We start from the raw sequence: 144,179 nt of genomic DNA, 5'->3' as shown, positions 1-144,179 counted from the left end.
TATATATAGGTTTATTTGTAGATGTGGATTATATTTCCTAAGGTTATCATCATCCAGAATTGCCGCGAATTAAGTTTGTGATTTTACTTGTTTATACAGTACGAAATCTCCTGTGAGCCGTTACGATGTCTGTTGTGTATTGTTGTGCTGTTGTATCATGACGCGTGTTGGTGCCGTCACCGCGATACGCGTACAATATTCAAGAAATATTGTATTGCATCCGGGTATTTTGAAAATATTGTACAATATACAGTTTTATTGTATCGCTCAAAAGCCTGATATAAATAATAATAGTATTTATTTATTTATTTATGTATGTATTTATTTATTTATTTATTTATTTTTATATTATTTATTTATTTATTTATTTATTTATTTATTTATTTATTTATCTATTTATTTATTTATTTATTTATTTATTTATTTATTTATTTATTTATTTATTTATTTATTTATTTATTTATTTATTAAATTCAAGGGATGCCAATCGAATAAGATGAACATGGTATGGAAATATGTCCGATTTGTAGAAGCAGGAGGAAAACCGGATCACCCTGAGAAAAACCTGCAATGACGAGCATTGATCGGCAACGCGAGGAATTGAACCCGGTCCGCAGTGGTGAGAAGCGAGTGAGAAGGCCACTGATGGTCGCCTTTCCCTCCCAGCTACATACACTTTAAGTACAACTTATTATTTTACTTCAAGCACTGCTAAATGTCAAAATGTTAATTTTTAATTAAATTTTGTCATAAAATTTGCACTATATTGCGAAATAAAAAAAAAAAAGCAAATTATTTGATATCAGAATGACTTTCCTCGTATTCAGAATACAATTTGGTGTGTCTGTTGTTCTCTTAGATCCCACAAAAATACTGTGCAACGGTGAGTGAACTAGCCCGTAATTATTCACGCACGCCGTACAAAAGTATATATAAGGAATATCAATATTAACACAAGTTTGGTGTTAAAACAACCATGTACCATTTTAGTAAATGTTGCAAAGTTATGCGCCCATTCATTCACGTCTAATGATCGTTAGTACTTGAACAATGTGTGCCTGAAATCTTCAGGAGAACGATTAAAAATACATAAAGGTTAAAGACATCTTACCCCCAGGCCGGTCTCATGTAATGTGCTTCTGATCTACTAACGTCATATAACGTAATATTTTACAGGTTTCTTTCCTATGCCTAACAATCACATGGATGTGACCACAATCCAGCTATGAAGGAAGCAAGAACTAGAACAGGGCCATGGTGAGAGACTATGCATTCAAGAGTTTACCGAGGAACCAGTATGAATATACAGTACCAAGAAGAAATAAAGAAGGAGGGGCATAGACGAAGAGTGAACTTGGTTTCAGACACAATGAAAACCAGATGAAATGAAAAAGGGCAAATCAGGCCAAACGGAAGGCATGCCCTGGTGGAATGGTACAGTTAAAGCAGTCATCCAGGAGATGAAAAATATGAAAATTCTGTTGAAAACTACCTATTCAAGCACAGTTTTTGACCAAGATGTAGGTTTTAAAAGTCAAAACCTCAAGTGTTCCTTACAATTTTTTTCAAATTATTTTTATATCATTAAATGAAAGAGCACACTTAATTGTCCATACACTAGGTTCATTTCAATGAGCAATGGCCAATTCTCTTTGAATTGCAAATCTTGAGCAAGAAGTTTTTTCGCACGTTTTGTCATACGGTTGTAAATTCAATGAACTATGACTTTGCTCAAATTAATATAGTGGAATGCGTATCTTGGAAAAACGAATCAGACCTATAGTAACTAGAAACCCATTTGGCCTTAGAAAATACAGAGTTTGCACTGATGCTTTATATTTGCATTGAGACAGCTATGTGAAAGGAGCATTGGCTTTAACCAGGACTTGTACACCGTATTCATAGTCCGAGAAAGGGCCTTTGATCGGGTCAACAGAGATAAACTATATGGATTGTGCTAGAGGAGAACGGAGTGAAAGGAATAAGACTATAAATGTATATGTACACGGCACCATCAGGACAAGGGCAGGAATCTCCAAATAATTCCCCGTGAAATCTTGTGTCCGACAGGGATGTGTCCTATCACCCCTACTGTTTCTCGTATATGGACGAAATTACTGAAGAAGCCAGAAGTGCTTGATTAACAATGCCTCATCCATCATGACAGTCAAAACCTTCAAGAAAACACAAATAGACTGCATTATAATACCTGCCGGAAATGTGGCATGAGTATTATCATTGAAAAAACTGAGATCATGCTGATAGGTCGATCTGCAAAGAGCCTCAATAGTGCCTCTGCCCGGACGTCAAACGCATCAACTCAATCTTCACACCTACATTGAATATGAAAATAGAAAAGAAATAACAACATGCAAAATGCCTAACAAAAGCAATCAATAAAAAACTGATGTTGTTACCAAACTCGAGGTTATACAAAGTGCATACATTCATTTTATTTTTGTAAAGACACTCATTAATCTGTGTATATTCCACATAGTGTTAATAAGTGATAGAGAGTGGCATGCATACACACACCCAACACACCAATATAAGGTGGGATATAAAGGTAGTATATTTGGGCGCTGAGCATCTTACGTATAGACGCGGAGAACCCATAGCAAAAAGAAAAGGTATCGGTATAGTTCCGGCTACTATACGGGATAGTATCCGGTAGGTATTCTGGAGCTATCCGAAAGTATCTGCTAGCAGATACTAGTTGGATACTAGTATCGGTATAGTGGTACTATTCCGATACTAGTATCTGATACTATAGTATCGGAATAGTACCCGCTTTCAGCTGGCGCCAATCCATGTCACATGACTAATTAGAATAACTGCCATATCGGCTTGGAGCCAAATTGCTATACAGTCAAGGAATGAGTTCCTCTGATTCAAAGGATAATATATACTGTTGGACAAGGAATTGTACAGTGTGTTCTATTTATGGGCTTCACAATACAGGTATGATTGTATTGGGTGACAGTTTTTGAACAGAACTTTATATATTTTAGTATAAGCTTAAGAACATCGTACAATGTAGGCTATATTAAACCACGGAGTATGTTGAATTCTGCACCCAAGACAAAATGGTGCTCAATGCATGCAATAAATGTGAATGTGTTTTTAGCATGCAATTGAGCATTCATAGTGTAAATTTTCAATTGCTTTTTGCCACAAATTTCAATGCTGCATGTATGTACAATAATCAATTGCTACACATTTCACATTTAATGTATGTACAACTATAATCATTTGAAATTTGCCAGTGACCTTGTCCATATACCATGTAAATCTCTGGACATATCTCTATGACCATATTTGGGCAAAACAATTAACATGCGAAACAAATAGTATCAGGAACTATTCCGATACTATTTGTCAGTGTCTCCCAGTAACAGTATCGGATACTATCCCGATACTATATGTCCATATATGGACAAAATATTTGCATGTGAAACATATCCGGATACTATACCGATACTAATATCCCACTAGGTAGCGGGTACTATTCCGGTATTAGTATCAGATACTATCCCGATACCTATTATATTTTGATATGGGAAAGAACATTTATCCGAGTGAAGCTTGACACCTCGTAAGAACAATAATGTGACGTGTCATGTCAAAATCAGACACTTTTGGGCAGTTTATAAATTTTGAGGTTTTTACATATCTTAAATATAGAGATATTTTGCTCCATAACGCCATTTTCCCCAATGAAATCGGACATTTCTAAGCGAAGATAATGAGTTCGTAAGTTATGGTAATATAAAATTGGAAATTGAGATATCGGCCTTTAAAAATATTATTGACAATGTTGAGAGCAAGAATTACCTTGAAAAATGTCTCAAAAAATACAAGATGCCAGTTATATTCCGGTCTGAAACTATCAGACAATATTTTTAACATTCAAACCCAAATTGTGAAAAAATCACCCCGGGCAGATTTTTGGCTATTTCATCATGTACGATCCTGCCCAAAAGTGTCTGCTTTTGACATGACACGTCACAATTTTATTGCCTTCTTTTTTCCTGACTTATCGGGCTATAAAATTTTTTTATTATTATTTTACAACAGAGTTTAAATAACACACAGGGGAAGTCAATGGTTGAAATGAAATTGTCTGTGATACTATATCTACCATGTCTACAGGTGAAAATGTAAAAAACGCAAAATTATTGATGCAAGTAAATGCTAAGACAATGACATGGCTGTTTACAGTTCTGCTACTGATGGTGGTTATAACAACTCTACATCACAGATAACAGCAAGCAAAAATGTAGCTATCTATCTACCTTATGAAACATTGGATATTTTTATGACGATCGATACTATGAATCGGTTGACAAGAATTTGTATATCCGTCATAAAAAACACGCACGCGTTTACGCCCAAACGACTTAAGCTAATCGTTAATCCATCCTCTGCGGAGTCTGCGCTCATTTTAGTGATATCATTTTCACCCCAGCACTTTACTCGTTGGTAGGACCGGCCATCAAAGATGACCATTGGTATGGTTTCTACAGTAAAATCAATGATTTTCATTACGCTCTTGCAAAATTATTCCAGGAGCTACTGACTTTTTACTTGTTGGTTATGTGAAAATATATAAAAACAGGGAAATCTGTTCCAACTGACCAGCAGGGAACCAAAGGATGGATCCAAAAGGATACAACAGTGTCACACTAGCAATGGATAAAATTAAAAACAGGAAAATATGACACAACATCAATGGGGAGTAACACAAAATATATAAACAGAGTTAAAAACAGAGTTTAACTCTGTTTATATATTTTGTGTTACTCCCCCATTGGATGTTGTGTCATATTTTCCCTGTTTTTAATTATGTGAAAATAGTCATTTCCTTTTATATTTAGGAGAACATTGGTGAAAATCGCACTTTTGTAGAATTTTAAGCCGAAAATCAATTTTGCCTATACTTTTGTACATAGCCAGAATTTCCCAAATTTGCATGGGTGACGTCATAGCAACATTATGTTGGAAATATTTGTACATGTACTTATTTTGGAATCACTGGATAGAGGAGACCCCTTGGTAGCTGTACATTGATACCAAATTTAACGGTATATTATGACATTTATAATAATAAATTCGTAGTTCGTGTTACAAAATATGGCTCAGTAGAAAAACCAATTGGCATTATACATACATTCAGGGGAAAAGGTTAGAATATTTTTTCTTCTTACTATGACCTTGCATAAAACGTGTACTACCGTTATATTAACTCCCATGAAATCAACCTGTACTCGTGTACTATGGATTGTGATGCGTTCTACAAGAAGTGACTCCGAGCCGCCACATTTTTTTTAACAAATGTCCTTTAGTGACTTTTCACGTATTTTTGGTGGGACCCATATAATACAAATTTTATGGCAAATAATTACACATTTTTGAAATTTAACAGTCCGCGAAGTAAATTGTATAAATCTAATGATATGTACTAAAATGTATGTAAATATATGCTAGGATGAAAAGCGGTCCATCAAATGAAAATTCTTTTCGTATTGAAGGATTTTTTTTCTCAAAAACACCAAAAATAGGTCTTTTGGGGGGAAAATGCACATCTTTCATCAAGGAATACTCCTAGCCGTACATCAATTTATCACATGTAAGGAGAATACAGGAGAGGCAAGTCAACAATATGTATATTCCATTACACTGGATTTCATCTACGATTTCAAATACAAACTTTAGTTGCAATAATTAACGCTGACAATTCTTCCCCTTGTTCGACAGTTTCTATGTTTAAATGCTGTATTTTTAACGTCATCTTGCATATTCTGCAATAATAAGAAGAAGCAAAGTTTAGGATCAGCTTATGTTTGATACTTTTGATATGTTTTTAGGAGGGTGCTTAGAGACACTAGCAAGAAAAAACATTGGTGTTCCAATTTTGTATAGGTGTATCCATTATTTTACTTAAATTGACTAGTCTATCATCTTAGGCTATACGATACACGGGATGATGCATCCAACCTGCCTGTAGAAAGTATTCCAAGACGTACATCACCATATCACATGTAACATCATTGCGTGTTATGTAAAGTAAAGATCCAAAGATAATACACATAGGCAAGCCATCAATATTTATGTTCCATGACACGGGATTTCAAATACACATGTTTTGTACTGTAAATATAATAAGAGAACTTGGGAGACATACCTGTCCATTGGGAGAACAGCATTCAAGGCATATGAACGGAACTATTCAAATTAAAGCCATAATGTGTGATTTGTTCCATAGCAACGCCCTCATTTTTTTCCGAATTTCTACTTTGTGCACCATTGTAATTACCATTGGTGTACTTAAATGCTCTGTCAAAGACTAAGTGCTTTAATCACAATAAAATTTAACATTAATAATAAAACCGGAGATCTTAGGTTTTATTCTGAGCTCACTGATCGAGTGCTGGATAAATATATCGCGTGCGTGTTTATCATTGAATCATTAAATCAGTGACGTACCGTATAAACTGTATACATATCGCTATTCGTCTTACATCAGCTGCGTGTAGCTCTGCCAATAATCATGATACGATCGGGGAGATTATACACATATTGTAAGCGCTGTCCGTCTTGAAGTATAATCTGTGTGCATATCGCTATTCGTCTTCCATCTTGTTTATTCGTCCTAGCTGTGTAAAACTACGCCAATATCCATGATCATAATACGAACGGCGAACTGCTACATGCATTGTAGGCGCTGGAATGAAATAGCAATTTTCTTCGTTTTATCTCATTTGTTTGGCTCGAAATTTAAAGGGGACAATGTGATCAGTAGCTATCAGTGAAAACTAACATTTAAATAGGAATCTAATCTTTATGCAAATCACACATTATTTCTTTAAGCCTGTGCAGAATTGACTGAATCTGGTTTATCATGGATATAGTAGCCCTACCTTTTTAATAAGCACTGTAAAAAAGAAAAAATTATGAACTGAAGTAGTTGAGATGATTGTGTAGGGTGAAGCAGTTGGTGAAGGTCCGCGTATGTCTATGCATTTTATTTCAAGGTTGAGTGAAAATTTTCAATTATATATATGATCCTGATTACCTTGAATCTCTCATTATCTGAGGTTCATGGGTTGTTTGGTGAGGTTAGGGGTGTGTCATATTAACCCACTAGTAGGAAGTGGCGTATAACCCAGCAAACACAAAACGTTTTCGACATCATTCGCAAAAGGTTATAAAAGGTTGTCAGAAAACGTTTAAATGTCGGGTTATATAAAGGGTATATTCAGAGTATAAAATGTTTTCATAACCTTAAAAAACATTTTTTGATAATCTACTGCTCAGCGAACAAAAATGTTTTACAGAAAACGTTTAAATGTCGAGTTATATAAAGGGTATAAAAAGGTTTTAATAACATTCCAAAAACATTCATGAAAACTTTAAACAAAGCATTCTAAACAGAATGTTATTTTGGGGTTGAAAAAATTTTGCGAAAAATGTTTGTCCTAAATATTTTACGTTTTAAAAACGTTTTATGACCTTTTTATAACCCGACATTTAAATGTTATTAAAAGGTTTTGAAAAAAACATTTTTAGAACATTTCTGTGTTTGCTGGATTCAAACATTTTAACATAATGTTATTTAAGTATTGACACAATATTTGGCAAAAATGTTTGTAAAAATAGTTTACAATAACATTTTTTGAAAACATTTAAAAATAGTGTCGTAGTGTGTTTTCATACAAAACGTTTTAAAACGTTATCATGACCTTTATATAACCCGACATTTTAATGTTATTAAAACGTTTTTACCTAAACCAAAAGCCAAAATATAACTTATTTAAAACGTTTTTAAAACGTTTCTGTGTTTGCTGGGAATGTATTTATGCTGCTGGCCCACCACTCAGAGGGAGTACTACTAAAGTTTGAGGACGGGTGGAAGACTTGACCAAAGATATGTTAGTGGATTAACCCCTCTAGTTTTATCCAACCGTAACTTCTTTGTAATAAAAAAAAATAGATTATATTACTCAGTTTGATGTTATAGAGCTCTATCACCTGACAAATATATCCAAGTGCAGTGACATTATTGCTTGGACGCTGCGTATTTCCCTCAGGAAATACGTTATATAAATTGCCTAGCAATGTACATGTATGAAAAGTTCAGATGTAAAAAGCGATATATCTATTTTGCTTGATTTTAGATATAGGCATTCATATAGCCTATCATAATAAGAAGATATGTGCTGGGTTTTTTATCTTAGTATTAGAGGGCAGGTGTTGTATCGGTGGTCTTAATGCAAAAAGTTAGAAAATGGCATATCAACATTTCGAGGGTTCAGAACCAGAAACCCCAACCCCAGCTATAACCAGCTGTCACAAAATGAGTATAAAGTTGGCTCCTTGCTTTGGTCTTCAAAAATCAATATTTTCTCCACAATGGCTTTTGTTTTCTAATGAATTTTGTCATGATTAATGAACTGTATCTTCTATAGTGCCTTGGCGACTTTATGCTCATTTTGTGGGAGCAGATGCTTGCGGGTTGAGGCTTTCTGGCTCTCAACCCTCGATTTGCATCTGAACACTTCAAATGCTCTCGTTTAAAAATGAAAACAAAATCAAAGCAAAGATAAGCATTATGCTGAGCCCGATTTATCTAGAATATAAATCTGGCAGGTTTGATCAAATACGACACGTAATTTATAACCTTAAAACGTAGAATGTTGGTTTTATAAACATCTACCAAAAAGTAATTACCCCCTTTAAAATAGGCCATTATTCCTAAACGGTTTATCGTATGCCAAATTTGGAATATGCAGTCAAAACAGAATTTCATTTGTATCTCATTTGTTGCAATGGTCCCAATATTGATGTCGCAGCGTACATTTGAATGAGAGTAATCCAAGATTTCAAAGTTGTAGCAAAGTCCTATTGCTTGTATTAATTCAGTATTCATGGAAGAAAATGCTTTCGGTACTCATTATGTTATTTGTTTCGTGAATATTTTGGAGGAGGTCAAAACATGTAATAATCAATAAAAAAAATGTCATTACTCACATCAGTGGTCATTGTTACTTAAAGCCATAATGTGTGATTTGCTTCACAGCGACGCCCTCAATTTTACTCGGATTTCTACTTTTTGCATAATTAGAATGCCCAGTGGTATACTAAAATACCAGACTAAGCCTGAAGTGCTTTAATAACAGTAAAATTTAACCTTTTGTATTAAAACCGGGTCGACCCGGTTTTATTCAACGATCGAGTACTTGCTTATGTACCGTGGATGTCAGCTTATGTACACACGTCGAGCGCGATGCTCCGTGCAGTTACATGTAAATACGAATGAATGAATCGCAATTTTCTTCGTTATACTTCGGGATAATGTGATCAGTGAAAGCAAACATTTAAATAAGAATCTTTTCTTTATGCAAATCACACATTATTGATTTAATCCCGTATTAGAACATTACATGTTCAATGTTTTCTGTGACCAAGAAGGTCACAAAAAGTGGAAGACCAATGGTTACCACCCAATAGTACATTTTGAATGTAACTTTACCACTAACATGTCATTAGGACCTAATAAGTCAGAAAACAATATTGAAATCTTCACGTTTCAATTTGACATTACGTGAATAATGATCACTGGTGTGAATAATGACATTGTTATTGATTATCACATGTTTTGACCCCTCCAAATGCATGAAACAAACATAATTATTCGATGAGATCCTTCAATGGATACTGAATACAAAATATGATATTATGGTGCAGAAACCTGGTCAATTTAAGTTTAGAAAAGAAGGCCCTTGACGTTTGCAATACACAAGACTACTGAGAAGAGCACTTGATGTTACCTGGCAGTCACACACCACCATTTAGGGGCTGTAAGGCAATCTCTCTCATTTGCACAAAAGTGCATATTTTCACAATTATTTTGTTTTTATGTCAATTCATAAATGAGCTCAATAAACTCACATATATTTTTAATTTCTTTATGTTGTGTGATGTCCCTGGTATATCATAAGACTGTTGAGTTAAAATAAATTTCTTTGTGAAAATGTTCTTTTAATCGTCTATTATGGTTTTAAATATTAAAGACCAAATGATCAGGTGATACATTTTTTGTTTGGTTGTGGCATTCAGCATCAGACACCCCCAGCCAGCTAATTAGGAGACAGGCTTGATTGGTGACGGCCTGGATATAGGAGAGATAAAAAAAATGGCAGCATACATGAGTAATATGACTGGAACACATGTGCTGAGATAGTTTCAAGTTTTGTATCAAACATTTGCTGTGTAAATGTAAGAATATACAACTGAATGACTTAATCAGATATTGAGGAACCTATTGGAGGTGAAGTTGGTATGCAACCAACCAAAACAAATGTTAAGCTTAAGCAGTGAGAAGTAACTCTGTAGACTTCAAGCAAGTCAAATCTAGCTCAGTAACTGTGTAATTTCTAGTTAACAAAGTTCTTTGTATCTGATCCAGAATGTTCACTCACTTGTGTACGTTTCAACAACACCTGTTGTCTTTATCAACACTTGATGGGTAGTGACTGCTACTGACAACCGACGCTAGAAGTAGTTCCAGCGTTGATCTTGGAGTTGCCAGTTGATTTTCGCTGATCAACGCTGGAACTACTTCTAGCGTTGGTTGTCAGTAGCAGTCACTACCCATTAAGTGTTGATAAAGATAACATGTGTTGTTGAAACGTACACAAGTATGTGAACATTCTGGATCAGATACAAAGAACTTTGTTTTAAGTCCTATTGTTTTGGAGATATCAGATCCCAAGGTATTCAATGTAAATACAAAACCTGAGAAAGCTGAGAAACATGAGAAAGCTGAGAAACATGGCAAGCTGAGAAACATGGGGACTGTGAACAGTACCCTAGTTACCATGAAAAACTGGTTAATGAACAAGAGAAGTCCCAGAGTTGTTGCAGTTCAGAGACTACTAATGGCAGACCTGGGCTCTAATGTTTATTCCTATAAAACACTAGACATATTAACCATGTTCTATCTCTGTTCTCTGACATTGTAAACACATGCTTTCACTAAAATAAAGGCCTGCCTTTTTGCCTGATTTGGCAGTGTCCGACGTCTATTGATTTTATGCTAATGCTGTTACGTAATCAAGTAGGTGGTATCATTTATACATAATGCTTTGAAGGTCAAAGTTACAGTCTTTTTAGTCTGATCATAAAGAAATTCCATCAAAATATCCAATACATGGGGTCAGATGTCAACTTTTATTACATACTGACCTTCCCTGGTACAGTACAGCACAGCTTTTATCAACATAATCCAATCTTTTATTCCGGATCTCGATGATATGATTGTTAGATCGTTCCCAGGTGTGGACGTATTTAGAAAACGTTTTACATATTTTTGGGAGATAAAAGATTCAGAAAACGTACAAAAGGCACAAACACATTAAATATTACAAAATATCAAGTTTTTTTTATTTCCTTCAGTAGCAATTACGCTTTAGCACAATCGCAATTAGCAAGATATAATACAAGGTACATATCCAGTTATCGTATTAGGTTAAGCAACAAAATACAATTTGTTGTAAATACCTTCTGTTGGCATTACTTGTCGATCACGATAAGATTTCGGTTCTAAGAACTTGTCTAGCTTTTTCTGATAAGCGCTCTGAACATGTTTGAGCCCTCACTAGCTAGCTTTTAATTCATCAAGCTGTGGGGGTTCCACCCTTCACGCAATTATTTTGTGTAAGCTAATCCTAACCCTAACCATATTCATAACCCTAATCCTAAACCTAACTCTAACCCTAATCCTAACCCTAAACTAACCCTAACCAAGCAATGACAGTGCCTGTTTCAAGCCTATAAGCCTGCATGCATGATCGCCTGCCGAATTCCACTACCTATTTGGACCGGAGACCAAGTTCAGACCCCAGTCCTATTGGGTAGTTGTGCCTAACGTGTCTATGACTGAAATCCTATCGTATTCAACAAGCAATGGGATTCAGTCGCAATACATGATAAATACGTTACACTAGAATACATAAGTGATAGCATTTGCGTGTCATACATAAATTGAACCGCGGCGTTAAGATGTAATATAGGTATCATAGCCGTAAGAATATAACTTACATAAAGGTAATGTCCATTGAACTTGTTTATACTTTAAAAATGAACCGAACCAGTAATAAATCTTGTTTGCCCAATATAATTGTAGGTCGGCTATTTGTAAAATGTTTGGAAATAAAATTGTTTACATAGGGAGTAGAAGTTTTAAACCTTCATTTTTAATTTATTTTGGGTGTGCTCAATTTTGCCGGTTCCTAATCTGGAAATTGATCCTGGGACTTGCCCACCAAATAACCCTACAGTGGTACGTCAGGGGTTCATAGTTAAACAAACTTGAAAGTATTACAATATTTATGACTGGTGCTAGGGATCACGAAAAGTGTCAACATTCGAAAGGCATTTAACGAGTGGTCCAAGGTCTGTGATCCGAAGTTACGAAGGTAAGTCCATTTTGGTCCTATAGGATTTTGCCTCTGACTCGAAACAAATTTACTATATTCCACAGTTAATGCATACTATTCTTTTTACTGAATCCACATTTTTCGTCTAGATTTACGAAAAGTAACTAAAACTCTAAAAAAAATTAAATTTGTGAATCCAGAACAATTTGCCAAAAAACCTTGGATCTTATTACAGATGAAACGCCAACCGTTGTGCAGATGCAGACACACTAACTCTTAGGAGGAGACAATATTGAATCGCTTCAAACAGAATGTAATTACAGCACACTCAAATCAGGTTAAATGTGGTGATTCCTAGCATGCAACTCACAATTGCCTCAACTGCTTTCAAGGATTGCATCATGAGCTTCATCTTCATGTTTTAAATTTGAACCTTGTAATACAGAAATACGTATTGGACAGAACGCAAATGATCATATACTTGGTAAAATATAACAAACACAATTAACTACCCAGGTAATACTGGTGGTCATGAATCCTGGCGTACACAGCTGTAATTGTCATGATTGTTAACGTTTAATTTATACTTATTTTATACTTAGTTTACAGTAAGCAAAAGAATTAAGGTACCAGTTATGCTCACCCCTGTATATCCTAAACAATGACAGATATGTCATAATTGTCACCAGCAGCCAATTATAGCTGCATCATTAAGCTCGCATTTAAGACCTCGTTCGTTGAAATCGTTCAAGAAATAAAGACACGACGAGCCAAAAACCCAAGGAAGATGGAAATTAAAAAGTTGCAGTTTGCTCTATTGCATGTCCTATTGATTTGTACACAAAGCGTTCTCGAACAAGAAAACTAGTGCCGGGCTTCCATTGATTAGCACATTAAAACTAGCGTGGTGCTTTCATTGATTAGAGCACAAAATGTGCAACTTTGACTTCGTTTCTTCCTTGGGTTTTAGATCACCGTTTCTCAACCAATTTCAACAAATAAGGTCTTAAATAAGAGTACAGGTATTGGTTGCTTGATTTAATTTTGACATATTTGTCTTTGTTTAAGATATACAAGGGTAAACATAAATGTAAATTTAACCCCTAATACCTATTTTCAATCTTCCGTTCTTCTCCATCGCTGAATTTGTTATTCATATTACCCAAACTTAGTATATATCGATACAAGATTGTCCATGGAGGTCAAAGGCTGCAAATTTTGAAATTGAGATGAAGGCAAAACTAAAAAAACATAAAATACATAAGAAAGTACACAGCACAAAACTTCAGAAATTTAAAACCAAGTATACTAGACATTCAGTGTTTTGAGTATATAATGTTAATATAATAGATGGGTTCAATTTTTGAAATATTTGCTTATTTTAAGCATCAAGCGGCAAGTTCGTGTAAAAGATGACAACCAAATTATTTTGGTTAATTCAGGTATGCTAAATTTAAATATTTGGTCTGCCAAGCTGTATTTGAACCCCGTTACCCGAAAAAGACCTTAATAACCGAATTATTTGTTCACAGGATTCAGGAAAATAATAGTTTTAACTATCTGCAGTGCGAGATTCAGAAGATAGATGATAAATAAATAAATACAAATACCATTGATTCCTATGGAATCCTACATATATTTTAACTCTTTGCTATGTAACATGCTAACTAGATATCGAAGATAGTGCAAACTATTCTTTTTCTGAATCCTCTAAGCTAGGTGAGCCATTTGCTTTTACTTTTACGAAAATTGGAGCAATTTTGACTTTTAACAACAAGTTAGCAGCTGGGATCCGTGGGGCTAGACGCATAATTTGACATGTTTGAAAGTGTTATTGGAAAACATTATTTTCTCCTGGCGATATCATACTCTGGGGTCATTTGGGGGTCTCTTTTAGAGGATGCGGTCTCGAAATCCTGCTTGGCAGACAACAGATTCGAGTAGGCCTATAGCATACCCTAATTAGCAAAAATAAGCTGGTTGCCAAGTTTTACGAAAATTTGCAGGTTGCAAAGCGATTTTTCCAAAATAGAACCAGTCTATAATGTGATAATTCAATTACTAGTATATAATAACTCAGATCGCGTCATATGTAATGATTTCATTTCATTTGATTTTGTTTCAAACTCTGATTTCTCCATGTTTTCTGATTATTTCCGTTTCACTTGCTTAAATAGCTCGGCATCATAGTGTATCCACACTTAGTTACAATAATATCTTCAAAAAGTAGAAAAATAGCAACAATATAATACATCACTTGCAATATTTAAGAATTCGTCGTAAATGAAGTTCTCTTATTCGAATATTATATTCATAGTGACATACAAGATATTAATATTTTCATATTTACATATTTTCTAATCGAATTTTTCCCATCTGGACGTGATCACATCTCGCACTGAAAGGCAGTACGTCATGTCTTTCAGTATTTACATGTTTAATGCTCGTACTTATCACAAAGATTATCGCTTACAGATTATACAAATACCTAAAAAACAGCTTAATGTAACACTGTGTGTTAATGCGTGACTATACATAATAGGACAGGTTTCCAAGTTCCTGCTTGCCCCCAGCCTATATCAAACATACAATTTGACACGTTCCTGTGATAAAAGGATATCGAGTGTATCGCGATTAATGTTTGAAGTTATTAAACTGCATCACAAGTGGTCTCCTGTGGATTACTTGTGTTACCTTCCTATTTGTAAGATAAAGATTGATTGATGTACAAGTATAAATACCTGTGTGAAAATAATACCGAGAAGGGAATTGTTGCTACATGTAGCAGTTATTTCATGGAAGGGCTGACTTCCATGGTTATTAGTTTTACAATATTCTTCCGAGACATTCTCTTTTGGTGCTTTATTTCTTCCATGTTTATAGCTGATCAATATTTTTCTCGGTACGATGTACATTACTTAAGTATAAAATTACTATGACTTTAATTAATCGATTTCAATTAAGTAATTATTTATTTGTCAATCATTTATTTAATCAAAACATTGTTTAATAAAATCATTAAGTTAATGAATGTATTCATCTGCATATTTGATGAGTTTAATGTAGACATTCCCTATCAAATTTGTCAATGAAGTGCAAACCATTCTGCGTTTCATGATTATGCCTGCTGCCTAATTACACAAGCACATGGTCTTCAAATACTTTTTTTATCATTTATAATAACGATCATTTGCTAATTTGTGTACCGACTGAGCTGTCATGTGTTCACGTTTTGTCACGTTTAGACTGGGAAGAGATTGCATGGCGATATCATAATTCTACCTATTAAACGTTACTGTGTTAAAAATGCGGTGCAATGCGTGTGTCAATAATTATATTCATTTTGATAATAATCTATGTGAGAATTATTAACATTAGTACAATGTATGGGTTACGCTAATATTGAAAAGAGTAATTTGGGCATGCAAGGTTAGCTTTGACAGCTGTTTACATTTTTCTGGTCACTTTTTTTTAACTCTAGATAAATCTATCAGAAATTGATTTTCTTCGGGCAGATTTATATAGTGCTAAACTGGTGAAAAGCTAATCCTGCATAGTACAGTAGCATTTTACAGTAGGGCCTAGAATAGGAGGAACGCACTCTATGGGTGTTCGAGATACCTGGATTTCTGAATGTATGCCCAATGAATACCGCCATGTCTCTTTTCAAGCACCTACAAATCACAAATTATATTACAATTATTACTTTATTTCAGCATACCGTATCAAAATCACTAAACGCATACAAACAAACATAAGTACACCTCATCACACACCCCAACTCGTGCTCGCACACTATCACAAACACAGACCCCCACCCACAAACGGACACCGCAACCCTAAACACAACACTCAAATGCACATCCATCGAACACACCCACCCCCACCCACACGCACAATCTCAGCTAACAGAACATACAATAAAATCATACATCAATTCCGATTTAGTGTGGTTTGAATTGTGCCAAATTGTCTTCACTTTTTTCATTCACGTTCTACGGACAGCACATACAAAAACGCGAATTCCCAATAATCGTCTTCGGCATGCATGTTTGGAAACAATTATATAATTTTAGCTGTTTTTTCACATACCGTACACACATCATCATATTGATATCACCCCACACAAACAAAGCCGCCCCTCTGTATATCTGTGCTGCCTAAATGGTGAATTTTAACGTTTTGGGTCGCACTCTCTTAAACAGATCTGCATCTCGACACTACTCAAGAACATCGTCTTATCATCTAAGGGGGCTGTCATGATCGTTGGAAGATCGAGTAGCCCCCAAATGTGTCAGGGAAATATGTTGGGATCCTTTATTTCCCTAACTCTAATTCTTCAAATAAATATTCATACTTCATAGATTAAGGAAGCCTATTGAGTTTCGATATTGGTTACTTAACCGTAACCCCGAGGGGCTTTTTGGCCAATAGAAGTGAATGAAGGGAGAAATAAAGAGAGAAAAGGAACAAAGAAGTTGTTGGCTCTGGGTGGGATTCGAACCCGAGACCCCTCGCATGCCAAGCAGATGCCGCCGACACCTAGCCACGGGTCTTAGGCTGCCCGGGCCAGCGAATTCGTGCCCATATATCACTTAGGGTGATTGTGTCATTACATCCCGTGGGATGCACGCATGCGCTGTGAAGTTGTTTGTAGTACTCAGGCTTGTTAGGGTTAACCTAGTTCTAAAATTGCCGATACCTCCACACATCCCACTACCCCATCAGCGCCGACGTCTGGATATTTGTTTTCTCGTCCACGTACATTCCATGTAATGGTTTCATTTCCTTGTAAATTAATATGAGATGCAGTCTTCTGGATACTCTGGCGTTCTCTATTCATTTGTATGCGTTTTACAAATATGGCGTCAAGACATACACGCTCACAACAGCATACCGCTAACACGCAAAAAAAAAAAGTAGTGAACACACAAATGTTGGCACCCATATTGCCACATTCATATTATAAATTTACTTTCATTTTAAGTGTGTCCACAACTCGTCAGTGATGAAGTAATAATATTGTAATTACCACAATACTTTCCAAAAACTGTTTTTCACAATTATCATATATCATAGAATTGACCTTGTATAGCATTATATAAAATGGCAGATGTTTCAATTCTTTTTGTGTCAGCAGGTAAATAGATTGCCATATTCTATAGCATGTTGACCTGATATAGTTTTACTATTAATATCATTATTGTTATTATCATAAGTGCCATTGTTATTATTATTATTATTATTATTATTATTATTATTATTATTATTATTATTATTATTATTATTATTATTATTATTATTATTATTATTATTATTATTATTATTATTATTATTATTATTATTATTATTATTATTATTATTATTATTATTACTCAATGCTAAATTAACATTTAATACCGCTGATGCGTTAGGTCAAGCTCTATGCGAAAAACCAATAATGTAGATCAAGAAAACCAGACACTTGCCTCTTATCCTGTGTTTATATAATCACTCTTTTTCGAGCTTCGTGCTGATTTATTAAGTCGTACAACAAATTTCACAAAAATACATAAACTTACATAAAGGACAATAAAATGCCTGTAGGACAGATGAAAATCAGGTAGTGAGTGAGACAGATCTCTTGTCAGTCTGATTATGATATTACATTATACATCAATGATAAATACACATTTAATACTGTTGAATCTATATAAGGTCACGCTCTATTTGAAAAAACAATACTGTAGACCAAGAAACCAGACACTTGCCTCTCATCCTATGTTTATATAATCACTCTCTTTGTCACTCTTCGTGCTTAGGGCTCATCCGTTATTAGGCTATTTAAACCGTACAACAAATTTATATTTCGCAATAATAATGACATAAACAAAAAATACCTGTAGGGCATATGAAAGGCAGGCAGTGAGTGGGACAAGACTCCTGTCAGTCTGATTATGCTATTACATAGCCTAAAAGTTAGAATGATTAATGAACATGATGAAGAAATAAAGAAATAAAGGCACATTACAGAAGCAAAACTGCAGCAACATACAAACACATATTAAAAGCAAGAAATAAAGATATGCTATAGTTTATCTATGTTTTCGATCAATATCATAATTTATATTTGGGAAAATAATTAAAATTACACTCAGAATAAATTTTAGTTTCACACTTTAAAATAAAGAGGAATAACAATGTATATGATGTTCTTAAAGTTTCTTTGCACTTTCTCTCTACTTCATCTTTCTGCGAAATATCTTAAATGTGAATGCATCCTCTTGGAAAAAGCAAAATTATGCCAATACCTACATTGTTCCTAAAAAGACAAAAAAAAACATTTTTCTGTTTTCTTCATTAATACAACCCCTTGTGTTATTCAATCAGACCGCTAAATTTCACGGACAGTTTCCAATTTTCTTTCATAATAACCCCTCGGGTTTTTCAATCAAAGCGCTATGGGACGCACCATTTGATATTATGCCTGACTGATGAAAAAAACTTCGGAGGTAAACAAATTCTGCCTGACCCTAACTCCGTAACCACGCCCCCCCACCACATAATATATAATGGTGTGTAAAATCGCACAGATAAACCACCAAATGACTTTGCATAAATCATAGGAAAATCCTCTCTCAGTGCAAAATAACCCACTAGCCCAGTGTTAAGACTGACCATCACCGACCATCAAACCTCCAGGGTGGTGGTTGAGAGGCCCCATGATTGTTATTTTTACATTTATGAAATAAATAATAATATTAATAGAGACTTTAAACCTTACAGGTAATTTTTTTTCTTCTTCTTCTTTTTATTAAGCAAACACGCAGTGGATGGAAATCCCACGTTTGTGAGATTTCTTTAGCAATTATGTTTACAAAATAACTGTATTATATGCTTGTATTATAGCCATAACGTCATAACAATATTTATATGGAGGATTATAAGCCTAGTGAAATTTTATTCTGACTTCAGTAATCAGAACGTAAGAGTGATCATTTATATTTTTTTTTTGAATGATTTGAAAATTTATAAAATGGCTTAGATTCCCGCATATTGAATTACGGTGCTCAAAATCCTAATTTTGGATTTACTTTTACAAATCAATAGAGCAAACAAAGTTATTAATTATTTTAAACTGTTGTGATTTGGTAGTTCACAGCATCTTACGAATGGTAGTGCGCTTTGGCAAAAACTGCATTGCTCAATTCATAGTGAGCGTGTAGAAGAATTAAAATATCACAGATATACTTTTATAGGTGCTGCGGTTCTTGTAAAGAGGGCTGAAACAACAACACTTTTGTAAAACGTACATAACTCATTAAAAACAATAAATTAAGCAAGTTTGCAAAATATACGATTTGTAGAATGAACTTTTGCAAAACATCAAGGTGTTAATTTTCAATAATATATTGATCTAGATAATGAAAATCGATTTTTTTTGGTTGCTTTGACCAATAATACCTCGTCTACCCTTAAAAAATCAAACCCCACATACCATTGACAAATGCCTATAATAAATTAATGAGCAAGAATATTATGAAATGGGACAGGCTTCATATATCCAGCACATCTCGGGGAGACAGGCTTCATATATCCAGCACATCTCGGGGAAACAAATATGCTTGGCCAGGTACATATGTAGCACTCAACTTGGAGTCATCAGGGTCATCTCTATTATCAACTACCATCTTTACATGACGATGGAAGCTCCGGATGGGTTTGAGGAAAAGGTCGGCATATTGTCACCAATTTGAGATCTGGAGAAGATTAAGTACCTTTAAAATAACCATGATAACTGCAAAACAATAATTTAGTCACATGTGTTATATTATCTTTCACAACAAGAAAAATACTTTATAAGGGGGATCTCTTTTGAATAGTGTCGGATATTTATCATCATGTTACCTGAATCTTCCAGGTAGTTAAACATAATAAAATGAGTATTGAATCTGTTCATCTGTTCATTTTATCGCTATCAAAAATAGCGTCCAGATGAACAGATTCAATACTCATTTTATAATGTGACATGAAGTTTCGTTACTTACTGAAAACCAGTGCAGATTTTTTAAATATATATTTAGAGACTCCAAATATTAATAATGAAAACTAAGAATGTTAAAATACTTGATTAACAAAGACAGGTAAATTACTCAAATTTAAAAACCACGAAATATATCTCACGATGATACCATCATTTTTATACGATTGGTTAACTAAATAAATCATTAAATCATTTTGACTGCATAAATACCATGGGTTTCAAAAGGCAGAAGGGAGGTGGGTCGATTACGAGCTGAGACGTATATTCGCATCACATCCCGAATGTAGATAATGGTGCTTAGATTGTGGAGAAAGTGAAACAGGGAACTGAATAACGGCAGGGAACAGGAGGCTTAAATTGCAGCGTTTACACGGACAACTGAGCTCCAAAGAGGACTTATAAGGCTTATCAATCCTCTTTGGGGCTTATCATAATGTCCATTGAGACGCATGGTATTTCAACGTATTAATTAGGCCTGCGGCAGAAAAAGAAAAAAAGAAAAGAAAAAGAAAACCTTTCTTGCTGATATCTTTTATAGTGTTTAGATTCAATGTTTTCGTAACAAATTAAGAAGAGGTCAATTTCCTATATCTTCCTAGTATTTGCTAGCCTACGGGTGATCAATTTCCTTGATAAACAATGAATAGCATGGATCTTGGCACATGATTTAATGCGACATATACAGGTTCAATGGCAGCAAACAACCTGCCCTTCTTACATTGAAATACTGAGAAAGACAAGCAATTGAGTAAGAACGCTAATAAAATCAATTAAGTAAACATGATAAAATTGACATGATTGAATATTCTTTAGCGAGGGACACGATAATTGTATGATATTACATAGCTCTAGCTGATACCACCTGAGCATGTAGGCAAAATATCGCGAGGACGTTTTGTGTAGAATAGCTAATTAGCAGTTGTGAATCTTTATCGTACGGTGAAAGTTTGTCATTGTTAAATAATACTAGTTGTATTGTTAAAATTATACTTATCATTATTATTACATGTATTATTATTATTATTATTATTATTATTATTATTATTATTATTATTATTATTATTATTATTATTATTATTATTATTATTATTATTATTATAGTGTTATGATAATATAATAATAAAGGCTCATCTACTTGAAGACAATTCTGTCTCATTATTAAATACAAAAATATCGGTACAGCAGGCTGTGGCTATAATGGAAATACATATACTTTAAAATTGTGCTGTTACTTATACAGTAAGCCAAAGAATTAAAGTACCAGTTGTGTTCACCCCTGTTTATCCTAAACATACAACCAATACCTGTACTCTTTAGCTCTGATTTAAGACCTTTTTGTTGAAATTGGTTGAGAATTAAAGAAACGGTGATCCAAAACCTAATGAAGGATCGAAATCAAAAGTTTCACTTTTGTGTTCTAATCAATGAAAGCACGACGCTTGTTTTAACGTGCTAATCAATGGACGCACGGGGCTAGTATCTTGATCGCGAACGCTTTCAGTACAAATCAATAGGACATGCAATGGAACAAAATCTTCTTGGGTTTTTCGATCGTCGTGTCTTTATTTCTTGAACAATTACAACGAATGAGGTCTTAAATTCGAGCTAAAAGATGCGACTATTGGCTGCTGGTTATGACATATCTGTCTGTGGTTAGGATATAGGCCTACATTGGTGAACGTAACTGGTACCTTAATGTTTTGGCTTACTCTATGTAGACATGTTCAAGGACCAACGATTTTCGTGGAAAAATTATACAATAAGCGGAAAAATGGCAAATTGCGTGGAATTGCGCGGTGACAAAATACGCGGGAAATTGCGCAGAAAATACCCAAATGCGCGAACTTTGCTAACTTGAGTTAGAATAATGTCCGCGATATCAGTGACCAAAACAAAAACGGCAAAAAACCCAAAGAAAACTAGTAATGTCAATATATGTGGACGCGAATGAATTAGAAATATCTGGGGTTTTTTTTCTTGGTGACACAACGATGTCAGTCATTCACTAAAATGTTATAAAGTTTTTCAGGAATCAAAAGTCAATTTCAGGAATCAAAGGTCAATTCACAGCAATAAGAACTTCGCCGTGCGTTCATTTAAGTTCAGGAAAAACATATGAAGAGTACCTTTCTTTCAAAGTAGTTCTTGATTACTCTACGCCTTAATAATTCATTAAGGGCAAGTTCGTGGCTCAGATAAGAAATAGGGTAGTTCATGATTTTCTATATGGCGAAGCCATGTTACCAGACATGGCTTACTGGCCTGTAATAAAATATCGATCGAAAAGCAGTTGTAATAATCAAACTGAGTAATCAATTCAATAATAATTATTGTGTGTATAACATTAGATACTTTTGCATCAATAGCAAATTCTTGAAAATGAAAAAGCAACAGTGGAAATCTAACAAGAATGCAGTCGTGAATTACAAATCGTTTGATTTCGTTCATGATAAAAACCAAGTGCATGTAATTACATTAACATGATTAAGTTTATACTGTTACGTCATGAATAAGAATTTCTATATCCTGCAGGGACAAATGAGATGTAAAAACCCAGCAAACACCAACATATTCTTAAAACGTTTTTGTTAATTGTTAAGGGCTCGGATTTTTTCACGTATGTTTGTGGGACCTGGGACCAGACATATCGAATTGCATTCTGAATACGAGGAATGTCCTTCTGATATCAAATAACTTTGATTTTTATTTAAATAATCAAAATTATGTGATATCAAAAAGACATTTCTCGTATTCAGAATGCAATTCGATATGTATGATGTGCTCTCAGGTCCCACAAAAATACTATGCAAACGTTGCTATCCGATTCCTTAATAAAATAACATTCTGTTAGAATGTTTTGCATCACGTTTTCAAAAACGTTTTATGAATGTTGTTAAAACCGTTTTATACCCTTTATATATATAAACCGACATTTAAACCTTTTCTGTAAAACGTTGTGTGTTTGCTGTGGATAGATCATAGATCAACAGACCAATTGAAACACTATGTCTCAGTTTTGTGTTTCCCTTACTCGGAAGATGACAGTACTGTTCAAAGTTAACTTCCACACACTTTTTCAACCTTCACGAATCATCAAAAGCGTTCGCTGCTAGCATCAAGGAACTGACAGAAAATGCCATGTGGTCTTCTTGTTTGGACTCATCATACACGTCACCTTCATAGTTCTTGTGCGATCCCTTCCCCCTTCTTGTTCTGTGCTTCTTGGACGAAGAAGTTCGATCATTTTCGTTGCAGTTTTTGGAAAAGGCGGTTTCTGCAACTAATGTTTGCTTTGCAAGATCGGTACTCTTGATAATATCACCACCATTACTTATCCTATCCGTTTCTGTAATGGTACACAAAGGAGCGGAAGATCTCGTGTCTTTTACTGTCCACACACTGCCATCAGCACATATTTTTTTGGTAGAAGAGTTACTATTAGGACGGTTGCTTGAATTTCTCATTTTAATCCTATATGCTTTTCGACGATTTCCTGTTCTGCGAAATTCATTTTCAGCAATTTTTCCCAGGGCCATCATAAAACTTAGACCCATTGTTATGTAGATTACTGCACCAATCTTCAAAATCCATCTAGTATGTTCGGAGTGATCAGGGTAATTGCCCACTACATAGTCGCCGAATCCTATGGTGCTTATTGTAATGAAGCAATAATAGGTTGCTTCCCAGAAGTTCCATCCTTCAAAAAATTTGAACAAAACAGCAGGAACTAATACAAGAACAGTGAAGGCAGCCAATAAAAGAACAAACAGAATAATTAGTCTATGTTTGACAGACGTTGTTTCTTTGTGTGATCTTCGGCAAAAAGCAAAGTTGCGGATGGCATACTTGAAGAAGTTCAGCACGCCTTTATACACGGTGCTAAGTACAAACCCCATCAAGGGTATTCCAAATATGGCGTAGATGACACAGAAAACTTGCCCTTCAATGGTTCGAGGTGTCATGTTCCCGTAACCTGCAAAATATAAATAAACAAAAAAAATTAATTACTCTAATTTATTTGGGCTGATAAATTGTCGTTTTTAAAAGAATTCAGTTCAAATACAATCAGATTGCATTCGTGTAAACCATGCTACAGTTGCCGTATTTGGCATAGAAATTAGTACTTACAGCGCTGATTAATCTAGGCTATGGGGCCGTTTCAATATCACCCCGAGTTAGTAGGAACAGCTCTTTGAACTGTGCGCAAATGATTAAGTTACTAAATTACTAAAACCAGTTTAAACCCACATCATCGTGATTCTCTGGAAATTATGATTCAGAAAAAGTATACTTTGACCTATCTGAGAAGTACGGTTACAGAGTTCTGGGCGAAATAGTAGCATTGTGACGTCATACTATGTTTAGTGCACATCTGTTTTAACCAAGACTATATACATGTATTTTGTCATGTTGTAACAAAGTATAATTATATTGAATTAAAGTAAAGTTTTAACTTCGTATAATATCCATCAAGTATAAATTATTTGATACCAAAGTATGTAATTTATGATGTTATATTTCATTTGTCATATCTTTTTGTACTACTTATGTTGCTACTCTGGACATCGCATTGATCTATTGGGAAATACGCTTTACAGGTTCTATGTAATAACGTTACTATAATTTGCCTAATGCTGTATGTGTGTATGTATGTGTGTAAGATGCTCCGTCAGTTTTGATTCAAATCTCGCCAAATGCATATAGTCTTGAGATCGAGGAATATACCAAGAGTGTATAAAACTACATTTGGTCTATATTATTGTTATTCTTCAATTGCCAAAAAACACCAGCATGATTTGTTGTAACATCCAATTGCATTTTAATTTTTCTATTGCAAAACAAAGAGGGCAGGATAATTATGAAAAACTATCAAAAACATTAAGAAATGTGCAACGTTTCTTGAATCAATAATGGCAAAGGAATTGATTCATTATGACATTGTAACACATACATTGTGATACACATAACATGTACATGTACATCTACATGTACGTCTACATCTACAACAATACTTAGTAAAGCTGCAATATAGGTAATATCTGACTAAGAACATGATTGCCGACATCGGTCGTCAAAGGGCATGGCTCAGAAAAGACAATGAAACAAAAGGTTGAAATGCAATATTACACACGTTTTCATAAGAGATACAGGGTGATTCAAAATTAAGTAAACTCATGTTTTTGGCGCTTTTGTATGAAATCTACAGGAAATCCGCTGTAAATGAAAATATCATTAAAAAGAGCTGATTCGGATCGTCTAAATTAAAAAAACAATTGTTGTATTTGCTTACACCAAACTGAGTTGAATAAAACCACCCATTTTGGTAGCTGCACACGATTTCTCTTCCCAAACATGTAGTCATGATCATGCATGGTAGGGTGTTGACTGGTATCATGGGTATAGCGCGATTATTCAAATGCAAAATAAAGTTGTGTGGCAGGAGAGGTTTCGATCAATAAAGTCTACCGGGCTACATTATAGCCTAATGACGAGCCTCAAGAGTTTGTTAAATTTCAATTTCATCTTATTGCACTGCACAAAAAGAAACGAGCCAAGTACAATATGGCACTTCAATAATGGCGACAAAGTCAAAAGCTGCGATCGGGACGCAATATACTAAGGGGTGTGAAGTAGTCATAATATTCAATATAAAGCACCCATCACTTAACCGCTACGGGGACCAATACAAGTTACCAAGTGTACGTCCGAGGTTTTTGGGTAAGTGTCCAAAACGTCACTGATTACGAACTTTGGTTGCACATCTTAATTTTGTATTGAGATCATTGGTTAAAATTATTAAAGTATTAATATAAAGTCTACCAACACAGATCAACAACTTTCGTGTCAAAAGAAATGACTGATGACATTTACCAATAAACTTGTTCCTGACATGTTGATAACTTGCTGTGTTAACCATGTAACAAGCCAATACATTTTTTGGGAAATAAATTGCAGAGAAGTGTTTCACGCTCGACATGTGGAATAACGTAATTCATTAGGACTTTGCACTTATAATTGAATTAAAAAATATTAAATATATAGCATACCTACTACAACAGGTACAAGAACAATACACGAACGACCGTGATTATATTAACTTTGGCCCACTTATCGACCAGAACACAGAACGTTATAGACCTAGATAAGTATCGAGTAATAAATTGAATTTGGTTCGGAATCACGACTAACAGAATTTCATGTATTGTGGAGTTGTATACCCTGCAAACAATTGTACGAGTTCTTGATTAGTGCGAGACAAATTAATTATGGTGACCAAAGTGAGCTATTCCAGTTGAATCCATATACCCTTATGGAAGACATTACCTTAATCTTCCACACAGGAAGTGTGAAATCTACACCCCCTGTGTGGGAGATTAAGGTTATGTATTGATTTCAACTGGAATAACCACAAATTGTGTTTAATTTATTCCGGTTGTCGTATTGGGCTTCACACAACCATGACACAAACATTTTGATTGCTGAAGGAAGCACGATACGTTCTGCCTGTATGTTCTTTTCCCACAATAGCTTTTATACGTGTACCATTTCATTAGTGAAACATTTCTCTACGTTAAATTAATTATGAAGCAACAAGAATTTTGGTTAATAGAGTTTTAACTGTAACATTAGACAATTGTGCGCTCACCTGGAACGTTACTTAATTTTGTATGTACGAGTAGATGAAATATTATATTTACCATGAGAATTTTAGTGTTTGCCAATTTTCTATTTACACATCTTCATCAATTAACATAGACCAAGCGTTAAAGCAGCAACGGTAACGGTATTTTGCAGCTTTTTGCTGTAAACCTTTTACGAGCGCATACTACCGTGATGTCGCAAAGTCGGAGCTAACCATGCTAACAATGCACATTTTACTCATAAATTTCCACTCTGCAACAGCAGATCGCCTCAAGCAGCCAATCAGCGACAAGTGTGTTACAACAAAAGTAAATAAGCGATGTACGCTTACAATATGCTCTCGTCAAAAGTTTACAGGAAAAGATTATAGAAAGAACGAAGTTCATACGATAAGAAATCTAAACATATTTATACCTCTGAGACTTTTTCCTTCTCGTAAAAGTGTTACTTTGAAACAAGCAGTAGTTGAGGACGTAGGATTAATAGCAATATGCATATGGATTGAGGTGACAAAAGTACATTCTTTATAATGTTTATGACACTCACTATCTACCTTAGTGTAATTTTACATACAATGTCATGTTTCGGCTTGTAAGCTTTTTATTAAATACATTTTATAACAAAATACATTCACCACGCAAATTCCTCTAGGGTCTGTGGAATTACCTAACTTTGTTTTTGCAGTGTTTATGTACATAATAAAAAAAATTGCGAAAGAGAGGTAATACATGTATATCGACTTGAATGAATAAATGAATCTTTGTTTCAACAATTAAAGAAGCAAAATACATTGCAATCACGCATGAAAATATAACATAATAATAAAGACAATTATGGATGAGATGGTCGATTGGCCAACAAAACCAGCATTGGCAACAAGTTCAACAACACAATTGTATTAAAAGAAACAAAAACGGGGTTCCAAGCATTCTTCAATTAGGATAGATTCCATTTACTCGTATATTCGTATTTCGAAAGTAGCCGACTGAATTTGCTACTTTAAGGTTAGCAACTATTTCAAACTGTTGCGATCTGGTAGTTCACATCATCTTGCGAATGGTAGTGAGCATGTAGAAACATTTAAATATCACAGTTATACTTTTGTAGGTCCTGTGGTTCTTGTTATTATGTTGTAAAGAGGACTGAAACAACAACATATTTGTAAAACGACATAATTCATTAACAACAATAAATCAAGCACGTTTTCAAAGTATATGATTTGTAGAATGAACTTTTGCAAAACTTCAAAAAGTTATCTTTCAATAATAATTATATTGATTTAAATAATGAAAATCGAATAAATAAAATAAGGTTATCGTTATGGGAGTTCCATAACAGTGTACCTGTGGTCTTGATAAATGAGTAGTAAATACTTCCTTATTTCGTGTTTGATTATTCTTATTACCGTTCTTGTGTGATTTTATTAAATGAACATGGTAGCTTTTTAACAGATACATCCAGTTATAATATTATTTATATGTAAATTACAAACAAAACATGACATTCTGTTCTAGTTTGTTTACAAAGACAAGTCTACCAGTGGCGTCGGAAGCATACAAATTTGATGGGGGAGGGGTGGTCGGTGACGAGCATTTGGTTCCGGTTTGACTTCTTTTTTGGCGCCCTCGAAGCGTGCGAAAAATGTCAGACTAGTATAGCCCCAAATGAAGGTGTGTTCTTGTTATTTGATGAGCCAGTACGACCCCCTATTGCGCTATCTGGGTCCAACACCCTGTTTTTCGTGCTAAAAAGGAAGATGCAGAGGACATTTATTGCTTTATTTTTTCTTCTATTATGAATTCCAAAAGGACTTCACCCTAGCTACTCAGCCACACCTACACACAAAATCCCAACTCCCACACCCCCACTCGTACACCCCAATACACACCCCCCCCCCTGCACAGGCCCGTGACCAAGGGGCTGGGCGGACGCCCTCAATCCCAACATGCCCAAAACAGTCTCCTTTTTACCCCCCAAATGTCACATCTGCGAGCGTAGTGAACGAAAAAATTGGGTTTTGTTATGCCTTTTTGTCCAAAAAAAAAGGCCAAAATTTTGGAAAAAAGAGTCCACTTTTTCAAAATCCGCCACCTAGTCCAAAAATGTCCAAATTTGGATTTAAAAAAGTCCACTTTTTCAAAATCAGCCCCCTCCCTAAAAATAAATCCTGGTTACGGGCCTGCACATGCACTAGTATACGCAGATAGGATGGTAACATCTATTGATTTGAATATTGACATGAAATCGTCCGCCATGCCTACCAAGATAAGCTTGGGACGTTCTAATCGCCTTCCTATATTACTTCATTCATGTATTGGCTTGGACACAAGAGGTATCTCGAGGCTCAATAGGAGACAGATTGGACAGCTTATTGTTTTTTCTCCTTCTCTCTATAATATTTACCTGAAAGCTAAATTCAATTGATTTGCAAACATTAGAAATCTCATGAGACTGTCACGTAAATGCTTGGGATATAAATCAAAGCATTCATTTATGTAGGGTCCTACAGCAACGACCTTTTAATCTTCAGAATTACATGTCGTATAACTGATACTATTTATAGTGCTCAGGACGTTTTTAAACCAATCATTAGCCGATTTATTCACGCACGTTTGTTTGCGCATAATGGCTTTTCTCAATTTGCCACCTTCGGTTAGGGCCCATTTTCTGTTCCAATTAATTTCTAGCATACAGGGTGTCCCAGAAAAAATTACCTGGCAAATGGATTTGGACGTAAGTCGAAAAATAGACATCAGAATCCAAAAATCTAAACATCAGCGTGTAGCCCATCTTATTCTGCATCTTATACACCAATTTTACTGGAATCGGTTGTCTGATCGCGAAGACATGAGCGATTACATAACGCATGTGTCAATTCACTTCATTCCAAGTTTGAAAGAAAGATCATTCAACACAATGCGCACGAGTAGTTAAACTGTCAATGGGCTTCATATTTGAAATCCTTTTCGTTCTTTTTAAACAACCTGTTTCTTGCAAAACATTTAATTAGGTTTTGTTCAAATTTGAAAACCTGCGCGATATTGAAAATGAAAGCTTGCATGTTAGATGATGCTCGGTATTTTGTAAATATCTTTTTCGTTAATGTTGATATAAATGTTGCATGAAGAATACTACATAAAGAATTCCAGCTGGCTTAAACATTTCTCACACACATTAATGTTTTCGGAATATTTCCAAGAAATTGTATTGCAAAGTTTAAATCTTTTAAAACTTCAACATTAACATGATTAATGTTGCGTGGTATCAAAAATCACGCGTAAAGCTGTAAGCACTTGATCATTGTCATTCTTGGCTCAAATGTTCTTTGTAAAGTATATTTGCACAGCATAAAGAATTAAAGTTGGAGAGCTTCCAATTGCAGAAATCATAGTTTTCTCGGACAAACTGTTATTCATCTTCAGTGAAAGCATGAATGACATAACACCGTCGGATTTTAATAGATAATGTGGACTAAATTTAATGAGATACACAAACTTTAGGAAGCGGTAAGCGAGTATGAAAAAAGCGCCTGTTGATCAAACTTGGAATGAACTGCATTGATGCACGGATTATGCAATCGTTCATTTCTTCGAAACCAGTCAACCGAATCAAATAAAATTTTCGTATGTGATGCACAACAAAATAAGCTATGCGCTGCAATTTGAATTGTTTGATTCTGATGTCTATTTCTTGACTTACGTTCAATTTCATTCACTCGGTTATTTTTTCTGGGACACCCTGTAGAGCTTAGATGCAAAAAGTTCATGAAGTATAATTCTGAGATTAACACGTCTTTTCTTTTGCATAAAATTCTCAATTATTGGACAATTTCCGGAAATTCATAGAATTTCGGTTTTTGCTAAATGTTGACAAAATCATTTGTTTAAATATTATTTTTTAGGTTTTAAATTAAAAAGAACAGTGTTCTGTAGCATTAAATTGTGCGTTTATTTGTCTTTTATAGCTGTTTTTAATCAAATGTTGGCCCATTTCCGGAAAATAAGAAAGACTTTCGGAAATAAATAATTTCAATATCTCTTTAACGTGTTTAATACTTTCCTACAAAAAAACAAAAAAACTCGATCTCGGGTGCACGTTTTGTATATATGAGCTTTTCATTATACGTCGTGTCACCCATCATTGGGTCTACAGGCTGTCTCAAAAAAATTGTGCAAGTGAAAAGCACCCTCTTTGGTAATTAGAAAATACCATTGTGACATGATGCTTACATCGACGTCAAGGGCGTAATCTTAGCTCTCAAATGCCGCTTGTTCTGTTCAATTTGCTTGTTTTAATCTCGAAATATGTTTAGTTAACAACGAAAGGGAAAAATCACTATTGTGTCACTTTCACTATGGAAGAGGGCTGTTAAATATAAATCAATGATATTATCAAGTTTATCAAGAGTTCCTTCTTGAAAACAAAAAAATGCATCAATTACACAACAATACAAAATTGTTTTTCCTGTTTTTACTGTTTTATCCTAATACAGGTATAATGATTCTCTTTTTCACTTAACACAGATTAAAAGATAAATAAATATTTCACATTCTGCTGTAAAATCAAATACATGTGCATGTCAATGATTTTATCATGATAAAATATACTGTTCTCTTTGTCACACAAGACATGTTAAAAGACAAATATTGCACACCTATAGGTTAATGAACGCGTATTACTTGTTGGAGAGAAATTAGACAAAATAATGCACGAGCGCTGATGTTGATGTGTCTAATGTACGAGCCCCGAAGGGGGGAGTGCATTAGACGCATCAACTTCAGCTATCATTGATTTACATGTACAGACCTCTTCCCAATTGAAAGTGGCACAGTTGGGATTTTACTCTTTCGTTGTTAACTTAACATATCTCGAGATTAAAACAAGCAGATTGAACAGAACAAACGGCATTTGAGAGCTAAGACTGCGCTCTTGACGTTACTGTAAGTGTCATGTCACAACCGTATTTTCTAATGGGCCAAAGAGAGCGCTTTTCACTTGCAAAATTTGTTTTTTAGACAGATAATGTACAAGTAAAAGTAATGTATTCTTTTCTCTGTAGTCTTTAATAATTTGAAATTGAAAATATTATGTGACTAACCGATATCCACTTCGGGTATCATTAGTTGGGAATACGTGCATATTAGTTTGCATTATCTAACTAGTTGGTGCTTGTATATTTATCTTATTATTATTACTTTAAAGTTACCCTTTTCATAGTCTTGGTTTGCAATGACGTAGCTTGCGACACCATCAACGTCCATGTTGAGCTTAGGTTTTTGCGTCTTGATCAACACAACGTTATCGCAGAATGAAGACACCCTGATGGTGTCGCATGCTACTTCATTTCAAATAAAGACTGTCCATACTTTGAGGAATTGCTTTGTTTCCCCTACATATGATTCTGTGCAGTCCAGTTTAAACGCGGTTGCAATGCCGAAGAGTTTATAAATGTTCTTTAATCTTTCATAGACACCAGCACAATAGGGGATGGTTATCAGGGTTTTGCGAGTGGCTTGTTCAGAATCTTAGTTGGGGGTTACTGAGGCCTTTTTAGACTTGGACAGCATAGACTACATAGTTCCACTGACTGGCAACCGGATTCCGCTATATACACTCACGCAACATCTGGACACCAAATTGATACGGAGGATGTTAACATTCTAGATCGTGAAGAGGGGTGGTTTAAGCGGGGAGTTTCGAGAAGCAATTTGGGAACGAGTGTGTTGGATTGTCAATATTCCTTGCCGATTGACACGTGACCAGTCTCCGACTACGATCAATACCGGAGCATCTTTGCAGTTGCCAGATGAAGTCCAATGAGATTGGATGAAAATTTGCAAAATTCAAAAGGTCAGCCCAGTGTTTTATTGAACATTTACTTTCTGACACCTGGAAGCTATTGCAGAAGGCCCTAAACCCTCGGTTTGTACCTGGAAATGAAACAAAGTTAACTTGGTATAAAGGTGGTATCTGATGTGTTATTGATTTGCAGATACCTCGTTGAGAGATCAGATCCACACCGGCAAACATCATATCGAGGGTTTAGAACCAGAAAGCCGTAACTCACTATGACCAGCTCTCACGAAATGAGCATAAAGTTAACTCCTTGCTTTGGTCTTAAAAAATCAATATTTCATCCACAATGTCTTTTGACCCATTCCTGAGAGATATTGGCTGGGATTCCATTTCTGAGAGATATTGGCTTGGGGTCTCGATGGCTTCAACACATTAGTTAGGTTTGCATTCTCCATAGACTTGTACATAAAGTCATTATACATGTGAAATCAAAAATGTGTACAACTCTATGGAGTAGGCTAACCTAAGTGATGTGTTGAAGCCATCGAGACCCCAAGCCAATATCTCTCAGAAATGTTGTCCAAGGACATATCTTCAACATACCTGAAGTTGATGGTGGGTCAAATTGTCTGACATTGGTTTTCAGGGGGGTCAAAATGTACAAAAAATGTACAATTGGGGTTTTGCATGGGTAATATCTCAGCTAAAATATTCTAATAGGCTCAATATTGGATAAGAGTAATGTCCTACCAAAGGGCTCTGACTGGCAAAAAAATGGACAGTAAAATTATTTTTACTTTTGGAGTTCTGACCCCCCAAAGTTGGTCCTGGATGGACGAAGTTGCATTTTGAGGGCCCTATATCTTTTAAAGTAAAGGAGTTACAAGTTTTCTGATGCCAGATTTGAATTCTACACAAATAAGTATCCCAGGATACATACTTTTCAAAGTTGTAAAGGGTTCCCTTTATACATTTATGGACCTCCAAACGTCGTCTTTCGCGTTACGACACATTTTTTATGCTGACCCCCCCTAAATTTCAAATTGATGCCACGGGAAAACGAAATGGAGTATGAAGCTCAAATTTTCGGATTTTACTTTCTCATTAATATATACCACCACACAGAAAAAGAAAAAAAATTGAAGAGGTGCTGCGGTGCACATCCCTGGAGTTGACATGGAATGGGTCTTTTGTTTTCTATTGAATGTTGTCATGATTAATGAACTGTATCTTCTATAGTGAAATGGCAACTTTATACTCATTTTGTGGTAGAGAAGTGATTCACACGCGACGTGTGAATCAACGTAAATCATTAGGACTTTGCACTAAGAATTGAATTCAAAAATATTAAATATATACCTGCTACAACAGGTACAAGAACAATGCACGAGAAGTATGACTAGTTCCACAAACGATCGTGATTATATTAACTTTGGTCCACTTATCGACCAGGACACCGAACGTTATAGACCTAGATAAGTATCGAATAATAAATTGAATTCAGTTCTTAATCAAGACTAGCAGAATGTCATGTACACCCTGCAAATAATTTTACAAGTTGATTAGAGCGAGCCAAATTAATTATGTTGACCAAAGTGGGCTACGGTATTACAGTTGAAATCCACACACCCTTATGAAAGACACAGACCTTTATCTTTCACACAGGGAATGTAAAATCTACAAATCCTGTGTGGGAGGTTAAGGTCATTGTCTTCCATAGGGGTGTATGGTGTTCAACTGGAATTACCTAAAGTTGTGTTTTATTTATTTCGTCTGTCGCATTGAGAATCACACAAACACGTGTTCTGTCCTAATTCTCCCACAATAGCTTTTATACGCGTACCATTCTATTGGTGAAACATTTTTTTACGTTAAATTAATTAACAAACAACAACATTTTTAGTTAATAAAGTTTTAACTGTAACATTACACAATAATTTAATGTGTTCACCTGGAACTTTACTTAATTTTGTATGTAGATGAAATAATAAATCTACCATGAGAATTTGATTTTCCCAATTTTCTATTACACATCCTCGTCAAATAACATAGACCAACGTTTTAGCGTAAAAGCAGCAAAGCTATCGCTTGCTATTATGTTTTTTACCTTATGTACGGTCAAACCACTTCCCTGGTCAAACCCACTATAATATTTTGCTGTAAACCTTTCGCGAGCGCATAATACAGTGATGTTGCAAAGTCGGAGCTAACAATACATACGGCGTACAGTTCATTTATAAATTTCGACTCGGCAACAGCAGATCGCCTCAAGCAGCCAATAAGCGACAAGTGCGTAGCAACGCGGTAAATACGTGACATACGAAAAGATTAAAAAAATAACGAAGTTCATACAATACGAAATCTAAACACATCTTCTGAGAGTAGTAGTTGAGGACGTAGGATTAATATTAATAGAGAGATTGCGGAGAGGCGTTCACGGGAAACGCCATACGGGTTACGGATTTCTGCATTTTGCGGTAGAACGTCATATTCCCGTTCACATCCAAACTAGCCTCCTACACAGCCAGTTTGTGTCGGTCCTAACGCTCGTCGTTCCTAGTATGTTCGTGATAGCCGCATAGGGTCTGAACCAAGACTACGTGTAAACGCAATTGCAATCATGATGGCGCTATACTGAGACAAATAATCTAAAGGTAATAGGAAGCACCCATTGATTCACCTTGGGTGCATCGAACCAGAGAAGATTATCTTCTTTCATCGAACTACTTTCCTCGGTATTGATATGTAAATACGACTGGCTGTATCTATAATGCTCTAAGCATTCAGTCCAGATTAGCGATATTTGAGTTTTGCGGGCTATTGGAAAATGAGTATAGGCCTATATGTTCAAACGTGTATGCTATTTGTCTAAATAATCTAAACAGAGTTTGGTGTTGGATGCCTGGGAAGTCTTGGTGTATATTATTCGAATAGCAAGAAACAAACTCCATTATCATATAAATAATAACCTGTTTACTTTCTATTAGCAAGTTGAAAATAGATAATCTAATATGCCTAGTTCGATTACTACCCAGCAAACACAAATATATTACAGAAAACGTTAAATGTCGGGTTAAAGGTTATGTGAGGGTCAAGGGCATTAAAAAAGTTTTAATAACATTAAAAAAAACCTTTGTTTTAAACTTGTTGATAAACGTTCTAACACAATAGACACTTAAATATGTTTACTTTAGCATTTCGAATTTTGGCTTAGAATGTTGTTGTATTATTTTTTCAGTATAACACGAGTTTTCATGATTTTTATATAAACATGCATCGATATGTTATCAAAACGTTTTAACTAAAACCAAAAACACATGCATTATCATGTTTTAAAAACATTTTAGTATCCATAAGCAAAACACTTTGACAGCTGTTTTAATGCACAACGAAAAAGCAAGGCGAAAAATAGCGTTGCACGAACTTCTGTTCCCCGTCCCAAACAGACAATTATACCGCATTTATGCCGTAACACGACACAATCTTGCCTAAAACGCCTCTTCGCAAGCTGATTTTTGGACGGCATTTTCCACACACAAATGAATAGGCAATCTGCCCGTTCGAATTCGCGTCGAAAAAAATCGAAATTTGTTCACTTCTTCTTGTCTATACGAGATCAAATTTTAACCCCCAAAATGGATTTTATTACATGTCGGACTCTACTTGTTCTATTAGGATACTTTGATTCGTTTCATAACATGATAAACATAACATTTTCCTGCATTTTATAATGCGTTTTTTTGTCATTTTGGAACGTCATTTTTTGCTACCAACCGCAACGTAATCGCCTTACGGTTATTCCACGATTGACCAATTCACAATAGATTTCACCCTCTAGAGGGCATAATAACCGATTTTCGACTAATGTAGCTTGCTGTTCGCGTTCCCGTGTCACGTTTCACGTAAATTTCGCAATCTCTCTAATATGCGTGTTGATTGAGGTGACAAAAGCATATTCTTTATCATGTTTATGACGCTCACTGTCTGAATTCATGTAGTTTCACATACAATGTCATGTTTCGGCTTGTAAGCTTTAGATTATTAAATACATTTTATAACATACCTCCGCGCAAATTCTTCCTTGAATTATCTAACTTTGTTTTTGCAGCTGTTCAGGTACATACACAATTTTGTGAAATAGCGGTAATACGTATAATCGTACAACTAGTGTACTTGAGACTGGCATTGCAAGGGGTTGTGCAATCATTATGAGCCCAAAGGAATTTGTATATTTAAGAGTTTCCACCTCGATACACCTGAGCACACAATTTCGTCCAAGAGTTTCTAAGCAATCAGTGAATTGTCTCTACACAGTCTTTGATTACACTACACGGTTGAGTGCATAGCATCATAAGAGCTGTGTGAGCATCTAGCTGGAAATAGGCTCTGTGATTGTTTTTTGTCAAAACCTCAAGTGTTTTCTTCATCCAATCAGACATTTGTTTCATTCGGTCAACAGATAACACAATTCAATGGTTATAGCAAGGCAAATGTGGTAAATCTGTTGAAAACGACATATCCAAGCACGATATTTGACCAAAATGTAGGTTTTAAAAGTCAAAACGTCCAGTGATCCTTACAATTTTTTCAGATTTTATGTCATTAAATGAAAGAGCACACTTATATTGCAATGTCCCCTTGTAAATATTTAGGGGAGGTGACGCCCCCCCCGCTTCCGCCGCCTATGGAGTCTACGAACACTAACACTAATTTTTACACATCATGTTGGAACTATTTACACACACGCGCCACACTCACACACAAAATACCCAACTCAACCCCCACTCACACACACCCCCCCCCAGACACAGACGACCAAAGCACTATTATACGCAGACAGAGTGATAACATCAATTGATTCGAATAATGACGTGATATCTTCCGCCATGCCTACCAAGATAAGCTTGAGACTCGAAGTTGAGACGTTCAACTTTTACTGGCCTTCCTATATTACTTCATTCATGTATTGGCTTGGACACAAGAGGTATCTCGAGGCTCAATAGGAGACAGATTGGACAGCTTATTGTTTTTCTGCTTCTCTCTACTATATTTTACCTGAAAGCTAAAATGTACAAACATTAGAAATCTCCTGAGACTAAAACGTAAATGTTTGAATTATAAATCAAAGCATTCCTTTGTATATATCGACGACCTTTTAATCGTCAGAATTAGGTATTACGTCGTCCTCATTAGCCGTTTTATTCACGTTCGTTTGGCGCGTAATGGCTTTTCTCGATTTGGGACTTTCGGCACCAGAGGGCTCATTTTCTGTTCGAATTAATTTATTGCATTTACGTCGTGTCACCCATCGTTGGGTCTAGATAGTATACAAGTAAAAATGTATTCTTCTCTCTGTAGTATTTAATAAGAATTGGCTTACATTTTATAATTGACGATATTATGTAACTATCCGATCCACTCCCGGTATCATTACATGGTAATAGTTAGTAATAATTAAAGTCGTAAAGATTAGTTTCCATTACCTAAGTAGTTGCCGCTCGAATATTTATCAACATATTATATATATCCCAGGCAAAAATTTAGGCACGAGTCATGCCCATGAACATGCCAAAATCTTGCCATGAACATGTCAAGAACATGTCCTATTGTTCGCTAGCAACGGGCATGAATTTTCGTGAATTTGGGAATTTTGGATGGGTTGTTCATGCTCACACATGAATATTCATGCCCTTGCATGCTTTTGTTGTCATGTGTTTAGTCAGAGCCTTGACATGTTGGGGGCATGTTCATGGGCAACTCATGGGCATAAATCGCGGTCAATGTCAATTTCTCTCTATATAATTCTCTCTACTTAATTCTTTATTCAAGGGCGTCAATTACAATTTTAATGAGTTCAAATTTAACCACCCATGACAGTTAGCAACCTGGAAAACAGATTCTTTTGTTCTGCAAGGCTCACTCAGTCATTTAATGAGGCAATACAAACGATCGAATTTGGTGTTGAAATGAGCTAAATTTTGAGTTACACCTTTTCATTGTAAAATTAATTTTCTCGGCCAAATGAAAAGCAATCCTTTTCATTGTTTCAGTAAATGTCAGGAAAAACTGTAGTGCTTGATACTGTATTTTTTTTTCAAATCCTAGTGTTAAACTTAGGCGTGAAATTTAGTCATTTAGAGTAAGATTTTCGATTTTGATAGGCTTAAACTCTGCCCGCGAGCCTTTTTTGGATCAACCTTTTAGCTTTTCAAAGTAAGATAGTTCGCTAATGAAGGATTTTTCCCAACTTTCTAACGCACATCACCGTGAGCGATATATCATAGTTTTGTCAGAATTTCCGTTTTGATTTCACCATCTTTCACTGTCGGCTGAAAAATTTTCAAAATCAACACGTGAAATCTAAGGCTAGTACTAGCATTGTGGATCGATATCCCTGGGTTTAATAGGAATTGAGCGCTACGTTCTAAATGTAGCAGCGCTATATAAATATTTATAATGTATGTATGTATGTATGGCTATAGTGTTGCCAGAACTTCAATATAGCAAAGAAATTCCCAGACCTATAGCGCTCCTACTGATCATGTTTAACCAGAACACCCAATTGGGGATTTAATCGCTGGTCGGGCAATTTGCTTTCAATGAAAAATTGACCTGGATAACAACAAAGGAAATATCGGCTATTTCTGCTGGTTGCTCTCGAGATAAAAGTACTCACCATTACCTACTTTTACTTAGTTTGACATTTTCGGAGCATGAATGGAAAAAGGGTAAAACAAAAACGGAAATTCTGACAAAACTATAACATATAGACCCACACGATGTGCTTTACAGAGGTGGGAAATATCTTTCTTTAGCAAACTATATTAGTTTGAGACGCTAAAACATGAATTCCGTAAAAAGCTCGCAGGCGAATTCAAGGCCTATAAAAATCAAAAATATCACACTAAAAGACACAATTTGATGCTTAATTTTAACACCAAGATAAAAAAAAAAATGTATATCCAAGCACCAAGTTTTTAACTGACATTACTGAAGAAAAAAAGAATATTGCTTTATATTTGACCGAGAAAATTAATTTCATAGCAAAAAGGTGTATCTCTGAATTGTGCTGATTTTTACATGTATCGATCGACTTTTAGCGCGACTAAGCATTTCTAAAGAATTGGTTGTCCAGGCGGCTGACTGTGAATCCTTGATAGAAGATTTTCATGCCATATACAAAACAAAAGAATCAGAATATCTTGGCATGAACATGTGACCGATGCTTGCAAGCCTTCATTATATAAATAAATAATAAAATGAGAGTGGCTTATGGATCAATCGGAAGACATAAGGTTTAAAGAAAAATTGAGACAGGTGCAATGAGGTAAACGTATTGACTGCCTCTCGTATCTTCCTTTGCACTCTCTTTGTATGATTAAGACTACCATTCAATTACGAATTAACAAGGACATGTAATACAATATTAATTTTTGACAACTTTATATCCAATACGTGTCTTGTGATTGAGTTGTAGGTTAAATGAGTGTTTTTGTCATCCATCTGTATATGTACATTAATCGCATCACTTCCGAGACTCATAAATACTAAATTGGGTTTCGAATATCACAGGTAATCTATTTTTGGTCTTTCAATACTATTGATGTATTGCTCATTTACCTTTCCGAGTGTCTTTACATCTTTATAATTCATAAATGATTGAACATTAAAATGTTACTTTCCAGAGATTCTTCCTGTTATGTCATTAACTATGCAAAGCTATATCGCCGAGCCATAAGAGACTAAATCCAAGCATGGCCACTTATTAAGTCAACAGTAGTTGAGTTTATCATGTTTGCCATCGTTGCCAATTCATTAGAAATCGTCATGTAATATTGATTAGCAATTTGAAGTATGACATTGAATCCATTTACTGCCGCCATATCTATGGGATATAACATCAAATTATAGCTCTTGAAAAAGGAGGCGACTTTATCTATAGTCTTGACATCAGAAATAAGCCAAATAAAAACATAAACATGTTTCACGTCGCCTCCCATTTCCTTTTTGAGGTTTCGTCAATTGATTTATGAAATTCAGTTATAACTTTTCAAAAAATGTGTCTAGGAACAAGAGGAGGTTGAGATGCTTTCTACAGCCTTGATAAGATACAAGAAACACTTTGGGAAGGTTTTGTGATCATTAGAGGGGGCCTAGCTACCTCTCAGAACAACAAAATAAAAAAGGGCCCCCTCCTTTTTGTTGGCATTATTGTATACGCTAAAACACCTCTAAGTATGGGTATTTACCCTGATTTTGCGATACAAATAGAGAATAAAAAAGCATCCTTTTTTCAAAAACCCGGACGTGAAGCATGATTTTTATTTTACTTGACCCAATGTTCAATTTTTCACGTCACATCGGCGCAAACAGATAGAATACAATGTCATATATGTAAGCCACGTGTTTTTCGTAATACCAGTTTTTCTCTGAACAAGGTGAATTACGTGGAAGCGTAGGTATTATGATATAATATGAGCCACCTAGAACGGAACATGGAGCCATTAGGTTATTAACTTTATATGGTGCAAAGTGTTATATATTGGAATATAGGACACGTGGTGCACACAGTAGAAGACGGGTGTTTACATCAGATATTGTGCATTAATGACATTTTGTTCAAAGGACCACTTCAGCCACTTTAAAATGACCACGTGGCGAACATAATTATACATAGGATAACACACGTGTTTACATCAAATATTGTAATGGTTGGCAAGTAAGGCTAGAGTAGTGCCCTTATCTTATTGATATCCCTGTACCTTAACGAGAGTTTACAGCAATGTGAATATCACAAAGCAAGTGGTTGGCAATTGGCGACCGCACAATGATCATTCAGAGGCCAATACATTTTTATTGGTAACAAGATGGTTAAAATAAATCAAGTTGCAGCAGCTTTAAATATGCTAAAGTTTGCGTAGGATTTGTATCAAGCTTTTTTTTTAATCTTTAACAATTTTTCGAACCTAATACCTTTAGATTTATATCTTCCGCTCTTCTCCAAAGTGTGTATGAGGCTCAGTTGGTTAGAGCGTCGTGCCAGTATTACGAAGGTCGCCGGTTCGAATCCGAACAGATGGACTGGGTTTTTTTCAACATATTTGTGCGCTGGTTGCTCTGGGGAACGATTTAAGTTTGTTCACATTAAAAATAAATTATAATAAGAGCGTAGAGTCTACCACTGTTGAGTCTACCCAAGGTAAAAATTGAGTTTTTTGTAGGAACGTATTAAACACGTGAAAATGCATCTTTTGGTTTATTTGACATTCATATCTTTTTTCGTTGATGACATAGTCAACTCAACTTATTGATTTTCGAAAATATTCATGTGGTTTGTTTGTTTGTTTTTTGGGTGTTTTTTTTTTTTGGGGGGTAAAGAGTGGGGTCTTTGAATAAAACATTTTAATATATTTGTGTTAAATTAGGCTACAGAATACTGTTATTTTACATTTAAAACAACAAAATATATAAGTTAAACAAGTTTTTAAATTGGTCAAAATGTCAAAAAACATTTTGGCCAGATGCTTGAAAATTCATAATTACGGAAATTATATTTCTGATTAAATCTTTTTGATATAAAATCAGGTGACATGCCTTAAGCTGAATTTATACTTGATCGCTTTTACAGAAAAGCGATTCTCACGCATGCTCAGTGTGCTTACTTCCGTTTTCAGAGCGTCAAGCCGATCATTCGATAAAAATCGCTTTTGGGAGTTGAAGACATCTCAACTTTCGAGCGATATCGCTTGACACGTGATGTGAATGCATCATTTGCTATCATTTCCTATATCGCTAATTAATGTACCTTTCTCGATTATCAAATTTCGGCGATGAATTAATTCAAAGCAATAATTATTCACAGTAATGGATGTTCTAAAAATGCATTTTGTGGCATTTAGAATATTTCAATTTTTGTCTGTAATCGCTATCGCCGTGATAAGTATATAAACGCAAAATTCGACGATGGCCCGTCGCTTTCCAAAAGCGGTGCATCGAGTATTAATTTAGCTTTAAGACTAACACACTAAGCTAATATTGCAAACGGTCAAAACGGGGCTTAGTAGCAAAACGTGAAAAGACGTAATAAAAATATGTTTAAGAATTTCAACCAAAACCCATTATTTTGATTCCTTATGGCAATATCTGGCCCCAAACGCAATATTTATAAAATCTACCGAAATAAATTTACCAATATCAGACAAATAAATAATAAAGGTTTAAAGAATGGCAATCACTACTACTACTACTACTACTACTTCTACTACTGCTGCTGCTGTTGCTGCTGCTGCTGTTGCTACTACTACTACTACTACTACTACTACTACTACTACTACTACTACTACTACTACTACTACTACTACTACTACTACTACTACTACTACTACTACTACTACTACTACTACTACTACTACTACTACTACTACTACTACTACTACTACTACTACTACTACTACTACTACTACTACTACTACTACTACTACTACTACTACTTGTAGTAGCACTGGCATTAACATATATCACTTGAGATTCCACTAAAAACACAGGTGTAGCCGGCATCATGTTTTTATTTGCTTTTTCTATATTACAGGTCATTCCTATGAGAATCTACTGCGTGCGATGTTCATATGGTTTTACAATTGTTACGAGTCGTACCAAGGTCAAAATCACCTTTTTCACCTTTTAACACGAATGCACAACACTTAATACACTGTTTGATTAAGCTAACACAATCTAAGTCTTTATTTGAAAGCACGTTATGATTGGTACAATATATGACAACAAATGCACATACACAGTAATCAAATATAATCACTCTTTAACTATTTAGTACTTAGCCAACATTCTTCTTCTTGGTGATCATAAAGTTCTTGCAATGTTCTGGACAACTGATGTAATATATCCTTATTCACTTGTCCTGCGAAAATCAGCGAAGTCCAGTGAACACTTGCCTTTATAAATATCCTTGCGTATGAAATCCTCACACAAAAATGGCGTTGCTTTCTCCAAACCGTTATATCCTTGCGCTGCTTTCTCCAAACTTAACTCCTTGCGCTGCTTTCTCCAAACTTAACTCCTTGCGCTGCTATGGTGCTATTTCCACCTTTCACACAATATCTTCAGGAAGCAGGACTGCGATGCAGTTGTCCCCACTTATTTTGACAGCTGTGTTGTATCAAAAACCATAGATCATCATATTTGGATAATCTATGCATGAACCAGTCTTCAGCGAGTCGACAGAAGAATTTATATTCCTTTCTTGGATGAAGTACGTTCTTTCACGTATTCTAGATCTTCTCCGACAACACTCGCAGGTAGTAGTGCATTGACTACTTAAATTAATCTGGTTCGCAAGTTCCTTTCTTTGAAGGAATTGGACTGTAAGCATATTAGCTAGCTAGCCCAGATCAACACTACAAACTGTCAATAATTGTGTTTACATTTTCTTATATCTCAAGCAGTGGGAAATCCCAAATATTAATTGCCAAATGTGATCTTGGAAATTCCCAAGCCTTAATTATAACATTAACCTTTCACATGACATCATTTCCTGAGGGATATCCCGTGATGTCATCTTCACTTTACAACCTCAGGGGGGTTTCCAAATATTCCAAATTAGATATGATTCAACTTGTTTTGCTCAATTTGAGAGGGGAATTCCCCCAAAATGTCAACACTCATGTAACTTTGTAAACAAAGATAAATCATCAAATTAAATTACTCAGGGCACATCACACAATCTATGGTCAAACAAACCGTCGCTGATACAGCAGTCTGATACAATGTTACCATTAAACTTGTAATGGTCCTGTGGGAGCCATTTGGATATCATAACGTCAAGACTACCCTCCTTCACTTAAATGCTTCTCATGGCCTCACTGATATTGTATTTCGTCCTATGTTCAACATCACAAAAGGTATATTACCTACAGTTCGAAATTGAAGAACATCTTTTGAAATTATATTCATATTCTTACATGTAGCATAAACAGAATAACAAAGCACTTTACAATTGGTAAAGAGAACGGATGGTAAACACAAGAATAGACATAGATACTAATTGACTGTCACATTTGTTCAAAGGAAACACGGCAAAGATGGACAATTATCTAGATAGTTTGTATCGAATGGAAACAATATCGTTTGTTGTTTGTTTTATATGTCATGTTCGCTGCATTCTCTTTTTAGTTAGAACGATAAAATAGCTATAATAAGTCTTCTTATATGCACAACAAATACGAAAGATTATTAGATTATATCGTTATGAACTCGGCAGAGGGACGAATCAAGAATTTTGAGTAAATTGAGTTATTGTATGCGTATGATTCAGGTCATGATTTATGTTTCAGGTGATCTTTTATTTCCACCAAAAAATAATGGTAAATCTTACTCTCTGACGTAGATACCGAAATTTTAATTTGGACGAATCGCGCCTGAGTGCGATTAATGAATTTGACCAAAAGACGAATCGTATACTTAGGTGTACAAATCAGGTTGATTAAAAATTTTATATAGTGGAAACCCCGGATTTTTTATATAAAATGTCCTATACTATTATATTTGATACCGATGGATAGCTATAGATATCTTCTATCTAGTGATACCGATATAAGTACAAACCTTCCCCACATGATATCGGTATGGCTTTAATAGTGTGAGTGCACCCTCGTGAAATCCGAAAAATTGTACGCAGAATATAGGCCAATATTGTTATTTCTGCTTTAAAATCCTCGATATTTTGCTAAATATTACAGGGATGACTACTTATAACTTATAACAAAAGCCTCAAATCAAGAATGCGTGATATGGTTTACACGTAGCTGAATGCGTATTCGACCTCGTATACAACTCTGCGCGCAGCGAGAGACATTTTGGATATACATGTAGCATAAAGCCGAATACCTGTAAATACCCGTTTTGAAGGAAGATATCGATTGTTTCAGAACATACAAGTATTACAAATAATTCGTGCACATTCAGTTCTATAATATACATTTCAAAACGTTTTTCGAAGACAATACTATGTGCCGTAATGCAACACCAATTGCGAGAAGAATAGACACATACACACCACACACCCCCACACCCATACAAAACACTACCCGCATCCCCCTAACAGAAACGCACGTACGTACATTATGCAGATATGGCGGGTACAAGTAGTTTTCGACATTAAATCATTCGCAAAAGGTTAGAAAAGGTTGCCAGAAAACGTTTACATATATACGATAGGATATATAAAGGGTATAAAACGTTTTCATAACATTCAAAAACATTTGTTGATAGCCTAATGCAAATATTCTAACATATTATTATTTTAGTGTCAACAAAATATTTGGGAAAAATGTTTGCAAACAAATATTTTACAATAACACTTTGAAAACATTTTAAGAATATAGATGTAGTGTATTTTCATACAAAACGTTTTAAAACGTTTTCATGACCTTTACATAACCCGACAGTTTAATGTTATTAACACGTTTTTGTCTAAATCGAAACCCAAAATATAGCATGTTGAAAACGTTTTAAAAACATTTGTGTGTTTGCTGGGTATTAATGCGAAATGTCTGCATCTTCCAAATGCATCATTTAGGGTCCACTTGAAACGACAACACGTTAACGTTAGAAGAGGTAAGCTTTTCACAACATTTATGGAAACAATCATTTTGATACAGCCTGTACTCGCCTTCCTACATTGGCTTTATTTACGTAATGTTTGGCTGGCTGCAATGATTGGACACCACTAAGTTGAAGAGTATCTCGAGGCACACAAAGAGATATATTGGACAGCCTTATCGCTCTCTCTGCGTTTCTTTACCTAAGGCTAAATCAATTGATTTGGTAACATTAGACATCTCGTGAGACTGCAACATAAATGATTTGAACGTAAATCAAAGCGTTCATTTATGTACCACGACGACCTTTAAAATCTTCAGAATTGTATCAACTTGGCGATAAATGCGTTTCTCAATTTGGAATATTCGGTTTTTTATCCTATACCACGACTGTAAACATGCTATCCATCATTGGGTCAAGGCTTACCCATTCTTTTTCTTAGTTTGTTTTACATTACGAAGTTTGTAATCAATTAATGTGATTAGTTGCTGCTTGTGTATTTCGACATACTGTATAAAAATGGTTGACTTTGACTCAAACATGCACATTATAGGCGTTTTGAACTTAGAAATTTTTGAGCAAGTATGTCAACTATTTTATTTATTTATTAAAAATCGACTATGGCATAGTCTAAATGGATCAGTAATGTGAAATTGTGAAATCGTCCTCTGTGCCTAAAAGAAAATAGAGGTTCAATTTCTACTCGCCTTCCTAGATGACTTGATTTAGGTAATATTTGGCTTGGATACAAGAGATGACTTGAAGTATATCTGGATGGCACACCAAGAGCCAGATTGCATAACCCTCATTGTTTTTGTGTTTCTATTTATCTAAAAAGGAGTCGAACCTACATTTGTTACAGGACGGAGCGCCCATCCCACTTTGGTTAGATATTAGGCCTGACTCCACCGTGAAATGTTGCTGTGGGGGATTGCCACACCTGCTTCACAGCTAGCCTTCTCATCATTACCAGGAGAAGTAATCGAGATAAAGTGCCTTACTCAAGGGCACGATGGCGTCGTACAGGGGCTTGAATCCTCAACCGTCCGATTCTAGCCCGTTCAAATCGTCCACCGTGCAGTTTTTATCTAAAAGCTATATCCAATTAATTTGGAAACATTAGACATCTCATGAGACTAATGTAAATGATTTGAATGTTAATCAAAGCGTTTGTATCGTATAGCGACGGCCTGTAAATCTTCAGACCTGGGGAGGATGTTTGTACATGTACATGTAAGTCCCTCATCACGTCGATTTTGTTTGGCTCGTAATAGTTTTTCACAATTTGGAATGGTTTAAGTGTATACGATGTTTTGTTGGTCGAAGCAGCCAAAAAAAATCGATTTTCATTATCAAAATCAATATATTATTGAAAAATAACACTTCGATGTTTTGCAAAAGTTCATTCAGGCAGAACTCTAGTCAACCGATTTCTATTGTTGTACAAGGCTCACTCAGTCATTTAATGAGGCAATACAAACGATCGAATTTGGTGTTGAAATGAGCACAATTTTGAGTTGCACCTTCTCGGCCAAATAAAAAGCAATAATTTTCAGGAGAGAAACCGAGCAGGGTACACCAACTTGATGTGGGGAAACAAGCAAAATACAGACAAGACAATGTGCAGGGGTGGGCAAAAACAGCAAATGTAGGTATTAGAGGTAGGTAAAGTTTGAAAGCTAAAAAGTACCCGTTCCAAGGCTCACGAAAGTGCTAAACATGCAAAAACAACACGGATCAATGGGGATCCAATGGTACACTAGAACAAGTGATGCAAATCACTGTGCACATAAACAGACTCGGTAAACCAAACAACCAATGAAGGCAAAAAAACAGGCAAAGTTCGATTTTCATTATCAAAATCAATATATTATTGAAAAATAACACTTTGATGTTTTGCAAAAGTTCATTCAGGCAGAACTCAGAGATACAACTTTTTGCTATGAAATTAATTTTCTGGGTCAAATATAAAGCAATATACATTTGTTTTTAAAATCCTGGCACATTTTGTTCAGCAAATATCATGAAAAACTACAATGCTTGATACTATTACTATATTTTTTCCAATCCTAGTGTTAAACTTAGGCATGAGAGTCAGTCACTTAGTGTAAGAGTTTCGATTTTGATAGGCTTCAACGTGAGCTTTTGTTTTTGATCAATCTTTTAGCTTACCAAAGTAATATAGCAATTTGGCTATTTTGAATAAATATGAAATTATATGAAATGAAATGAAAACATAACTCAAGAACCACAGGGCCTCAAAAGTATGTATGTGATATTTGAATTCTTCTACACACTCGCTATGAAATGATCAATGCAAATTTGCCTAAGCTCACTACCAAATCGCAACAGTTTAAAATAGTTGCTAATCTTAAATTTTATCATTCAAAACCCGAAATAACTTATCCTCTATAGCCTTTAATATCTAGTGGATTAAATTTTATTATTCAAAATAAAATGTGACAAAACCCGCGTAACTTTTATTTATCTTACTTTGTATAGGAAATCACGAAGCATGAAAGGTTAATATTTGTACTATATGATTAGTATCCTCTCGTATATTTATTAACATGCTGTATCATAATATATTCTGTAGCGTTTTGAATATGACTATAGGGACAGACATGTTTTTGACTTAGATAATGTAAGATATCGACTTTGACATAACATAGCCAAAACATTCATAATCTTATAGTTAAAGGGGGGTAACGCTATCGGTTTAGTATATGGATTTTCTTCAAACTTATATACAATGTCAAATATCACCCCCTTTATACATCTATATGAGAAAACGAAAAAATTTTTCAACGTAGCTCGCCAAATTAGCTCGCCAATAATGTTTGTACGAGTTTGAGTTGCATTCTGGTCAGGCATCCCGAAACAAAACTGTGTGCCGTATATACGGCATGTCCCGATAGAAACATGAAATTAATTGCCTTGTACTGACAACCAATTAGCAACTTTTATACCGGGCAATCATACTAATTAATCTTAATTAACATTACATATCATTACGCCCATTATCATTTTTGACAAGATAGAAATATGTATTTCTTGATATTTTATTTTATGGTTTATACCATTATAGCGCCATCAATAGTTTGATATATTTTGATATATTTTTGCGGGCGAAGTGGTATTGGGGCGAATCGTCTAATTCATCCATCCCGATGTCTTTCTTTGATTTCAATGAAGTGGTAACCACCAGGGAGCTGTTTTTTCAAGATTTCTCCGGAAATACATCGATTTGAAACGTCAAATTACAGGATGGTAATAAGAAAAAAAAGATCCATTATATGATATCAAAAACTCATCAACAATGAGAAGAATCGGGGGGAATGCTGTCCATCGGGTTACGGATCTCTAATACGATTAAAGCCCGATTAAAGTCAATATACTTTGTGTGAGAGAATAAAGAGACAATGTCTCTTTATTCTTTAAACATATACGTGCCATTCGATTTCAAATTAAACAGGGAATATATATTTTGACAAACTCATCTCTTATGTTTGGTAAATATCATGTGTGTTGTGATTGAGTTGTAAGTAAAAGAGTGTGTTTTCATTTTATACATTTAGCTCCCTGGACTCGTAAATAATAAATTGGCTTTCGTATATCACAGGGAGTCTATTTATGTCTTTCAGTAATGTGTCAATATCCCAGGTCTAACTACCGAGTGTCTTTAGAACTTTATGATTCATGAATGATTGAATATTAAAACGGTACCTCCGTCTTGCAGTGTCATTAACTTTGCATAGCTATATCGCCGAGCCATTTAAGACAATAAAGTTAAGCATGGCCACTTAATATGTCAACAACGGATGAGATGATCATGCTTATCCACCATTGTCGAGTCATTAGATTCGTCATTTAATATTGATTAGCAATTTGAAGTATGTCATTGAGTCCATACTACCGCCACATCTATAAGATATAACATCGGATTATAGCTCTCGGAAAAGGAACCGGCATGGTTTTATTATTGAGATATGAAACTACATTCGACTGTAATACATCGCCGCAAACAATGCATTATATTGAATGCAATGTCATGTGTAAGCCGATATTTTTTACAGAACAAAGTGCATTACGCGGAAACGTTAGTTAATGCTAATACTTCATATCAGTTGTTTAGTCACGGAAGATTCATTTGTAGGATCATAATGTGAAGCCACCCAGAACACATGATGTAGGTGATTACTTTTTATATGGCAAAAGGCGTCGTTCTTTGCTGGACCTTTTTTCTACAATATTGCTTACGTGTAGTGCGCAGGAGCAGACATCAAAGATATTGTCCATTATTTTCATTTGTCTGAGATGGTCAGAGGACCATTCTCTTTATAAAAAAACCATTTTGGTCCTATAGGGCGAAAAGGATGCACATCCCTGCTGTAATTACAGCAGGGATGTGCATCCTTTTCGCCCTATAGGTGTTTAGTCTATATCCACGTTTGGATATATTATTTAAAAGTTGGTAAGTAAGGGATAATGTCTTATTGTTATCTTTGTACCTGCTTAGACTTTACGCATCGTTAGGAATTTGGCGAACACGAGAGTGACTAATTCGCAAAATCGCTGTTCTGAGTAAACGGCGCTCTCAAATGTTGGTACCATTCTATTGGTACACCCATAGAAATTGTTCGTTGGCATTACTCAGTAAGTTGATGTAAGTCGTTGCGTCAACTTTCCGAGTAATGCCAACGCGTACAATTTTGAGTAATGCTGACTCGATATCATTATGTTGGTCGCACTCATTTGCACTTACTTTATTGAGCTGTTACAACTCAGAAAATGAAACTAGCCTAGGTTAGCATAATTTTCTAGAGGTGTGCTATAGTATACAAAATTTTGCACTGATTACAAAAATAAAATTTGAATACTGCTAATTGTGCAGAAAATGATCCAATTACGTGAATTAAGTAATAATGTACCAAATTGGAATAACTCAAAACAATAAGTACCAGTAACTTAATATGAACGAGTTACATCAACTTACATGTTGAGTTACAATAACTCAACTAATTGGTTCTTTGAACCTTGTTTATTTTTATAAGTTCCATGAACTTGAATTCAGAAGTTCGGATAACTAAAATGAATTTTGTTTTGGCAACTTTTACACTATTTATGAGTTGTCAAAACTTACACCTTTTGAATTGCGCCAACAAGGCGAACAAGTCATTTCTATGAGTGTACTTATAACATTTGAAAACATGTATGCTCAATCATTTTGAATGGATATTATGGAAGTGAATATGCAGTATTTACGTATTAACAATACTTTAATATTCTAAAAGATTTGATATAGCCATGAAAACAGCTTTTCAGCTCTATGACAAATCCAAAAATTCCAACCGCTCCGTTGTATGTGGGGTCGAATACGCATCCAAATACTTATCATAGCAATCTTCATTGATTTGGTAATTGAATACATGAATACAAAAGCCACCTAAGTCCATGGGAAGTGATTTTGAGAGAAAAACCTGTGTATCATTTTAATTCCTTCAGTTAGATTTACCTGGTCAATATGGTAAGTTTTACGTGCAAATGAGTGGATTAACCTGTATTAGGTATGACGATTAGCATTTCAGGGACTTCGTGGGGTTCATTTTAAATTTTGGACTTAGGTGGTTTTTGAATCATATACAAAGACAACAATGTTAGAATGAGATTACCACTAGTAAGATAATACAAAATAAAGCGCACAGGTATGTATAATGTTGATAAGCATTCTGCCATGTAATATAAACCACACACTTTCCTTTATTAAACCCATTTTTTTCAAAAGTCACTCTCTAGCAATGAATGTGTTACAAGTGGACTTTTATACATACTGGATTTTAATCAATGTGTTACAAGACTCAAATCATGGAATTGGGTGATTCTTTCATACATGCTATTTTCACATGCTCAATAGACACAGAGGATGAATTTGAGTTGTTCTTTCATACATATGACAGGCCTATGTAAAGGAACACTTTCCCATGCTTAACTCAATTTGGTTTAAGTATGGACTTTTGTATTCATATATTCGATTGTTTGCAGATATTGGTGATTTTCTTACATATATGGACTGTAAACTTGGCATATAAGTTATAGATAGTCATTTCCTTTCATATTAAAGGAAAACAAATCAAGTGGAAGTCGTATGTTAAAGCAGAAACACCATTTTTGCCTATTATATTATATTATATTATATTATATTATATTATATTATATTATATTATATTATATTATATTATATTATATTATATTATATTATATTATATATAATAATCTAGGATTTTCCAGTTTTGCGAAGGCGCACTCATATTTTTATGTAGCGATGTGGGGGAATGTTCGTACTTGTTTTGGTATCACTGAATAGATGAGTCCTATAGCTATACATTTGGTGTCAAATATATCACCAAGTAAGATTTACCATTAATTTTGGTTGAAATAAAAGATAACCTGAAACATATTCATAAGCATACAAAAACTCAATTTGCTCAAAATTCTCGATTCGTCACTCTGCCGAACTATGATCATTTTAATAGGGCGACTAGGTTCGATTATCTAACTGTATTATTGAAAACTTACAATCCATGCAGCACCGCATTTATGGATTGCACATAAAATCCGCCAAAACTGTTGATGGTTTTTAAAAAGGCACTTAAAATACACTTTATTTGTACAGCTAACTCTTGCTATAAACATTAGGCACCTATATATTGTGTTTTTGATTTTAATGTATTGGTTTTCATCATTGTATATCTTCATGTTTTCTTTAAGTTAGTATTTTTGTTTTTCTGAAATTACTTTTGTATTGCGCCTTGAACATCTTGTTATGATGATATGCGCATTATGAATCCATTGAGTTAAGTAAAATATAAAGGAAGTTGGGCATTTAGTGAATATAAAACAAAATTGCTTACGTTCTCCACAAGAAATGGTTTAATCAGAATTTATACTCGATCGCTTTTGCAGAAAAACGATTCTCACACACGTGTTTAATTCCATTTTCAAATCGCTGAGGCAAAAACGACGGGGCTTTTGCGAGTTGAAGAAATCTCAACTCCCGAGCAATGTCGCTTGACACGTGAATCAACCAATCATTTCCCTTTTTCCTTTTTTTGTTTTGGTTTTTCTTTCTTTTTTTTTTCTTCTTTTTTTGCTACATTAATTTTGTAGTAATATATTGTGTGTTTTTATTTTATTATACATCAAATTTTGTAGGTATGGTAACAGTATTTGTAATATTGTATGTTTTATGCTTGCTGAACAGTTTAATTCAATGTGTTTAATGTGCAATCTAAATATTTCTTATATTCTTGTACCGATATGTCTTAGGCTCATCAAGGACCACACAGTGGAAATACGTGTGCTCTTATGTATTCTTCTCTGTGTATTTTTATCCTTGGATTGAATCCTAAATAAAATGAAATGAAATGAAATGAAATTACCTTTCTCGATCATTAATTCAAAGCTAATATAATTGACAGCAATAGATGTTCTAAAAAATGCATTTTGATTATTGTCTTTTAATATATTTTAATTGTCGCGTACAATTTGCGATCGCCGTGATTATTATAAATGCAAAAGCGGATAAGCGATACATCGCAAAATTCGGCGATTGCCCATCACTTTGCAAAAGCGGTCCATCATAATCGCTCAGCGATCGAGTATGAAATAAGCGAATAAAAAAGATTAATACAAATTAGACCCGTTTTTTTTTGTTTTTGGGTTTATGGGATTGGGGTGTAGGGTATTTGTGGGATGTGTTTGCAGGATGAGACGGAGGCGAGTGGGGTGTTCGCGTTTTTAAAAGGGAGTGCTTGAAAAGAGCATTAATTTAGCAAATCCATGTCATACCTCGAAGTCCGTAGGGATAGTCCTACTTCCCTGAGATCCACCTATCATAAATTACCTTTTTAATTATTAAAATCAACTCATCCGCATGGCATCTACTACTTATGACACAGGTAATTATAGGGATAGTTCAGACTAGAAGGGTATGAAAAATTATAGCGCATTGGTGGCAAGTAAGATATGTATATTATAGGGGCAAGGACTACAACTACTGCACTGGAAATTTTATTTCAACACAGACAACAGTTGTGGAGTTACAGTCAAAAATGAGGGAAACCAATATTTGATCAATAAATCAATAACTACTTGCCTTGAGTTGCTGAATTTTCAGTGCAGTAGTTGTAGTCCTTGCCCTATAATATACGTATCTTACTTGTCACCAATGCGCTATAATTGTTGAGAAAAATGCAAAAATAGGCACAAAATTGGCCAGGGGTGTAATACCCCCTTAATATGGTAGAATACGAATACCATCATGCATCTCTTGTCAACCTGACAAAACAATAACTTGTTCCTACAATACGACTCGGTACATTTTAAGTCAGTACATTTACCATTTAATTATAAAAAAGAAATATTTTTGCAATTCTCATGTTTTGTTAATTTTAAACATGCATGGTTTGTACTTACTTTTATTAAGTTCTTCAGAGGTTTTAAAAACGAGTACACTTTATGCAATGGCGTGCCTGGGTATTTTGTTGGGGGGGGCAAACATGTGCCCAGTGATTATTGGGCCCAATATTGCCCGATTTGTCATAGAGCCGAATAGCTGTCTGGAAGGAGTCTGCACGGGTTAAATATTAATTGGGGTGTGTCGGGAGGTGGTGTAAAATAATTGTTTGATAGAAAAAGTGTTTCCACGAGTTTACATTATGGTGCTCATAATGTAGTGAATTAATCTAAAGTCGCGGATTTAATGAGGCTGAATTTGAGCAAAGTATTGAGCTTTCCGTGTGTGCTTTTATCAAATTTATTGGGCTTTGGGTGATATTTTCTAAACTTCGTCAGTAATTGCCATTCGATCGTCAGAACTGAAATGCAAATTGTTGTAAATTTACAGTACAGAAACAACTGCGCGGATTCCTGGTTGTCCAAAGAACTCATATTGAGTACTAACCACTTTTAAGAGCCATATTTTTTTTAAAGCTCCTTCTGCATGTTCTACTTGCAAAACTGGTACAATTAAGTCCATTTCAGGTCTTGGTATTTAGGTTCAGTACATATCACCTCAAACCTCAATAATTTTGATAATATTAGAACAATGTTGCCCAAATTCAGAAATTTTACCCCCACAAACTCAAATTCAGTCTCCTTTAATCTGCCATTTTATGCGAATTCACCTCATTATGAGCACCATAATGTAAACTAATGGAAAGCATATTTTCTATCAAAACTTATTTGCCAACTCCCAACACACCACAATAAATATTTAGCCCATGCGGATTATGTATTTTTTTTATATTTATGGCCATTCCTGAATCCCACTGGAATTGATTTAACCCTATTCGCTGTTGAAGTGACGTAATAATCGGATTAAGTACCATAGCAATGGATGCATAGATCGCCCTGCACAACAAGCAGATTGCACTAATTACCTGTGTATGTCACCAAACATACCGTCGTTTTATCTTTTCAGTTTCTGTTTCCGTATCCGTATCCGTTTTCGTAAGTCATTGTTATTCTGAATTGGTAGCTTCCCAGGTGTGACTAATATTTTATTCTAGCCTTTTATTAGTTACTAATAATTTGAAGCAAGTGAATTTCAGTTTTCGTTTTGGTAAGTTATGTTAATTTCTGACATAAAACCCTGAGATGAGAGGGTTGGTGCTAATCTAGACAAAAGAAGAGTCTAACTTTACGGTCCTAAATTCGCGGTAAGTTGTACGGCTTCAAATGACTTGCGTTTGGTGTATATACACTTACGCCTAGGCGTGAGTGGCTCGTAAAAATAGTCTAGCATTGAAATATTATACTAACCATGTTGCCAAGTTAAAAGCAAACATTTCATATTGGCGATGAAACGAGCGTCTGATATAGCCAAATATCTCCCAATGAGGCGCGTACAAGTGGCGATTTGGTAATCATGTTTTATATTGAAATGCAATACAAAAGAATTGCATTGGAGCAAAGATAATTTATTCTATTCATTCGTAACAATGGCAAGCTAATCTGATAATTGGTTAGGCCTATATGCAAGACTCGGGTTTATTTAGATGTTTATTTTTGCAGAGCTTGTTTTCAGTCATGGATCATACTGATAAATAGAGGAAGGTGGATATTTGAGACTGAACAAGTGAGAGTGGGAGGGGGCGAGGAAGAAAGAGGTGAGAGGGAGAGACGGAAAAACTAGAAAGAGAAGAACTCGAGAGGAGAGAGAATGGACCGGGGAGGGAGTGGGGAGACTGATCATTCGGAGGGGGTAGGAGGAATCAAAATAGGGAGATAGACATTGATACGAGGGAAGGGCGACATTGCGGCCCTGCACAGGCCCGTAGCCAGGGTTTATTGGGGCGCGACAGTCTCATAAGCGGACCTTTTGTGATTTAAGGGCTTATTTTCAACGTTTTTTACAGACAAAAGTGGACCTTTTCATTGGAGTAGGCATTTTGTCATATTAATGTGAATCAATTTATTAACAATGTCAAAGACGAGAGGGCGCTAGACCATTAAAAACACCGGTGTTCCATAATCTCATCTCTCCAGCCTTTATTGACACAGGCATCCACGTCTATTGAAATAAGCTGATTGGTAACTTCAAAGTTAACAATGAAGTCAGATTACAGTAAACTTACTTAATCCCTTGCGTTTTCGTATCTGTACAGTAGACTTACGAAAACTGAAAAGATAAAACGACCTATAGGGTCCAAGTCCAAACTGGTACAAATCCATTTCAGTTCTTACGAACATTTATTGATATTTAGGTTCAGTACATATCACCTCATACCTCAATAATTTTGATATTAATAATCTCTACATTGTCATATGACCGATTTTTGCGCAATTGCACGAACAAATATACCTACATGCCTAAAACTACCCAATACTTCCTGGCAACACTGATTAGTATATATTTCGATGCTAGACTATTTTGCGAGCAAGTCACTTCTAGGCACTTCTAAGTAAATGAAGCCGTGCAATTTCTCGTGAATTTTGGACCATAAAATTTCTTTTCTCGAAATGAACACGTACCGACTTACCTGGATTTTTGAAGTCAGAAATATACATAACGAATACGAGAATTCACTTGCTTCAAGTTATTAGTAAGTAACACAAGGCTAGAATAAAAGATTGGTCACACCTAGGAGGCTAACACTTCGGAATAACAATGACATTCGAAAATGGAAACAAATACGGAAACAAAAGACACTAAGTATAATACAAAAAAGGTATAACCCGATCTTACAGGGTGTATTAAAATGATTGGTACCCATCAGCTTTTTTGTCTAATGAAATGCCTGCTTCTTCCACATTCAACATTAGGTCCTCTTGAAATGACTACAATGTATTGTTTAACATGTTTAATGACCTTTTATGACATAAATCTACAAACAAGGGAGCTGTTATGATGCATTTTGATGTGGCAGACTTGTTCACTGGGTATTGATGGGTACCAATTATTTTGATACACCCTGTATTACCCTAGGAAAATTTAATGCCCGTGATATGCTTCGTCTAGATGGTGTGAACAAAAACATAATGAATTGTGATAGCCCCAACCGGAAGGATGTATACCTACTATCCTATGGGGAGTTGTTATACGTTTTTACTTCTCATATCAGACCAAGAAACAAGCCAAAAAACAAAATTGAAACATTGTTTTAATGGTATACCTCAATGCTCAATGTTAAGGTTTGTGGTAGAGGATACCTTTTTAATGTCGAATCAATGCGCAATGCGGAGTAGGTTAGATCTGAAAATTTCAGGACAATTATAGTTTTATAGTATTTATTGAATTTCATATTGCTTGTAAAACAATTAAACGTGAAAAAGTCGCTTTAAAATAAAGCTTATACTGGATTTCTGAAATAAAAATAAAATAAAAATTGCTCCAAAAACGAGATGCGGCTGTAATTTTCCCTACATAATTTGTGATTGAGGCGTCTTATTGCTCAAGGATCATGTGGATATTTATTTGAAACAACAATCTCAAATTATTTTCTAATTTCCAACATCGTCTTATTTAGCGTTGGGTAATGTTATATGTGGAAACTTGAAGCTACAAGCTTCATTTCCTGAGATGAGTTTAATTTTCATTCATATCTCGTATTTTTTTGTAATCAACGTCAGTCTCAAAATAACGACAATATAAAAGCGGGCCATTGTGCATTAAATTTGTATTGTAAATTTTACATTATGTGTGTTGAGCACTAGCAATCACAATACGGTTACCGCACCACAACTGAACCATGATGCTTTGAAAGTTGTGGTATACCTTAGTAAGTAAGTAAGCAAGCAAGCAAGCAAGCAAGCAAGCTGATACCATTTAATGGTTCAGCAAAAAGGTCAGTCTCTGGACAGTGTCTCCTATTTAGTTTCCTCATGTTCTGTGATACCTCGTTACGTCTTATATCTTGTACCTCTCGTAATTACGGTATGATTACGGAGGAAACAAATAATCAACATCGAAATCATTTTTACTGAATATCAAAAATAATAGGGGATATTTATTGAGCTTAAGGGTGGTCTTAACCCCGGAATTATGGAAATGTTTAGAATATAATTAGTTTGCATATTTAGAATGGCAAAGAGGTTTTGTAAAGAGTAACTTTGGTTAACGTTCCCCAACTGCAAAAACATATTAAAGATTTTTACATTTGACAGTCACTGATTTCTTCTGAGATCTGATACAAAGTGGTTAAATCTGACAGGTTTCCTTTGCGGATATTACACGGATATTGTCGACTCATTCTAGGGACTACTCAATTGATGTATGTGAAGAGTATCCTTTTATATTTCTCTCTGCGGGATAACCCACTTTGTGGCGTTTCTTTCATTACATCAAAATCACGGATCACACCTGATGACACAAGTCCCCGAGGCAATCATAATTCATTTACCGCATAACGAAACTCGTAAATCGTTATTATTATCGATGTTATGGATCTTCTAAACAAGTGTTATCACTTTGATCTTATATGAACAAGAAAATTCCTGTGCCTGGGTCAGCAAGACACCTAAAAGTGTCACAAATGTGAACCATCACATCGTGTACCGCGCTGATGTGAACCCTACCAGTACCATAGACAAAGAAACGCATGTTAGATTGGCGCACAGGGCGGCAATAGATGAAAAGAAAAGACAGAAAAGTAAATGGTGTGTTTAGGATAGGCAGATGACTCTCTGGGATTTCTAAATCCCATCTATTATCAGACAAATACCTATTCATCAGTTTCGTCATCTTTATAATCTATCACCAGAATATCGTTTGCTGTATGTCATACAATGATTTATTAGCCTTTCTTGCACTATGCATGAACACAAATGCAGGTTGGGTAACTACCTTTTCCTTTAGCTAACATCAATACTGCCTTGAATAACTTTGAATTTCTATGAATCGATTTCAGCAAATCCTAGTGACCCATATTATTTGGTCTCAAAAATCTGACCGATCTGAATTGAAAGGATATAAAAACATTTCCTCAAAGGACATAGTAGAAAAATGAGTCGAGACAAAATAAGTTAACATGTTTAATCAAAACGATTAAACGATAATATTGGCAACTTCATTATAAAAAGGATAGAAAACGAAATTGTCCCAATCTAAATATTTCACAATATTGAGCAGCGACAATTTTCAAGGTTATTTCAAGGTCATCTGATAAATAAATTGTTATAATTTCCAACTTTGAGCTTATTTACCATACAGATTTCAACATAAAATTTATTTAGTAGAGTCACGGTATTTCATATTGGTAGTATTTACCAATAAATACTGATCTTTCCCAAAAGGTTAGACTAAATATTCCAGATATAAACAATTTATCAATATTGTCCATACAAAATTACGAAACATGATCTTCATCCATGGCACTGTCTTATTTAAATACAATATTCTTGTTTTGTACTTACATCTAAACGGATTTTCAGACTGACGCATCCCTAAGTATTTTATACCGGGAATTATGTGTTGTGGGACTAACGGACCCGCGCCATGTACCTGTAATCCTGTATAAACAAAAATCGATGGTACCATTGTATTGATGCATGAAAACCCCGTATATTAGGTTAGATCGCTTAATTTGGTGATTATGTGAAAAATCCATAATTATGTTGCAGTCGTAAGCTGCAATTCACAAAGTAAATTATGTAATTACTGGTAAATAACGTTAGCTTGTTTCCCAATACCGATTACAAGATAATTAAACAAACAGCAGGATATAGATAGCATATCGTTTGCTTGATTTAACTATATTGCGTTTTCCAAAGTGTGTTTTTATTTTTCTATCTGGTCACTGTGGGTACAGACATATTTGTTTGTTTGTAGATGAGCCAGAAAGGTTGTCATTTACCATTTCGGAGACAAAACTGCATCCTTTAATAAAGCCTTGACCTCTGTGGGACATAATTTAGTTTTATAACCATACATCACAAATTTGTCACATTTGTTTAAGATTTGAGCATTTTGATACAGTATGTATTTTTGCAGCTTTGACGCTGAGCCCGCTGTGGTAACAAAAGACACAAATTTGAGGGCTAGCTCATCGATTATTTTATTTCATGTTATTCATTTACATGACTCAATTGTTGTCATGTTCAATATGTGGATCCTAAAATCACATCCAATAATGTAATGGGCGTATTTACAACTCTGGAACGCTGTCTGCACAGATCTACCTGTCAGTGAGATCAATCAAAGTTGCCCTGTCTGGTCAGTCAAGACAGTCATAATGCATGTAAGTAGGCCTATACTCAATTCATGCTTCAGTACCACAGGCATCAATACTGGGTCCCCTTCTACTTGTCTTCGATGATCCTGCTGATGAGTGGGAGCATTTGTATTTGTATGCTGATGATGTAAGTCTCAATGGGAACTTTGAAAGGACTTGAACGGCCGAGAATAAAATTTGGCGCGGCCACGAGGTATTGGTCAAGACCAAATATGTTTTTCAACGAACCCCCTGCGTTTATAGAAAAACACATTTCTTGCTTTCTCTTCTGCTTTGTACACCAACTTAAATAATCCGGCCTATGCAGTATATATAATAGGGAATAATGGTCTACGAATGGCTTCAATTGAGCTATCATTTTTCACACATTTGCTCACTTTTTCAAACTAAAATTAACACAATTAAAGTGTCAAATCGTCCACCAAATGCCTTCAATTCGGCCTTCATTTTGCAAAGGTTTATTTCCAACTTTTTATGGGGGACATCCCCTTCAGCTCTCCAGCGTATGCAAGATGCCCTTTTCGCTTTTACTTTGGACACCCTGCACTTTGTTTTTAAAAGCAATACTAGTAATTCATACAATAATGGATTCAAAAATTTCATTTCACAAATTTTCGACTTTTCAAATTAAAATCTTACACAATAATAGTGCGAAAATGGTGCCCCGAATGGCTTTAATTGGGGCTTCATTTTGAAAATATTTCTCACTTCTGAAACATTCCCCCTAGAGGCCTAAGACACGCTGTCTCGAAAAAGTATCATTGACTAATAATGGTCATTGTGCCCCCCCCCCCCCTCCAAAAAAAACCCGATTTACGCCCTTGGTTGCCAAACACCTAGTTTTAACCAATCGTGATATTTATTATTGCACACAATTTTATTATGCTGTTAGGAGGGACTATAGTCATATGAATATGTAGCAGCAATGTATTCAGAATAATCATATTTGTTTTTAAATCTAATATTTACATTGTTACCGTATAAAGGCAATTTGTAGGAATGTCGAATTTCGTTGACAGACTGGTAAACAAGCCAACGGAAATTAAACAAAACAAAAAATTCCTTTTGTTGTTTCCACAATTGAGGAGCAATATAGCAATTATTTATGTTTCAAAGCAAAAAGCAAAGATGAAAAAGAGAAATAACTGATGAAATCATGAAATACATGCCAACGGCTAGGTAAAGCAAACCGTAAGGCTAGCAACTATTTTTAACTGTTGCGATTTGGTAGTTCACAGCATCTTGATTTTTTCATAGCGAGTGTGCAGTCACCTACCTGGACAACCGATTCTTTAGAAATGCTTAGTCGCGCTAAAAGTCGATCGATACATGTTAAAATCAGCACAATTCAGAGATATACCTTTTTGCTATGAAATTAATTTTCCCGGTCAAATATAAAGCAATATTTTTTTTTTCTTCAGTAATGTCAGTTAAAAACTTGGTGCTTTGATATACATTTTTTTTAAATCCTGGTGTTAAAATTAAGCATCAAATTGTATCTTTTAGTGTGATATTTTTGATTTTTATAGGCCTTGAGTTCGCCTGCGAGCTTTTTACGGAATTGATTTTTAGCGTCTCAAACTAATATAGTTTGCTAAAGAAAGATATTTCCCACCTCTGTAAAGCACATCGTGTGGGTCTATATATTATAGTTTTGTCAGAATTTCCGTTTTTATTTTACCCTTTTTCCCTTCATGCTCTGAAAATGTCAAACTCGGTGCTTTTATCTCGTGCGCAACCAGCAGAAATAGTCGATATTTTCATTGTTGTCATCCAGGGCAATTTTCCATTGAAAAGCAAAGATCATGAAGATTGCCCGACTAGCGATTTGGTAGCCCAAATCCCCAATTGGTAAATGAGGTGAATTTTAAAAATTGCTCCCGTGATAGCCTGCAATTTCAATTTATATGGATTCCATGATTATGAAAACCATTTTGTCTGTCTGTGTGTTTGTTTACCTAGGTTAGTCCGTATTAAGAGACGCACGCTTGAGGTTCATGAAAATCCACGGTCCAAACCTAGAAAAATTAGCGTGTTATTATAGGGGATTTTAATCTTCTGTCCCTCCTATCTCCATGTGAATTTTGTATGACCACCCCCCCCCCCCCATCGCGGGTTGCCATTTTCATTACACCCTTCAGACTTGTGTTCGGGTTTCTGTAGAGATTCATCAGTGTTCGGGTTTGTTTTTAATTTGACATGTAGCCCTATATAGGCCTAACCATATTTGTCATAATTAAGCGCTATACCTAAATGTATAGCTATGCTATATATTATTCTGTAATATCATGTACATGTAGGCCTATAGGGTGGGGTGGGTGCAGAGGTGTGTGAGGTGGGTAGTGGGGGTGTATGTAGGGAAACTTTGGTGTGGTAATCAACACACTTTAACCATGACTTTCAATGCAAGGCTTATTGTTGCCACAAATGGGTTTTTTTTTCCTTAAGGTTATTTAATAAGTTTTTATAAACTTCCATGTTTAACCTGGTATTGTTTTGGCTGCTTCATTAGGGCCTATGACTTTCGGTGGGTTTCCAAAAGCAGTTTCAAACAAACACAAACAAAAGGCACCATACCCAGTCACCTTCATGACAATTGAAACACTACGTCAAGTATTAACATCCAAGTTATTCTGTTTTTAGGCAAGCAATTTTAAATAATTGCTTGAACAGGTTTTTGTTTAAAAACAAAAACCTGTTTAAGTTAACAATGAAAATGAATGGTTCTTATAAGGCACAATCTCTGATGAGGAACTCAAAGCGCGTAAAGCACGAAATAAAAAAAAAAAAAAAAAAACAATCAATTTATAAAGATGTTTAAAACAAAAACCTGTTTATTAACAATGATAATGAACGGTTCTTATAAGCCACAATCTCTGATGGTTCTTATAAGGACAATCTATTTCTGGCGTTTAAATAACGAAAGTCTGGGGCGTTACGCCGGGGCGTTACGAAGGTTATTTCTTTGGAAGTGTGTTCCAAACAGTTTGCTTGATCATAAAACATACAGCGTAATATAATGTTTTGTAAAAGAAAGTTTTGTTTAAAATATTGCCCAATTGCATGTAAGCCTTCGGGCAAAGTTGTTTTGAGGAGAAGCAAATTTCAACACATTGGTCCGAATCACTCACGTGATGATGAAATATCCTCATCGTGCTATAAACATGATCAGTATAGGAGCGCTATTAGGCCTTGGAATTTCGTTGCTATATTGAAGTTCTGGCAACACTGTATCATGCCGGTATTCCTATTAAACCCAGGGATATCGATCCAAAATGCTAGTATTATTAGCCTTATATTTCACGCGTTGATTTTGAAAAAATTTCAGCCGGGTTAAAACTATGACAAAACTATGATATATCGCTCACGGTGATGTGCGTTAGAAAGTTGGGAAAAATCCTTCATTAGCGAACTATATTACTTTGAAAAGCTAAAAGGTTGATCCAAGAAAAGGCTCGCGGGCAGAGTTTAAGCCTATCAAAATCGAAAATCTTACACGAAATGACTGAATTTCACGCCTAAGTTTAACACTAGGATTTGAAAAAAAAATAAGTATCAAGCACTACAATTGACCTGACATTTACTGAAAAAATGAAAATGATTGCATTTCATTTGGCCGAGAAAATTAATTTTACATTGAAAAGGTGTAACTCAAAATTTAGCTCGTTTCAACACCAAATTCGATCGTTTGTATTGCCACATTAAATGACTGAGTGAGCCTTGCTAAACAAAAGAATCGGTTGTCCAGGTTGCTAACTGTGTGTAGAAGAATTCAAATATCACAGATATAGACCACTTGACATCAGTGTTTATCAACAAAGGCGAGGGATTGGTCTTTCGATATGCTCGAACGAATCGCTTCACTGTTCAATGGCTTTCTTGTACTATATGAAATGTGGTGGGATATTTAAAATACACATGCCCTGAGCAAACTACGATGCGCACGCACACTGCAGGGCAAAGAACAATGGAAAGTGCCATAATGCGTGCGCATACTGCCGTCACGTGGTCTATACTTTTGCAGGTCCCGTGGTTCATGAGTTATGTTGAATAGAGGGCTGAAACAACAACAATTTTGTAAAACGTACATAACTCATTAACAACAATAAATCAAGCAAATTTCCAAAGTATATAATTTGTAGAATGAACTTTTGCAAAACATCGAAGTGTTATTTTTCAATAATATATTGATTAAGATAATGAAAATCGATATTTTGGCTGCTTCGACCAACAATACCGCGTCTACCCTTAACTGTAAAATAAATTGCCGTAAGGTATAAATATTGCGATTCATTTTGACAACATGCTATAGTATAAGTTATTACTTATGTGAGTGACGTTTCTGTCAACTTGATCATAGGTTACTATTTACAATTACACACTTTGTTGGCATTCCATTATTACAATAACAGGGTGAATAGTAAAGCATATTACAAGCACGTCAGCAATAAACTCCCAGAAAGAGATCATAGAAATTAATACTTGATTAAAGATTAAAAACAAAATCCTGACAGACAGCTTCATCCATCAATGCGGTGAGAAAAGAGAAATTAATAACAACTAAAAACAAGTTAATAATTATAGGCGTTAGTGATCGGTCAAAGCGTTACTTGGAAGTCTTTGAGCATAAAGTCAAGAAAAACAAAATAACTGAAACAAACAAGCTAAACAAACAAAATATTTTATACTCAACCTGTCACGAGATAAGTCCTTTCAGATCTGTACTTGGTCTTCGATTCAACCAACATGCATGAAATAATATGAACGACACTTGGGATTACACACTGAACTGTCAAAATATATGTATGATTTGACAATAATACAATTCGTCTGTCACATCTTAATCAAATGGCCCCGGTGGCGTCAAGCCGTTCTGAAATTTTGGGGTACACATTTAGGTTTAGAAGTGGAGTTTCCTGGATATGTATGGCAAGTATATAGCACAATAGGACAGAAAAACCTGGTTTTCGTCGAAAAACCAGGTGTTTCAATTCGATTGTCATAGTTTTTTGATAAACTTAGTTTTTCGGCTGATAAACCAGGTTTATTAAAAACTATGACAATTGAATCGATACACTTGGATTTTCGATTTGATAAACCTTGTTTTTCAATCAAAAAACAGATTTTTCGAATTTGATTGTCATAGTTTTTGATAAACCAAGTTTATCGACCGAGAAACCTGCTTTTTGCCGTCAAACTTGGTTTTCAATGCGATTGTCATAGGTTTTTTTAAACCTGGTTTTTCAATCGAAAAACAGGTTTCTTTTTTTAAAATTCGATTGTCATAGTTTTTGAAAAACCAAGTTTATCGACCGAGAAACCTGTTTTTTTGGCGATAAACTTGGGTTTTTTTCACTGATAAACTTGCTTTTTCAGTCGAAAAAAAATCGATTGTCATGGTTTTTGATCGAAAAAACAGGTTTATCGAATAAACATTTTTTATGTTCTATTGTGCAATATACATAGATATGCCTCTCAAGCAGTTGGAATTCTTTTCAAATTGAAGCAATTTGGGGTACATTTATATTTACCCCATTATTTGTTCTATGGAACAAACTTAAAAATGTGGGTATCATAGACTTACGCGAGGCATAGGGTGCTGAGGAAATTTTGTTCAGAATGAAACCCCAGTTAAAACCATTTGGTGCACATGTTTAAAGCATTATTGTTTATAGTTGAGACCTCAAAATGTGGTCTAATACAGACAATTTAGGGGGCATGATATTGGGTCCCCCATCAAAAACAACGTAAAAGAGTATGTCCTCCTATCCAAACCCCTCACCTCACCCCACTACTACATTGTATGGAAAAAGCAAGACAATAATGTATCAACGTTTTGAACAGAAACTTGAATGACACAGATCTATAATAATAGTTGAAGACAGTAATGTACAATATTTCTATATATTTTTGTTGATTCATGTCACTCTATGATTTATCGGCAGCAATCTTTCTTCCCCTCAATGTAATTTGAAATAACTTTTTCTGTATCTATAAAATCTCTCAATCCCCTATACGCTAGTCTTAATCAGCTTTTATCTCCAATCCCTAATGCCTTTATCAGCTTTAATCTCCAACCCGTAATTACGCACTTACGGGACTTATGTGTAAATAAAGCATGTGTGTTACTACTAAGTCGCCCGAAGACGGTAGACTTTTACTTGCTCATCTTATCTTCTAGTCATTTGTTATCTCGAGTTTGGCCATGCCAACGACCTCAGTTTTTGTTTTAATGAAACATTTGACAAGAACGAAAAATGCATTATTGAAAACACCTTGAGGAGTCGACAGACCGGTTAAGTGGCAGTGAGCAGAATCTTGGACACAAATTAATACTACCACATGATGTGCTATCATCTTTCTTGTCTATCGTTGAACCATGTGAACTCAGGTATCCAAATTGTTTAATCTCCTCGATCTTTTGACCATCTATAAAATATTCCTTTCAAGATCCATTTCTATCAATAGCCATTAATTTACTCTTCTTGGCATTTAACCTTTTTCATCAATGGCTTCCTTGATGCACTTCCAAAGGGCCAACAGTTGCTCTCTGCAGCTGTATATGAAGGAGGTATCATCACCATAGTGTACATAATACTGCTGCCGCCAAATTTGACTCCACCAGTAAACCCGTCCGAGGCTTCTCTCATGATGTCTTCTGAGTACATGTTAAACAGGGTTGATGGTGACAATATACAGCCCTGTCGCAGCCCTCTTCCAATCTTGAATAATTCGGTATATTCATTACTTATACCTGACTGCACATTCCTGGTCCCCATATAATAATAATAATAATAGACTAATGAGATTAATGTGTGACTAGGGAATCCCATCCTTGTTGTTGTTTTCCACAATTGGGGATGGCTGACAAAGTCAAAGGCCGTGTTGTAGTCAATGAAGCACATATAAATTGGTAGTCTGTGATCTTTGCACTTCTCAATTATTATAATTCCTGATGTTTACAATCTACTCCTCAGAAATCTCCTGGACTACTTTTAGCTTCAGCCTTCTGATGATGGTCTTTAATAGAACCTACTTTAATGACATATCAAGCTGATGGTGCGATGGTTGGAATACTCTTTTATGTAATTAGGCCTAATCCCCTTCTTGGGGATTGGACCAAATACAGCTCTACACCATTCTTTGGACCATTCCTGCTCCTTCCATATGCGACAGCATAAACGCCACCTCTGCTTGTATTTCATCAATGCCAGATGATGTATCACTCTTCTTATGACACATCGCCTGTTCCACTTCTAATCGAAGTGGGCGTCTCCTCTTGCATACTTTCACCGCGAGTATACACTTGTTGGTCTTGTGCCTCAAACAGTGTGATGCTATATACTCCATTTTCATATACACCTTTTCACCATGTCTTCACTTTCATTTTGCATCATTTATTACTTCCCTTCTTGGAACCCACTTGTTTGTTAACTCCTTTGTTATACCAAATGCTACTTTTGAATCACCTTTACACCTCTCCATTCCCTGTCATTTTCTTTCGATGAAGTTTCCCTGATCTTCCTCTACACTCTTAGCAACCTCCTTGTTCAGGCGTGACCATTTATTCTGATGCGACATTTAAATTGATCAAATTGCTAAGACGATTGGAATCCGTGGATACGTCGTCGCTATCATAGATTGACAATAATTGCTAGCGTGCATTTCGTAGTGAGTCATACCTAGGATTTGTCATAAATTTAATGTATTTTATAATTGTATTCTTGAAATTTATATGTGAAACATTTTTAGTAATATTTCTGCACCTATATTTTATACCTGATTTAACTGTATGCTTGCAAGTTACATAGTTTTATAAGTTATAATTTTTTTTTTCTGTTTATGCACAATGTAATTGTATTATTTTATTTTCTTATATTTTAAAGCGTTCTTCCCTGATCAGGACTACCCGATATAACGACGTCTGAAACAACAATAATAAACAATAATAACGCAATGACAGTTTTGTATAACACATCCCTAAGGGATCAATACGCGAGCGAAAATTTCACGTATAGAAACTGTGCCTTCTACTGAGATTCAACGACACCATTATAACTATATGGAATCCTGCAGATACATGTGAATATCTGCAATCAGATCAAGTTCATTAATGCAATTATAAGAACAAAATGCAAGGAAAAAAACAAGGCGTTTGCAATTCAAGTTTGTGTAACTGTCCAACCAATCAGCCAAATGAAAGTTTACTTTGAATGATCCAAATACCATGTGTAATTTGGTACAATAAAATAATTGAGAATCGAGGTACAATATGAATGACAGAGAATGCTTTGATAGAAGTATAGTATATAATAGTTCTTTGGCCATTCAATCCCGTGACTAGAATATGTTAAAGATTAATATGAGTACTCAATGTTCACCATCAGGCAAGTTGAAAAGGTCAAAACTAACACGTGGGTCCAAATTGTTAACACGAATGTGTCCAAATTGCTAACACGGATCAAAAACAAACTTTCTCTGTTTTATACTGCAGTTGGTCTTAAACGTATTTGCATTGACTTTCTATTTTGAGTCTAACATTTAATCCACGACCTTTAATCTATGGCTCCTTACTACAGAATGATAATTCATTACATGCCAAACTTAAATCGTCATCCTGACTTTTAAAGATTCCCATATCAAAAAATGAGACCTTTTCGGATAACTTCCCGATAGTCACCGGGTAGACACCGGCAAATTTCACATGCAAATTAGATAGGTAGCGGGTGACTACCCGATAAATTTTTGGGAAACAATAGTGGATACCTTTCAGGTAATAGGTACCGGATGACTACCCGATGACTGTTTTGGGAAACTAGCGGGTAACCACCCGATGACTTTTTGGGGAACCAGCGGATAACTACCCGATAACTTTTCGGGGACCTAGCGGATAACTTTTGGTGACGATATACCTGGTGACCTCTTTGGAGACTTCCTGTTGACCTTTTGGGGAATGCAGAAATACAAATTCATGAGTATATGCACAAATTTATTAGGCAATTTAGCTTATTATTTGAATTGTATAGTTTTTGGAGAAATACAACTTTGCAGTCATGGCAGTTGAGCTTGGTGCTATCTTGCTATAAGAAACTTGAAAGTGTACAGTGTAATTGTAGTTATTGTACAAAAATATTCTTCTGATTTAAATTTCAATTAATGTACATTAACCAAATTGATATCATAAACATGTATACAGTACCTAAGTGTGATCACATCACTGACACAGCCTAATATAATTTCTATATCAAATATTATAATTTATTTACAACAAATAGCTTAACATAAAGCTTATCAGTTAATTGACACATTAGCTGATGATTAGTAATTTAATTGACATTAATTTACTGTCAAAATCATGCATGATTTACTAGAAAAGATAAACTAAACATTCAAATGTGTCATATATTAGGTACATTGTGTATAAAAACTGCATCAATATACAAATCATTTCATACAAATTTTCCTACCTGCATTGTCATATGAAATCAAGCATTCAATGCTTTATAATTCCTACAGCATGTTCCAGATTAATTAGTAAACATCTTGTAATGTCCTATATGTAAATCCATACATTTTGGACCACAAATAACTTGAATATTCTGCACAAATATATTCCAACTGCCAACAGCTAGCTACTCCATTTTGAATTCAAACAGTGACCTTTATTTGACCATATACCCACCCACACATTCTTAAGATGCCTATTTTCAAGGTCAAATTAAAAGCGGATAACCACCGGGTAACTCCTGCAAAGAATATAAGTTTCTGGGAACCTTCTGGGTAACTCATTTGAAATATTCGAGTTTTTGGGAGACTTCCGGATGTCTACCCGAAAACTTTTGGATAACTTAATTAGGTATCCGCAAGGTATCCGCTAGCGGGCACTTTCGGATAACTCTGGGTAAGGTACCCGAAAGGTTTCTGATAACCACCGAATGGTCATCGGGTGGTCACCGGGAAACTTTTCTTTTTGCTATGGGTTATTCAGCTTTTTTGTAATTCTGTGCCAGTGATAAAGTGTAATACATAATTAAATATATAAATAAAATTGGCTGAACATCAGTCTGTTTCCCTATAAAACATGTCATATATATGTCACTTGTCACATTACAGAATGATACTGTTTCTAAATATGATCTAAAACAACTAAGGCAACACCTTTACTCTCTAATATAGCATTGGAAAGCCCCTTATTCTACATATTAGAATGATTTTATTTTTATAGTATCACGTAATATAATCAATGTGTCACCTGTGTGATACAGGGTGTATCAAAATGATTGGTACCCATCAATTTTGATCTTCATTGAAAAGCCTGTCTTTTCCAAATACAACGGCAGTGGATATGGATACTCTTGAAATGTCCAGAATGTATAGTTTATGACTTGTTTTACAATTAATCTGCAAATTATGTTGATCTTATGTTGAATTATGATGTGTCAGACTCATCCATTATCAATCAAACTTGATGAGTACCAATCATTTTGATACAGCTTGTTTGACATGACATGATCGGAGGCTACACCCATGTAGCTGGCAGCCAGCTTCGAGAAGACTGAATACTTTTAAATGGTATTATCTATTTCTTACCCATCATATCCATCTTACCCATCATCTGCATCCAAAGTTACATATTGTTTACAAATTGAACCATTGGGTTAAAGCCTTAATGTACGATTTTTTTAAATTGTTAGATTTTTATTTGTTTCTTCCAAAATGATAAAATAATTCACATGTAATCATTATGAAAGTACCCAATACATTTGGATACGAAAAACATTAGAAATTTGCAAAGAAACAACATCATAAACTTCACCTCTATCACTCGAAATATCTCGCACTTTTTGGATTAGGACGGCGAGTACGGCCTCAGAGTTAGTCTCCTACGCAGCCAGTTTGGTTACGCTCCCTCCACGTGTGGAGTTGTCCCCACTTATGTTGACAGTTGTGTTGCTCCTTTAACCAGACTTCAGCAAATCGGCAGAAGAATATATATTCCTTTCTTGGAAGAAGTACGTTCTTTGACGTATTCTAGATCTTCTCCGACAACACCGGCAAATAGTAGTACTTTGACTACATAAAATATATCTGGTTTGCAATTTCCTTTCTTTGAAGGAATTGGACTGTAAGCATAGTAGCTAGCTAGCCCAGATCAACACTATAAACTGTGACAATAATAGTGTTTACATTTTCTTATAATATCAAGCAATGGGAAAAAACCCATTCTATCAATAGGCTATTACTACCTTCACACTATTCTGCAGTCTGGGAAATTCCCAAGTCTTAATTATAAGACTTCAGCAAATCGGCAGAAGAATATATATTCCTTTCTTGGAAGAAGTACGTTCTTTGACGTATTCTAGATCTTCTCCGACAACACCGGCAAATAGTAGTACTTTGACTACATAAAATATTTCTGGTTTGCAATTTCCTTTCTTTGAAGGAATTGGACTGTAAGCATAGTAGCTTGCTAGCCCAGATCAACACTATAAACTGTGACAATAATTGTGTTTACATTTTCTTATATATCAAGCAATGGGAAAAAACCCATTCTATCAATTATAGGCTATTACTAACTTCACACTATTCTGCAGTCTGGGAAATTCCCAAGTCTTAATTATAACATCAACCTTTCACATGACATCATTTCCTGAGGGGAAATCCCATTACATCACTTCCTGAGGGGAATCCCATATATGATGTCATCTTCACTTTACAACCTCAGGGGGTTTCCAAATATTCCAAATTAGATATGATTCAACTTGTTTTGCTCAATTTGAGAGGGGAATTCCCCCAAAATGTCATCACTCATGTAACTTTGTAAACAAAGATAAATCATCAAATTAAATTACTCAGGGCACATCACAGTACATTAAGGCTTTAAATCAGATATCTAATAATGTTAAACTGTTTGTGTGATAATTTACCAAGTTATCCGTTGGGAAATCTCAGGTTATATTAATTCAAGTGGTATTAGAACCAAACGTTTGAAGTATTAAAATGTGCAGAAATAGCCCACTGAATTACTAAGGTACAAATTTACATTTAGTCATTAAATTATACAAGCACTTGTGCAGAAAAAGTTGCGAATGTGCGGTTTTTATGTTATGTTTTTCATTACATAAAGAGTATGGAAAATACAACAAAAAAGCAACAAAATATGTGTCACCTTATCTGAATAGAAACTTAAATGACACATCTATATTGTTGAACTTAGACATTCTATCGTACGGGAAATTGAGACTTTCAAATCCGTTTATAATCAAAACCGTTTTCTATAACAATGAACGAATGAATGTATTTTTATGAAGTCACTGTGATTTATCGGCATTATCTTTCTTCCCCTCCCTGCTCTTTGAAATCGCTTCCTCCTTATCTCTAACATCTCCTAATCACCTCTATGCTAGTCTCTATCTCCAACCGGTAATTACGCACCCAAGTGATTTATAAATAAATCATTCCTGTTACTAGCCGTCCAAAGACGATACTTTACCATTGACTGCCTGCATCTATTATGATATACTTTTATTTGCCCATCTTAGGCCCTATCTTCTAGTTATTTGTTAACTCCAATTTGGCCATGCCAACGACCTCAGTTTTTGTTTAAAGAAACATTTGACAAACACGAAATTTGAATTTATTGAAAACACCTTGACAAGTTGACTGGCCAGTAACATGAATATTTTATAATCCTACAGGAGTATCATTTATAGGGAAGTACTTGTGTGGTTTAAGGAGTACAGATCAAGAAGTGCTTTATATAAACATGATGAAATTATTGTACTTTTTTATCTGGTGGAATACGTACTTCTTACTAGGTCCTTTAAACATGTTAAAGAGTTGCCTGCTCTTGAAGATAGAAAAATTGCAGCAGAAAAATTACAAAGTTAACCCCAGAAATTGTCAGATTTGCTGAGATTTTAAGTGAGTTTCCATAATGCGATATTTCTATTGATCATATTGCTAAGACGATTTGAATCAGTAGATATAAACATGCCTCAAGCATAAACATACTCTTTCCGATTATTTCGGCTGGCATTTCTGAAAAGTGACGTGAGCTGATATATTTGGGTTGAAAAATGCAGTTTTTGTGATTTTTTCTTTTCTTTTTTAACCAAAAATGCCAAATATTAAAATAGATATAACTTTGAAAGTAAATATGGCATGAACTTCATATTTGCTGTAGAGAATACATGTCACATTTGTATTCAATATTTGTTAAAAATAAATGTATATCTTGATGCAATATTTTGGGTAAAATGCATTATTTTGATGATTTTGTTAAATGTTGACCAAAAAAGTTAATTTACATGGTAAAAAATGGAATATTTAAAAAAATTAAAATATTTGAATAAAAAGTATTCCAATGCATTGATATGAATGTGCACATCAAAAAAGTCAATGCATGACCGCTTCCTGAAACCAAAGGTTTTTGACCTATGACCTCTTTAAAATCGAAGGTCAACATAAAATGATCGTTTTTGACAGTTTTGCCATCACTGAAAAATGGCGTGAAATGTGGTTGCTATGGTAACTGACCAACCTGTGACTCCTGCAACTATCTTAAAATTGTGGTACAAGTTTATATAAATTAAAAAAAGTTGCAATAAAAACTTGTGTATAGCAAGTAAACATTTTTAGCTAAAAATTATCACTTTTTAGCCCAAAACAAGCATTTGATGCTGTCATTTGATTTTCAAAATGGTTTTAGGAAGTTGATATAATTCACGCTTTACCATGTAAAATTCACCCTTTTTTGATCAAAATTAAACAAAATCACCGAAATAACGCATTTTCCCTCAAACTTTGGGTCAAAATAATAAAGATGCAATTTTTGGTTAACGAATTTTGAATACACGTGTGACTTGTATTCTCCACAACAAATATAAAGTTCATACCTCATTTACTTTCAAAGTTAATAAAGCTGTTTTAATAATTGATATTTTTGGTTTAAAAAAGGAAAAAAAAATCACAAAAATGCATTTTTCAACCCAAATATCTCAGCCCACGTAACTTTTCCCAGCCGGGTAAAATGAAAAGATCCAAAAATATTGGACGAAAACTTCAAAATCACTCTGTGGCCTCTCTAACTCTTAAATCATTTTTTGTTTAAAGTTATGGTTACTTTTAGATTTGACCTTTTTGATCTTTTTGATCTTTAACCAAAATATCTCAGTTCACGTCACTTTTCAGAAATGGCAGGCGGGTTAAACAGATAAAGGAGACTCTAGCAATTAATTCTAACCCAGCTGGCACCTTTGTCCAAAAATGATGCACGGGACCTTGTGTAGCCAGAAAGTGGCCTCTGTACTATAGACACAAATTATTAGCGTGCTATTCACGCAATGACATTTTGGTATAACCCATTCCTAAGGGATCAATTCGAGACCAGAATTTCACTTTAGGAGCGTTCATTTGTACTGAATGTTAACGACATCATTACATTCTGGGGCTGCAGATCCATTCAAGTTTGGGTAATTTTCCAACCAAAAAGGTACGTATTGTAAATTATTTATTATATACAAATTGCAACAATTAAAAATCGTACATTTAAGGTCAAAATTAACGAGTGGGTGAAAATAATGAGTTGATCCAAATTGCTAACACGGGTCACAAACAAACTTTCACAGTTTCAAAATCAAATTAAATTATATTAATATTCATATTCTGTACATCTATGACATGTCATATACGTAAACATGTAATAATATTCACATGAGCAAGTTCCATCTGACTAAAATTGTTTAACTACAGCAATTATAGTCAATTTGCAGCAATTATAGTCTCATCAAGATGTTTCGTTAATTGGATTGCTAAATCTTTCTGTAAAAGAATCAAGATTTTTCACAAAAAGAGGATTAATTATATCGCATTCCTTTATAGACATACAGCAGTAAATTCGTCGAAGCCAGTAAATTCACAAGGGTCTCAGAAAATGTTAGACTCCTTGTTCAAAGACGCCTGCAAGTGCAACCTAACAACATACAAAATTAGCTATCTATAATCATGCTAATTTGAATACAACGAGTCTCATGAGATCGTTTTAAAGGCAGTTTAGTATTAATAGAGTAATTGAACGGGATTAATTGTATTAAAGGATATTCCTCCTGTAGGTTATGCGTATTTTTATGGTGCTACTGCTGAACAATAAAAGTATTTAATTGATTGGGAATCATTCACTATTACTAGGCACACCCTCGGGAGGATGATGAAACTAATAGTAGAGCTTATAGGAAAGAAAATAACTCGAAAAGGTAAGATGTATGTAATTTTGACACCAAGGAGCTGCTGTGCCATGGTAGGGAGATAGATCTCACATGCCTGAGGATGCAAATTAGAAAGATGAGGGGCGCAAAAATGGTGAAAGAGAGATTCGAACTGATGACCTCTGGTTTGCGTGAAGTGCTCTACAATCTAAGTATGACGGCTTTCTGTTTATGTGTGGTTTAAATTGGAAGGAAATTATAAATTCAAGTTGTGTGCTATCTAGAACAAAGCAAAGTTTACATGTAAATTAAAGGCACTATAGTTGATCCTTGCGCAAAGGCAGGGGCGGCGCCAGGGTATGTTGATAGGGGCAATAAAATTTTTAGTGAATGTTATGCGGCGCGACAGCGCTCTGCGTCGCGCTTGCGACAAAAAAGAGAAACGAATGAGAATATTGTGAAGGCAAAGGAAAAGAAAGGGGACAAGGAGATTGTTTCCCACCAAATATCACCCCGATCATGTTCCAAGATAGTGTGACCACATGCTTTACTCGCTACGCGCACATTACATCAATAAAGTCCGTTTTGGCAAGGCCGAAGACTTCTACATGTGCAGTCTCTCTAAAAACCACTATAAGAATGTATCCCACCAATAATAGCCGGTCAAAATGGTGCAACTGAAAACTGTTTTTTTTTAAATTATTATTATTATTAATTTCTAATCCCCCCCCCCCAGCTAGGAAACTGGCTAAGCCCCTGCTCTCACACATATCCCGGGACAAATACAAATATGTCCCTTTAAAATAGCATTTAAAATGCAGGCAAGGAATGCGACATCGTTAAGAAAATTCAAACAAGAACAACGACGAAACAGACACGTGTGGAACATTAAATGTATTAATATGCAACGTGGAGTCAGATTGACCTATTTCATTTTCTGGCATTAACAGAATATCAGAGTGAGTTATTCGACATCATTGTAGACAAGATTGTTACATGTAATTTTAATAATCAGATATCAGAAAAAATGAAAACAAAAGCTAGGATTTTACTGCAAATGAATTAAATTATGCTTCTCGCCTGTTTCATATCGTTATGAATTCGGCAGCGTGACGAATCGAGAATTTGAGTAAATTGAGTTATTGTATACATACAGGGTGTCCAAAAAAAGGCCCCTCATTGCGCCCTCTTGTTAGCCTATTTCTGAAAAGTTGATCAAATATATTTTGGTATGTAAAGAAACCTTCAATTGTTAGCTTTAATAAACCAAAACAATTATTTCATTCGGCTCACAACTTTTGAAGTTATGCCCTTTTAAAGACAAGTACCCGTTTTTCACTCTGTCCACGGATAGCAAACAGAGTGGTTGGGATGGTTCATGCTGTGGAGTGGCCTGCAAGATCACCAGACCTCACAACACTTGATTTCTTCATTTGTGGCAAAATCCAAGATCTTTGCAAACGTATTACTGCTATATTCGCAAGTATCCGGTGCACATGGTTGGTACGCAACGCAATTATTGATGCAATGAGGACTAGGGCTGAAACCTGTATTCGTCAAGGAGGCAATCAGGTAGAGGGCAGAGCAGCACAGTGAACTCACTTCAAAAGAACCAAAGACAAACTAAACAGCCCTTTTCAGGGCCACCTTTTATTCCAAAAAGAGAAATGACTTATGTTGTCAATAAGAAAGCAAGAAACAATAAAGTAAGAAAGTAAGAAACATAATAAAACAAAAAGGCATAAAATAACCGAGAAAAACATAAGTAATTGCAAGTATAGCAAAAGAAGTCCCATCCCACATCAATTTCGCCCAAATTAATGACACTTAACAAAATCCATAACCCATAAGCCCACCGGTAAAGCCCATTCCCTAAAATAAAGTTGTTATTTTAAGTTATCATCGAGGAATGTTTTATATTCATGCATGCACTTTTCAATCTTTGAAGTAGCCAAACCTCCTCCGTGGATAGAGTGAAAACGGATACATTTCTTTAAAAGGGCATATCTTCAGAAGTTATGAGCCGATTGAAATAATTGTTTCGGTTTATTAAAGCTAACGGGTAAAGGCTTCTTTACATACCAACATATACTTGATCAACTTTTCTAAAATAGGAGAAAAGGGGGCGCAATGAGGGGCCTCTTTTTTTTTTGGGGGGGGGGGGGACACCCTGTATGATTATGTTCCAGGTGATCTTTTATCTTTATCTTACTCCCTGACGTAGACACTGAAATTTTGATTTCGACGAATCGCGCCTGAGTACGATTAATCAATTTGACCAAAAGACGAATCGTATACTTAGCTGTACAAAGTTGATTTATAGTATTGTATAGCTGGAAACCCCGAATTTTCTATATAAAATGTCCTATACTATTATATTAATATTAATGGATAGCTATAGATATCTTCTATCTAGTGATACCAATATAAGTACAAACATTCTCCACATGATATCGCTATGGCTTAATAGTGAGCCCTCGTGAAATCCCAAAATTTATACGCAAAATATAGGCCAATATTGTTATTTCTGCTTTAAAATCCTAGATGTTTTGCTAAATATTACAGGGATGACTATTTATAACTTAAATATCAAATTTGAAGTCTACAACCTTAGGTTAACCAGTAGTTTCTAGTCTACACAAAGGCCTCAAATCAAGAATGCGTGATATGGCTTACACGTAGTTGAATGCGTATTCGACCTTGTACAACTCTGCGCGCAGCGATAGAGACATTTTGGATTTAGCATAAAGCCGAATAGCTGTAAATACCCGTTTTAAAGGATGATATCAATTGTTTCAGAACATACAAATATTACAAATAATTCGTGCACATTCACTTTTATAATATACATATCAAATAAGTGATCAAGAATGTTCTCAATTTTTAGAAGGCCCAATGGAATGGAAGATTTTCAAACACCGTTTACTCGGAACAGCAATTTTGCGTATTCGGCACTCTGCCGTGTTTATAACGATATTAAGCGTTGGGAAGTATTTGAACAGAACAGAACGTTCTCATTTTATTACAGAATTTCTTTGATCTTCCTTTTAGATCATTTCTTAATGACATTATTGTCTATTTCCATTCCCTGTTGGAAGGTTGTTAGAAATTCCAGTAAAAAGTTACTTGTTACAGGTTATTATGCCGGCAACCTTTCCATCAGCATATTGGACATGGGCATTGGATCTTTGTTTCAATTATTATTAGCCATCAGCATTATCAACACTTTTGTACATACAGACTGTAATAATAAAAAATTATACAATTGCAGTTTCGGTTCTCAGAAATAAATAAAAGCGATCACGGCAAATATGTTATATGCTGTGAAATCAGTAACATCTTACTTAGCTAACAGAAAACTTTACTTGGTTTCTTTCCTAGTTGGGTTCGAACGCTATGTTCAATTAACTAAATCGTCCAGAAAACGAATTGGGCTACTTTTGACATTTTCGCGCATATCAAGCTTGCATTGCGAAAACATGGTAAAGTCGACTTTCTTGATTAGTAATTGCACTTTTGCTTTTCAGAAAATAATAAAAGTGGTCATGGCGTAAATTATGATATTCAATAGAATTGCAGGGTGGCCCAGAAAAAATTACCGAGTAAATAAAATTGAACGTAAGTCGAGAAATAGATTGTGTATCTAATTAAATTTAGTCCACATTATCTATATTATAATCCGATGGCGTTATGTTATTCATGCTTTCACTGAAGATGAATAACCAAGAAAACTTTGATTTCTATAATTGGAAGCTTTCCAACTTGAATTCTTTAGGTTTTTCAAATATTGTTATATTTTAACTTTTCAAAGAACATTTGAACCAAGAATGACAATGATCAAGTGCTTAGAGCTTTACTTGTGATTTGTGGCACCATGCAACATTAATGTTGAAGTTTTAAAGATTTAAACTTTGCATTACAATTTCTTGGAAATATTCCGAAACATTAAAGCCATAATGTACGATCTTATAATATGAAATTGGTTAATTTTTTTCAAACCTGATTTTTTTGCATATTTGTAATGATTACACATGTCCCAACTTGCACCTAAATAGAATCGGCCAAATTTGTTCTCTTTGTAGGTCAACAGAGCAAAGTTCGACATATTATCATAATTTAAAAGTTATGATAATATGTCCTCCCATAGAACTGCATGTTAAATGACCAAAATAACCAGTGGGGTTTCTTTCACTTTACCATGTTATTTCAACTTAAAATGGACAGCAACCCTTCCCGGTAGTTATTACTAATATTATTTCAACATTTTGAATAAAGAATAACAAAATTAAAATTTAACGGAAATCGTACATTAAGGCTTTAATGTGTGTGAGAATTTTTTTAAGCCAGCTGGAATTATTTATGCAATAATTCTTTATGCAACATTTAAATCGACATTAATGGAAAAAGATATTAACAAGTACCGAGCATCATCTTACATGCAAGCTTTCATTTATAACATCGTGCAGTTTTCAAATTTGAACAATACCTAATTACATGTTTTGCGAGAAACACATTGTATAAAAAAATATAAAAAAAAGGATTTCACAGAACAAAATATGAAGCACATTTGAAACTAGTGCCGATTGTGTTGAATGATCTTTCTTTCAAACTTGGAATGAAGTGAATTGACGCATGCGTTATGTAATCGCTCATTTCTTTGCAATCAGTCAACCGATTCCAGTAAAATTAGTGTTTAAGATGCATAATAAAATGGGATTCTGATGTCTATTTCTCGACTTACAGCCAAATGTATTCGCCCGGTAATTTTTTCTGGGACACCCTGTATCTTGGCTAACAGACAAACTTTGCTTGGTGTCTTTCCTAGTTCAGGTTCAAACGTTATCCCGATTTACTCAATCGCCCGAGGTGGCCCTAGTCTCCTATTCTTATACTATCTGACAAACAAAACTGAAAAGGTATCAATATTAATCAGCTTATTCTTGTAGATTTCGAAGAGGTACCAGTTACAAATTTCTGTAAAAATTCTTGAATAATCTTCATTAGGAAATCTTTGGAGGTAAATCTATATTGAATACAAAACGTTTTCTACAAAAGTCGATATTGTAAACGCCTTGTAAAATTACTGTTAACGCGTCAGTGATTGGGCCACTCGCCATAAACTCTACAGCCTGTCTAAAAACAAATTGTGCAAGTGAAAAGCGTTTGACAATTAGACTATACCGTTATGACATGATGCTTACACCAACGTCAAGGGCGTAGTCTTAGCTCTCAAATGCCGTTTGTTCTGTTCAATTTGCTTGTTTTAATCTCGAGATATACTTAGTTAACAACGAAAGGGGAAAATCATAGTGCCACTTTTACTAGGGAAGAGGGCTCTTCGAAATCTACAATTTTGATCACCCTGTAGGTATGTATGAGTGGATGTTGAAAGTCTGTTTTCTCTTCAGGCTGTGTCAGTAAGATGCACCAGAGAATACAGATATAACATTGGCTCAAAATACATCTGAAAGGCTTTTAGGTGTAAAGAGCATTTCTCAACATATTTTTTTTTCATCTTTTATTTTTCAATTTTTTTTCTTTTTTTCTTTTTTTGCAATTCGACGCAAAATTAATTTAACAATGTTTTTCTTACCTAGATAAACACCATGACACAAGCTTCATTAGGAAACACTACAACAAAGGACTACGGAAAACAGCTTTATTTAAGATTCGCAATTGAAGTGAGGTAATAAATCATTTCATGACAGTATTTATACCAACCTTAAATATTCCTATATAATACGCACTTAGAGTGTCAAGAGTTTGATATATTATTATAATAGTTGGTTAAAATTATTCTTTTTCTTTTCAAATTGAGTTATACTTTCAGAGTATATTTAAAGCATTCAGCGTTGCTTTATGTTCACTGGTACAGATTAATGGCTAGGGAGCATGCCAAGCGCATTAGGGAAGTGTGGAGATGGCGCCGGCTGCTTTGTTCTGCTGGCGAGGGATATCCCCCTTTCGACCCATGATCCGACATCAAATTGCTGATGATTAGGAATGTTCTACCTGCATATTTTAAGTATTTATTGAAATCTTACAGTTGTCACCCATCACATCAAAACAGGATAGTTGTCTTCGTAAATTTAGATTTCTTAAGGAAGTTAAAGAGCTGATTTTGTTACTTTAAAATTACATCTGATGTACTTTGTATTATATGATTTTAATTTGTAGGTAAATATAGTACAAATTCCCTATTTCATACTACTGTATATCAAACATTATGGTTTACCAATTTTAGTAGCTATTTTCAACCTCATCTTTATAAAACGTAATAAACTTCTCAAAAGGTTTTAATACCATGGCTCTTCCGTATTGAAATAGTAACCTACAAACCAAGATATTTAAGACTTAAAACAATGCCTTAAATCATAAAAATGAGTTTGTAGTGTCTATATTAAGCTGTTAATGACATAATACACCACTGGCGTGTGCTATGATTTTTATCTACTCACAACATTACATTAGAACGTCACTTGGGAAGGGCTTTGTAAGTATAAAACGTTCAAATTTGGCGCTTTCATTTAAAGAAAATAATAGAGTAATTATACGATACTAGATTTCGCGGTTCTCGGGTTGGGCGGTTCTCGTGATAGACCTATCTCTAATTACCCAAAAAGGTTATTATAGGCCTTACCATAACTGATGATTTTTATGTTAATCATGTCTTTAAAATAGGCCTATTGGTCCAATGAGATGCACCTGTCAGTCACACTGTAATGCTTTCCGATGCGCGATGCGGTACTCTGCGCACACCCCGTTGATACCCCAGACAAACGAGATACTCCACGATAGCATACCGCGAGCACGCGATATCGCACCGCGCGTACGCGATACGCACCGCGCGGACGGACGGACGGACACTCTGTGATTAGTATTATGATGATGGTGCCGTAAATATGTTGAAATAAGGTCTATACTTTCTGTATGCTTGGTTGCGACTCAACCAGACGCATTACTCATCAGAATATGGATGTGGTCTGTTACAATCTGCCGCAGAGAGAAATGTGAAGTCAAATGAACAAAATTATTTGTTATCTAATGTTCGATTGTAAATCGGAATATCAGTTCAAACTCCTTTTAAAGGTCCGTTTTTTCTCATTGTTGATGAGTTTTTGATAAATATTATTTTTCTCATTATCATCCTGAAATTTGACGGTCCAAAAGAATGTATTTCCGAAGAACTCTGAACAAAACCGGTGAATTGTTGTTGCCAAATTTTATATGCCAAGGAATTCTGGACAGGTAGAACGAAAACGGTGAATTCGGGAAGTTTTACTCCTATATATACCAGTTCGCCCTGATCAAAATATATAGAGGGCGCTATAATGATATACACTTAAAACAAAAATAAAGAAATACATAAGGGGCGAAATAAATGTAAAAAAACCAAACATGACCTTATCGGCATGATACGATACGAGGAGTATGGAAAAAATATAATAGAGCCTACCCCCACTAAAGAATTAATTAATAATAAAATACCACTGGAAAGAGCAAATTAATTGTATTAATTAACATCGCTAGAGTCAGACATGCGTTACAGCAAGATCAAATATCAGCTCAATCCTTTACCCAACATTCCCAATCAAGCTTCTGCCGGATCCTTCGTAAAGACTTGAATTGGTATCCCTACAAACTATAGTACCGTCATGGACTTTGTTGAATATTAATTAAAAGCAAAAGTTGACTTTTCAACAATAAATCCTGTTAGCACTTTGCTGATTCGTCGAAATTGAAATGGATGAAAATCAATCAGCCGTGTGCAGCTACAAAAATGGGCGGTTGTATTCAAATGGTTATAACTTTAGTTTGCTGTGACGTGTAGAATTTGCTCTTTCCAGTGGTATTTTTATTTTTAGCAGATTCCTTGCAGATCTCGAGTTACATCCCCTCAAACATGAGTTTACTTCTTTTTGACTCAGCCTGTACATTATCTGGCCATTTTAGGGCATGTAGGGCAACCTTCTTGGAAGAGAACATGGACAAATTGACGTGCTAATGTTTGTGATCATTTAGATGCCATTTTATAATACATGGATATTACTAAGATACCAGAAGCTCAATTTTTGCTATTGGCTTCACTTATTGGCGCCAGCTCACATGAAGAACCTATTGAATCCATCTTCAAACGTAAGATTTTGTAGGCATGTTCAATGCCATCGGTCGCCTCGTCTTCCTAATTTGCTACTTGTATTGCCATAATGCTTAGCCGTCTGTTAATAATGTATAGTATCAATTTCAAGTGCATCTTTTCCATGCATTCGTACTCGTTTAGTTCACATGTAAAACATACGTTGTCCCTTATCAAGTATAATATAGAGAGAGTTATGGTCATTACAGAGAAAATGTCTTTGTGCTTTTGGCAGCTCAAATTTCAGGAGAAAAATTACAGTGTCCAAGAAACATGATATTCAATTGTAGAGAGCTTGATATGATATAAGGCTGTTGTACCAATAAGGCGCTAATTATAAGCTGGGGGAAAATAATTTGCAATCCAAAAGGGATGCACATTTTTGGCAGGTCCAGAATGGTGGGGCCAGCAATTTTAGCAAACGTTTATGGGGCACCTATTAAAACGTTAGAAGGCTTAAGAAAATAATCCTTACATTCGCATTCTATATGTAGACATTTTAAAGATTTCAAATTGGTTTCCCAAATTTATTACGTACAAAGGGTGTGGATGGCAGGCCAGGAGGGAGGCAGGCCAGGAGGGAGGGGCAAGCAATATTTGCCACGCCGTTTGGATATTTTATCCTCCCCGGGGATCTTAATTATTGCACAGCCCCTAAAAACGATGTCGATGATAAAATCTTCCAAGCATAAAAGGTTATTACACAGTCCATCCGTCCAATACTCAGCCATGGACAACGAAACGCAACTGTTGGAACGGTGTACAGCTCGAGTTAGCTTGTACCACAAAGATGTACAACCTGATAAAAATGAATGCTTACGTAGATAAATTACTTCGTCTTATTTCAATTGACTTTTGTCATTCAAACAAATCATATTCATAGTCCAAGGTCACTGAAAAATAAAATTATACCAAATATCTACATTGCCTACATTATTATACGTCTGATATAGTTTTGGGTGGGTAATGTTTGGAATCGAGCGATATTAAGGGATGGAAGCATTTAAGTAGCGATCTCCAAAAAATCATTAATATCTCAAAAAGTAAAGATCTCGGTTTAACAAATAACGGTTAAAATGAAAGCCATTATTTGTGGGCGAACTATTGTATCATTATAATAGGTCTGACACCAATGAAAACATTTTGTATCGGTATCCCAAGGTCATAGTCTTTTACTCTCACGCTGTGTTTTACAGATCGCTGAAAAAGGGGCGTGATATGTTTCTGAAAAGAATTTCTGCTCGAAATGTAGTTACCTATTATGGATCTTACTGTCCCTGATTTTAATTTATAAGCTCTTTCATCAGACAATTTGCAACATCTTTTACGTACCTTAAGGGAAAGGGTCGCCTGCGTTAATCCAGATATTTGTAAAAGTGCCAGTTAACCAAACAACTTAATAATAACAACATAATAGTTATCAAATGATGGCGATTGTAACACAAGCTCTAAGTCACGAAGTTAGGATTTCGAGATCCTAACTTCGAGATAACAAAAAGTGGATGGTCTTACAATTAAAACACCAACGCCGTAAAAATTAGACAGATTCCATCAGTTCTTGAGATCCTGAGTTGTCTTAACTATTATTTTTATATCTTTACGATTTCGTTATTTCTAACTGGCTAAGTCAGGAACACAAAAAGTTAGGACTCGTGATCACAAGATTTTGAGTTCCTAAGTTACAAAAATAACCTAATGGCCCTTAGTTACTTCCGTACGATAAACATTGGAAGCTTCTGGACCATTTCAATATGCATGGAAATGACGTTTTGGAGAATATACATGTAGTTTTATCGTTAAACTGTAGAACCAGCTGAGGGGTGGTATCGATTGAATATTTCTTGAATACCTTGAATTCCGTGCACATCAATTAAAAGATACCTCTTTTTTAGAATACTGAATAGCGGTGATTTCGACCACATCGACCTTGCAAGCACGCGAATGTTTTCCGATGTAAATTTTGTTCGTATATCCCGCGGTATTGCCTGCTCAAAGCAGTTATATCGACCGAGTAACATATATCTTTCTCTTCAAACGCTTCTCATCGAATTCGGTAAAGAATGATTTTAAAATGATTACGTATAGTTGAAAGGTTTGACTTTCAGATCCGTCCAACGGTAAATTAAATTAGTTGTAGTGTACACTAACAGCTACCAACTCCTGCCAACTCTGCATAAAAATTACGTACTGCAAGTTTTTGTCAGGGCTAGCTTGGACCTCTGCCGAATCCACGCCATTAAATATTGATGTTTCAACAACTATTTGTATACCTTTGTGCAGGAGCCAAACGTTATTAATCGGTAATGAATACAACTTTTCAGTACCGTATACGCGAACGCAAGTTAACGGAAGCACGCATACGCGTTACCTGTGAAAAATTTACTCGCTCACAGGCGATGAATTCAGTCGAAGGTAGCGGCTAAACCGTTACCGTTTCATGTTCTTGGAAGTTAAGTGGCAATGACTGATATTTCTCATGTGAATTAGACGATATTTATGTTGATTTCGTTGATGAAATGGATTCAATCATTTTTTTTTTCGTGTCAATTTGGACATTTGGTTTAGACTTTGTTTGCCCAATAATGATATAGTAATGCGGATTCTAGGTTTGGGTGATTTCAAAACGTCAATCCCGTCCGAGGGCTCAGCTATGGTTTGTATTTTAGCTTTGGCCGTTATACTTTATTTACTTTACTCTTTTTTACTATTAGTACACGTACATCTCTTCATATTCACTTGAGCGGTGTGGGAAAACGGTAAAGAGTTATGCATGCGATTTGCCAGTATCATAGCGTTACCTTGCCCAATGAAAAACCAGATTGTCCCTTATCTACCGAAATGATGGCTCTGAAAAGAGTCGTTCTAAGTAGGTACCCCCATTCGCTGGTCCTTGTCTTACCTTGTTCTTTTAAAACGTCAATCGTAGGAAATCATCTAAACACAGCCAAATTAAAAAGTCGCCACTAGTTCCAGCCCCAGAGTCTGATGAGTTTATGGCAAAATAAATTATATAATAATTTTCTATACACTTTCCTTCGAAGGTTGATACCAAATTTGATATCAAAAGTTTAATCATCGTGAGCATAGGAACCGTTGTTTGGAAAAACTTTATCTTTCACTTCCATGTGTTTTAAACAAAAACACATGAAAGAACCTTGAACAACAGATCCGGATATCTATATCAGGACTGAAGCAAACAAACGCCTTTGATGCGATGGATTTTTTCTGCCTTAAGATTGACGTAAATCAAATTTGTAGCTAATGTCAGAATGAATTCTTTCTTTCAGATCAGGCAACTCTGTAGACTATATATGACATGTCTATGGTGTGTATCATCCGATACGTGGTACATTCTTTTTATGCTATAGGCATTGCAAGGAAATAACTCGACTTGGCAATTTTGCCATAGTGCTCAGAAAAGGTTTTGATGTGTAACAATTATTATATTGTCAAAGTGAGGCGGTTGGTTTTATCACTTTAAATGTGTTCATGGTAAAGTGATTTTTCAAGTAGCCGTCTTTTGAACTTATTTGTTACATTAATTTAAGTCTATAAAATGGCAATAATTTGTAAACATTGTAATTCACTCAGCATGATATTTAGCCTAACATCGTGTCTCTATGCTTTAAGCTAAGCAGTCGACGCTTAAAGCAATGCGTATTGATGTAACCTGATTTTATTACTTCTTGATTGTAACATTAAATGAGGTTCAATCCTCACAGTACATTTGACATTCTGCTTGTGAAGTTCAGTTTTAAGCCGAAAGGCGGTGTAATAAAGAAGGTTTTGGTGAATATTACTTGTACTAGTACTAGGTATAATGGCAAAGTGATTTATACGACAGTTACAGGTCAGGTTGTCTTCGATAACATGAACAATGAAAAAGAATGAAATGTAAATGACATGCCATTCGCTCGAATTTATTACATTTATCGACCTAATATTAAACTGGCAATATACTGACGGGAAATGAATGAAATCACGACAAAACCTATATACATTGTAGAGGTAAAACAGTGTGTGGTATGAAAAGATGACATTATTTGCAAAGTGACGTTTATCATTATGCTTAATGAGTGTGCAATAAGCAATTATTACGAATACTAGTATATTATTATTGGAAACTTGAAAAATATACGAGGTTGATTTTTAATCGATTTTAGTTAACCATCAAATAAAGTCAATTTAAAATATGCATTACCCTTAAACGCAATACTTGATCTCATGTAATTTAATTTATAAATGATACAATTTTTCTTATTGAATTATAACTATGCTTTGTTCTTAAAACTATTTCTCGACCATTGTCGACAGACTATACTATCACTTTTTACCAAGTGAAACCCCTGGTCTACCAGAGTCACTATCCTAGCTGCTATGCTAGGTGTAACATGGTCTGTATAGGCGTATTTATAACAGCTGCGTTACTTTTTTTTACAGTCTGTAGAACTAGTATGTTATGTATTGTCTTTGTGTAATCGCATATTCATAAAAAAAATAAGTACCGTTTCCCATTTTAGGCATGTTATTGAAATATGTGGGTGTTTGTTGGTACGTTGGTTTTTGCATTCAATCGGGGATATATTCCAATTTGTTTACATGTAATTGGGGATATACCGCCAACCGGGGATATCCCCGATTTTTAAAAGGACTCTATACAGGGTAACAGGGGATATAGAGCGTGTTAAGACACTCTACAGGGCAATAGGGGGTGATGTCTCCATTTGCCCTGTAAAAAGTCAGGAATGTTTGACAATTTCCTAGTCAACTGGGGAAGATCGGGCTCTATTATGTGCCAACTGGGTGTCCCCATTTTCATGGTTACGCAACCTGTGTAAAATGTGTGTATCCCCGATTGAAGGGAAAAACCAGTGGGGGGGTGTTGGGGTGTGTGTGTGAGGGGTGTGTGGTTGGCGGTGGTGTGTTGGTGTGTTGGTGGCGTTTTGAAGTGGAGTAATTGACAATACTCCACTCCAAAACGCAGGGGCGTAGCCAGCTTTCTTGGTCGGGGGGGAGCAAAATAAAATTTTATTTTTAAAATTGCAGTTGCATCAATACATAGAGACTGTATGTCTTCGAGCTTCCCGAAAAGGGCCTTATTGGGATGATGTGTGCGCGTAGCGCGAAAAAAATGGTATTTTACACTATTTTCGCCCATTATCCGGCTAAAAAGGGCTTTATTGTTACAATGTGCGCGTAGCGAGGAAAATTTTGTATTTTACACTATTTTGGCCCTGAATTTTGCTAAAAGGGGCTCCTTGCCCTTTTCTTTTCCTTTGCCCTCCTGATTTTCTCTTTCATTTTTTGTCAGAGGGCACTTTTTCTTTAATTTTTTTTGGTCAGGGGCGCTCTGCCAATACCCCCCCCACTCCTCCCCGCTGGCTACGCTACTGCCAAATCGCCACCAACGTCAAGTTCCAACAGGAAACAGACGGGGAGTGTGAGAGTTGACCAGTTAATTTGAAAAAGTACTACGGTGTAGTACGAAACGTCATTGAGGTATGTTTAAGATCTTATAGTTATACCGAAATACTTTTGGATTTGTACACAAGAACATTTGCAAATTACTATGACAAGCCGTTTGTAAACTACATCAAAGGACTACCTTACCAAATAAAAGCTTTACGTAAAATTTGTGAGGGGACAAAACATATTTAGCTTCATGACAATTTAACCATAGACCATTGTTTTAAATGGTCTATGATTAAATATACGGACTATTAAAAGTGTCGTGAAAAAAGCCCTTAGGGTTTGATTTATTTTGACTTGAATAATAATCTGTGAGATGTGTGCGACAGTTGGTAATTGACGGCCCCTTCGTTTGGACTATGGTTTGGATCAAACGATTGGGCTATTCTAGTTGAAATCATACACCCCTATTGAAGACATGATCTTAACCTTCTACACTGGGAGTGTGAATTTCATATTGGGTTACATGAATGGTGATCCATTGGAAATCTTCACCCCCTGTATGGGAGAGTAAGGTATTGACTTCAATAAGGGGTGTATGGATTTTGAATGGAATATTCCATTTAGTCACTTAGATTGAAATCATTCTTTTTTCTTTCAAAGCGAGTATTATTCAAAGCATTCAGCTTTGCTTTTAAATGTATGTACACTTGTACAGATGAATAGCTAGAGAACAGCCCATGCGTAGCCAAGCACATTAGGGAAGTGTGGAGAGATGACACCGGCTGCTTTGTTCTGCTAGCAAGGGATATCCTCCTTTCAACGCATCATCTCTTTTGTGTTGTATAATGTTTAATTACAAAAATATTGCTGATGATCTGGAAATAATCTAGCTGTATGTTTAGAGTAAACTTTATTTATTTCACAGTTATCACCCTATCATATTTTAAAAAACATGACATGATAATTTTTTAAGCAAGTTAAGGGATCTGGAATGAGCGTTTTGAGCGCTTCAACAGTATTTTTGTGGGACATGAGAGCACATCAGACATATCGAATTGCATTCTGAATACGCAGAATGTCTTTCTGATACAAAAATAATTTTCATTTTTTGAAATTCACGATATAATACAAATTTTATGACAAATTATTAAAATTTGATATTTTTCACATTTTTGATATATAACAGTCCTCAAAGTAAAGTTTATAAATCTAATGATATATTCTTAAAGTGTATGTAGCTGGGAGAAAAAGCCGACGATCAATTGAAAATTTTGACCTTTCATATTGAAGATATGGATTTTTTACAAAAAGACCTAATTTTTTTTGGTGTTTGGGGAAAAAATCCATATCTTCAATACGAAAGGTCAAAATTTACAATTGATCGTCGGCTTTTCATCACACTTACATACACTTTAAGTATAAATCATCAGATTTATAAGTTTACTTCGAGTACTGTTAAAAAACGTAGTTACCCTTAACAATAATACATGTAATTAAAAACATATACCAGTCAAACTATAACCTGAACAGAAATCAATTTGTTTCATCAAAGCCATTCCATTAAAACATAAAATTAGCCACTGTTGCTTCCAGGTCGGATAACTTATAATGAAATACTATACAGTGCAATGTCCTGTGATGTTGCAGTTAATATCCTCGGTGTTTCTTATGCCACATAGTCTCGCAAAAATGAACAATTAGTCCGTACAGAATTACTGGCAGAACTTACACAAGCCGCAGCAAGCCCAAATAATAGCTTACAGATTAAATAAAAAATACTACCTACAAATCACTTCCATCGCCATTCCTGTCTGTCCGATTCTTTAACATTGAATGTAAATGTGTACCAATGTTTCTGGATTACTGTTTGTACTATGCCTTAAGGGATCTAGAATGAGCGTTTATGGCGTTTCGACAGTATTTTTTGTGGGACATGAGAGCACATCAGACGATCAATTGAAAATTTTGACCTTTTATATTGAAGATATTTTTTTTCGGTGTTTTGGGAAAAAAATCCATATCTTTAAGGGCTGGGGTATGAACGTTTGGACAGTATTTATTGTGGGACATTAGAGCACATCAGACATATCAAATTGCATTCTGAATACGAAGAATGTCATTCTGATATCAACCAACTTTTCATCCCACCTACATACACTTTAAGTATAAATCATCAGATTTATCAAGTTTACTTCAAGTACTGTTAAATATCAAAAATATCAATTTTTAATGATTTGCCATAAAATGTGTATTACATTACGAATTTCAAAAAATCAAAATTATTTGATATCAGAAGGACATTCTTCGTATTCAGAATGCAATATTCGCAATAACATTGCGAATATTCGCAATAACATTGATATTCGCAATAACTTTGCGAATATTCGCAGTCACTTCTTGCACGGTTCGCCATTATGCACTATGTGCGGGGAGAGCCTCGAACTGGCAGCATACATGAAAGGAAGAATTATGTAACCTTACACAGAACGTTATGACTAGTTCAATTCCCATTCATGTATGCTGCCAGTTCGAGGCTCTCCCCGCACATAGTGCATAATGGCGGAACTGTGCAAGAAGGAATAATATTGCGAATATTCGCAATAATATTTATATATATGTTTTTTTAATAATTTTTTTTTTTACTTTTTGGCACTAATATGCTTCCGTAGATTTATACCAAGTTTTCAAAAATGTTTTTGGAATGTTATTAAAACGATTTTATACCTTTTGTATAACCCGACATTTCAATGTTTTCTGTAAAACATTTGTGTTTGCTGTGCAGTAAATTACCAACAAATGGTATTTAATGTTATGAAAACGTTTTATACCATTAATGTACCCTTTATATACTCGACATTTAAACGTTTTCTGACAACCTTTTATAACCTTTTGCGAATGATGTCGAAAACGTGTTGTGTTTGCTGGGTACCCGCTTTGAGCGATATATTGATTGATTGTTTCAGAAAATACAAGTATTGCAAATAATTGGTACATATTCGCTTCTATAATATACTTTTCAAATAAATGCTTATAAAGATTTTTAATTGGTAGAAGGTAGAATGAAATGGTACCCACTTTTTTTTCTCTGCTATAAGACAATGAATCAACAGCGTAGATACATTAACTTTACGTTGGGGTGTGGCGAAAAACACTTTTTTTCCTCTGATCAACTTGGAACCCTCGGAGAATTTTACTAGGGTACGTACTACTCAGTGGGCTGAAATATCAGTAAGATGGGAACATGTTTTGCCAGGCAGTAGATTTGCACTTAACCCCTACTTATTTGCTATCTCTTACTGTATATACACTATTATATACATGATAGAGATATCAGTAGGAACTACCTTTGAAAAGTACTCATTCAGATGACATAACAGCCAACATTAAACACTTTGGGTAGTATGACCCTCTAAAACATCACCAAATAGCAAGCAATATGCAATTCAAATTTCACAATGTTGGTTTTGTTGCATAGAATATAAGTGAATAAATTAATTGTTTTGTTTTATAGACACAACGTCGGATCATCGGTTATTTAGTTGTGTTTAATTATGTTAAAGAAGACTGAATATCCATAACTCTTATCGAAAAACAATCGTTTGCAAACCAGTTATATTTGATATAACTAACGTTTCATAACATTTTTATGTAAAGACTTCCGCAGGCTTACCACTAAAATTAATTCTATGGTCTTAGAAGGAATAATAATGGAACTTTTGTCAAGTAAAACAGTAAAATGTATTTAATTCACCTGAAAAGTTCACTTTCTTCTTGCGAGATGTTGAAAGTATTTACATATGGGGGTTACGCCTATGTATAATCTCACATCAGTAACTACCCCTAGATTAATACCCCCGAGCGTATTCCATTAAGGATCGAAACGATGTTCTCCTAGGCTACTTTCCTTTCTTAAACTATAACCCTAATAACGAGCTTACCATGTTCAAGATATGTTTTAGTTTCATCAGCCCAAGGGTTTCTATTTCATATTGTCAATTTAATTCGGATCATACTTTGCTGACAAAGAACCCGGAGGTACGTGATACTAATGCAACTTTACACTCAATCCGACTCTTGACAATTCAAAGCTCTACTTATTATACTGTAAAACAATAACTCCTGCAACATCATGTACTGTACTTTTATACTTGTAATATCTATAGCTGTGTGATTCAATGATATTCATACTGCATGATGTACCTTGTTTGCATTGCTGTCTAATGAACCGATTAATTTAATGATTCTGCAAGTTTTCTGCAGAAAGAACCAATTATTATAGTTCAAATTCTTAATAACCGTACGAAATGTATAGTATTGGAAGCTTTATTTATAGTACAGTAAGCAAACACGTACAAGGAAGCTTACAATAATTATGTTGTTGGGCTAATAGCAACCAAATCCGGGAATTGATAGATTTCACACTATTTAGATCGACTTCGTATTTTTAACACGATGTAGCTTTACCTTTGAGGACTTAGCTTTCAATACTACAGATTTTATGCGTTAACTTGACCTTGAATTTTATCTGCTTGTTTGATATAAACGCGCTTATCGATTTCCCTGGTTAAAAACAAGTATTAAAAAAGTACTGTACTTTTTATGTATTTTTAAAAATGTACTTATTTGGAACGCGAAATAAGTACATTTAAAGTATAAAAAAAGTACAATTGAAAAGAAAAGTACAGTAAAAGTACCAGCAGGTCAAAAGTACATAAAAAGTATACTTTTTAGCCATAGGAAAAGTATACTTTATTTGGCTGTGTGAAAAGTATACTTTTGAATACTTTAAATGTACTTATTTCGCGTTCCAAAAAAGTACATTGTTTAAAAGTACAAAGTACAGTATACTTTATTTAGCAATATGAAAAGTATACTTTATTTGGCCATATGAAAAGTATACTTTTTGGTCTTGTGAAAAGTATACTTATCACATGGCCAAATAAAGTATACTTTTCACATGGCCCAATAAAGTATACTTTTCAAATGGCCAAATAAAGTATACCATGCTCTACATTTGGCTTAATAAATTATACTTAACATACGATTAAATTTGAAAATTTGTCTTGTAAGAAATTAGAAAAAGAATATATTTTTTAACTATCCTGGTTGCTTTCTTGTCCAGGTAACACAACATATGTCAAGGTTAAATGCCTTGTCCCTCCCTCCGGGCACATTATTGAAACACCTCCTTAATTAATAATAATAATGTACACTTAATACTACAGCACTTGTGTCCGTCAAAAGATGCTCAGGGAGCTTTGCAGAAACAACAAATTGTACAATACTGCAAACAATACTATAATACATGTAACTCATATAAACTCAGATCAATGTTGAGATGTTAATTCATGCATCAAGCCGGGCATAGGCATTTTGGAAAAATGTGTTTACAAGTTAATTTTGCTTTAAAATAACACAATTATGTTCTTGGTAAAGCGAACTGAAAATGGCAGGTTATTGTTCCAAATGTTTGCAGCTGAAACATGAAATGATCTGCTGACCCACTGGTTTCTGGCAACTGTTTCTTGAAGAAGTCCTTGTGTAGCAGAACGGATATTATGAGCTGGTGAATATACAGTTCTACACAATTAATTATTCTGGAGCTGATATATAGACGAATATCCAACGAGCCAAGTCATGGTCAGGATTTGGTCGGCCATTACTGGGTCCCTGGCGCACCAAGCTGGTGTTGTGACTGCCCAATTGGGTGCATGGATTAAAGCTGCTTAAAAAATCGATGTTATATTGTATTGTGTTGTAAACTTTCATCATTCTTTATACGTGTAACACGGGTGATGGAATGCAGTTTATAATTCCCGCCAAGGACGCATCATTTCACATTTCAGGTGAAATATACTCAGCGGGGTCCCAGCCATGGCTGCCACTAAGGTGTAGGAATGCATGAAATTGGATTAGTCTATACAAAGTCTTGTAGACAACAAAATTCTTTGTTCAAAAGTAGCCAATGCAGGTCATGTAAAAACAGGTGTAATGTGGTTTTATGTAGGTATGTTCATGCATGCAAGTCTGGCAGCACTTATGTTTTGAATTAGTCTGTGCAGTTGAGTCTTGTGATGCCATGCAACAGAGAGTTGTCAATGTCTATCGTTGAGGTTATTGAATTACCTAAACATAGCACATTATACCATTGTCACGGTCCATATTGGGTATACACCAACAATGTATACATCTGCAGAATTCAGCAGTGTTGTATGTTGCCTGCATGGGCACTCATGAATGTGCTGAATGAGTGTGTAAGCTTACTCAATTATCAGCATTATATGGCATTTCTTGGTGTACAAAATATCTTAAACAATAACAAATACATAGTACCTTCTTTTGTGTCCATTGAATGCAATCAGAAATCCAAGTCATAGCATAATTATATCCATGTAAAATCCACAAAATGAGAGCTCCCATCTTAAGAAGACAAGAAAAAAACAGCTCCAAACAGAATGACAGTTATTTTTCAAATCCACAACAATATTGTCATGTGACCAATTTGCATATGAGGTCAAATGACTAATCCAAGAAAAGTACAAATTAAGTACACTAAAAAGTATATTAAAAGTACAGTTGGTGACCTCCTAAATGTTTAAGTCCCAGAAAAGTACAAATTAAGTACAATGGTGCTGTTGAAAAAATGTCTGAGTCTGAAAAAGTACATTAAAAGTACATTTCATGAGGTCCAAAAAAGTTTAAGTCCAAGAAAAGTACAAATTAAGTACAGAAAAGTACAAATAAAGTACTTGATGATGGGCAAAAACTTTAGAGTCAAAGAAAAGTACAAATAAAGTATAGAAAAAGTATATTAAAAGTACAAAAAATTTTAACAAAGGGAGAAAAGTACATTCTAAGTATACTTTAATTGTACTTTTCACTGAAAAAGTATAATAAAAGTACAAAAAAGTACACATAAAGTATACTTTATTTGTACTTATTTTTAACCAGGGTTACCACATCGGCCTTGCAAGCACGTAAATGTTCAAATTCGTGGTGTATCGTTTGTTTGTGTTTCCATTCTTTTTGTCTCAGTCTCTTTGACATTTCTATATTTCATTTGACGACTTTCAGATCTGTCCAACGGTACGTATTCAACTGGGTTGCAGTGTATACTAATCATACCTACTCATAACTGACCAATTACATACTGCGAGCCTTTAGCAGGGTTAGCTTGAACCTGAGGTTATACATTTCTGAAATAAATTATTTTCCTATAGGTGAATTTATGATCTACAATTCTCCTTGTGCGTCAACTGCGATTAAAGCTAGACATCGATTTATTTTGAACTTGAACTGGTATTAATGAGAAATTCGCGAAAAAAGAGAGGTTCGGCAAATTTGCTTTAAATGCGCAGAATGTACATATTGTAGCGAGAAACGCGAGTTCTCGGAAGCCGAGTACCGCTCTAGTTGACATTTGACCTTATTTACTCTAAAACTCCTGAACTAAACACCCTAGTGCAATATGACAATTGTTTTATCCCTAGCAATGAGAGGAACAATTTGAGGCATATTACAAAATAGAACAACAGAGGTATCGTCTGTGATCCGGATGCCCGAACTGTTCTGAATCTCAAGATGCTTTCAGTTTTATAGCACCGCTTAGGTGTGTATCTGGGGTGAGGGGCCAGCAACACCCCACTCTAAGCTGCTGTGAACCACTGATTGGCCCATGTGGTTGTCTTGACGTGTGTCACTCCTCATGGGCTATTGTTCACTCTAGCATTATAAAAAAAATTTAAACGTTGGTTCCACTAATGTAGATGCTAACTCAAAAATCACCGAATATCACCACGTACTAATCACTAATGTAATTGTACTTAAAGGGTGTCCCAGAAAAACATTACCGGGCGAATGAATTTGAACGTAAGTCGAGAAATACATGTAGACATCAAATCAAAATATAAACATCGCCGTGTAACACATCTTATTCTGCATCTTATACACCAATTTTACTGAAATCGGTTGACTGATTGCGAAGTAATGAGTGATTACATAAACGCATGCGTCAATTCACTTCATTCCAAGTTTGAAAGAAAGATAATTCAACACAATGCGCACTAGTCAATGGGCTTCAAACTTTATTCAGTGAAATCCTTTTTGTTCTTTTTAAACAATCTGTTTCTTGCAAAACATTTAATTAGGTTTTGTTCAAATTTGAAAACCTGCACGATATTGAAAAAGAAAACTTTAAATGTAAGATGATGCTCGGTAATTGTAAATGTCGTTTTTGTTAATGTTGATATAAATGTTGCATAAAGAATTATTGCATAAGAATTCCAGCTAGCTTAAAAAGTTTCTCACCCACATCGATGTTTTGTAATATTTCCAAGAAATTCTAATGCAAAGTTTTAAAACTTCAACATTAATATTAAGCTCGTTTCCGATTATAATGGTTTGAAACTTTAACGTTCAATTTTGAAATGACCTTGAAACATATATCCAATGTCGGATATCTATCAGAATTGAAATAAACCAACGTCTCTGACGCGATGTATTGTTTCTGCTTACAACCTGATGTAAAGTAAATGTGTAACCAATGTCAGAACCCTATCTTCAAAATTTACACAGACTGTTCTGTTATACGCTGTAGCAGTCAAGTTAGCTCAATCGATAAGGCGTTCGACTTTGGTGTGAGAGGTTACGGGTTCGTAACCCGGCAGTGGTTAATACGCTCTCGTGTAAAAAAAATTGAGTTGGCTTGAGTTGGCTGCACAAGGAACTTATTGCTAATTGTCTCGTTGTAACCCGTACAAAACTTGGGGAGCTAAACCTGGCAGCGAATGTCTATTGTGGAATGTCTAGTGTGTGTGCTTCTTAGCTGCAAGTCCCTGTGTCGTTGTTTAATGGTTTATAAAATGATTTCGGGCCATAGTGGTCAGCGACTAGCTGTAAAGTGTACTGTGGTTTGTGGATCAACGTCTAGGCGGTGTGCCTGTGCGTAGTGCATTATAAATCACTGCGATTTTTTTAAGCATTGCCGAGACTTAGCACTCAGAAAACAATTTGAGATATATCAATACCCTTTATTCCTTTAACTTAGCTAAAGTGTTGTTTTTATTACTTCGAATGTGTACTTGGTAAAGCCTTTTTAAGTATTCAAATTAGAAATATTTTTACTGTCTTTTTAATTTGTAACATTAATGTGTTTGTAGAAAACACCTATTTTGCGATATTAAATTGTCAACATTGTACTTATCACTTAGCTTGTTTTGTAAGTCGACGCTTAAAGCAATTTGTATTGATGTAACCTTACTTTATTGCTCCTTGCTTGTAACATGAAAAGAAGTTCAAGTTAAATATATCATCACAGTACATTTGACATTTCACTTGTGAAATTGGTCTTTATGCCAACAGGCGGTGTAATAAAAGTGATTTTGGCGAACATTTCTAGAATAATAGCAAAGTGATTTACACGAGAGTTAACAAAAGGTGAGATTGTCCTTAATAAAAATGTGTAGCAATTGTCAAACACAATTCTGCAATGAATGAAATGTAAGTGACATTCTCTTCGCGCGAATTTATTAAAATTATTGACCTAATATCTAACTGGCAATATACTGACGGGAAATGAATGAACAAAACCTGTACAATGCAAAACAGCGTGTGGTATGAAAAGATGACAATATTTGCAAAGTGACGTTAATAATTACGCTAAATTATTTTAAAATAAGATGTTTATAGGAAGCAATTATTACAAATTACATGTAATACTACACGGTGCATCGCACTCGACATGTGTACACATGAGCTGATATGTTAGCAAGCAATCGATCTGTGAACTCTGAATAAAACCGGTTTTAATATTAAAACTTAAATTTTACTGTTATTAAAGCACTTCAGGCTTAGTCTTTCACGTGGTATTTTAGTACACGACTGGGCATTATAATTATGCAAAAAGTAGAAATCCGAGACAAAATTGAGGGCGTCATTGTGAAGCAAATCAAGCAAGTAAATCAAGCTTTAAGTAACAGTGTATTACTTTTAAATAACATTACTAAACAGTGTAGTTGATTGATTCTGACTGATTTGTTCACTCGCAAAATTATTGTTAAATCATACTTTAATTTTGATTAAATATTCAGATATCTTTAACGTATTCAAACATGGTGTTTTGTTGTGCATTCAGAATTTGCGTAAAAGGTGGTTTTGGCCTTGAGTCATTAGCGACTCGTATACAATACCTTATAAACAATATAAACAATAATAATTCATATAGAATTGCAGATTCAAATTTATTTATTTAATTAATTAATTGGACTTGATACAGCTACATATTGCTTTACAGAACTGTTTCGTAAGGCCACAGGGCCCACTCATCAGAAGCTGATCTGTTTCAGATGTGCTTCTGATGAGTGGGCCCTGTGGCCTTACGAAACAGTTCTGTAAAGCAATATGTAGCTGTATCAAGTCCAATTAGTTAATTATTTTAGCTCCCATTTTGGTTGAGCACTTTACCTTTGGATGATTTCAACCATCTTGGATGTATATCTTATTTATTTATTTATTTATTTATTTATTTATTTATTTATTTATTTATTTATTTATTTATTTATTTATTTATTTATTTATTTATTTATTTATTTATTTATTTATTTATTTATCATAAAAAGGCCAAAAGGCCTTGTAATGTTTTGCTCCAGTATTTACAGCCCGATACCAGTAGTAGACAAAATGGCAATTATTTAGAGGCATTGGCAAATAGACGAAATAGTACTAGACTAACTGGTTATTAGACCATACGTTTATCGGGCCTACAAGTTACTAAACCAAACGGTTATTTGAAAAATATGGCTGTTAAATTATTAGGCCAAATGGTTATTTGACTATGTGGTTAGTATGCTACACCTATTTGCAGTGCGAAAGGTATTTTTAAAATATAGTAATTATTGCATCAAACAATATTTGAATAAATGGACATTGGAATACATGAATATTAGAATAAGTGGTAATAAGACTTTTTTGTAATAGACTAATTGTATATAATACTAAATGGGTATTAGACAAAATGGTTGCCCGGTTACAACTTCCCATAGCTTTGAAGTAATTTGACTTAAAGTCATTAAAGTAAGTATAATTTTGTTTTGGAACGTTTACAAATAATTACATAAAAGCATTCTAGGAACCTACCGTGCTTCTTTGGCAAAAATCGAAGGAGCATTTTGTGAAATAAAAAGCTAGTTATAATATATTTCCTCTATAGTACTTATTTTATATCTTATATATTTGTATCATATTAATGTTCTATAGCATGTTGATAATGTGCATAGTTCTGGGAGGCATAGTTAATTAAATTCTTTTTTTCATGTGCATGATGTCTGAAATTGGTTCCACAAGAAAGAGCGAACAATTGAATTTGATTGAAATTTTTATACATTTGTTTTTACAGAGAACATTTTTTAATTTGTCCAGACTTAATGCATTTACTCATACGACAAACCTACAGTATTACAATGAAGTTCGAATGTGAGAGGAAATTATTACTACTCTTTGTAATGCTCTTCACAGGACTTATGCCTTTGCCGTCTCTGCCGCTGATGAACAAAATAACAGAATATAACTACGGCGCTTATAAAGCACAATATCAAGGAATATGGGATATTTTCAAAAACAACAACAAAGTATATAAATCATTAAAATATATTAGAACAAACATGTTGTAAGACTGTGCTTCAAGAGCTTTTTCAAAATAGAGTTACTAAAAGGGAACAATTTGATATCAGGCCATCAGGGATTTTGATTAGTGGAAGTGGATCAGAATCAGATTCGGATTTAATTTATTTCAATTCGTTGCTCATATGCCAAATTACATAAAATATTACATTTACACAATCACAATTAAATTACTGAAATTATCCAATACAGACAATGGGCAGTCTTCAATGAACGGCTCTTTACAGAGCCACCAGAATCTTTATATTAGCAGATAGGCGAGATCTGCTTGTTCTCTGTCATGTCTGTTGACAAGGAGCAGTGTTCAGTGAACGGCTATTTTCAGAGTCATCAGTAGGCAAGGGGCGGTTCACATGTCTCATTCTTAGGTACTTTGTCCTGAAGAAGTCAGAGCTACTCCTGACGAAAGCTTGACAGTTCTAAACTTTTCCGACGGCGAACCCGCTAAAAACCCACTAATTGATAGTAATTAGTTAGTAATAAGATACAGCACGTACATTTTGGACCAGATAAATTGTAAAAGTCAAACTAGATGTATCGTTATGAACACGGCAGAAATGCTGTTCTAAGTATAAACGGCGTTTGCGAAAATCTTGGTACCATTCCATTGGTTATTTTAAAAATTGAGAACATTCCAGCTGTAATATACAATGAGATTAACCAGATTTTTACAGCTAAGTATACGATTCGTCTCTTTGTTAAATTCATTATCGCACTCAGGCAAATTTTAAATTTTAATACCATTAATTTTTGGAGGAAATGAAAGATCACGTGAAATATAATCAATTTGCTCAAACCATCTGCTGAATTCATAACGATGTATAGAAACAATGTGTATAAAGGTGTTGTCATTAACCCTAGAACTACGAAGGGGGTTGTACCAATCTCCCTAAGATTTTTTATCCGTCGTAAAAAAACGCACGCGTTTACAACCAAACGACCTACATTAATTGTAGATCCATCCTTTGCGCTCATATTAGTGATAAAACGTTTACCCCAGCACCTCACCCGGGGGTAGGACCGGCCATCAAAAAATGACCATAGAGGGGGTTGGTGAGGCTCACCATTGGTTTCTACAGTAAAGTCAATGATTTTCATTTCGCTCTTGTGATTTTTTACTTGTTAGTTAAAATAGAGTAAAAATAGGTGAAATTGGCTTGTTTGTAGACTTTTTTGCCGAAAATCAATGTTGCCTACATTTTGGTATATAGCCAGATTTCACACAATTTTTTGTTTGAACTAAGTAATAAAGGCAGGCTAACGTACTTAACTTCCTTGAAATGAAATCAAGCAATGTGAGGTATAGCTTCAACTTGATTAATGGATTGTTGCTTGATGAATGGATAAAATAAAAACTGATTGATTGATTGATTGATTGATTGATTGATTGATTGATTGATTGATTGATTGATTGATTGATTGATTGATTGATTGATTGATTGACTTTGTTAAATACACTGGAAAAGCACGGTCAGCTTTGTTTTCGATTACATATCTTATGAAAAAGTAATGTGCAAATTGTATAAGATAATTTCTCTCCAAGACCGTAGCAATAGTTGAGGAATCTCAGTTTTCGATCAGTTTTAGGCTCCTAGCTACCTCCAACTTTGATTAATTTGTCTAGTTTGCACAGTATGTCAGTGTTCGGGTATTCAATTAAAATTCGATATGAATTCGGCAGTAAATAAACACAATGTAAAGGTCAGTCTTCTAATAGTCATAATGGGCTGTGCAATAATTATGAGTCCTTGGGAGGGTAAAATTGGGTGGGGTAAGATTTTTTTAGCCAGCAAAAAAGGCTGGTCAGACATTTTTTGGCAAGCGAGTTGTCGAGAGGGGGGAGCGTATTTTTTGCACACATTCACGAGCACCTTTTAAATAAAACGCTCTAAAAGGCCTATAAAACAGATAGGAAACTCTGAAATATGCAAATTTTCTTGCTAGCTGCGCTCGCAATATAATAGTCCATTTAATGTTTGCAAATTGGGATCCCAATAATTAGGCTTATGCAAGGGGGGCAAGCTTTTTTGGCAGGCCCTTATTAGTTCGAAAAGTGTCATTTGGCAGGTATAAATCCTCAGGTTTGGTCAGAACACGAGATAATTTTCGATTCGAGAGTTCCGGATTCTGCGCTTTTTGCTTTGTTAACTGTGATTTAGCACCTGTGTTACACTTTGTAAAAAAACATACCAAAACGTTGCATTCTCGCCAAGGAGCATAATCAAAATCGCAGCACGACATTACCAGGTGCATCGTCTCAACCTCTGTGTTTGTGTTCGCTATAGACCGCATACGATCAGCCCAATTTACAATACATTAGAATTGATTGCAAAATGGGTGATTTAAAAAATCACGGGGACTAGAGCCCAAATGTGTGGTGTTTTAAACTGTGATGAAAGATATAGGAAGCAAGATGACTCTGAATACATTATAATGCAAATAATTGGTGCACATTTACTTTTATTTCAAGAATATTTTTAATCATTAGAAGGACCGGTGGAATTGCGTGTTCGTCACTCTGCCATATTCATAACGACATACTTCTCATAGTAAACACGTTTATCTTGGCAAATTAAGTGCCTTATCGATGCTTAGTCACTAGATAGTAAAAACTTGCACAGAATACAAGGAGATGTAGGTGAGGGGCAGAGAACTGATGCAGAGGTGTTTATTTTAACGGCACACAGGTGTTAGTTTTGAATTCACACTAAAATTTATATAAAAAAGACAACTCTTGTATGAATTGCAAGTGTCGATAAATGGAGACCCAGGTGTCTCTACCGCATGCTTTTAAGTGATGGTAAAGATGAAATAGTCGTATTTCTATGAAACTATAAAGGAAATTGAGAAAAGTAGTGATGTGTATCAAATAATAGTTATCAGTGTTTTAGGGTGTTAAGCCCTCTATTTTATGATTTTAACCAAAAAAATTGTCAAAGAATGTTAAAGCGAGTACAATGTGTGAAACATAAAAACATTGACATTGAGAAAAAAATTGACATTTAACATAATTTTTATACCTGTAACAAGAACTGTACATCGGAGACAAATATAGGTTTTCTGGGTCCTAAGATGATTTTGTCCATATTCGTCCAATTTTGATATTTGAGCTCTGCATTAGCGGTTAATTTTCGATTTATGTAAATTGGCATTTTTTCTCTATTCCCTTTTTGGTCCTTTCTGAATATGTAGTTCAGGAGAGTGTTTAGAGTCACTAGCAAGCAAAAACATTGGTGTTCCAATTTTGTCTAGCTAGGTGTACCCATTATTTTACTTCAATTGACTAGTCTATTGTTGACACGCATGTGAAAGTATTCTTTTTTTACGAATCACACTAAGTTTCATTCAAACGGGACTTTCTCAATCATTCCGATTCGGTTAATTGTGCTCTAAGTTATAACCACTGAAACAAGGGTATATTTTTTATTATTATCAATATTATTTGTTTATGTTAACACTTCATTTTTTCAAGCACTCCAAACTCTATTTGTAACAGCTGAAGACTATAAAATGCGATGTGAAATAAACAGACCTTATTCTTAACAATAGCAAACCAAGGTCACAAAATAACCATTTAAATTTTAATATTGAAAACATAAGGAATTTGACCAAGGTTGAAAATCAATATATTGTAATAGAAACACTAAAAACATGCAGTACACAAAAAGGTCTTGAATGACTTTCTTCATAGCAGTATGTTAAATGAAATGGACGTGTCCATAATATCAGAATCGTGACTCTAACGATGAAAATAACAGGTAAAGCGGGAAATGGGTTGCCAATATACTGTTACGTAAAATGAATTGCTTACATTTCCCTTCAATGTATTTTAAAGCACGAAGATATATCCTTAAGCCGTACTTTCTTGATTTCACTTTTTGATTATGACATTAGATGCGTAGCTGATGGCTAAGGTTCAATATTCCATATTGCTGCTGGGTCACATAAGCGGCTGAGAAGATCACATCCACTACTCTCTTGGTGATTTGTAAGGCCTTTATGTTTCACACTATTATTACATAGGACAATTTAATACTCAATTAATATATGTGAGGATCAGAAATTATTTGTGTGGCTAGGCCCCATCCTACACGGGGACCTTGTCCTCTTTTTTAGGACTCATCGTATTTTGAATTTAGCCTACATATAGCATGAAGTTTTGCTACTATAATCATAATCGTAACTATAATTGTTGAGAATTAAAATTAAAAAACAGACTAAAACAGTACCAACTGACCAGCAGGAGAATGGATTTAAAAATGATTCAAGAAGTGTACCCAACCATGGAAAGTTAACGACAAAAACTGTTTAATACTAGATACCATTTTTAACCGTCACTAGGATTGGCCGAGAGGAAATTAAAAAACATACTTTTTTCTTTCCTTTTACGAATAACAGGAAGCACCGTAGAACAGGAAGCACCGTAGACTCATCTAAAAACGAAGGTGATTTACTCACGTCTTAGTGGCGTGTCCTTGGATCCGCAGAAAATAACATGACACACTGAACAAGGACGAGGGAGGGGTACGTACTTAATAAGACTTTTGGCCAACTCATCACGCCTTCTAATCAAATCAAATCAAATCAAATTTATTTATTTTTATATAATGTATATGGAAATAAATCAATTCCTCTGTATGCAGATTTCGGCACTTCTCAACATGGCGTTGACACCACGTCTAATGCGTCTCTGAAGTTCATCAATGATGATTTCCAGTGGTGTAAGATCAGAAGATCTTGGGGCCATTCTACTTGGTGATTCATAGTAATCACACAATTCCCAAACAATTCTGCAAGGCATGCCGTCGCAGTTCTCCTTTTGTGTGGCGGAGCATCATCTTGTGCCCACCAAGTACACTTAGACTGTACATTTCTCTGCCTGCGATAACGGGGGATGTTATGGTCAATGAATGGAACGACGCCACCATTAAGCATTTGGAGACACTGATCCCCATTGAGGTTACGTCGAAAGAAGAATAGTCCAATGATTGTTCGATTCCCAGATAAACCAATCCAAACTGTCAATTTTCTTCTGTCATTAATCGAAATCGAGACGTTGCTGCCCCCTCGGGCATACTCTTTATTCGTTGTCAGTGCTCAATGAGGTACTTAATGCAAAAAACCCTGCTTCATCGCCAATGATGATTTCTTCAAGGAAACGTAAAGATGGGCAAGAAGCCACTGACAGAGCACAGTGCGACGTTGGTAATCTGCTTGCTGAAGTTGATGTCTCCTTGTCATCTGATAGAGATGAAATCGCAAGTCTAAATTATGTTAAAAGTTGCAGATGGTATTCCAAGTATATTGCGACGGCAGCTAATTTGACCTACTGCTTGCCCTGCCTGCAGAATGTTATGGACTGCTTGGATATTAGCAGCAGATCTTCCAGTTCGGGGGCGACCACAATGTTCTCTGTTCAGATTGCGACTCGTTCCAGTCATCTAATACTTCGCAACATTTTTGTAAATAGCGCCATGTGAAGGGGGACGTGCATTTGGGTACTACTGACGGAATCTTCGAAGCACTTTGGATGCGATGGTGCTCTGCAACAAGGAAGGCCCTTTGTTCTGGCGTGTACTGTGGAATATCCATTTTAATGTTGTTATTCTCCTTATCAAGTAAAACCTATCATAATGAAAGAAGATAGTTGCCCAGATTTACCAAAGGTCATGTGTCATGCACAGGATGAATTGCAAGTGTCGATAGGATTGGAACCTTTACAATATGGACAAAAGATCTGTACACCTGCATGTTTCTCTTGGTTGCACAACAATAGCAAGTACCAGGCGTTGAAATTTTGTACTTGTACTATTTTGATACACCCTGTATATCACCTTAATAGTCTATAATACGGTAACTGTTAGAATTGCAATTGCATTGAATGGAGGAATTGGTGTAGAGGTAAAGAGGTGATAGCACTTGAATACTTGGGATCCGGAGATGTGCTGTAAACTTATTATATGGTTTTGTGTGTAATATGGCCAACTGTTCCACCGTAAATTATTTATAAGTTATGTTAGTGGGTTTATATGTCAAATTTGGTGTCAAAATAATTGACAACGATACCTTCACCTTTGTTCTCGGTTGCTGTATAGTTTAAAAGTATCCTAGTTTAAAACGGTATCGAGACATTTGCGACACCCCGTATGGCCAGTGACATCCAAAAGGACAAAACAATCGACGTTTCAAGAGCATAATGACATCCTTTTTTAGTCAAAACAACAGGTGTAGGCAAGCACCACTTACTAGCACTACAAATGATAATTAGTTTGACATGTAGTCACAATGAAGCATGGTAATAAACTCAAATAATAATCCTCTGTATCCTGTTTATTTTATTAAATCCTATTGTGGCTATGCTATGTTTTGACAAAATCTGTCCATAAATTTGATGCAGCTAGAATCATTCCAAATGATTTTTTTTCTTAAAATAAGTATCGTAGGAAGATATTTCACAGTGCATCTTGAATGTAACAGGTCTAAGGATTCTTTTTTAGTAATTGTTTTATTCTGAGCCAAAGAGAAACCTTTGTTGCTAGTGTTTAAATTTTTACTACATTAAAGTACCATGTCTTTTTTATGTTTACTTCATTTTGGAAAGCTTACTATCAACGGATTTCGTTAAAGTTTTGCATACGTGTTGCTAACATATAAATAATGTTGACATGTATAATGGGAATAATTGGTGTTTGATTTCTTTTATTACTTCATGAACTAGGTAAATGTCAGTGTTCCACGAAAACATATTGATTAAAATGCTTCTATTTTCAATGTTAAGCAATATTTTGTATTTTTAATTAGCGACATTATTTCACTGAATTAAGCCATAGGTCAAAAGATTTCTTGACCAAACTACAGCGATGTAGCATATCTGGTCACCGATATACCACCAGATTAGTTTTTTGTTTCTGTAAACTGCACTTTTCTGGGTTTGGTAACCATTTTACCTATGTTTGTCCAACCCATTCCAACTAGATAAACTCACCATTTACATCCCAATGTATGTCATAATATCCATCATATGCCATTTGAATATGTATCCAGTAAATGACCAACTAGACAAAATATGACCTATAAACTGACCTAAAATGACCTATAGCTTTAAAGGTCAAAACAACAACACATGATGGAAACTACATAGTATTTAATTTGCTACCATCCATTGTGGACGATATTACTTTAGCACTGATTATGCCTGACTAAGGAGAGTTTGTAAAGCTGGTATAACAGAGATAATGTATTCTATTCAACGATTCTGCTTGAATGCAATAAATTATCTTTGAGGCACACATCTGAGTTCCTTTAATTCCCTAGTAACAGTAAAAAAATACATGTACATATGGCAAAAACGATACACTAAGATGGTTTAAAAGCACTTTATAGGTTGACCCAGCAAACACAAAAACGTTTTAAAAACGTTTTAAATAAGTTATATTTTGGCTTTTGGTTTAGGTAAAACGTTTTAATAACATTAAAATGTCGGGTTATATAAAGGTCATGATAACGTTTTAAAACGTTTTGTATGAAAACACACTACAACAATATTTTTAAATATTTTCAAAAAATGTTATTGTAAACTATTTTTACAAACATTTTTGCCAAATATTGTGTCAATACTTAAATAACATTATGTTAAAATGTTTGAACCCAGCAAACACAGAAATGCTCTTAAAATGTTTTTTTCAAAACCTTTTAATAACATTTAAATGTCGGGTTATATATAGGTCATGAAAACGTTTTTTAAAACGTTATTGAAAATATTTTGGGCAAACATTTTTCGCAAGATATTTTTCAACCCCAAAATAACATTCTGTTTAGAATGTTTTGTATCAAGTTTTCAAGAATGTTTTTGGAATGTTATTAAAACGTTTTTATACCCTTTATATAACCCGACATTTAAACGTTTTCTGTAAAACATTTTTGTTTGCTGAGCAGTAGATTATCAAAAATGTTTTTTAAGGTTATGAAAACGTTTTATACTCTTAATATACCCTTTATATAACCCGACATTTAAACGTTTTCTGACAACCTTTTATAACCTTTTGCGAATGATGTCGAAAACGTTTTGTGTTTGCTGGGGAGATATTTAATATTTAATATTTTGAGTTCATGAGGTGATAACCATATTTATATACTTCATACATTTGCAAGGAAATAAGGTATTGGTGAAAACCATGCCTTCCGTACCCTTAAATTGAAATTCCTATCTTTTTCACCATCAACAAATCGACTCTGCTATTAAAGCAAATAGAACTAATGTTAAAGGGCCAAATTATATAGTAAGCACTAATGTCAACATTTATGTATCGATTTTCACTTCACTTATATCCACGGTAATAAGAAAATTGATTGCAATCAATATTTCTAATTGAATAAAAGCCTTTCGATTTATTCCCTCAAATTACCAAGACCCATAATCTTGAATAGAAATCATTTAGGGATTCAATCATGTTTCACCGTTGTTCATCACCGCGCAGACGCGCCGGACGCGAGTTGTTAAATGGTGAGGAACAACGGTGAATGTCCGCGCCGACCACATCCTCATGCCATTGAAAAGTATAGGAAGTCTTTCGATAAATATCATCAAATGTAAGTATTAATTGAATAGCAAAATTATTACACAAGGGAGGGGGATTCCGAATTTGTAATATGTTAAATATCTATCGATGGAAACGTTTACAATATAATCACAAAGTTGAACAAAATATAAAATTTTGCTGCACAGTAGTCTGTATTGTTCACCGCCTTTGCAATCAAATGTACAGGAAGACCACCCGCTATATAGAAGGTCACTTTGGGATTAACGGTCTACAAGCTGTTGTATTTATAAATATAGTCGAAGCATACTGTTAGAGAAGAATTAAGCATAACACCAAAAATTTTAACAGATGATTTTGAATGAATACACATTTTTACCAAATTTTAGTTATACATTCTGATACTTATACAAAGCACGGTTATTTGGAAAAACTAAAACGTTTTCATGGCGTAATCAAGTCACGTCCATAATACAAATTTGACGATTAATGTTTCAATGATAACATTATACATGTTTAATATATAACGGGTGAAATTTATACATTTCTAACATCCACGCTCTCAGACTATAAAAGGTTAATTTTTTTATACATTGTGTTTTTGGGTGTATATTATTACAGAGGCAATGATTGGCTCAAAATAATGTTCTACTCCAGGTTTTGTATTTTGCTGTTTATCATGGAGATCAACGACCGGTAAAGTTAGTGTTTCGATTTTATGTAAACTCTTAATTATCAAGTATTAAATAGTTTATTGTTTGGTAAAAATTAAATACGCTTTTGCTGGTAGTATAGTAGAATAGTTTGGTTGATCTAAAGGCAAGTATTTATCGTTTGTAAAACTTGCAGAATAACAAAATGAAATATATGACTTTCATGTGTATTGATCTGGGTGCTATACTTGACTACATACTATAATACTATTCTGACATTCTTGATACTGATATGGCGCGTTATGATACTGATAGTACCGGGTATAACAATTAAAGGTGTACAGTATATACAATGAGGCCGGTCGAGTGCAGATCGGTCGGAACACGCTTTTCAATACGGAATAAATGCTAACCTCATCGTGAAATCATCCAAGCAGCAAAGTTCATTTCCCATTGAAAAAGCGTTATCCGACGGATCTGCAGTCGCCCATTCTGCAATGCAGCAGTAAAAGACGACATACACTGTTTGCAGAAACAATTCACATTAGTTCGAATTTCAATATTCGTATAAGGAGCGTGATATATTATAGAATGCAACATCTTGCAATATTTACCTTACGTGGAGATGGTAAAGAAATCGCAATGAAATGCGATTGGCTAACAGAGTATGCATGATGTAAGCGAGTATGTTATTGCTTTCAATTTGTGTGCATTTTTTATTCTATTTCATGCTACATGATATCGACATTATTGATACAAATATCGTCAAGTCAAGTCGCGCGCATGAACATGCTTTAAACTGCAATGCACTCTGTCATGTCGACGACATCGCTAACATAATGATGATTTACAAATAATTGTACTGAAGTCGATCATAGCGAGGGGGGCTGATTACTAAGATTTTAATCATCAACATAATGTTCAAAAGGCTCTAGCATCAGTGTACTTCGGTTATATCTATACTGCGCCAATAAAGTATCCTTACACTTGGAAAAATAATCACAATTTCAAAACTGAATAATATTGGGGTAAATTTGTTTGTTCAATAGATGCACTATCTAATCTTGCACATTATGACACCACATTGATTCCAATGTGACCTCAAGAAGTAAAGTTACAAGCAATTGAACAGACGAAAGTCCAGTTTTAAAAGTTTTTTTCAGTTTTTACTTCTCTGTACTTTTCATAACTTTCATTTTATTGTCAGTTCTTTTGTTTCAGTTTTCTTTTGTTCCTTTTGTTTCAAATGAAAGCCAAACGCATAAATTAGCCATTCACCAGACCAGATGTGTAGTCTGTGGAGTTTTGAATAGGCCAGTTTGTCATTTTTAAAACTGTACCTTCGTCCAATCAAATGCTTGTAACTTTCCTTCTTGAAGTCACATTGGATTCAATGTGGTATCATATTGTGCAGGATTAGATAGTGCATCTATTAAAAAAAAAACTTTACCCCAATATTGTTCAGTTTGGAAATTGTGATAATTTAATTTAATTGCAGTATATAAATGCGCTTTTATAAATACACACGTGACCCATGGACACGATATACCAAGACCAGCAAGCGTGACCAAATCCTCATGCATTGACCACTATACAGAATGGGATAGGAACTCCGTAGATAAATATCATCAAATTTAAGTATTAATTGAATATTCACAAATTTATTAATTGAATTGCAAAATTATTACACATTTTGCAATTCCGAATTTGTAATATGTTGTCAAAAACAACATTTTGAAAGTATTTGACGACGGACAAAATATTCAACGACGGAAACGTTTACAATATAATCACAAAGTTGAACAAAATAGACAATTTTGCTGCACAGCAGTCTCATGTTGTTCTGCCTTTGCATTCACATGCATAGAAAGACCACTCGCTATGTAGAAGGTCACTTCGAGACTTACTGTCTATAAGCTGTTATGGCAGCGCGGAGGTGGTCACGTAGGCATTTATAAAAGCGCATTTATATTATATATATAACCGAAGTACACTGAACATTAGGTGTCTAAAGGATTGCAATCAGATTTGGCTTTAAAAATAGAGGACTGATCTGTTTTGAGGTTAAAAGGCCAAGGTTATCAGAGGTCATTTCAAGGTCACGACTGGCCTGGAACAATTGTCCAGCCGAAAGAAACCGCTAACAATCTAGGTTGGTTTCGGTTGGACTAATATCAAGTTTTGAGATCTGTATCTTTTTCGATATCTTAATTTGACTAGACGGCACATAGCAAGAGAGAGGCAGTCATTTGTTGTAGTTCCTGTTTTTATCTATTCACATAGCACCAATGTACGATTTCGCTATAGGGAAAATAGCTCTATTGGAGAAGACTTATAAAACTTACACGCGCATCAAATTGGTGAAATGCTCGATTGCATTTTGAATGCGACTCTGTAGGAAACCAGAAAATAGAGTACAATAACATGTTATGAAAACCATACAAACACGGCATTGAGAATTTAATAAAGCAGTCCTGGGATCCTGCTGAAGTATGCCGCATTGCTTTGAGTAAAGGTGCACTTTCTTGTGAACTACTCTGTTATTTCTCACGCATTTTGACAATGCCTAGAATTGTACAATATAAAATTCCATTATCCATTTTATGTATCCACGTTAATGCCTACACACTACATTCCCTATCAGGATACCTTTGTATATCTGAATACAACAAACAAAAATTGAAATATTGTGTAAACTATTCTTTTAGTGTTCATCATTCATCTTGTATTTGTATTTCAATTGCGATATGTTAAAACTTAAACGACTGGGTTTTTTTATTCGTGATATTTTCTTCCTCGCGATTCTTTTTTCCATATGTAAACATAAAAGCAAGGAGTCAAGCAGAAATATCATTCAACAAATTACTGGGAATTCAAATGAAGCTCTGGTTAACATGGACTTTTAGTTGAATGACACTGCGTATCTCCAAGTGATTGCAATTTACCCGCCGAATGTGCTTTGGGATATTTAGAACATGGTAAAAGTGCTTACAGGAAATCAACCAACAACGATTCAATATTCCGAGATCAAGAAGGCGCTTACAGATCCCTTTGCCGAAATCACTTGACAAATGTGATTACATGGCATATGCAACTGTAATTTCCAAAAACCTTCGAGTGTATTTTGCTATTTGTTAATACCAAATACAGTTCGCAAAAGAAGAGCGCTCAAAGGAAATACGGGGTTAGCTGACATTAACAATGTGCTGTACTTTCAACGCTTTATATGAAAGATAAGTAATGGTTTGAAAGAACTGAATACAAGATAATAATGATTAAAGAATAGCCAATGTATAGTCATAGTCACAGTAATATAGTAGTATTTTGTCCTTACGCTAGATCAACAAGACTAGCATGACTAAAAGGTACTTGTCAACACTTTAAAAAAGAAGGGGAAAATATATTCAATATCTTAGAAATGTTCATCATACGTGATTTTCTTTAAAAGAGCAATACCCATGAAAAACATCATTCTAAAAGGATTAGCCATTAGTTAATGCAATGAACAATGAACTCGGATATAGTCAAAGATAATATGTCGATATTTTGTCGCTGAAATCATGTATAACGAGCAAATTGATAGTGAATGTAATCATGCATCAAAGCTAACACGTCCTTTGCTATCAGTGCAGAACCTCTGAGGTGACTGACATTGTGATATCTACAACGTTTCACCTGAGTAACGTGTCAACAGCTTTCCTATGGTGGTAATAATATAATAGTAAATAACAAATTCTCGTGAAACTATGGTAAAATATTTTATTAAACGACATTTCAAGTTTTAACTTTAAAAGTTTCATTTTAAACCATAAATTAATACGTAAATACAACAAACCCATGTATTGTCCTATGTAAGGTGACTGTAAATGATGTTGAAGTATAAAAGGTGTCATAAAAAAATGAAGATGCATCTTTCTTGTAATTGTCTGCCAAAGGTGAAAAGATGTTTCTGTCTAGAGCAAAACTACCCCCTCATGCCTCAAATTCCATAAATCATGCAATCTCGTCATTTCTGATGTGAAAGATGTTTCTAATGATTCACAGTGCAATGCAATATCAATTAACTTAATCAAAATGGCAGATATTAACGACGCATGCCCAGATGTTTCATATCGAGTTTGAAGGGATCTGAAAATCAATTCAACTTTGAAATTGCATTTCATTGCAAGTAGAAGTCCATTCACTGTTTCAGTTGTAATACAAGGATATAAAATGCACTGTTTTCGAAAATTCTGACTCGACAAAATTATAAAGCGGGGTAGAAATGAGTATTCTAAACTCAACACTAATGATGAAATGGTGAAATGTAATTTTATTGATTTTATATGTGTCTGTTATTATGTTTTTCGGCAAACCGTACTCATTGCACAACAAACAATTTGCTAACAGCATCAACTCCGATTTTCACTAAGCACATTTTAAACGTTATTTACCTTACGCATAAATGAACAGATGATGCAGTCAATTCTGACAATGAAGTCGACTACTTAAGTGAAAAGAAGTTGCTTGGATGGAAAATGGCTGGATATGGACAGAGTTCCAGTGTATTCCAATCTACAGCAACATCAATGTAGTGTGGTGATTGAATTGTTTTTTTCGCTTCGACTAACTGACAAATGTAATTTTTCAAATAAATACAATGATGCATTGAAGACGGCGGCTCTAACGTTTTAAGGCGGGTTTGTATAAGCAAATGCGACTTACGCGTTGATATTTTGCATTTAAAGTATGTTATTTATGAATACAAGAACAACATGTAGCCGCTTGTAAGTTTGATTACCGACACATTTGATGTTCATAAACTAAACAAAAGTATTGCAATCACATTCATTATACTTTATACACAGAGAAAATGTAGTCAGTAAAATAAAACTCCCATCTTTCCTTTTCTATGTCTATAATGATTGTGTACATAATTCAAATATTTTGTAATAAAATGCAAATGTAAATAACGAGCCAAAGTGTTACTTTATGACTTTTAATGATGACTGATGTGGGCACCATCTTGGACTTAAGTACACTTTTGTAGTGGCCCCTAGATTTATTTCATCATGGTTTTTGGATGTTTGTGTTATTAATTTTTTTAAATTACTTTTTATGTTTCTCTTATTTTTCATTGTTTAACTTATTGCAAAAAAGAAACATTGAAAAAGTAAATATTGTACACTGAAAATAAATCAGTTTTAGAGCTTCACGGAAGGTGGTCATTAGAGAAGAACACATTTTTGGTGAAGCAGTTCTGCACGCTGTATCTCCTGTCATCAACATAGCGAAAGGAATAACAATCTTTTGCATTTACGCCTTTGGATTTTGTTGACTTGGAATTTGTTTTTGCATTTCTTTGTTGTCATAATAAAATTATGGATCTGTCATGCTATGGCTGGGCCTACTCAAGTGCCCCGCCAAATGCACGATGGTTGTGACGGTATAATGAACTTCATGTTGCATTATGTCACGTAAAGAGCTTGCTCAGGAATGCGTGGAATGCGGACTAAGTACGTAGGTTGTGAACTTGACATTCACAGGGATACTAGTAGAGGGTACAAAGATAATGTCATGAAAAGGATATTCATACTTTGTTAACATTAACTTAGATTATTTTCAAAAATCTACATGTAACCTTTTTTGGGACACCCGGTATGAACACCCCGGGGGTAAAATTTCAAACGCTGTGCCAAAACCTGCTTTCACCCCTCTCTGCCTGCCAAAAATGGCTTGCCCCCTCCTCGAACATCTGATTGTCTACAATGTATAGTGTTAAGAGTGCACGTTTTTCTCGTATAGGAACTCCATTCTCTGGTACCCGATCTCTGTATTAAAGATTTAGTGAGAGTATGTGACGGATGGGTTTGTGGTTGTGTCCCAGGCCAGGGATTGTGGTTGCTAATTGATTGCGTGTGCTAGCATAAGATTTTGTAGGCGTTGATGCGTTATTTAACAAAATAATGTGAATTGTATATCTACTTCATTTTAAAAACAAAAACATGACTTCTCAATTAATTTTATAACTATTTTGAAACATTTGTGACCCATCACATCAAAACCAATCACATGGCTTCCGAAATGAAAATGGCGATTTAAAAACCAGTATAAACTGCTATATGTAGCTTTAAAACGACACCTGAAAACATTTACAGTAAAAATGTTTTATGAGCAAAATAAGCTCAAATTTCTTTTTATTTTCTCATCTTCTTTCATCGTTATCTGCAAATGAAACCAGCCCCCCGCGAAGTGGTCGGTTTTGATGTGATTGGTCACATTAACTCATTTCACAAGTAGATTACTGTTTTGAATATAGTGCTGTAGTGGTGTCACTTTAAGGTTCCATGCAAGCTGTGCGGGTTTTTTTGTGTGTGTTCACATGAGCTACTAACTACAGGATGTCAGCAATCATAGAGATTTACAGGCTGTCACAGAGATGTACAGGCTGCCCCAGACTAATTAATACACATTCATAAGATAATAATAATAATAATAATCAGGCTTTTATAAAGCGCCATTTTAGGTGATCACAGCACATGAAACAAAACACATAAAAAGCACAACAACAATAAGATAAATGAAGCAAAAAAGCAACATGATACAATGCAAGAACTATAATTGTGGAAAAAGGTGGGATTTGAGGCCCTTTTTGAAGACTGGAAGTGAGCCAAAATGTAAGATAAGATAAAATTACATTCTTCTTCACATAATATCATTGCTATAATATGCAAAACAGATGAATTTGTTTTCGCTACAGATTTTTATTAATTAGAATGTGGACCGTCAACTTTATTCTAATGCGTTGTCGTTCAATTTAGTGACATATGTATTGTGGTACCTACAACTTAATACTTTGAGGCAGCATGTATTTTTATTCAATACAAATTCTCATTTTAAACCTAGAATTCAAGTTATATCAATTAAGTAATGTTTTCTGTCAATGATATATGCAAAACAACAAATTACTGTTGCATATTAAATATAAACTTTAGCAAGAAAATCAGTAAAATGTAAAGTTGTCATATATTTTGCTTTTTCACGGCGCATAGCATGAGAGAAATACTCATCCAGAATGCCCTTTGATTTATTGTACTTGTTATATCCATTCACATAATCACCAAAGTAAGATTTCGCTACAGGGAAAATAGCTCTATTGAAGGAGATGAAGTACCCGGACTGTTACGATACACTTACATACATCGAATTAGTGAAATGCTCGATTGCGCTTTGAATTAGACTGTGTATCATAATGTTGAAACGTCGACTGGGCTAACATCGACCGTCTTACACTTCATTCATGATATTCACTTCCTCACGATTCGTATTTTCCATATATTAATAAAACAGCTACATAAAAGTCAGAAACACCATTCAGCAAATTGCAGGGAATTCACATAGAACTGTGGTGAACATAGTTTTAGTTGAATGACATTGCGTATCTCCAACTGAATGCAATTTACCAGAGTTTGTTACCTAATGTGCTTTGGGATTATTGTAAGGTGGTACAAAGTGCTTACATGAAATCAACCTTGAACAACAAATTCAATATGAGATCAAAAAAGCACTTACATATCCTTTTTCCAAAATCACTCGGCAAATGTACCTGTAAGTTGGGTTACTTTCTCGTAAAGAATGTACCATTAGTTGCTATCTTAAAACAGTGCACAAAGGAAATTTAAACTTTTTAAAAACAATTTAAAGTTGACACCGTAATTGTTATTTATGTAGCAGACATTAACGAACAACAAAGTCTTTACGCTTTATCATGAACGATTTGTAATGCTTTTGAAAGGATTGATTGGTCATAATCACATTATACCCTAGCATTATTTTGTCCGTATGCTAGGTATACTATAAAGACAAAAGGATGCTTGTCAAAACAAGTGTTAATACAAAAAGGAATTGAGAAAAAGATATTTAGATTTCTTAGATATGTTCATCACACACCGACATCGCCTGGTTAATAATTACATTGTACAGCAGAGACACTAAAATTAATACACGGGATCGATACACGTGAATGTGCTACGCACGATTTGATATTCAGACGATAAATCTTTGGATACCGGGATAGAAAATGATGAATATCTCCCGTAATATTTTTATTCTAAAGAAGCCATTTTTTTCCTTGCACTTGAACATATGTGTTGAAAGGATATGATAGTCGTTAGCTTGCGTATTGAGAAAGAAATGTGCGTATTGAGCTATATTGAACTATAGCGCAGCGTAGCCTATCTGCACTCGTGGAGGCCGTCTAAAAGCAGATGATCTCATGGCGTATACATGCTCACTCACACACAGAGAGGTCAATTATCAGGCTATTGTCAGTAGCCTTAGTCGGATGTCCCTCGGCTCATTATGCGTCTCAAAACTATTAAACAGGTCGGAACAAAATGGCCATGCGTGGCTGTGGATTCAACCTACCATGGCGATTTCTGCCATGAAGATATCAGGGCGATGACACTGTGCATCATACGAGTAGGTTTCATGATCGACCATGCCATATCAAAAGGAGCAACAACACACGAAAACATCATCTTAACGGATTAGCTATTCCATAATGCAGTGAACTCGGATGATAGTCAAACATAAAGTGTTGATAATATTTTACTGAAATTATATATAGTTTTCGGGGGATTGATAATAAATGTAATCATACAGCACTCTCTTTGCAGCATTGTATAACCGCTGAGGTGACTGACATTGTGAATTCTAGAAGAAGGTGTGAACTGATTAACGTGTCAACAGATTTCCTAAGGTGATGATATTGTTAAGTGAATCTTAATTAGTTCACAAAATAGTTTCTTAAATTAAGCAGCATTTTAAAACTGATTATGTACTGCTCTATATAAGGTTGTTGTGAATGAAGATGTGATGTATAAACATTTAAAATATTGCTTACGTGTTTGTCTAACACCATATTTCTAAATGTGTAAAGCGTCCATAAAATTTCAACTTTAAGTGCTTCGTCGCTAGTGCATTATTGTCATTGCCTGATTGATTAGGTAATATTACAAAAAGATGCAAGTTGAAGGACCTTTCTTTACTATGACATTAAGCGTCAGCCGTGATGATCACCTAATGTAAATTAAGTTTGATGTGTCCATTTTAGAACGCTCCCATACCCTAGTCTACATTTTAAGGGTCGGTGGATTTATGATCTTGTCTAAATGAAACTGTTTCTATCAGTACGACTGCTTTTGACGGGAAGTCTCCATCAAATGGCCAATATGTTATTCACAAAATGTTCAGTATTGTAAAATGTTGGTTTAGCAAAGTTGGAGCAGTTATTTTCTTCTTCTTCAAAAATGAGGATAACTGTCAGGGAGGTTTTTGTTCATTTTAAGCCACATTTTAAGTAAAATGAAAGAAAACCTTCGTCGTTTAAAGTGGAGCTCCAGAGGGGATTTATTATCTGAGTTAATTATTGATCTTTTGATCACAAGTACAACAAATGAGACTGGATCCAAAATGTATTTTGGCATATTTGTAACCATTACAAATATGCCAAAAATCAAGTTGATAAAAAATTCAAAATTCATTAAAACTATCTTAGGCCTACATTATGGGTTAAATGACTATTTATCAACAAAATACTAGCACCAACAGAAATGACCAAACGTATAGCCACTATATGATAATATAATGACAGAACCGTTATAATTAGTGATGTGTATGCCATTTTGTTGTTCTCTGTACTTTAAATGGAAATGCGTTTAACGTGACCGATAAATGGATACTGTATTGATATGATACTGTACAACGTGGCGTACCAGAGGTGCTCACTCCTCTTCATACCGACTCAATGAGTTGAATTCCTATAGCTGTCGGCTGAAGCATGGTATAAAGTAACAACTTCCAGTTACTCTCATGTTTTGAGATTTACTATATGTATTAATTAAATGCAACTTTATAATCCGAAAGAAGATCACTATAGAAGAAGTTGTAACAGTCAATTAAAATGTCAAGGGTTTTGACTTCTTAAATGTTTTTAACTAGACGACTACAAATAATTAATCTGCACTTTGCTGTATAAAATGTATCGGAAACGGATTTTTGGACTTGACACATTCAAAAGAAAGGGTATAATAATATATTCCATGTTAATCTTTAACGATTCTAAGCGAGTGGTATTAACTGAAGTTTAATCGAGTCGATATAAGAAATTACTTTGCAAAATTGCATACTCGGTATCGGTATATGGGCTGGAAGCTAGAGTACAAACGTGTATATTATACAGCTTAAGCTATATGTGTCTAGAATTCAACTGTGAAATATACATAGAAATCACATTAAACATCTGGCAGTTTACATTACCAGAGTCAATGTTAAATTTCCAAATAGGTTTGGTATTGTAGTTGAGATGGGGGTTATCTGAATAAAGCTAATCAACGTTACAATTGCACGGCAAATTGGGCGCTGTAATGCATAATGCCAAAGGCTTCTCTTATCGATGGCACAATACGTGTGTACCTTCAGCAGATTGGTGACTGAATATTTGGATTTAACATTCTGCTTATCTGACATGAAAATAAAGCATGTGCTGACAGACATTCTTGAGGAGCTTATTAACTTAAGTGCGAGCATCCACCGTACCACAAACCCAAGTGTTCCTTCACAATTTGAATGGTCAAGAATAGCCTACAATGGGAATAAACATTCCTTGTCGGAATTCGTATTTTCTCCAACGAATTCCGAATTCTGCTGCCAGACTAATCTTGTTAACTAAGAAGCATGACCAAATTATCCAACCCCCAGTCTGTGTGATTGGGTAGGACTGCGCAGTTAACAAATTCCCGTTTTAATATACCCCTCCCCGTAGGACTTCACTGATAGCCAGAATACAGTCAAGTGACTCTCTAAGTGGAGTAAACTAGCACTGACTCTCAAAAGGAGTCACCTGACTGTCACAAGAGAGTCAGTTGACTCTACATTCAGAGTTTTCGACGGAGTCAAGAAATTTATAACTCTTCAAGAGAGTCAGAATCCTAAGGGATGGTGGTTCAGCCTAAATTTCTTCATCTGTCGTCTGACGATTGCCTATATGGCGTTAAACTCAAAGTAAAGTCTCCTATTCTATGACAATGACAAAGGTACCAAAATCTGATGATCAAATAAATTAACGGGCCTTTAATTGTCAGAATCATCAGATATTTCTTACTTTTATTATAGAATATTACGTGATGTCATATTGTGATGAGATAGACTGGCAGAGAGTTTTCTGCATTCTGGAGCAGTTTAGGAGCTGGTTGTCATGATATTGTTTTTGAGTTGTTCCCTACTTAAAATAAAATGCAAGCTTAGCTTTTATTCCGTGTTTTGTTGATTTAAATATTAAACTTGAATAACCTTTAACTGAAGCTTAACTAAAAAAGAGTAACAATTTTTGCGCAGTAAACACTTAATGTGTACTATTTTTTCTCAGATTTAGATTTCAGATCATGTACTCACAAAAGAAGTTTCTGTCGCACAGGAACACAACTATCACCACGTGCTTTGAAGCCCCATAAATCATGCATTCTTGCCATCGCTGCTGTGAAAGGTGTTTCTAGCGACTCGCGGGTACAATATTAATTAACTCATTCAAAGTGGTAGACATTAATGACTCATGCCAGATGTTTCATACCTAAATTGAAGGGGTCGGTAATCAATTTGGCTTTGGAATCATCTGGAAGTACTCAACAGCAATAAAATACACTGTGTCTAAATTTCTGACTAGAAGTGATTATTTTGTATTTTACTCTAAGCACAATTTTAGATTAATGGTGAAATGGAATATTGGTATAATAGTAAAGACTTGACATTTAGTATTTCGCACAATTACTGGACTGGTCTGGAAGGGGTCTGCATAAACCGCACGGGCTAAATATTAATTGTGGTGTGTCGGGAGATGGTGTAAAATAATTTTTGACAGAAAATGTGATTTCCATTAGTATACATTATGGCGCTCATAATGTAGTGAATTAGCCTAAAATGGCGGATATAAGGATACTGAATTGGATTTCATGGGGGTAAAATTTCTGAATTTGAGCAACAGTATCCTGATATAATCAAATTTTATTGAGGTTGAGGTTTAAGGTGATATTTACTGAACCTAAATAAGTGTTCATCAGAACTGAAATACACTTGTAATCTACCAGTTTGAAAGTGGGAGGAGCTTTAAAAATATGGGCAACCAGGAATCCGCGCAGTTGTTTTTGTACCTTAAGTTTATAACATTTGATCCCAGGGGGGACATCCAAACTTTCTGAGAACGTACCACTTTTAAGGGCCATATTTTAAGCTCCTCCAATGTTCAAACAATTGGTACATTGCAAGTGTATTTCAACAGTGATGAATGCCAATTGCTGACGAAGTTTAGGAAATATCACTTCAAACTACTATAAATAAAATAACAACAGAACAATTTTGCAAGTCCGAAAGTATGTCCTCCATAAAGCTCATTTTCAGTGTCACTAAATCCGCCATTTTAGGCAAATTCGCAACATTATGAGCACCAAAATGTAAACTTATGTAAAGCACATTTTCTATCAAACAATATTTTTTTTAATCAAACAATAATTTTGCACCATCTCCTGACACACCCTCGAAACAATATTCCATACTAAATGTCAAGTCTGTATTTGTTGCTATGTTTTTCGGACTTACTTGCACTTTTTACATAGCCTTTATAGCTGTGTTTTAATACTACTAGGAGATTACCCGTCTTTCGCGGTTTTACATGAAATCCTTGTGCCCATTGGAGGATTAAGTTGCCGAAGGTATCAGTAGAGTAAACCACCTTCCCATATAAATTAGAATAAAAGTCCCCCGGACAACTGCACAGTGACTAAAATAGGATTACTGTTAAATCTCCTCCCCCACAGTAATGAATTCCACTGTAGAACTACGCGTATAACTAACTGTATGACTTACTCACCTCACCCTTGTAGGATAGGACTACACATTATAAAAAGAAGGGAAAAAAACTCCCACCATAGGACTTCACGGTAAAATATGTGACGTGTCATGTCAAAAGGAGACACTTTTGGGCAGGATCGTAAATGGAGAAATAGCCAAAAATCTGCCGGTGGGTGATTTTTTTACAATTTGGGTTTGTTGCGAATTTATGATGTTATTAATGTTAAAAATATTGTCTGATAGTTTCAGACCGGAATATAACTGGCATATTGTATTTGTTGAGACATTTTTCAAGGTAATTCCTACTCTCAGCATTGTCAATAATATTTTTAAAGGCCGATATCTCAATTTCCAATTTTATAATACCATAACTTCCGAACTCAATATCTTCGCTTAGGAATGTCCGATTTCATTGGGGAAAACGGCGTTGTGGAGCAAAATATCTCTTTATTTAAGATATGTAAAAACCTCAAAATTCATAACCTGCCCAAAAGTGTCTCCTTTTGACATGACACGTCACATATGTTTCCAGACTATCCGCAGTTTTCATTAACTTGTGGAATACATCTCTTTTGATGTATTCCACAAGTTAATAAAGAATGCGGCTGGAAATTTGATTAATTATGGGTTTATTACTCAGAAAATCAAAATTGCAGATGAGAAAGATGTAAAAATGACTTAGGCAATTAGCGTAGCAGGCTGACGAAATGTGATGTTCAATGTTTGCCTTGTTGACATAATTGATTGCTTGTGAGTTTTGACAAATAAATCTGTGTGTGAATAGTTGATTCAATGACCGGATATCAGACAAATGAATAAATATGCAACATTATTGGACACTGGGTGTTTTCAGTGCTTTTTAATAGCCATCACGTGCATTCATAATAATGCGTTCATAAACTAGAGTTTGTGGTGAAATACCACAAATGGGAAAATGGCTAATTTCGAGCAGAATATTCTAATATTCAGAACTCTCACAGTTAAACGCCACCAACATTCGGTAAAAAGATGATATAGATGCCATAAATGATCAAAAGCTCAACATAGGTTTACCTGAGACTTTTCTTGTTTTAACGCACTGAACCGTAAACACCTTAAAATGGCAGTGTGCCCTCGAAGCTGAAAGTTACAATTAGTTTGGGCGAATATTCGCTATCGTAGACAAGCCGTCATATTGGTGACCCCGGTGCGTTACCATTGCGACTGGATCACGTTTTCGTGAGAATCGCAATGGCGATATCAAAAAAAAAATGTATGGAATGTATTATATCAAATTTTTATATTACCAGTCATATTTAAGACCTGAAACCTCATGATTTCAGAAGGAAAACATCTTGCAAAAGCTTACTAGGCAGTGAAACCCATAAGAAATGGCTAAAACTTAATTTTCAAACAGCAGAACATCGACGTGTACAGCGTAGATAGCGTCGTCATGCAACCGCTTGATCCATCACTACGGAAGTAGTTGTGACCTCGCCAGGAAGTGACGTCGGACTACGATAGCGAATTAACTAAAACCCGATGCCATGCATGTGGTGGATGACTTTTGGTAATATTACAACAAAAATGTTATAATGTGAGACAATTTACCATTTCGAAGCATCAAAACCCAAAGTGTACTTTGGCTATATAACTTGGGCAATTTCAGTTATTTTAAAGCAGTCTGTTCAGATGCCACACAAACAAAATATTCATCGTCGTATTTGTATACGTCGCCCAGGCCTAGTGGTTTTTAACCTTGTGGTACAAATTAATGTCTCCTGCTCAGACCTGCTCCTGCTAAGGTTAAGGGGACACTGAAGTGATCATTTTGAGGAACTTGGGGTTTGGTCACCTTTTTGTGATTTATTCTTAATTACATATTGTAAAGTTTCAGCTATAATTTGCTTTTTGTTTGAATAAAATCGGATATTGGATTGCGGAGTTAAGTTCGATTGGAGCAAAAAAGGCGAAAAGAGATTAAATTACATTCTTCCTATACTTTAAAATGCTGCATATTTCTTTTTAATTTATTGTATGTATGTTATTGAATGAAAATAAGAACAACGTGTAGTCGCTTTTCCATTTTAATATCAACACATTTCATGTTGACAAATTAAACAAAACTGACGAAATAACACTCATTATCCTTTTAAAAATATTGGTTAAAATGTACTTTGGTAGCTTTCCCAAAAGAACGAATTACACGATGACAGAATGTAACAACGTACATGAGTGTTTTTACTTAAGTCACTACCTCCCTAATCATAAACAAGTGAATTTCACTCCATATGCACTCTTTTTAGTTTGACTATCACTGTTTATCAGTGAGTGACTTTCACTCATTTTCAACTAAATTTCCATTATTTCTTTTTTTTTAAAGTGAAATTACATTTTGTCTCTTTAACATTTAGAGAGTACTTTCCATTTCTCGATGCATACAATTCCATTATAATTATGTATTTACATTCAATCCACACCCCATTGAAGGCTCCCTCGCACATAGACATCTTGTTTTTTATTTACAATATTATGTCATAATGCATTGAATTGAAAAGCATAATTTAAACCAAATAAGAAATTATCCTTTTGGTATTCATTATTCAAATTAAAAGTAATACTAGTATTTCAATGGACAATTTGGGTTTAACTTTTTCTTATTTTTAAAAAGGTATTTGTTCTAGAAATAGTTAATCTCCATACAATGCATTATACACGTATTTGTTTACGTTTTGTTTGCATCCAGTATACTGGGAATAATTGAATTGAAAATTAAAGTGCAAACGTGTATATTATGCAAACTAACACATATGGGTATGGAATTGTATTGCCCGTAGAAAATGGAAAAATCATTGAATTGTTGAAGTCTTGATAAACATCTGCCAGTTTATATTACCACATTTAATGTTCCATTCCCAAAGTTTGGTATTGTAATAGTATGGAAAATATCTGAATGCGGCTTATCGAAGTTAAAGCATGGCAAATTGAGCGGTATAATGTTTCATATGTCAAAGGAGATCTTCTATTGATGACACTATACGTGTGTACCTTCAGGAGGCTAGTGACTGAACTGAGATTTGTTATTCTGCTTATCTGACATAAAATAAATACGACAGTGTTAACGTTAAGAATGTGTTGGCAGACAATCCTGAGGAGCTTATTTAGTGAGAGTACTTACCCACTGTACTACAAACCTCATTTTACCTTCAAATTTCAAATAGTAAAAAACGAAATGGGAATAAACATTCCCTGGGGATTGGGATGCCTTCATTATTTTGACAAATATTGAATAGGCTTAGCTATACATGTAGATATTTAATATACAAACATTGTCTTAAAAATGCTTATGAAAGCCCAACATCCGGCATACGATAAGAATTGACAGCATAGCATATTTGTAAAATCTGAACTTACGATTTATTTTGGATCTTATTACTGTACGGGGAAAAAATTAATGATAACGTAAATATATCAAATTTTTTAATGAGATTGTTTAATATCAAATACTAAGGACATTATATTGACAAGGCTTTTTAAACTTGAATTGTGCTTATACTTTCGGAGAGAGTGATATCCCAGCAAACACAAAACGTTTTCGACATCATTCGCAAAAGGTTATAAAAGGTTGTCAGCAAACGTTTAAATGTCGGGTTATATAAAGGGTATATTAAGAGTATAAAACGTTTTCATAACCTTAAAAACATTTTTGATAATCTACTGCTCAGCAAACAAAAATGTTTTACAGAAAACGTTTAAATGTCGGGTTATATAAAGGGTATAAAAACGTTTTAATAACATTCCAAAAACATTCTTGAAAACTTGATACAAAACATTCGAAACAGGATGTTATTTTGGGGGTTGAACAAATATTTGGCGAAAAATGTTTGCCCAAAATAGTTTCAATAACGTTTTAAAAACGAATTCATGACCTTTATATAACCCGACATATTTAAATGTTATTAAAAGGTTTTGAAAAAACATTTTAAGAACATTTCTGTGTTTGCTGGGTTCAAATATTTTAACATAATGTTATTTAAGTATTGACACAATATTTGGCAAAAATGTTTGTAAAAATAGTTTACAATAACATTTTTTGAAAACATTTAAAAATATTGTTGTAGTGTGTTTTCATACAAAGCGTTTTAAAATGTACCTTTATATAACCCGACATTTTAATGTTATTAAAACGTTTTTACCTAAACCAAAATCCAAAATATAACTTATTTAAAACGTTTTAAAAGGTTTTTGTGTTTGCTGGGATAATGGTTAGGGTACTTGCCTTTAGTACCGTGCTGAGGTGATAGAAATTTGCTTGGATATTGATGTTTTTGGAGGGATGTCTGAAATTAGTTGGCAACATCTGTAGATTAAATTCAGACGTCCGTTCTCCTGTGTACATGTACAGAGAGTCATAGCTGTACATGTATCTCGCAGTCAGTTTTGAAAAGAGTAGAGTGTCACCCATAATTACTACCAACCTGTCCCGGTGGAAATATGCTTCAATAGAGGCTTTACAAAATAAAAATATACTATTAATTATATATTGTGAAAGTTTGTGTAATTTGTATAACTGTGAACATGCTTAAACCAGATGCAGACCTGCCATTTCCGACAATCACATACAAGACAATTTCAGAAAAATACAGCACTAATATTTTGAGATTAAAAAATGTTGCCAACTTCTGCCAAATGAAACACAGGTCAATTCAAGTCATTTATTTAAAACTAACTGGAAATAACAGCATTTTAGGGTGTTTTTCACGGTGACAACCAAGTCCAAAGACTTGTTCGAAGTCTTATTTCAATTTATGCATTCTAATTTTATTCTTATTACCATCTTATGAACATTCTTATAATCATTTAATTGAAGTGAAACCAACAAATTGAAAATAATTGTGAATATTTAAGATTTTGGTATGTACTTGTTACCTGTATATGAGGGCCTGTGTGGAAAGCATTGCTTACTACTGAAGCTGTTTTACCATTAATAAAGAAAGATTACTAACTAACTATATAACTAATCCTCTTAACTAGTTGGTTTTCGTCATTTAGTGGTTTCATCAAATCTGTAATTTATTCCATCTCTTGCAAAGAGTTGTCAACATCCATTGTATCTCTCTGCATGTTTCCTGTGTATTTGATCAGTATCTGCTCTGCCTGCTCACTTTTGTAATTCAACAAAAGATACGATACGATACCAATCTGTTTCGGTAAATCATGCATTTGCATTAAAACCTGGTAACTCAACCATAGCTGTTAATCAATCCTTGCGGCTGCATAGGCATTTGCGAGAATTTTCGGATAAGCCATTGTTATGCATTGCAAATTATTTTTAGCCCATCCAATGTCTCATTCGTGTCACATTTGAATCACGTATTATGTTTTCCTCCAAGAACGAAAAATATTATAGCATTACTATAGTTGCTATCACTGTAGGACACATGTCTCCGTCTACCCGAGGTAGTAAAATCCTAGAAAAATCAGGTAATCCTGCTAAACCATATGTTGCATGCAATATAGAGCCCACAACTTAAAAGCTCACCCCTAATACTATAATAATAAATCGAAAAATATCTTACAAAATTTGTTTTACATAATGTGGACCAATTTATAGCGTCACCCATCATTGCGTTCAGTCACAATGTTTAATTGTGTAAAAAAAGAGAACGTTTTAATACTAATAGTAGTTAGTACACCTAAGTCCATAGCAACCAGGTTTCATAAAAAACATATGAATAGGCCTGACCTACTGTATTGTTTGAGAGTTGACTCCTATGGACTCATGTGCCACTTTTAACAACGTTAAAATAACCTCTTTTTGTATATAATGAACCATTGTGACTGAACGCAATGACGTGTGACTCCATAACTTTAAAACAAATAAGGTTACACATACCTGTTTACACTTTTACCTTTCGTACAATATTTGTCGATTTATTAACAAAGAATTGGGGAGGAACTTGTAACTTGTGGACCTAGAGTGATGCGGTTGGATGTACGCATGGCTGAAAATAGGGACAGTGTACTTGTACTTTTTAACATTATATGCTTTGTATAAATATCAATATAATTATTTACTGTCGCATTGTAATGCTCATGGAATGGATGTATAAATGAATGCATGATCAAGCACACCTGCATGGTAATACAATGCTGAGATTGATGAGCTGTATTCAAACAAAATTTAATACAGTCATAAAATCGGTATCCATGGAAAATTAAATAAATCAAAATTATTTTATTTTCATCGGGTTACCGATAATCTGATATTTAAGGGTTAAAAAAACAGTTTTGCTATACATACCAATTGTTGTAATTACTGTAAATGAGAAGAAAAATGCTGAAGGAAGTTTCCATGTTTCGTGAAAATGAGTATAGACATTTCCGTCTTCACCTTCCTCTTCTTCATCTTCATCCCCATGACCATCTCCGTCCGTATCCTCTTTATCCTTCTCATGAGTAGTTGATGTCTTTTTATCGTGCTCTTCATGTTGTATTTCCCCGAGAGAAGGCCTTCTATATGATCCAAATCGACAACTCCTTCTTGATTAGCTCTCAATAACTTTAATCCAAATGTGAAAAGGTCCTCGGTACTCATACAGCTGTGATTCCCAAGAAAACCTTCCAAGAAATTCACGTAATTCTTTCTAGCATTGTTTTCACGTGGAAGCTCAAAACTCTAAATATGATTGCACCAACGGCTAGATACAGGATGAGGCAGCACAAGCCCAGTAAAAGTCTCAAGTTGTACTTCATTTTCAACAAAGTTTACAAGAGCTCTGTCTTTTGTAACATTGACGTGGGAATATACCAGTAGCGGCAAGTTTGTTCAAACCATCCTACAAACATACATGTATTCGATCCTTAGCTACAAAGCGATGACTGGAAATGTTATGTGTCCTAAAAGCTGTGTCTATAAATACTGATCTGCTGGAATAATTGAACATATACATCGTCATAAATTGTGCCTTTTGCGACTCCATAAAGAACAACTGTTCTCTCCACCGCAGGTGTTTGCAAGTAATTGCATTATTTCATTGGCAGATACATAGTTTGTATCATGCGTCTGCACAGATCGTTAAGTAGCTCTGGTGAGTGCATCGTGAGAGTTAGTGATCACCATTTAACAGTTTCTACCAAAATAGAACAAAGAGGGCTCACTCTAATCAAACAGATGAACATTGCACGTATAGCAATGACTTTGTGGCGATGAACTATTACGCATGTTCTAAAAGGCACCTGTTATAGGGAACCAATACATCGTTTAATCAGTTTGTTCTCAATTGAAAGATGAGGGCGTTTACATGTAACCGATAATGTCCAGTCAGATATACAGCTTATAAAATCTTGAATCTGGCAGATATGCAGCTGATCATAAATCAAAGTTAAATAGCACTGACTACTGACACGTTTCGATTCCACATGAGCAAAGTTTCAAACAATCAAACGAGATTAAAGATGAAGAAAAACGACTGTTGCATTCATTACAAGCAAAAATACCAGAAATCTTTTCATGCGACAGTTTTGATCAAATAAACATAATGTCCGCAGTTATATTTAACCCGTCCAACACCAAAACCTGATCTTGTTATGACAATTTGATTGATATGGTCGTGTGCAGAATCTTGTTAGCTCCAATTTGATATTAAAAACTTCGATCGAAGTTTTGCCACAAGTTTAAAAAAAAATAACGGTTAGTTCATGAAAAAGAAGAAGTGAAATTTAGCAAAACGCGACGAGGTTTATTTGCCCGTAAGAGAGCTCTATTGTTCCGCTATTGTATCCGCTATTGTATCCACTATTGTATTCTATTCATAAAAGCTACTGCAAGAATCGCGGCAATCCCTGATATTGCAGGTGTCTACCGCCGGCGTTTCGCATTTATTAACATTCAAAATGATCCCATACTCTTACATTTATAGTCTTATTAGTGCTTTTTATATAATATTCAGAAATTGCAATTCTGAAAACTACTAACTTTTGAAGTGAAAATATATATTCCATCGAAAATATATCATACTTAAATTCTATACAATCTATAGGTACCCAACCCAGAAGTGCCCATTTATTTTCTAAATTTTTGAGTGAACACGATAATGCGATTGATCTTCTTACACGTAAAAATACGGCCAATTCAGAGAGAAAATCTTGTTTCTCGTATAGGGCCTACTATAGACAATTACTTTTTGTTGGCTGGCCGCTGAGCTACATCTTTTTACTAATTATAGATACGTCAAAACGTGTTCCCATGTTGAAAGTGTACAAGCTATTTCTACTTGCTTTATGTAGAGAGCACAATTGAATGAAGACGATTTATTTGTGCCAGGATTTCATTTAATATAACTATTTTTTTATATTTTAATAATACCCCATACCTAACAAGAACATAAGGAAATATTGTAAAGGCCATAAATATACGCACTCATGCATAGGGAGACAAACATGATAAAGTTAATCTGTTCTTTTCATTCTCGTTCATTAACCTTTGGAACATTTCACATGCATGGTGTTTGCATCAATGCCTTCTCGGCAATCTAGGGCCATAGGCCTATAGCAGAGAAGATGTAGTAAGAAAGAAAGAAAGAAATGAGGAAAGAAAGAAAGGAAGGAAAAGAAATGAGAAGAAAGAAACAAAGAAAGGAAAAAGAAAAGGAAAGGAAAGAATGAAAGTAGGCCTATGAAAGAAACAAAAAAAATAAGATAAAAAGAAAGAAAGAAAGAGAGGAAGAAAAGAAAGAAAGAAGGAGAGAAATAAAGGAAGAAAGAATGAAAGAAAGGAAAAAAAGAAAGGAAGGAAAAGAGAAGAAAGAAATAAAGAAAAGAAAAATAACTAAAAAGGAAAGGAATAATGAAAGTAGGCCTATGAAAGAAAAACGAAAGAAAGGAGGAATGAAAGAGAGAAAGAAAGAAAGAAGGAGAGAAAGAAAGAAAGAGAGAAAAAAAGAAAGAAGGAAAAAGAAAATTAGAAAACACAGGAAATTAATACAAAAAACTGCTATCAGGGCGTGACCAAAAGGAAATTAAAGTTTGAATGCAGAAAATTGGACATTAAGTCCGATGCTATCAGGGCCAGCAAGGGTGCCGTAATGGTATATAGTATGTTGTTCCTTCAACCAACGCTAGTGATCTGAACCTGAGCTTTGGAGAAGGCCAGTGACTCTAAGATCAGACGGAATATGGGGAATATCGTTGTAGTGGCGCGTGATGGGACTGTCATGGTTGTTTTTGCTCACTTTGATAAAGTATTTTTGTACGAAACGTCAGTGTATAATAATATTAAAACATCGTTGAACAACACCATTTTGTTCAATTACTTTTCACTTTACCATGCGATGTTACGTGGGACTCTTAACTTTTTTCTGCACCAAATAACGAGATTTATATATTTTCTAAGTTTAATAATTTATTTAATTTAAAAAGAAAAACGTCAAGTGTTCAAACTTTAAAGCTCTTTTTCTCGAAACAGCGATTTTGATTTCAAGTTAGATCATTTTACCAAATCAGGGCCGAATTAGGCTGTTTAGCTTAATCATGTGAAGTGACCTCTTAGCTCTTGAAATGATATCACACTGATCAGAGTGATCTTTATGTTATTACAGTGAGGCCCACATACAATGTTCAACACAAAGTGAACGATGTTATAACTTGGAGGGCTAACAAACCAACACCGCCAAATTCGACTGACGTGTGTACAACGTGGGAAACTATGAGGAAATTGAACACTCGTTGTCTGATCATGCATGTGTTTATGGTTCGGATAGCGGTTACTTTCCAGATCTCGTTCCGCTTGGGTTTATTGAATACACTCTATCATCAATATGTCGTTTCCAGTCCCTGTCTGAACTATTGGGTTCAGCTATTAATTTTTGTAATAATTCTTTTACCCCATGCAGCTGATTGGGGTGGTTACGGGTCGTTAAAACAACTAACCGCGAAATGAGGATATCGAACTAGTTTACCCCGCAGGGCTTAAAAGAACCACAAACCGCGAAATATGGATATCCAACTAGTTTGCCCCTCGAAGCTTAAAAAATCACTCATCGCGAAATAGTTTGCCCCGCAGGGCTACAAAGAACCATTAACCGCGAAATATGGATATCCAACTAGTTCGCCTCGCATGGCTACAAAGAACCACTTACTGCGCAATATTTTTTTACCTCAAAAAAAGAATTAATATCTACCAAAAACGTTTCAACACATAAAAAGAGGCCACAGTTTCAAAAATCTTTCCTGTGTGCTTTTCACCCTTTTTTAAACTTGGTCCCATTCAGTAAAGTAGTAATAACATGAAGAACGAGTCCTAATTTCTACATGCAACAATTAGGTTTAAGACTGTTCGAAAGCGGTACAATATGACGAAGGCTATGTATTATCAAAAACATTTGAAGGTTTATATTTTATTATCTTGCGTGTTCATAAAGAGTAGTAGAGTATTATATATACTTAGCAAATTGACTGTCTGTCAACCTGCTATATGTAGGCCCTACATCTGTACATAGGCGCAGAATCGCACAATACGATGAAGAATTTAACAAAGTGAGTATTTGCTACTTTTGCTTAAATCAAAATACATTATAACGTCTTTACGGACGAACATTAATTCATTTACTCTACAAAATGAACACTGACAACTAAGAAAAGAAACAAGTAGCCTAAAGATGACTTCGTATGGGTCTTTAGAAACTTTCATAAATGGGACCAAGTTTTAAAAAGGGTGAAAAGCCACACAGGAAAGATTTTTTAAACTGTGGCCCCTTTTTACGTTTTGAAACGTTTTTGGTAGATCAAATATGCTACCAAACACTCTAAACCCAGCCTTACCCATGCCAGCCCAATTAAAACGATAATACCCGCGCTCTAAAACTGTTTCAACTTTTGACGGGGTATTTTACAAGTTACTATTAAATTTCTTCAAAACCGATTTTGGTCAATTTGTTTAGGAAAATAACCTAAGTTTTTTGTTCAAAATTGTTCAATGAGGGTTGATATTTTTGACATTCTAAAGGTTTTTTTCATGATGTTTGTTTTTCTAATATATTACTTATCTCAATTTTTTCACATCTGTAATGCGAGTGATCGGGCTTTTCACTTCATCTATACTATACTTGAAGTTGTCCCATATCTTCTATCAACATAATTTAAACAGTATTTTAGGCATAGTGAGGTATGCAACGCATCTTATGTCCCTTGATTAGCATCTTAAGTTGCAAAAGTAATGAATAAAATGGATATTTGTTGTAATAATACTTAAACGTTTGCATGATATGGTGACAAGTTCATGTTAAAACCACTTGTCGCTGAGCTGTGGCATTATGTTGTCACACATAATATCTTTAGATATTACGATGTCTAGAAAACAACTTTTAAGATTATCTTCCTTAATGTGATGTGGGCGATAGTTTCTATGGTAGACACGATTAGAAACAACTCATATGCAGTCAATCAAACATTATACGTAACGCATAAAATCTCATAAACAGTAAAGCACAATTTTCGATCATTCAGCATATTTTTTGGCTCATCAAGTCCTTATAATTTTATAATTATGACACATTCTAGTTAACTAGGAGATCACCCGTCTTTCGCGGTGTTTAAATTCATAGAGTTTGGATTTGATTGTTGGCAAGTTTTACATGAAATGTTATGTACATTGGAGGATTAAGTTTCTGAAGGCGTCAAGGGAGTCTCTCCCTGTAAACATTGTAAAGAATAAAAGTCCCTCGTACAACTACACAGTCATTAAAAATAGGACTACTATAGTACTATTAAATCTTCTGCTCCGTAGGACTACACAGTAAAGGAATTCCACTGTAGGAATACAAAAAAGACAAAAACAACACCCCCCCCACCGTAATCAACACAGTAAACCAAATATGCCATTATAGTTGGGAATTGCCAGTTTTACTACTTGGCAGATTTTATCAAGAAAGTTGTTGCAGGCTTTCTAATCGGTTTATAGTATGTGCCTTCAGCCAGTCAATTTGCATTTAATCCAGCAATATATAACGAAGGAGATGTCGAGTGCAATAAAGTGCTCTTCTCTTCCCAAAAAGGGCAATATATTCTTATGTCGACTTGCTGAAGTCTGGAAAATGAAACAACATATCTGTAAATGAAAATGGGAACACGAAGAGCAACCTTTTATTTGTGGTCTGTTAAAAAAAAAAAGTGAATGATTGGTGAAAGCAGCACCATTTTGGAAATCGACATATGTGTAAGAATTTGTTTGCAAAGAGTATATAAAATCAAGTCTACAGTGGACTTCGCTGAGCAGTGGTCTTGGCAGGACAAGTTTTAATCAGGATATAATATCAGTCGTCAAGAACACTGAGTGCGACAGAACTTTGTAAGCAGTGTGTGGATTTATTTTTATGTGCCGGATCATTATCAATCATACTTTACTTTTCATTAAAGATTCTGATTTTGTTAACTTAAACAAAAAGTGTGTCTTGTTGTGTATTCTGAAGAGAAATTGGGTAAAAGGTGTTGTTGGCTTTGAATAATTTACGACTCTTATTACCCTCTTATAGTCTTAACAATGATTTTTGTTAGTTTTGTGATTTGCAAAAGTTCATGTATTTTGTTAGCTTTTGTCACTTTTACAGGCAAACATTTGGCAGAAGGTCCTCTCTCTATGTGCCATATCCAGTGACGTGGGCGACCATGGAATGCCATTCCATCCTGTTCTTTGCCAACCTCAACAAATTGATGTTATCCACACCCGTCCAGGCTGCGATATTCTGAAGATATGTTGTCCTCTGGCGCCCGCAATCTCTCCTTCCATTAACCTTCACCGTAAGAAACAAACACTCCAGGTCTTCTTACCCCATACAGTGGCCTAGGAAATCAAGTTGCAGTTTCTGGATCTTCTTCAGGAGCATCCGTTGATTGCCAGCTCTATGCAATACTGTTTCATTTGTGGTGTGACTTGTCCAAGGGATCCTCAACATTCGCCTGAGGAGCCACATTCCAGTATAACTTTTTTAGATGCTTATTTTCAATTCTCATAATTTTCCTCATAATACAAAAAAATATATATACTTGCAAACCTAATAAAACAAAGTCAATCATAAGATTTTTTTCTAAATGGTTATTTTCAGTTCTCTTGTTTTTCCTCATAATACAATGAAAAACAAAAGTAATAGATTTACAGATCCTAATAAAACAAAGTCAAACATAGGAATAATTTTTTCTAGATGCTTATTTACAATTCTCATCATTTTCCTCATAATACAATGAAAAACAAAAGAAATAGATTTTTAAAAACTAAAATTTTTAAGGAATTCAATAGAGGGCGTGAATGTGAGTGAGGCCTGAAAACCTCATACTAAATGCCCCCTAAATCGTGCCATAGCTGATTGCCTCCACCCAGAAGAGTAAGCAAGTGGAAATATTCAAATATGCAAATCCTGTCATCTGTGTAGCTTTTTGTGCTATTTTAATATGATTCCCTATATCAGCGATCGTATTCCACTCTTTCTTTATTGCCGTTGTTCAACAGAGATTAATTATTGGATATAAAGACAAATTGCAATAAAAATTTTATTCGTAGTACCGTTGTATCAAGGATATTAATTCTTAAAGCAAAGCAGCTGATAAACCAAAATCAAAAGAGCATTATTAATCCTTGCCTGAAGTTATACTAATATATATATTTGTAACAGTATTAAAAAAACATATCAGTAAAAAGGCCTGAAATTGTCTGACCAGAAACGACTGATAATGGGAGTTTGTACTTTGCATGCAGAGCGTACCGGTTTAAGTTGCCAGGAATGGGGGGATATTAAATTCGACAAATATAGACGACGGGCGCAAAAATGTGCAATTTTCGTCGCCCGGATCGTTGCGCCAATATCTTTCAGATCATCCCGTGCTCATCGTGTTTTTATCTAAACTAAATTTGTTAACGGATTGCGAGCGAGAAACCATAAGATTCGAGATGCGCATAACACAATGAGCCGATTAAACTGACTGTATTTTTAACATACTGCAGTTACTGTCCGTTTTCCTATACACAATACACAGTGCTCTTACCATTGACGCGTGACCTCTACAAATAGCGTACGTTAGAAGTATGGGGATTTGCCTAGTTAACGTCGCTGTGTGAAAAATAACCGGCCAATATTAAGAGTACTCTTCTAAAATTCTAGAAAATATAGTTTTGTAACACGTCCTAAATTTTTAGCTAATTTAGATGTTTGGAAATATTCGTACTTTGGTGTTTTAGTGTATGTTATAGGTAATAGTACATTGCCTAGTTAACGTCGCTGTGTGAAAAATAACCGACCAGTATTAAAAGTACTCTTCTAAAATTCTAAAAAATTTTAGCTAATTTAGATGTTTGGAAATATTCGTACTTTGGTGTTTTAGGAAGGATATGTAAACGACAGATAACACCAAAAAATATGAAGAAATTATTTCCAAACCGTGTTAAGGGTAGACGAGGTATTGTAGGTCGAAGCAACCTAAAAATCGACTTTCATTATCTAGATCAATATATTATTGAAAATTAACACCTTGATGTTTTGCAAAAGTTCATTCTACAAATTGTATACTTTGCAAACTTGCTTAATTTATTGTGGTTAATGAGTTATGTACGTTTTACAAAAGTGTTGTTGTTTCATCACTCTTTACAAAGTAACTCAAGAACCGCAGCACCTATAAAAGTATCTCTGTGATATTTTAAGTCTTCTACACGCTCGCTATGAATTGAGCAATGCAGTTTTTGCCAAAACTCACTACCATTCGTAAGATGCTGTGAACTACCAAATCACAACAGTTTAAAATAATTAATAACCTTAAGTCAACAATCATTATGTTGCTCATTTTCAAGAATGCTGGTTAACAAAAAGCAGACCATTGTCTCATTTCGTGAACAAAGGTCCACATACCATTGTTTCCTTGCGTTTCCTTTATAATCGGTTACCCAACTGAAGCTATAATACCAGCTCATTACGATACCGCACATATAAAACAGACACATGTGCACAACCAGAGAAGATCTGATTTAATCAGTTGAGCTGTTTTCAATGAGTGTTATCTTGGTTTAATAGCTTTTAATGGGGTTTAAGTCCTGCAAAGGTCGTGGTGAATTCTACTGTAGACATGACTGCATCATGACTAGTGCTCAACTTGTTATAGAAGGTTAATATAAATCTGTTTTGGGGAAACTGTGCACTTTTGGCGTAATCTATAAACCTTCGTGCAACGACTGAATTGTAGTAATTTCGCTCAACCTCAAATCTCTCGGGTATTTGATGAGAAATCCAAAAATTCCTACCGCTATGCATAAAGTTGTATGTGGGGTCGAATATGCATTCAAATACGTAAAAACCATAGCACTCATTGTTGATTTTGGGGTTTTGTGCAGAAATTGCTTATTTTTCTACGGATATGGACTGTAAACTTGGCATATAAGTTATAAATAGTCATTTCTTGTCATAGTTTGGAAATCGTATGTTTATGAGATTTTCAATCGAAAAATTCAATTTTGGTCTATATTTTGTGTATAATTTTCTAGGATTTTCGCGAATGCACACTGACATTATTATGTGGGCAATATTTGTACTTTTTTGTTATCACTGGATAGAGGAGTCATATATATACATTGGTGTCAAATATAGCAGTATAGGACATATTGGTTCTAGTTGTACTATATGCAGTAGATCTACCTATGTCCTACCTATGTATAATGTTCTGTCACCCTGTCGAATTCATAACGATATCTTGGCTTGTTCTCCTGTAATATGTAATATTAAATACTGCTCCAACTTTTACATGAGTAAAACCTTCAGGGTTTCTACAGATAATACCATGCACAAAGTAATTTTTGATATCTGGGAATTCCCCAAAACAAATATCAAAAAATCAAAGGGATTTTTAGCATGATCTCATTTGGGATTCCCTACTATATGCAAATGGATTTCCAAAATAAATTATACAGGGTACATCACATTTTCATGAAGCAATCTGGCCAGTATCCTGATGTGCAAATTTGCTTACAAAATTTTTTTCACATATCTGCTCGACATTATCATCCACCAATTCTGTTGTCGTCTTCCTTAATTCTTTGTCATATTACTCTTTACACTTCCTGATTTACATCGTTTTTGATCCCACCAAGATGAACCAAAACAGCTTGGTCAAGGTCTGGTCACTCTATCTAAAAACAAATGGACCAAAACCACTCACTAATTGGTCTGGCCAGATTCACTGTTTGCACAAAATAGGATAAGGGACGCACCGTTTGACTTTCAGGGAGTTATGGCGGGATTTTATTTTGGCTACCGAAAGCGTAAATACCAGCCAATGTTTGCTGACTGCTGTAACAATAATGAGTATGAGTATAGTTTGCATTTGCAAATATTGAAGAAGCTGAATTATTTACATAAACTAACAACCATATTGATTTTCGATGTTTAAATATCAAAAGACAAAACCTTTTAAATCGTCTGCTTAAGGTGGCATAAAACTAGGTATGATGCCGTACATCCTGAGTCATGAGGAAAAATTTGCATTTGTTTTTGAAGATTGACATAAACATTTTAAATTTTCATTAGCACGATATAATGGCACATTTTGTAAGATTTGACCAGAACGGAATTTAATTCAACAGCACAAGGAGGGGAGCACAGATAATTTTAACTGAATCTGGATTCGGACCTCGTCCTCGAAATGACCAGTAATGCAAAACTTTTTATAATCTTCTTAATCGCACAATTTTTGATTATTTTCCGAAATGACAAGAACAAATATTATTCTACTACTGTCAAGTAGCCGTCTATTTGACACACACTGCAGATTGAAATCCTATATTGAGCTGCTTTTCAGTGTAAATGCTAACTCAATTTATATATTTACTTTATTGTCTGTTACCTGATAACACCAACATCTGGTAAATGATGACATATATTTGCTTATATATATTTGCTGTGTCACTTTAGAATTAATCATATACTATCAATTTCAATTCATTTTAAAGGTGTGTCGTCTGCCTTTTCGTAATTTATGGTATTGTAACGGAATTTGGTCCGATGCGGTCTGGCAGGCGGGGTCAGGGTCAGGTGCAGAAACCTGGCCAATCCAGAGTGAGTGCGCAGAGCTAGCGCAATGAATGGATAATATTTACATGTGCGTATCAAAACGGGATGGGCTTACCAAAAGCGAGCGTGTGTACCAAAGCGAATGTGCCAAAATTGGGCTACTTAATTTGAATAATTGAAGCGGGGCCAATACGCACCTTGAAACAATGCGAAAAGGACGCTTGCTTACTTATTACTGATTAATACTACTTTTTAGAAAGAAAATCACACAAGACACATTTTGTTTACACCTTGGATAGCAAATATATTAAATCAACTTCAATGTGAACAAATGTTATGGTACTGATTGGTTTTAAAGGCCTGGGTTATTATTATTTGACAAATGCACTGAAAGGTATGGCTTGCCTCAATGAGTGGGTCAGTGAATCAATAAAATCCGTAAAAGGTCAAGGTCACATAATAAAATATCAATAAAACATAATAAATAATGCACAACATGTTATCACTGATACTGATGGGGTGTCAAGCCTTGGATCCAAATAATTTTGGTATGTGTAAATTTTGTAATGAAATTAATCTCAAATTGAAATCCTACTGAGTTTCTTACAATGTGGTACCGAAAAGCCAAAATAAAGGTAGGGCCTTGACTCAGCAGGTGGGCCAATGAATCACTGAAACCAATAAAAGGGTAGGGTTACATAATAAAATATCAATAAGACATAATAAATAACAGCACACATGTTATCATGGACACAAAAGAGTCAAGCCTCAGATCAGAATAGATTGGGTATGAATTTTCTGCAATGTGCACAATCTCAAAGTGAAAACCTGGTTTCTTTTATGTAAACTGGTACCGAAAAGGCATCGAAAGGGGGAACTTGACTCCGCAGGTGTGCTGATGGTCAATAATATCAATAAATATATCAATAAAACATAATAAATATCTCACAACATCCTGTCATTACTGTATAGAGGATCACCTGTAAAAACCATCCACCAGTATTTAATATGGGGACTTGATTGGTTCCAGCCTAGAGAAAAATCAGTAAAATAGAATCACTGGGGCACATAATAAAATATAAAAATAAAGTAATAAACATACACAATATATTGGAACCACTGTCGTATCAGATGGAAATATGTGTGTAAACCCGGGTATGTATGTGTTTTATATGGCCATTAAGTTTTAACAAAGGTGCACCTTGACTTTCACTAGATCTAGTGGACACGAATCTGTCACTCAAATTTCATAATTTCCCCTCAGTATGCTTACTAGGAGATGGGCCCATCTTTCATGTATTTATTTATAAATAAATGCGTTTTACCAGCATGACCTACAACACACAGCGATGGATGACTTTCGTGATCAGCATAATTGCAGCGAAGAACGACAACTCTCTCTCAATGACTGCGCAAAATGTTCCATTTAGCGAAGAAAATCTGTGAATCTTGTCAGCAAAAATCTATCCACTTCTAGTCTAGATCCATGGCAAAGGTCACACACAGCGATTGATGACTTTCATGACCAATATAAATGCAGCGAAGACGACAAATCTCTCTAAATGACTGCGCAAAATGTTCAATTTATCGAAGAAAATCTTCCTCCAGAATCCATCCTGCCATCTCCCAATTTAAATCTCTCGAAGGTCACATAGTTCAACACAGCCGCATGTAAAAATAACCACGATCCCTTTAGGCATAAGTTCAGTCGGTACCTTGGTTCATTCATACGGTAACACAGACCGCTGCTCATGCACGCATACATCTACATAACGAGACTCTCCCAGTAATGCGAAAAACAAACAAATCCGTGACGAGCTGTCTGAGCAAAAATAATTGATAGCCCACGGGCTGTGATTGTCAAATGTCAACAAACTGCCAGATGTAAACAAACAGCCGTGATAGTTGATATCAGGTAATATGTTATTGATAACAAGGGTAGGATTATTGAAAATACAATTCCGCCACACAACCCCCGTCTCCCTCGAAGCGCTGTCCCAGCGCTGACAAATTGTCAGGCATAATGGGTGTACACATATAACTGTTCCATATTGCTCTTTTTGTATGTGTCCATAGCAGTAGCATTTATTCATGTGTTAGTTCGGAGACTGAATGTTCGCTGCCAGCACAAAAGGCTAGGTAACATGTATGCAAGTGTACATAGATTAATTAATAGCTGCTTTACAGCGCTCCTTGGTATGTGTCCATAACAGTGGCATTTATTTTCAGTGTAAAGATCAGCACACAACGTTCACTGTTGGCACAAAAGTTTTCCTTTTGACTCATAACTATAGACTTGAACAGCCTTTGCCTTCTATACATCACGACACTGGCAAATTTGGTAAACATTACATGGACTGTAGATAATTACATGTAGCACCTTCCACCTGCATAGCACACAACATGTATATAATGGCATACAAAATTATTATCTTTGTCATTGGATACTTTAGTTATAACAGCAAAAGGCACATATTCATGTCAGGCAAAATGAATGAAATGAAGGCACGAGTGGAATGGAAAAATGAACGAATGAGTGAATGAATGAATGAATGGACGGATGTATGAATGATGAATGGATGAATGAATGAATGAATGAATGAATGTATGAATGAATGAATGAACATGACCTGGAATGCACAATCTCAAGAATCAATATTATTGCATAGATCAAAAATACACATTAACACTGATTATCCAAGGTGTAAACTAAATGAGAATGCGAAGATAGAACAAGGAAACTAATAAAACTTGAAATTACGCGAATAATACGCAGAGCATAACAATCGCAAGCCAGCGCTGCACACCGCACTCTGAAAATAGCCAAGTTGGACACCAGTTATCCTCCACTGTAGATACAACTCATGTCAACAGCAAATTTGAGAATAATGCACTTCCAAATCATCACACCGAAAGTTCTGTCGAAGAAATATCACATCCACAACTTGCAAACATAGGTGAAAGTAAATTCTTCATGTCTTTGTAATCTTCAGGTAAATGTCTATATATGCATCTACACCATTCTTAACTTTGGAAGTCACATCATGTTTGCTTTAGTTCATTGATGACTCTCTACAGCAATATTCATCATCATCACCCTCTTCTGCTGAATTGCACACTGACTGATTCCTCTACATGTATATAAATTACATGTAGCATACTGCAGCTGCTGTCATGGGCATCAAAATTTCTCACTGACTCACACTTGATCCATTTCTTCTGATTGTTACATCTGATTTCTCTCATGATTATACTTGTCTGCTACTTCTCTTGATATTAGTCACATGATTTACTCTCTATATATAATCACTCTCCAGGGTCGTACTGGGACTACCGGAGCCAGGGAGCAAAATGGTCCTTCCTGGTCAGCACGAGCCTGTCATAAATTACTTGAACTGTTGAATTACT

The 144,179-nt window shown here is 34.9% G+C and overlaps 1 protein-coding gene across 1 annotated transcript; it reads right to left on the bottom strand.

Annotated features, from left to right (window-relative positions):
- Window positions 1-23,173: 23,173 nt before the first annotated feature.
- On the bottom strand, window positions 23,174-130,265 carry LOC140147783 (potassium channel subfamily K member 17-like). The gene is made up of 2 exons (XM_072169532.1): window positions 130,034-130,265; window positions 23,174-24,436 (listed from the first exon to the last, which is right to left on the bottom strand). Exon 2 carries the CDS (start codon window positions 24,423-24,425, stop codon window positions 23,547-23,549), a length of 879 nt encoding a protein of 292 aa, XP_072025633.1. The 5' UTR covers window positions 24,426-24,436; window positions 130,034-130,265; the 3' UTR covers window positions 23,174-23,546.
- Between the last annotated feature and the right edge of the window lie 13,914 nt (window positions 130,266-144,179).

This window comes from Amphiura filiformis, chromosome 3 (genome assembly GCF_039555335.1).
Source record: "Amphiura filiformis chromosome 3, Afil_fr2py, whole genome shotgun sequence".
NCBI lineage: Eukaryota > Metazoa > Echinodermata > Ophiuroidea > Amphilepidida > Amphiuridae > Amphiura > Amphiura filiformis.
This window is presented reverse-complemented; position numbering and strand designations above follow the sequence as displayed.

Bases quoted from the DNA above. Each gene is read 5' to 3' on its own strand.
- LOC140147783 (XM_072169532.1), bottom strand. From the start codon at position 24,425: ATGACACCTCGAACCATTGAAGGGCAAGTTTTCTGTGTCATCTACGCC.